Source organism: Apodemus sylvaticus, chromosome 5 (assembly GCF_947179515.1).
Source record: "Apodemus sylvaticus chromosome 5, mApoSyl1.1, whole genome shotgun sequence".
In the NCBI taxonomy this organism is placed as follows: domain Eukaryota; kingdom Metazoa; phylum Chordata; class Mammalia; order Rodentia; family Muridae; genus Apodemus; species Apodemus sylvaticus.
The window spans coordinates 64,923,493-65,045,845 of NC_067476.1; the positions used below are offsets into that span (position 1 = coordinate 64,923,493).

Genomic DNA, 122,353 nt, shown 5'->3' on the forward strand with positions numbered 1-122,353 from the left:
TTCTCCTTTTTTGTGTTTTCTATTAGATATATTCTTTATTTACATTTCAAATGATTTCCCTTTCCCTCGTTCCCCCCCACAAAAAAAATCCCATAAGCCATCTGTTCCACAGCCCTCCCCTTGTTCCACAGACAATCCCCCCCCCCTGCTTCCCTGTCCTGGTATTCTCCTATACTGCTGTATCGAGCCTTTCTAGGACCAGGGGCCTCTCCTCCCTTTGATGTCCAACAAGACCATCCTCTGCTGCCTATGTGTCTGGAGCCATGGGTAACACCATGTGTATTATCTGGTTCATGTTTTTGTCCCTGGGAGCTCTGGGAGTACTGGGTGGCTCATATCATTGTTCCTCCTATGGCACTGCAAACCCTTTCAGCTCCTTGGGTCCTTTCTCTAATTCCCCCACTGGGGACCCTGTGCTCAGTTCAATGGCTGGCTGAGAGTGTCCCCCTCTGTATTGTCATGCACTAGCAGAGCCTTCCAGGTGACAGCTATTTCCAGTTCCAGTCAGCAAGTACTTGTGGGCATCCACAATAGTGTCCAGGGTTTTTTTGTAACTGTATATGGAATGGATCACTAGGTAAGGTAGTCTCTGGATCATCTTTCGCTCAGACTCTGCTCCACACTTTGTCTCTCTGTTATCTCCTTCTGTGGGTATTTTGTTCCCCCTTCTAAGAAGGAAATATTCTCCTTTTGAGATGTGATCTTGCACAGCCTTGGTGGCACTTAAACATTGTTGTTGTTTTTTGTTTTTTGGGATTTTGGTTTTTTGTTTTTTGTTTGTTTTTTTTCGAGACAGCATTTCTCTGTATAGCTCTGGATGTCCTGGAACTCACTTTATAGACCAGGCTGGCCTCGAACTCAGAAATCTGACTGCCTCTGCCTCCCAAGTGCTGGGATCCAAAAAACAAACAAAAAAAGAGATATGCACCACCACACTTGGCTTCTTTTTCTTTCGTAAAATATGCAGTTAGGTTTAAATGGCATGGCTTCATAAAAAGGTACACATTAATCCAGAAGACTAGAATGATGCTAGAATTCTCAGCAGGATGTGGACTTCAAGAACTTAAAGTAGAGAATAACATATACAGTGATTCCCTGACTCACTGATTATTTTTACTTTTGCCTTCATGGTTTGTTTCTTTCTTTTTCCTAGGATGACTGATAATTTTGGAATTTAATCCATTAACATTCAAAATTATAATTCAGTAACTAATTCTAACTACAAATCAATAATCACTGGAGAAAGGAAAAGCTGTAAGACAAGAGTCTATCACCATATGACTTTCTCATAACCTTTGGGCTGAGAAGCAATAGGTATGTCCAAGAGGCAAAGAAAGAGTTATCTAATTTGGAGCAGGACTAACTGAATCATGGGAAAACATCAGAATTTAAACTGAATATAGAGGTAAAGATATGTTCACGGATCACCAGTTTACATTAATATTTCCATAACGGAACTCGAGATTTCTCTATCTTAGCAAAAATTTCTACGAAGAGTGTTTGGTAGGAATAAGAGAATAGAATGGATTTCTAATGTCACAATGGATCCCCCATCAGTCAGAAGGGAAACCTTACATGCACGGTACACTTAGAGACAGTGACTCATTTACCTTGGATTGATTCTTTAAATATGGTATCCTAACTCCTTCTATACTTCTGTCCTGGATCAATGTAAAATATGGTACATTGATTTGTTCTTGATAATGTCTCTACTATTTCTATTTATTTCTAATGTTATCCTCATGAGAAGGGACCAGACTTTCAAGGCAAGGACCTTTCTATAAGTATCTTAGCCTCTTTAGAAAACATAAGCAATTTTAGCATGCTTAAGTGTGTATGATCATCAATTTTTGCAGCCTTGTGAACATGGTGATAATTAAACAGCTCCAGGCCTTGGTGCTAAGAGCTGCTAATTGTTTTGAGCAATGCTATTGCAGTCACTTTCAAGGTATTGTGCCTGGATCAGGAATATTAGTGGCATCTGGGAACTTTCTTACTCCAAGGTCTCATTCACCTATACTGATGGAATCAGTAGTCCATCTCCTACCAAGCTGTCCAAGAGAGTCTGGGGCATGCTTCAGTTGGCAAACTCAACTGAGGTTCTTCGATGTTTTCTTGTCTTGATCCGTCCCATTTGGCAGTATGGGGAAGCCCAGTTGCATTACATTTTATATAACCAAAATAGGAAATAAATTATATTGAAATTCTAAAAACAAATTTCTGATACAATGCCATCCTGCTCCTCTGTAACACTCTTAATGTGTGGACCAGTTTAATAACCACCATTGTTTTGAAATACTGATGACCAGAAGTTTTTGTAAAGGGATGTTTGTGATCACTCGAGGATGGCAGCCACATCTGTGGTTTGTACAAATGACAAATTAACCAATATTGACACAACTGTTGTTTATTAGTTTATGAGTATATTCACAATGGGAAGGAATCCTAAATTTTAGCCAATAAAGGAAAACGATTGCTTTTTCTTTGCATCCAAGTTCGTGGAATTTTCTATTTCAATCCACTAGTCTGTAGGGAGTGAGGGAACCTCTCAAGAAACAAAGTAAAACATGTAAAAGAAGCTTCTCTTGCAATCTGATAAATGTGGTTCACATGCTTCTATGATACAACAGAAAAGACAGGATGTGAATCAAATGTTTTCTGGAAGATATGGAATTAACTTCCTCCCCCATGCTTGGGGCACCTACAACAGTTGCAGCCTAGCTGACAGAACACTTCCCTGGAAATCGCAAGCAGTCCAATAGAGTCCAACGTCCTATTCATTGCAGCTCTAAATCTCTTTCTATGTACTTTGCACATCCTCACTTGTTGACTTACTCATTCGTCAACACCTCGGGACCTCTCAGAAGGGACGCATTTCAGGACATCCCTTTGGTTGTAGCAACCAACCCCCATTTGAGGAAATGGATATTTGAAGATCACAAAAACAAGTCAAGGTCATTGTGCAGTTCCGACCATGATTTCCACTCTGCTGCATTTTCTGGTTCTATTCGCTGACCTTGCTGGCTATAGCTCCAAAGAGGCAAGGCGCCAAGCAGATCTGGCTACCACGAGTGATGGCTGAACGGTGGTATCATATGAATGAATGGGACAGAAAAAAGTTTCTTTCAATCTCAATTACTGTGGACAGACTCTCCAAACAGGAAATAACAGTAGAAAGGGGCAAATTACTTTCAATACAAAAACAAAGAGACAATAGACAGTGAGCAAAAGGACATGCCTTTACTTTGTGACTGTACAGTATTGTTTGTGACTTTGTAATTATTTGTTTCCCCCCACCCCCCGCCCCAGCCCCTGCTTTTGTCAATTCCCTTTTCCAGAAGCTATTTTTAAACCATGTGGGTTTTTTTCTTGCAGTTCTTTGTTTTTTCAGGTACTTTCTTCAAAATTCTGGTTAAGGGAAGGCAGTAAGAAGTAATTTAGGGTGCTTTATTATATTTTCTTGTATTTTATACCTTGCCTGAATCAATTAGAACCTGAAATGGGCACTAAATAATTTTAACTTAATATTTTGGTAAGAGTATAACACAAACTTAAACTTTCTTTTTTAAGTTTTTTATTGAATATATTCTTCATTTACATTTCAAATGTTATACCCTTGCCCAATTTCCCCCACTCCCAGAAAACTCCCAACCCAACCTCCCACCCCCTGCCTTCAAGAACCAACCCAATCCCACCTACTCCCCTCTCCGTCCCCCTGCCCCTCCCCCCCCACCCCCAGCATCTATGGAGCCTTCATAGAACCAAGGACCTCTCCTCCCACTGATTCCAGAAAAGGCATTCCTCTGCCACAATTGCAGCTGTAACCATGTGTACTCCTTGGTTGATGGCTTAGACCCTGGGACACCTAGGGGTTCGTGTTGGCCACATATTCTTCCCATGGGGTTGCACACCCCTTCAGCTCCTCCAGTCCTTCCTCCAACACCTCCATTGGGGACCCCACCCTCAGTCCAATGGTTGGCTGCTAGCATTTGCCTCTGTATCTGTAAAGTTCTGATAGAGCCGCTTAGGAGACAGCCATAACAGGTTCCTTCCAGCAAGCACTTCTTATCATTCATAATAGTGTCAGGGTATTTGGTGACTGTTTATAGAATGAATCCCCAGGTAGGACAGTCTCTGGGTGGCCTTTCCTTCAGTCTCTGCCCCACACTTTCTCTCCATAATTGCTGCTGTGAGCATTTTGTTCCCTTTTTCAGAAAAACCGAAGCACCCACACTTTGGTCTTCCTTCTTCTTGAGCTTCATGTGGTCTGTGAGTTGTGTCTTGTTTATTCTGAGCTTTTGGGCTAATAGCCACTTATCAGTGAGCGCATACCATGTGTTCTTTTGTGATTGGATTACTGCATTCAGGATGACACTTCATAATTCCATCCATTTGTCTAAGAATTTCATGAAGTCATTGTTTTTAATAGCTGAGTAGTAAATACACCAGATTTTCTATATCCATTCCTCTGTTGAAGGACAGCTGGACTTTTTCCAGCTTTTGGCTATTATAAATAAGGCTGCTATGTACATAGTGGAGCATGTATCCTTATTACACGCTGGAAGATCGTCTGGGTATATGCCCAGGAGTGGTATAGCTGGGTCCTCAGGTAATACTATGTCTAATTTTGTGAGAAACTGCCAACCTGATTTCCAGAGTGGTTGAACCAGCTTGCAATCCCACCAGCAATGGAAGAGTGTTCCTCTTTTTCCACATCTTCATCAGCATCTTCTGTCACCTGAGTTTTTTATCTTAACCATTCTGAATGGTGTGAGGTGGAATCTCAGGGTTGTTTTGATTTACATTTCCCTGACAGCTAAGGATGCTGAATGTTTCTTTAGGTACTTCACAGCCATTCAAGTTTCCTCAGTTGAGAATTCTCTGTTTAGCTCTGTACCCCATTTTTAATAGGGTTATTTTACACTCTGGAGTCTAACTTCTTGAGTTCTTTGTATACATTGGATATTAGCCCTCTATCGGATGTAGGATTGTTAAAGATCTTTCCCAATCTGTTGGTTGCTGTTTTGTCCTATTGACAGTGTCCTTTGCCTTACAGAAGCTTTGCAGTTTTATGAGGTCCCATTTGTCAATTCTTAGAGCATAAGCCATTGGTGTTCTGTTCAGGAAATTTCCCCTGTGCCCATGTGTTCAAGGCTCTTCCCCACTTTCTTCTCTATAAGCTTCAGTGTATCTGGTTTTATATGGAGGTCTCTAATCCACTTGGACTTGAACTTTGTACAAGGAACCAAGAATGAGTTGATTAGCATTTTTTTACATGCTGACCTCCAGTTGATCCAGCACCATTTGTTAAAAATGCTGTCTTTTTTCCACTGGATGGTTTTAGCTCATTTGTCAAAGATCAAGTGATCATAGGTGTGTCGGTTCATTTCGGGGTCTTCAATTTTATTCCATTGATCTTCCTGCCTGTCTCTGTACCAATGCCATACAGTTTTTATCTGTCTATGGTAATTGAGAATTTCACTGGGTATAGTAACCTGGGCTGACATATATGTTCTCTTAGGGTCTGTATGACATCTGTCCAGGATCTTCTAGCTTTCATAGTTTCTGGTGTAATGTCTGGTGTAATTCTGATAGGTCTGCCTTTACATGTTACTTGACATTTTTCCCTTACTGCTTCTATATTCTTTCATTGCTTAGTACATTTGATGTTTTGATTATTATGGGATGGGAGGAGTTTCTGCTCTGTTCCAGTCTTTTTGGAGTTCTGTAGGCTTCTTGTATGTTCAAGGGCATCTCTTTCTTTAGGATAGGGAAGTTTTCTTCTATAATTTTGCTAAAGATATTTACTGGTCCTTTAAGTTGGAAATCTTGGCTCTCTTCTATACCTATTATCCTTAGGTTTGGTCTTCTTATTGTGTCCTGGATTTCCTAGATGTTTTGGGTTACAAGCTTTTTGCATTTTGCATTTTCTTTGACTGTTGAGTCAATGTTTTCTATGGTATCTTCAGCCCCTGAGATTCTTTCTTCTATCTCTTGTATTCTGTTGTTGATGCTTGCATCTATGACTCCTGATTGTTTTCCAAGGTTTTCTATCTCCAGAGTTGTCTCCCTTTGTGATTTGGTGTAATGTAATTTGGTTCATTTCGGGGTCTTCAATTTTATTCCATTGATCTTCCATGTGATTTCTTTAATGTTTTTACTTCAATTTTTAGATGTTGGATGGTTTTGTTCTGTCCTTTCACTTGTTTGTATGCATTTTCCTGTAATTCTTTAAGGGATTTTGTGTTTCTTCTTTAAGGGTTTTCTACCTGTTGACTCACATTCTCCTGTGTTTATTTAAGGATTTTTGCATTTCCTCTTTAAGGGCTTCTACCTGTTCACCCATGTTCTCCTGTATTTCTTAAATCTACTAAAGCAAATCAGTAGCCTTCCTATACTCAAAGGATAAGCAGACTGAGAAAGAAATTAGGGAAATGACACCCTTCACAATAGCCACAAACAACATAAAGTATCTTGGTGTGACTCTAACTAAACAAGTAAAAGATCTATACAACAAGAACTTCAGATCTCTGAAGAAGGAAATCGAAGAAGACCTCAGAAAATGAAAAAAAAAAATCTTCCATGCTTGTGGAGTGGCAGGATTAATATAGTTAAAATGGCCATCTTGCCAAAAAAAAAAATCTACAAATTCAACGCAATCCCCATCAAAATCTCAACTCAGTTCTTCATAGAGTTAGAAAGAACAATTCTCAAATTCATCTGGAATAACAAAAAACCCAGGATAGCTAGAACTATTCTCAACAGTAAAAGAACTTCTGGGGGAATCAGTATCCCAGACCTCAAACATTACTACAGAGCAGTAGTGATAAAAACTGCATGGTATTGGTACAATGACAGGCAAATGGACCAATGGAATAGGATTGAAGACCCAGAAATGAATCCACACACCTATGGTCACTTGATCTTTGACAAAGGAACTGAAAACATCCAATGGAAAAAAGACAGCCTTTTTAACAAATGGTGCTGGTTCAATTGGAGGTCAGCATCAGAAGAATGCGAATTGATCCATTCTTATCTCCTTGTACTAAGCGCAACTCCAAGTGGATCAAGGACCTCCACATAAAACCTGACACACTGAAACTAGTAGAAAAGAAACTGGGGAAGACCCTTGAGGACATGGGCACAGGGGAAAAGTTCCTGAACAGAACACCAGTAGCTTAAGTTCTAAGATCAAGATGACAAATAGAATCTCATAAAATTACAAAGTTTTTGTAAGGCAAAGGACACTGTCAAAAGGACAAAACGGCAACCAACAGATTGGGAAAGGATCTTCACCAACCCTAAATCTGACAGAGGGCTAATATCCAATATATACAAAGAACTCAAGAAGTTAGAACCCAGAGAACCAAATAACCCTATTAAAAAATGGGGTACAGAGCTAAACAAAGAATTTTTACCTGAAGAACTTCAGATGGCTGAGAAGCACCTTAAGAAATGTTCAACAACATTAATCATTAGGGAAATACAAATCAAAACAACCCTGAGATTTCACCTCACACCAGTCAGAATGGATAAGGTTAAAAACTCAGGAGACAGCAGGTGTGGCAAGGATGTGGAGAAAGAGGAACACTCCTCCATTGCTGGTAGGATTGTAAGATTGTGCAACCACTTTGGAAATCAGTCTGGCGGTTCCTCAGAATACTGCACATGACACTTCCGGAGGACCCTGCTATACCTCTCCTGGGCATATACCCAGAGGATTCCCCAGCATGCAATAAGGACACATGCCCCCACTATGTTCATAGAAGCCTTATTTATAATAGTCAGAAGCTGGAAAGAACCCAGATGTCCCTCAATGGAGGAATGGATACAGAAAATGTGGTATATTTACACAATGGAGTACTACTCAGCAATTAAAAACAATGAATTCATGAAATTTTTAGGCAAATGGTTGGAACTGGAAAATATCATCCTAAGTGAGGTAACCAAATCACAAAAGAATATACATGGAATGCAATCACTGATAAGTGGATATTATTTAGCCCAGAAACTCTGAATTCCCAAGACACAGTTAGCATATCAAGTGATACCCAAGAAGAGGGAAAGAGAGGGCCCTGGTTCTGAAAAGAATTGATCCAGCATTGTAGGGGAATACCAGGACAGGGAAATGGGAGGGGGTGATTGGGAAATGGATGGAGGGAAGAGGGCTTATGAGACTGATGGGGAGGGGGGAACCGGGAAAGGGGAAAGCATTAGGAATGTAAACAAAGAATATAGAAAATAAATAAATAAATAAATAAAGATTTTTTAAAAATTTTTAAAAAATGAAGTCCTCTATCAGCATCATGAGATGTGATTTTAAATCCAGATCTTGCTTTTCTGGTGTGTTGGGGTATTCAGGACTTGTTGTTGGAAGAACTGGGTTCAGATGGTACCATGTTGCCTTGGTTTCTGTTGGTAATGTTCTTGCATTTGCCTTTTGCCAGCTGGTTATCTCTGGTGTTAGCTGGTCTTGCTGTCTCTGACTGTGGTTTATCTATCCTGCAAGCCTGTATATCTGTACTCCTAGGATTCCCATTCTCTCTGTGCACACAGTATGTAGGCACTCCTGGGAGACCAGCTCTCTTGTGGTATTTGTGTATGTAGCTCCGTGGCCCAGGATCAACTCTGTGCTCTCAGGCCTCTCCTCAGTCCTGGGAGGTTAGCTATCTCCCCATTCCACCTGGATATGGCGCACTGTGGCAGAGGATGGTCTCCAACCGGAGGCAGAAACTGGAAGGCTCCCACCTGAGGGTTCAGGACGGGTTCCTCTGAGCAGCAGGTGTGGTCCTACCTGTGCTCTCAGGCCTCTCATAGTCCTGCAGAGGGACCGGTGGTAGAAGGGGCAGAAGGAACGGAATGGGAGTGGTATTCAGGAGGATAGGGGTTTGGGGTAGTTGCTGGATAGGGGGGTCCCACCGAGCCCCCAGCAGCAGCTCTGGGACTCCAGAGATAGAAGGGGTTCTTTCTTACCAACTGCTCTGAGTGCAGCAGGTTCTCTAAGATGGATCAGCAGATTATGTCTTCACTGTAGCAGACCCCCAGAGTCTGCCCCAACACAAAGGACAGGCAGTGGACAAACTTAAACTTTCAAAAGCTCACTATGAATTACCACTTAAATATTGCATACCCTCTACAGATTCATATATAGTTTTGCTAGATGAGAGAAATGAAACAGACATTTATTGAATACCTACTATGTCTAAAGCTCCCATCAAATAAAACAGGCAGTATAATCTAAGAAAGAAGATAACACAAGGTACTGAGTGAGTATGGATCTAGGAAAGCAGAGAGCATATTTGAATGACCCAGGATCAGGGAACCAGAATCCACACTGTGCTATAGAGAGACCCTAGGGCATCTTTTAAGTATCTGCAAAATCAATTCCAGCAGGAATCAACTCATCTGTTTATGTTACATAGGATGCTAAGAGCTTTCCATCTAGTTCTGCTATAGGAGGCAGATAGGTGAACAGATGGACAGTTCTAGCAAGCCAGCATGATCTATCTGCTGTGTAACAAACCCGACTGCATTTTTATTGAAGAAAGAGGAAGAGGAGTTTATTTTATGCCCACTCTTGTAAGCCATATGTGATAACCCATCTCTGGACACTAGGACAAAGGCAGAGAGGGAAATGGCTGAAATAGTTACCAAGCAGGAGAGGGTAAAGCAACTCTTCTTCTGGGTGAGAAAAAGGGGGGGGGGGGACATATAGACTTAAAGCTTAAGAATAAAACATGTATTTATTGATTTAATGTGAAAATAATCTGAAATGATCTTTGAATAAGCAGTGTAGCTAGACTTTAAAGTGCAACCATGGTCAAAGCTCATGATTTCTGCAGGGAATCTCAAAACTTTATTTAACAAGTCACAAATACTTAGTTACTTTAAAGACTTCGATGGGCTTCAAAAGATTCGTAGATGTAATATTTGAATAGCAGAATTTAAAAAATAGTAAAATAGTAGCAGGTTTAATATTATCACTAAGAATTTGACCTGTTAAAAACAACATGTGTAAGGTTTGATATATGATATATATTGAGTTATGGAAAACTATGGTTTAAATAGAAGCATATTTAGCTATTTAATATTCTTCTCAACTTGGGACAAGAAAGGATTCGCAGAATTAAGAATGGGAGTACTTATGCTTTACAAAAACCAAGGTCCCTTTTTTGGGGGTCTGGGTCAGCAGAGGGGTAAGATGTAATAGACAGCAGAGGGGTAAGATGTAGCTGCTAGAATTTCCTGGTATCATGGCAGATCCTTGCGGTCCACCACCAGAGGGATCAGATTTTAATAAGGCTTACAAGATTAGGTTTTAGTTGTTGCACCCAGTGATTGAGTTACCATTGTTTATGAACTAAGTTTGTGTTGCGTTTTTCTTCATGTGGCTGCTCATATAATATCAAGAGAGAAAGGTAAGGTGGCCAAGCCTGGGTTGCCTGGGGTGCTCCACAAAGGCCATGGGGGAATGAAACACGGGCATGGTGTGGTAACAACCCACCAGTGGGAACCAGCAAGCTGGGTGGTGACATTTTGGGAGCTCCAGGCCTGTGAATTCCCACGCATAAAACCAGGTCAGTCATTGCTCACCAGTGCATGGCCGCCCAGGCTGCTGTGGCAGAGTTGGAGGCACAAGCGCAGAACATGCTGGTTCCACTTTTTTAATATTTCCCTCAACAAGTGGTGAACCAATGTGTTGGGCACGAATCCACTAGAAAATTAAAATTATTAGCCTGAGAGTTAGAGTTTTATTGTATTTCCTTTCTTTTTTATTTTTAAGTGAGTAGCTGGGTAGCACTGAGATGAGTCATGTGGGTATTGAAACAAAGAAAGCAGGTTCTGAGGTCCCCTGCTGTGGGGAATGCTGGTGGCACTAGGCAGAGAGCTTAACAAGTAAAACCTACCTGCTTTCTATAGGCAGAGATTAGTGAATGTTTAAATTAATTGCTTTTTTTTAATTTTTTTTATTCGATATAATTTATTTACATTTCAAATGATTTCCCCTTTTCTAGCCCCCCCACTCCCCGAAAGTCCCGTAAGCCCCCATCTCTTCCCCTGTCCTCCCACCCACCCCTTCCCCCTTCCCCGTTCTGGTTTTGCAGAATACTATTTCACTGAGTCTTTCCAGAACCAGGGACCACTCCTCCTCATACAATCCACTACATAAACAAACTCAAAGAACAAAACCACATGGTCATTTCATTGGATGGTGAAAAAGCATTTGACAAAATTCAGCATCCTTTCATGCTTAAAGTCTTGGAGAGAACAGGAATTCAAGGCCCATACCTAAACATAGTAAAAGCAATATACAGCAAACTGGTAGCCAGCATCAACCTAAATGGAGAGAAACTTGAAGCAATCCCACTGAAATCAGGGACCAGACAAGGCTGCCCCCTTTCTCCTTATCTTTTCAATATTATACTTGAGGTACTAGCTCGGGCAATTCGACAACATAAGGAGGTCAAAGGGATACAAATTGGAAAGGAAGAAATCAAACTATCATTATTTGCAGATGACATGATAGTCTACCTAAGTGACCCAAAAAACTCCACTAGAGAGCTCCTACAGCTGATAAACAACTTCAGCAAAGTGGCAGGTTATAAAATCAACTCAAGCAAATCAGTGGCCTTCCTATACTCAAAGGATAAGCAGGCTGAGAAAGAAATTAGGGAAATGACCCCCTTCACAATAGCCACAAACAGTATAAAGTATCTTGGGGTGACTCTTACCAAACATGTGAAAGATCTGTATGACAAGAACTTCAAGACTCTGAAGAAGGAAATGGAAGAAGATCTCAAAAAATGGGAAAACCTCCCATGCTCATGGATCGGTAGAATCAATATAGTTAAAATGGCCATTTTGCCAAAAGCAATATACAGATTCAATGCAATACCAATCAAAATCCCAACTCAATTCTTCACAGAGTTAGAAAGAACAATTATCAAATTCATCTGGAACAACAAAAAACCCAGGATAGCTAAAACTATTCTCACCAACAAAAGAAAATCTGGGGGTATCAGTATCCCTGACCTCAAGCAATACTACAGAGCAATAGTGTTGAAAACTGCATGGTATTGGTACAGTGACAGGCAGGAGGATCAATGGAACAGGATTGAAGATCCAGAAATGAACCCACACACCTATGGCCACTTGATCCTCAACAAAGAGGCTGAAAACATCCAATGGAAAAAAGATAGCCTTTTCAACAAATGGTGCTGGTTCAACTGGAGGTCAGCATGCAGAAGAATGTGAATCGATCCATCCTTGTCTCCTTGTACTAAGCTCAAATCCAAATGGATCAAGGACCTCCACATAAAGCCAGAAACTCTGAAGCTAATAGAAAAGAAACTGGGGAAGACCCTTGAGGACATCGGTACAGGGAGAAAGTTTCTGAACAGAACACCAATAGCGTATGCTCTAAGAGCAAGAATTGACAAATGGGACCTCATAAAATTACAAAGTTTCTGTAAGGCAAAGGACACCATCAAGAGGACAAATCGGCAACCAACAAATTGGGAAAAGATCTTCACCAATCCTACATCAGATAGAGGGCTAATATCCAATATATATAAAGAACTCAAGAAGTTAGACTCCAGAAAACCGAACAACCCTATTAAAAAATGGGGTACAGAGTTAAACAAAGAATTCTCACCTGAAGAACTTCGGATGGCGGAGAAGCATCTTAAAAAATGCTCAACTTCATTAGTCATTAGGGAAATGCAAATCAAAACAACCCTAAGATTTCATCTTACACCAGTCAGAATGGCTAAGATTAAAAATTCAGGAGACAGCAGGTGTTGGAGAGGGTGTGGAGAAAGAGGAACACTCCTCCACTGCTGGTGGGGTTGCAAATTGGTACAACCACTCTGGAAATCAGTCTGGCGGTTCCTCTGAAAACTGGGCACCTCACTTCCAGAAGATCCTGCTATACCACTCCTGGGCATATACCCAAAAGATTCCCCAGCATGTAATAAGGATACATGTTCCACTATGTTCATAGCAGCCCATTTATAATTACCAGAAGTTGGAAAGAACCCAGGTATCCCTCAACAGAAGAGTGGATGCAAAAAATGTGGTATATCTACACAATGGAGTACTATTCAGACATTAGAAACAATGAATTCATGAAATTCTTAGGCAAATGGATGGAGCTAGAGAACATCATACTAAGTGAGGCAACCCAGACTCAAAAGGTGAATCATGGTATGCACTCACTAATAAGTGGTTATTAACCTAGAAAACTGGAATACCCAAAACATAATCCACACATCAAATGAGGTACAAGAAGAAAGGAGGAATGGCCCCTGGTTCTGGAATTAATTGCTTTAAAGATGGTACAAAGGGGAATTCCAGGACAGGGAAGCAGGAGTGAGTGGGTTGGTTAGCAGGGGAAAGGGCATGGAAAAAGAGGTTTTGGGAGGGGAAACCAGGAAAGAGGATAACATTTGAAATGTAGATAAAAAAATCTAATTAAAAAAAGATATATTGCTTTAATATGTCTTACACGATACTCAAATTCTGTCTAACGTGGGCTCCCCAGGAATTCTAGGTTTAAATTCTGCTTTTACTAGCTGCCTGCTTATAAGTAGGTATAGATAGAAGTGTGAATCAATTGTGTTAGGATGATATAAAGACATATTGCTCTAATACACCTTACAGGATATTCGTATTCTGTCTAATTCGGGCTCCACGGGAATATTGGGTTTTATAGCCTCTTGAAAACATAGGAAAGGCTAAGTATAGGTACATACAGTATTTTAGCTTACTTCATCTGTTATAGATTTTGTCTGAATCACATGGAGATTTTCACCTGCGGTTTGGAACTAGGTTAGGGAAAATTAGTCATTGACCTCAAGTACAGAGTTCAGTGAACAGGTATTAATAAAATAAATATCTGTGGCTCCAGGCAGAGAGCTGAACAGATAGATGGTATAACAAGTTGACTACTCTAGGTAGAGAGCCAAACCATAAGATGATATAAGATTGCATTACTTGCCTTGAAGGATACTCATATTCTGTCTTACGTGGGCTCCGCGGGAATACTGGGTTTAATATCCTCTTGGCGACATAGGAAAGGCTAAGTATAGGTACATACAGTACTTTAGTTTACTTCATTTGTTTTAAATTGTTTCAATTTTCAAAATGGGTGTGATGCTGAGTTTTGTGATTATATTATTCCTCTGGGAGAGAGGTCAAAATGAAGGCTTTTCTGGTTACTGACTCAAGGATATGCTGATTTGAGAAAACAGTTTTGTCTTCGTATTTTTGGAAAAGGTGATTAAAGTATTTACACCTTCCAGAGTTATATGGATCAGATTTGATAGAGGAAGAACCCCTGAAGAACTAGATTCCAGAGAATTGAACAAAACGGCTATCTTTATGATACTAAAAAAAATTGTTTTGAGATTTGTATATTACAGAATATACAGACTTGGTGAGTCTCCCCTTGAACTCCGGATTTCTTAGACTTTCAGCTGGATCCAGTCCAGACAGACATCAAAGACTAAGTCAATCATTGGTGGGGCCATCTTAAGACCATCCAACTCTATTTTCCCTACCACCACCACCCGCCTTAAAAATATCTCAATGCCCATATTCAGCTTGAAGAAGTTATGAAAAGTCATCGATCCAGTTCCCTGGGCTTTGGGGCTGGAGATAATTATTAATAGGTGGGCTTACTGGGGAATGTAGAAATGGTATTATAGGATCAGGGAGGAACAGCTAGAATTGATTGAATAGTCATAATCTCATTTGGTAGAAATCTCTTTAATTGTTACAAAGCTGAGGTCATAATATCTTAAATGGTACATAATTTATTTTGGTGCAAAACCAAGGATTTCATTCATATAAATTTCTTCTATTGATACAAAATTTTGTAAGTACAAGGATTAAACCCAGTTCTTCTATAACTATTATTTTAGTCTGATCTGAGTTTAGGACCAAATAGAAAATTCATGGCTCTGGGTTTATTGTTAGGGTGTTTTCAAGATTTTAATTAGAAATAGCTGAGAGTAGTTAACAGACAACTATCCAGATTACTTTACATAGATAGTTAGCTTTCAAAAACGTCAGAAATCCACAGAATGTGACATTTAATGTTATTCATTCATTGTTGAGATTAGTTTGCTCCTGACAGCTTTCCCTGTCTTGGACTCAAAGAAGAAATTGAGCATCTATGTATTACCCCAGTTGTGGCGAGACAGCCACTAGGCAAGAATTGCCTCTTTTCATCTATAGACTTAATACTGTCCAAAGACAGGACACAATTACAGGTTTAGGACAGCTTGGCTCTGCAGAGACAGAATGGGCTAGTCCTTGATACTCCTGTATCTCCAAGGTCTGTCAGATGATCCTGTCCAGAAGACTGAAGACTGATGCTTCGTTTTGAAGTAAGGGACTGTCCCAGTGATCAGTGGTCTCTATAAATTGGCTAAGTTTTGGAAGCTGTGTTAGGCTTCCTATATATTTTCAGTTAATGTTGATCAGTCTCAGATTTCTGATGGGGTTGAAAAACTGCTTATAATCTCATAGCCAACCCAGGTCATTTACTTTGAGAGAATAGATATGAGAAGATAGTTTTCAGATGGCATGCAATCTAAAGCTAGGACCTGAGTCAGGTGTAGAATAAGTCTTTTACTTTAGAATAGATGACAATGTTCTGTCTTAATGACAAAATTGATGGACTGGGTGTTAGGTTTTTCTATACCTTATAAATTATAAAATGGTAATAGTCGTGCACTATATTGAGAGAAAGGTTTTGATTTTTTATTAGAACGGAAAGGGGGAAATGTTGTGGATGGCTCTGTGCTGGTGCTCTCCCAGAAGAAGCTATCTGGAATGAGGAAGGAGTCATGTACTCAGGTGGCTTCTTGTAAACCAATCCCCTAATGAATAAAGGAGCCAATCACTGGGCAAGTAGGCGGGACTTCTGGGTTAGACAGAGGAAGAGAGGCAGCAGGAGGAGAGAGTTACATCCTTTTGGAGCTGGGACGGCAGAGGGGTAAGATGTAGCTGCTACAGTTTCCTAGAATCCACCACCATAGGGATCAGATTTTAATAAGGCTTACAAGATTAAGTTTTAGTTGTACCCAGAAATTGAGTTACCATTGTTTCTAAGGAAAAAAACAAAACAAAACAAAACACACACACAAAAAAAAGGTCCTATTATCTAACTTATGTTAGGCTCTTTCTTAATATTGATATCTCAGGCAAGAGTAAATATAAGCCTAGTTATTTTATTATTATTATTATTATTATTATTATTATTTAATCTTTTTTTGCGGTTCAGTCATTATCCCCATCTCAGGTTTAGCACTGCCCTCTGACTGTTCCTCATCCCATTCCTCCTTACCCATCTCCAAGAAGATGTCCTCACCCTCTACCCCCAGCCCACCAGACCTCCCTACTCTCTCAGGCCTCAAGTCTCTCAAGGGTTAGGTGCATCCAACCCTCAACGAGGCCAGTTCTCTGCTCTATATGTGTTGTGGGCCTCATATCAGCTGGTGTATGCTGTCTGGTTGGTGACTCAGTTTCTGAGAGATCGGGGGGGGGGGGGGGGGGGGTCTGGGTTAGTTGAGACTTTCAGCCTAGTCAAGTATATAAATAAATCTACAAGGCAATTCAGTAAGTTCCTATTTTCCCATCTTCAAATAATTTTAACATCCTAGAAAATTAGTTCCAAATTTAGAATCTTAGAAAAGCAAAACACCCTTGGAGGCTTGTGCATAAATATGCTAGTTTGGGATAAGCTACCCTCTGGCCTTTGGAAAGTCCCTTTGTTCATTTTCAGGTGATTCCTGAAAATTAAGGATGGTCACAGAAGACATAAAATCTCACATCATACCTGTATGAACAAAAGCCACTGGGTTGGAGTGTTTGGAGTCCCAGTGGTCTAGAATATGCTTACAGTTCATGTTTAAGTTCTAGGGAGACATGTTTCCTTGATTCTGATCACTTTTCATTGCAAGAAGAAACACCAAGTTGCAGCAATGCCCGAGTTGAGAACAGCCATGCAGAAGCAAAAGGCAAGGCCTCTCTCCAGTTCTCTTCCCATGAATCTAATGCTATTACTACAAATGCTGAACCAGGACTGAAAGAAAGCACATCTAAATTCTTAAACAAACTAGAATATTATGGTTAGCCTGGATTTATGGAATATGTGTTTATTACGGAACACAAACAAACTTCAGTCTACAAAATTACCCTGGGCAGATAGACATGGATCATCAAGCCCTGCATTTTGTAATAAAAGTAAAATAACAACAACAATCGTAGTAATGATAACAGCAAAATGTATAACAGAAAAAAAACAAAAATGAAGGAAAGCAAAGAAAAATAAAGGCGAGTTTGTTCGTAAATACTTTGTTCACGGGGTACATTTTCCTCTTGGAGCCTGGATGTGCAGCCAGAAGCACGCATCTCCTGCAGCTCTTGGAGCACAGCAGATGGAGGCTCAGGGCCACACATGTACAAGTGGTGCACATGCGCCACATGGGACAAAATGAGACAAAAGTGACTGCCTTCCCTGCTGGTTCTGTTTTCATCCTCTGCCCCTCCAAGCTGTAAGCTGAGGTAAATGTTTACAAGACTTTTGGACACTAGCATGTTAATTTTGATCCAAGGGAGGGGTTGTTTCTGGGTCAACTGAGGGATTTTGAAATGGTCTCCAGTTGGAACATAAACCATTTCATTTTGTAATTAAGAGAGATGAAACCGGATTTAATTCAACAACCTTTTAAATAGCTACATCTGCTTCTATAAACCATGTTGTAAATTTGCTCGTGGAGTTCTGAGTTGTAGTTTTCATAAATTCAAAACAAAGCAGCATTGTGCAAATGCTTACACATTTAATGTTGTGTTAGTACTTACAAGGAACTCTTGTTCGCTGCCATTAGAGTGTACTGCCATAGCACAGAGCTGTGGAAATCAGAATGGAGTATTCCCAAAATACTAAATATAAAAGGTCCATGTGATCCAGCTATACCACTCTCGATAAACAGCCAAATGGCCCTACACCTTATCAGAATCATTCATGTATCCATGATTCTGAAGGCATTATTTATAATAGCAAAGAAATAGAACCAGTCTAGTTGCCCTCTGATAGGTAAATAGAAAAAGAAAGTGCAGTGTCTATGCACAACTGAATTTTATTCTGCTGTAAGGAACAGTGAAATAATGCAGGGAGACTGATGAACGTGGAAATAACTGAATGGAGGTTGATAGATCTGAAAGTGGTACATTGAATTGGTAACCGAAATTCAGAGAGCAAAAATCATATATTCTATTTTATGCACAAATTTAGCTTATGATGTCTACATCTGTATGTATAAATAGAGGTAAGTGTGGATACAGACAAAGAAACTAATAAGGTCAGGAGAGGAAAAGATGAAGTGTCCAGGAAGGAGGCTATGGAGTATGGGAGGGCACGGAGGGTGAACGGGAGGACACGGCACAGAGGGTGGACAGGAGGGCATGGAGGGTAGATGGGAGGGCACCGAGGGTAGACGGGAGGGCATGGAGGGTGGACGGGAGGGCATGGAGGATAGAAAGGAGGGCATGGAGGGTGGACGGGAGGGCATGGAGGGTGGACGGGAGGGCATGGAGGATAGAAGGGAGGGCATGAAGGGTGGACAGGAGGGCATGGAGGATAGAAGGAAGGGCATGGAGGGTGGACAGGAGGGCATGGAGGGTGGACGGGAGGGCATGGAGGGTGGACGGGAGGGCACGGAGGGTGGACGGGAGGGCACGGAGGGTGGACGGGAGGGCATGGAGGGTGGACGGGAGGGCACCGAGGGTAGACGGGAGGTCACAGAGGGTGGACGGGAGGGCATGGAGGGTGGACGGGAAGGCACGGAGGGTGGACGGGAGGGCACGGAGGGTGGACGGGAGGGCACGGAGGGTGGACGGGAGGGCATGGAGGGTGGACGGGAGGGCACGGAGGGTGGACGGGAGGGCATGGAGGGTGGACGGGAGGGCACGGCAGGTGGAGTGAACAGGAACATGCATAAGACTATGGGGGAGGAGAATCAACAAAAACAAATTTTTATTTGAAAATTAAGCTCACCACTATATATGATAGTTACATTTTTAATTTAAAATGTTTAAATTTAAATTAAATTTAAAAACTTGAAAGACATTAGATAGCCAAATCCCATGTAACTGGTAAAATATTTCTGGAGAAAATGTTTCATACTATAATATACCCAGTGTGTTTCAGGAACAGTAAGTATATGCTTAGAATACCTGGTAGATTTAAATTTACCTTATCATGTAATAATGTAATTTCATCTACAACAACGTTAACTTCAATTTGTATGTGTATTACACTTGTTATTAGGCATCATATTAAGTGTTTTGTTTTGTTTGATACTTGTTTTTGTTTTACAAATGTTTAGCTTTTGAGGTAGTGTCCCTTCCCCCACAACATTGAGCCGGCTCGCAACCCCCACTCTTTGATGGTGTTACCTCCGGCCTTTGTTCCTTGGAACAATAAAGCGCTTTCACCTTGACTACCAAGAAGGCCTCAGGGCAGTCTCACCTGGGAGGCAGCAGAGACCCCGCCAGACTGGAAGCAGGCGACCCGCTGAGAATTGGAGCCAAGGACTTCTCGGCCTGCCTTTTGATGTGACCACCTTCTGGGGGGCTGGGTTATTCCCCAAAGACTATATATCTTGACATAATGATATTAAAGTCAGTCTTGACCGGCACTGTCGCCTTGACTCAGTTTCTCTTTCGTCCCCTCCCATCACCCCCAGAATTCTCTTTCAGGTACTCCGGTTCGCATGTGGCCTCGGGCGGCTACAAGGTAGCAGTTTTAAAATGCATTGAGCAGTATGTAACCTACGTAGTTGGCTCTATTATATTACAAAAAGGATATTTTTTGCATATTTCCTAAATGTATTTTTCTCTTATGTAAGCATTATGCTATTTTTAATTCTATATTAAATGTTAGTATATTATTTTAATGCCATCCTATCTCTTCAGAGTGTATAGTCTAATTGTATTTATATTTACTGTTTTTTGGAAATATACAAAAAACATGTTGTTTGGTTGGTTGGTTGGTTGGTTGGTTGGTTGGTTGATTGCTTTTTCAAGACAAGGTTTCACTGTGTAGCCCTGGCTGTCTTGGAACTCACTGTGTAGACCAGGCTGGCCTCCAACTCAGAAATCCACCTGCCTCTGCCTCCCAAGTGCTGGGATTAAAGGCATGTTCCACCACTGCCTGGCTTATACTGTTTTGCTTAATTATTATCAGTAATTATATTTGATTGCTTTTTGTTTGATTGATCGGTTGGTTTTTGTATTTTGTTTTGTTTTGGTTTGGTTTTTGTTTTTTCAAGACAGGTTTTCTCTGTGTAACAACCCTGGCTATCCTTGAACTCTCTCTATAGACCAGGCTAGCTTTGAATTCACAGAAATCCACTTGCCTCTGCCTCCTGAGTACTGGGATTACAGGCATGTGCCATCACACCCAGCTTTTCATTACCATTCTTAAACACAATATTTTGTATATTCACCTCAGTATTTTTATATGCCAAGGCATTTGTGGTGTTTTAAATTCTCTCTTGAATAATTATGACATATTGCTGGTTCCATCATTTGTTAAATAAAGTCTTTGACACATTTAAGTATTTATTTGTGTGAGGCTTTGACCATGTTTTCTTTTTAAAAAATCTTTAAGTAGGTATTTTCCATTACTTTTATTTCTGGTATTTAACACAAAGCCACTCATTGGAATATAGTCCATAAAGGAGTAAAATTCCCTAAAAATGTACCTGTTTGAGAGGATCTTCCCTTTACATGCAATATAAGACTTTATACATGTTATTGCTTCAGCACAGAAAAAAGCCATATCTTTTTAAATTAATTTATTAAATTCACTTACTAGTTTATTGAAGTCTTTAAAGAGAGGAATAAAGACATCATCACTTATTTTGCAAAGTATTACTTTAATTGCTGCAAGAATTTTGAGAGAAATTCAATTACTCTGTACTCCAGGGAAGATGAATGAAAGTGAATGTTAACTTACAACTTTACTATTCTCATAAAACCTAAATAGAGATTTTAAGTCAATACAGCATGAGTTCTTTTTAAGTGACCAGAACATCTTGAATATGTTTTACAGATTCTATGTTTCTATGAGCAAATTAAAACACAAAAAAAATTGAAATAGATTCACATAAAAATATCTAAACAGTAAGTATAACACTGTAACTATTACTAAACGCTACACAGTTTGCTACATTTGAACAAACACTAAACTCCAGGATGGATGATTTAGCAACAACAACAAAAAAGTACAAAGTCACTTGTAAAAATGTCAGCCATGATACTAACAAATAACTATAGAAAAATGATAGATGCAACTTTTAAAAGCTAAAATTTCCCCCAAGTTAATTTTCAGGCACCAGAAAAGTTTTCTTTCAAAAATTTCAGATTTCTTTTCTACAAGCAATACAGAAATATTTAAATTGGCACTTAAGCTCTAGAGACATCTAGCTGCAAAAATATTATTACAAAACTAATACTGACTAATCTCAGACTGCTATGGCTGAGGATGATACCAGATTAGATATCGGCGGTAAAGAAATCTCAGCTATGCTCAATATGATAAAAGAATAATAAAATTTTAAATTACAATACTTTTAAAATACGTTCTCTGGTAATTCAGCATTCTGCACTGTCATTAAGTGTCAATACTCGGCAGTTTGTTTGGAAGAATGCAGAATTACACGAACACTGTCTGTGAAGATATGAATCTATGCCTTTGAATAATAAATACCTAAGTTTGAATGTACTAAAAGGAAGGTTTGTACAATTTAGGCAGTTGAAAGTTGAGAACAGCCTGAGTTCCTTTTGAATAATGGCTTGCACAAAATCCACAAAGTTGAAAGTAACTTAGTAACACCTTTGCCTACATAGATAAATTACAAATATGTCTGTCAGATCATCTAATACGTCAGTGATTAATAATTTGAATATTTTCCTTGACAGTTTCAGACAACTTCTGAATTTACCATCCATTGTAGCTTAAGACAATGAGCGGGGACTGAGTCATGCCTTTTATCCACTGTAAGCTGATGGACACACTTCAAAAAAATGGGTTCATGTGACTGTCCCCAAACTGACTTTTACTAACTGAAGTCAATCTTGTTCTTCAGAAAGTCCAGACAAAGCAATATTAGAAAAGCTAAATCCACTTAAAATGTCACTTTAACTCACAAGCAAAACTTTCTTCTGTCTTAATTTAATTATTACCTAAATATCTAACACTTTATCCTCAATGAATATTAAGTTCAAGTCTTCCTGTGGCTTGTATTACCACCCACAGTAGTCTACTGAAATACCCAAACAATGTGTATTATATAGAGAAATTTCCTCTGATATTCATAAAAAATGTCCTTTTTCAAAACCACATATCTTCGTTTAGTAAAAGTCAGTAAAGCTATATTTTAGTGAATTAAAGTCCACGAATGTAGCAGATTAGCATTTCTTACAGTAGTTGTTCATAATTTCTGAACTTGAATGAGTCATCCTCAAATTGGAAGAAGCAATATGACAGCACACCAGAGATAATGTGCTTGTAAAATTATGGCTTTGCATTTTAAAATAAATATTTCATATTTTATCATTGATATTTCTTGGGTTTGTTTTTACTTCTCAAACTTCTGATGCTGGTATCTGTTTGTCCTTAAAATATTTCTCCAAATATAGAATTCATCACTCTATTTTATTACAAAATAAATGAGCCCAGACACAGTATCAGATACTAAGTTGCATATAATGTTGCATTATCTATCTGCTTTAAAACAGTTACTTAGGTTGTGTTTTGAATTGAAACAATACAATAAAATGACAGAGTACTTACAGTTTCATTTGTACAACAATCTCTCTCTCTCTCTCTCTCTCTCTCTCTCTCTCTCTCTCTCTCTCTCTCTCTCAGATTCCCAAGATAAAAAGAAATCCTTCATTGATTCCCTTCATATAAAATGGTTGATCACTTATCTACACAGTAGAAATGGAAAGGCCAAAGTTTCTATTTACAGATTCAGGAAAACTGATTTCCTCCTACTCCTGCAGTAAGATTTAGAGAGGAAAAAAAAGCAATTGACAAAGTGTTTGTAGCTCCTACCAATATGTCTCCCTAGTGATTCAGAATGGCTATGCCACAGGATACAATATGTAGCAGCAGCTGAGAAGCCCATGGGAATTCTGCTCAGCTGCTTTTCTTAAAGGAACATGAGATGACAGAGATAATGAAGTCTTTGTCTAGTCTACAGGAGAAGTTAGAAAGAAGTTAGAAAGAGGGTTAAAGTGTTTCTGGACAAACCATTCACTACCATCAAATGATAAAAGGATGAGGAGTTTTATAACAAAAACCAAGCTTTCCTTTTATGTCTGTAAGACCAAGTGAGGTCTCCTCAGATGAGAAGAGCAGAGTTCCGGTCAGTGTGGGCATGAGTGTGCACGGACATCCATCTGTGACAGCATGCAGTGTTGCGCAGGTTCCAGAGCCTGTCAGCTTCTGAGAGTTGATTGTGCTTATTTTCTTTCCAATTCCACATTCAGTGATGTCAGGTTGGTAACTTGAAATCAGCTATGGTAGGAATATTTACTGGCCAACAATATAAATTGAGGCTTTTCTCCCCATAGAGAGAGGGTTGTTAAACATTTATCCATACAATTCCCATTTAATTTGGGGGCTTTCCTCATGGTATTCAAGAAATCTGTTTGCTGGCTATCCAATCTTCTGGCTATAAAAATCATAGGTTCAAGTGACACAAAACAGGTGTGACTTCTGTATTTTCACATCACTAGATCATACATTTTTTCTGGTTTTAAGGCAACATGTTCAATATCCTGGATGCTTTTTCCATTTAAGTGTTCAGAGGGGCAGTCATGGCTGTACCCTTGCATGTCACTGATTGTTGACACTGTGTAGGATGCACTGCGGAGAGCATCAGAGTGGGAAAAGCCATTTCCAAATTGGATCTTATACTGGTTCCAATTTCTTCTCAGAATTGCTTGAACCTATCAATGAACAATAAACAGAAACAGCAAGAACAACCCATTAGTTGAGATAAAATATTCTATTTGAGGCATAGCAAAATGATTGGCAGAAAAGCTTTTGTCCTTTAAAGTAACAAGAAGACCAAAATGATTCTGGTCTATAACTTTAGTTATGCATGAAACCGAGGCAAGAATACTGCAAGGTCAATGCCTACCTTCATGGTAGTATTGAGTAAGCTCAGACTTGCCTAAATATCTTACTGATATCTTGTTTCAAAATAAGAGTGAGAGAGAGAGAGAGAGAGAGAGAGAGAGAGAGAGAGAGAGAGAGAGAGAGGGAATTAGCTCCTTGGTAGGTTGCTCACTTAGTATTTGTGATGCCCTAAATTCTTTCCTATGTTGTTCTCATGAGAATTGGGCATATCCTATCTTTTAATCATTCTGTTAAATCTTTCTCTGATTCATCACTTTGTCTACCCCTCAATTAGAAGTTATTTTCAAACATGGCTGCTTCCTTCTATAAATTAATCTTGCCTGTATTGTTTGGGATTAAAGGCATTTACTAAAGGCTTGTCTGCATTCCAGCCAGATCACAGAGACCTAGAAGGCCTTTGGATATGGCTCTTTGCCAGAGCAGTCATTTTTGCTGGATTAAAATGCCCCAAACCTGTAGCTTTCTTTCTTAAAACAAATGTGAAGTTTAATGCCATTTTTCTTGACTGAAATTAGAGATTATGACTAGTTGTGTCATATAAAATGACTTTTATTTTGATTGGATTAGGGCACTAGAAAGACTTCCTTCATACTGAGTCCTTAAACACAAATGAAAACAGTCAGCTCAGCCTCAGATGCTATCACCTTTATCCTAACAGGCCTGATTCCTGTGTACAACCTGAGTAGAGGCTGGCCAGTTTTAGGTCATAAAATATTTGCCCCATCCCTGTGGTGTAATATATATTTGCCTGAATGTTATTTGTTTGAATAGATTTTCCCAATCTGTCATCTGATAATTTAACCAGTTCTTATGCCCACACCCAAAAGGAATCTAAAACTAAAAAAAAAAAAAAATCCTAGTAATTCATATACTCTTAATATCAGATATTAAGGATATGTAATTAACTTTCTGTTCAAAGATATTCATGTAAAATCCATATTAAATATTTTATAAAATCTGTCTTGTTTCTTTTCTTGTGCCTTGTCTAAACATTCTACAACCAATAATGATTTATAGAAGACTACAGTTTGGGGGATACTTTTAAGTCTCTTACACACTACTACTTAAAATAAAAACAGGCTTCCTGTCTTATTTCATGTTTTAGCATTAACAGAAAAAAAACGGTCAAAAATATGGAGCCATCCATTTCTTAAATATAATTCAAAATCAATTATAAAATGGCTATTTTTTAATAATTCAAATGCTATATAAATGAAATGCTAGAAACTCAGTTATATAATATGTTATTAAGAAGTTCAGCAACTTTTGCACCATTTATTTGTATTTGGTAACAAGAGCTAATGTATATTCATAAAAGTACTGTGGAAATAAAAGAATTATAAGATAATATATGTTTTTATCTTGCACAAAATTACTATTTGATTCTCTCATAGTTTTATTAATTCTAAACCAACAAATAAGGTAGTTAAAGTAATGTACTAATATTTATATATGTAATGTCTTCATACATGTAAGCAAATGATAACTGCATTAGCTTCATAAGGTCCCAGCAGGCCAATGGTTTTACATGGCATGTTTAAGTAAATATTCAGAGATCTTAACAAAAAATACTTTTGAACAATTATGTAATTCTTTTGGGTAGGAAGTATTATTCTGATATTTATACATAGTTAGCTATGACTATGTTAGAAACTGGAGCTCTATAGCTTCAAGTTGAATGTGAGTAGGATGTATCTTCCCATAAAATATTCCAGACTACTGTCTAAAGATATTCATCTTGAGGCCCTTGGATTGGTTGTTCTAAAAGAAAAGCTATCCAAATCCCAGAAATCAAAATAAGTATGGACTGCTAAATATTTGACCTTGAAGAAGCTATTATGATTACCCACTTATTTTATCTTAGTGAATAAATCATTATAAAAAACGATGAAAAGAGGGGACCATCATTTTCTCTCCAGTGAAAGGGCAGGCAGGTACAGCCAGGAGTGCAGAGAACACAGGAGTGGCAGAGCAGCTGGGACAGGATCCTTCCGGGCTCTATCTACACCTAGGAGGTAGACTACTCCACAGCCTTCTGTGCACTGATCCTGCTAGGGGAGAACTTGTCTACAAGGAGTGGTTTGACTTCTGGGTTTAGAGGTGAGACCACCATTTTCCCTCCAGCGACTATGTAGGTGGGTATGGCCAGGAGCACAGGGAACGTAAGAGTAGCAGAACAGTTGTGACAGGGCCCTTCCAAGTTCCATCTGTACCCAGGAGCTGGGCTGAGCCACAGCACTCTGTGCCAGGGGAGAACTGGTCACCCAGGGGTGCCAACACAGGAGGGACAAGCGCCGGACAGAGACAGCAGGACCAACTAACACCAGAGATAACACCAGATGGCAAAGGCAAATGGAACGGTACCAACAGAAATCAAGGCAATATGGCACCATCTGAACCCAGTTCTCCCACAACAGCAAGTCCTGGATATCCCAACACACCATAAAAGCAAGATTTGGATTTAAAATCACAGCTCTTGATGCTGATAGAGGGCTTCAAGAAGGACATAAATAACTTAAAGAAATATAGGAGAACACAGGTAAACAGGTAGAATCCCTTAAAAAATTTACAAGAAAGCACAACAAAACACATGAAAAATTAAACAAAACCATCCAGGATCTAAAAATGGAGGTAGAAACAATAAGGAAATCACAAAGGGAAACAACTCTGGAGATAGAAAACCTAGAAAAGAAGTCAGGAGCCATAGATGCAAGCATCAACAACAGAATACAAGAGACAGAAGAGAGTATCTCAGATGCAGAAGATACCAAAGAAAGTATTGGAGCAACAGTCAAAGAAAATGAAAAATGCAAAAAGCTCCTAACCTAAAACATCCAGGAAATCCAGAACAAAATGAGAAGACCAAACCTAAGGATTATAGGTACAGAAGAGAGTGAAGATGTCCAGCGTAAAGAGCCAGTAAATGTCTTCAACAAAATTATAAAAAAAAAAAAAAAAAAAACTTCCCTAACCTAAAGAAAGAGATGCCCATGAACATACAAGAAGCCTATAGAACTCCAAATAGTTTGGACCAGAAAAGAAATTCTTCCTGTTACATAATAATCAAAACACCAAATTCATTAAACAAAGAAAGAATATTAAAAGCAGTAAGGGGAAAAGGTCAAGTAATATATAAAGGCAAGCCTATCAGAATTATACCAGACTTCTCACCAGAGACTATGAAAACCAGAAGATCTTGGGCAGATGTCATACAGACCCTAAAGGAACACAAATGCTAACCAAGGGTACTATATCCAGCAAAACTCTCAATTACCATAGACAAAGAAGCCAAAGTATTCCATGGTAAAAACAAATTTACACAATATCTTTCCACAAATCCAGCCCTTCAAAGGATAATGAATGGAAAACACCAACAAAAGGAGTGAAACTACACACTAGAAAAAGCAAGAAATTAATCTTCTTTTAACAAACCAAAAAGAAGAGAGTCACACAAACATAACTCCACCTCTAATAACAAAAATACCAGGAAGCACCAATCACTTCTCCTTAATATCTCTTAATATCAATGGATTCAATTCTCCAATAAAAAGATATAGACTAACAGACTGGATGCATAAACCGTACCCAACATTTTGGTGCATACAGGAAACTCATCTCAGACACAAAGACAAACACTACCTCAGAATAAAAGGCTGGAAAACAATTTTCCGAGCAAATGGCCCCAAGAAACAAGCTTGTATAGCCATTCTAATACCTAATAAAATCGACTTTCAACCTAAAGTAATCAAATAAGCTAAGGAAAGACACTTCATACTCATCAAAGGAAAAAAATCTACCCAGATGAACTCTCAATTCTGAACATATATGCTCCAAATACAAGGACACCCACATTCATAAAAGAAACTTTATTAAAGCACCCCACACAATGAGACTTCAACACCCCATTCTCATCAATGGACAGATCAGGGAAACACAAACTAAACAGAGAAACAGTGAAACTAACAGACTTTATGAACCAAATGGATTTAACAGATATCTATCGAATATTTTATCCTAAAACAAAAGAATATACCTTCTTCTCAGCACTTTACCTTCTCCAAAATTGACCATATATTCAGTAGCAAAACAGACCTCAGCAGATATAAGAAGATTGAAATAATTCCATGCACCCTATCAGATCACCATGAACTAAGACTGGTCTTCAATAACAACAAAAATAACAGAAAGCCCACATACAAATGGAAACTGAACAACATTCTACAGAATAACAATTTGGACAAGGAAGAAAGAAAGAAAGAAATTAAAGACTTTTTAGAATTCAATGAAAACAAAGGTGCAATATACCCAAACTTATGGGACACAATGAATGCACTGCTAAGAGGAAAACTCATAGCTCTGAGTGCCTCCAAAAAGAAACTGGAAAGATCATACAGTAACATCTTGAACTTCAGCAGATCTGAAAGTTCTAGGACAAAAAGAAGCAAATACACCCAAGGAGAGTAGATGGCAGGAAATAATCAAACTCAGGACTGAAATCTGTAGAGAGCCATATTGCGGTGCCAAGCCACCTGGCAGGAACTTGACATTGACCAAAGGGAAGCTCCTCTCCCAGCCTTTGAGAGGGAATTCCTGTGCTAGCCAGAATCCTGCTCCACCTAGGGTGGAGCACTCAGACCAAGGTAAAGTTCATTGTTCCTCCAGGTCTACAAATTAAGCAGGTGACTCACCAGGCCACCTCAGCAGTGGAGCCAGCACCCATCCCCCCCCCCAACACACCCTGTAGTTTGGGGGAAGGGTCTTACCTGAAGTCTTAAAATTCTGAGCCCCCCATTAAACCATTGGACTTTAAACAGCTGGTGTTGTCTTAATCTCCTCTCTTTTAGCTGCCTTCCCATACATCCCCAGTTTCCCTTCCAGGTAACCCATTCAATGTAACTGTGGGCAGTTACAGAAATCAACCAAGTAGAAACAAAAATAAATATACAAAGAATCAACCAAACCAGGAGTTGGTTCTTTAAGAAAAACAACAACAGCAACAACAACAACAACAACAAGTTAGATAAACCCTTAGCCAAACTAACCAAAGGGCACAGAGACAGTATCCAAATCAGCAAAATCAGAAATTAAAAGGGAGACATAACAACAGATAGTGAGGAAAAAAAATCATCAGATCCTACCACAAAAGCCTATACGCAACAAAATTGGAAAATTTGGATGAAACGGACAATTTTCTAGACAGATACCAGGTACCAAAATTAAATCAGGATCAGATAAATGATCTAAACAATCCCATAACTCCTAAAGAAATAGAAGCAGTCATTAATAATCTCCCAACAGAAAAAGCTCAGGACCAGATAGGTTCATGCAGAGTTCTATCAGACCTTCAAAGAAGACCTAATACCAATATTCTTCAAACTATCCCACAAAATAGAAACAGATGGAATACTGCCCAATTCGTTTTATGAAGCCACAATTACTCTGATACCTAAACAACACAAAGACCCAACAAAGAAACAGAACTTTAGATCAATTTCCCTTATGAATGTCAAAGCAAAAATACTCAATAAAATTCTTGCCAACCAAATCCAAGAACACATCAAAACGATCATCCATCATGATCAAGTAGGCTTCATCCCAGAGATGCAGGGATGGTTCAATATAGGGAAATCCATCAATGTAATCTACTATATAAACAAACTCAAAGGGAAAAAAACCACATAATCATTTCATTAGATGCTGAGAAAGCATTTGACAAAATCCAACATCTCTCTTCCTGATAAAAGTCTTGAAAGATCAGGATTCAAGGCCCATACTTAAACATAGTAAAAGCAATATACAGCAGACTAGTAGCCAACATCAAACTAAATGGAGAGAAACTTGAAGTAAAGTGGACTACACAAGGCTGCCCATTCTCTTCCTACCTGTTCAATATAATACTCAAAGTCCTAGCCAGAGCAATTAGACAACAAAAGGAGGTCAAAGGGATACAAATTGGAAAGGAAGATATCAAAGTGTCACTATTTGCAGATGATATGATAGTATACTTAAGTGACCCCAAAAATTCCACCAGAGCACTCCTAAATCTGATAAACAACTTCAGCAAAGTGGCAGGATATAAAATTAACTCAAACAAATCAGTAACTTTTTTATACTCAAAGGATAAAGAAGCTGAGAAAGAAATTAGGGAAATGACACCCTTCACAATAGTCACAAATAATATAAAATACCTTGGTGTGACTCTAACCAAGCAAGTGAAAGATCTGTATTACAAGAACTGCAAGTTTTTGAAGAAAGAAATTGAAGAAGATCTAAGAAGATGGAAAGATCTCCCATGTTTATGGATTGGCAGGGTTAATATAGTAAAAATGGCCATCATGCCTAAAGAAATCTACATATTCAATGTAATCCCCACCAAAATTTCAAATCAATTCTTCATAGACTTAAAAAGAGCAATTTCCAGAGCAATTAGGCATAGTACTACCTGAGGACCCAGCTATACCACTCCTGAGCAATTTATTTGGAATAACAAAAAAACCTAGGATAGCAAAAACTATTCTCAACAATAAAAGAACTGCTGACAGAATCACCTTGCCTGATATCAAACTATATTACAGAGCAATAGTGATAAAAACTGCATGGTATTGGCACAATGACAGGCAGGTAGATTAATGGAATAGAATTGAAGACCCAGAAACGAACCCACACACTTATGATCACTTGCTCTTTGACAAAGGAACTAAAACCATCCAGTGGAAAAAAGAGCATTTTCTACAAATGGTGCTGGGTCAACTGGCAGTCAACAGTAGAAGGATGAAAATTGATCCATTCTTATCTCCCTGTACAAAGCTCAAGTCCAAGTGGATCAAGGACCTCCACATAAAACCAGATACACTGAATCTAATAAATAGATGAGAAAATTGGGAAGAACCTGGAGCACATGGGCACAGGGGAAAATTTCCTGAATAGAACACCAATATCTAACGGTCTAAGATCATGCATTGACAAATGAGACCTCATAAAATTGCAGTGCTTCTGCCAGGCATAGGACACTGTCAATAGGACAAAATGACAACCAATAGATTGGGAAAAGATTTTTACCAATCCTACATCTGATGAAGCGCTAATATCCAATATATACAAGGAACTCAAGAAGTTAGATTCCAGAGAACCCAATAACCCAATTTAAAAAATGGGCTACAGAGCTAAACAAAGAATTCTCAACTGAGGAATACCGGATGACTGAGAAACACCTAAAGAAATGTTCAACATCCTTAATCATTAGGGAAATTCAAATCAAAACAACTCTGAGATTCCACCTCATACCAGTCAGAATGGCCAAACTAAAAAACTCAGGGGACATCAGATGCTGGCAAGGATGTGGAGAAAGAGGAACACTCCTCCATTGCTGGTGGGATTGCAAGCTTGTTCAACCACTCTGGAAATCAGTCTGGTGGTTCCTCAGAAAACTGGACATGACACTTCCAGAGGACCCTGCTATACCACTCCTGGCATATACCCAGAGGATTCCCTGGCATGCAATGAACACATGTTCCACTATGTTCATAGCAGACTTATTTATAATAGCCAGAAGTTGAAAAGAACCCAGATATCCCTCAACAGAGGGATGGATACGGAAACTGTATCCATTTACATTTACACAATGGAATACTACTCAGCTATTAAAAACAATGATTTCATGAAATTGTTAGGCAATTGGATGAAGCTAAAAAATATCACCCTGAGTAAGGTAACCTAATCACAAAAGAACACACATGGTATGCACTCGCTGATAAGTGGATATTAACCCCAAACCTCAGAATACCCAAGAGACAGCTCACTGACCACATGAAGCGCAACAAGAAGGAAGACCAAAGTGTGGATACTTTGATCCTTATTGGAAGGTGGATCAAAATATCCATGGCTCACAGCTAACCAATAGACTGAGCATAGGATCCCCAGTGGAGCTGCTAGAGAAAGGACCCAAGGAGCTGAAGAGTTTTGCAGCCCCATAGGAGGAACAATAATATGAACCAACCAGTACCTCCAGAGCTCCCAGGGACTAAACCACCAACCAAGGAGTATACGTGGAGGGACCCATGGCTCCAGCTACATGTAGCAGAGGATGGCCATTTCAGACATTAATGAGAGGAGAGGCCATTGGTCGTATGAAGGCTCAATGCCCCAGTGTAGGGGAATGCCAGTCAGAAAAGTGGGGAAGGGGGTTGGAGAGCAAGGAGAGGAGAGATAGACAGGATAGGGGGTTTTCAGAGGGGTAACAAAGAAAGGGCATACCATTTGAAATGTAAATAAAGCAAATATCTAAGAAAAAAGAAAAAAGAAAAAAATGATGAAAAAGCATTGTCCTGTAGTATGGGCTATTATTTACAAAATTTAAAAAAATGAACTTTATTAAAGACCCGTGGTCTTTGCAAATTTGTGTAATACAAATGTTTCACTTTTAACTTCTTTCTCTAATACAAGATCATACTTATTTAACAGAGTATTAAAGTAGGCATTCAAAACATTTAAATGGGACAAATGAAAATATGGGTATAATTAAAGATGAATATGGTTTCGTTGGTTATATAAGAGCTTTATGCAGGCAGCTAAATCAAATGCTTAGCATAGTATATGCTCATTAGTACATGATTAGGGTCAATAATAATACTCCTTAATCTAAATCATTTTTAAGAGTATGATATAACTATAAACTAAATATAAAGAAAAATATTTAGTTTTCTTTACAGAATATGAGCTAAGGCTTCTCAACATATTTTGTTTAGTTCACAAAAAATTACTTACAATGCATTGTGGATGCATATGTCTTTCTGATGACCATAGCCCCTTCTTTAGGTTACCATTGCATATTTTCATTTGTGTAGAATGGAGCTGAAAGGGATGTAACCTGACCACTTGTGAACCTACAGTTAACTAGCAAGAAATGCTAAGAGGAAGATAGATGTTTGCTAAAATTGAGCAGAGGGTCAAATGCACAGATATCAGGCAAAAGCAAGCCACTTGACCTAACATGAAGGGCAAGAAGGAAACTAAAACCAAGCAAATGACTTTAACAAAAACATGACATAGTTGGAACCACACAAATTGAATCTGGCAACTATTTCTCTGTGTTACAAGAGTGGGAAAAACCAAGAGGCAAAGAGACAGAAAAGGAGGGATTACAGCATTTCTTAAGATTTGGGCTGAGTCATGCTCAAACAGACAGTCTCCCAAGCAAAAGTAAAATGGAGAGATATTAAAGATGTTGTGATGAACTGAGGATTTGGCAACAACCAAGTTCAAAGGTTTTCTTGTTATTAAAATTTTCCAATGCCAAAAATTTTCTCAATTTAAGGCATGGCAGAAGAACAAGGTACTGTGTCTCTTTTGTTTATACAGATAAAGGACAACAGAAGTGGAAGGCATTAACTTCAATACTCCCTGGATACTGTTTCTGAAGGAAAGTGCCAATTTAAAATTTAGCTTGCAGTGTGATTAATGTTCCCATTTCTGCATGGTTTTTCATTAAAACAATGAGCTATTTGATCAACACAGCAATGAATTCTAAGGATCTGCTGAGGTTGGGGCATGGTATGAAAACTTTGCATTCACCTTTTCAACAAAAGTATAAATAACTTGCTTTCCTGTCCCTTTTATAAGGGAAATACACTTTCCTTGGTTCCAAGTCTTTCCTAAAATATAAATGCTAGGAAGAAAGAAGCATCTCCAGAGTTTTAAAGGTCCTACCATGTTCATACCCTCCTACCCTAATTCACCTAATTCAACACCTAGTTTACTAGTGACTATGACTTAAATTTATATTAAATATTTAAAAACCACATTAATCTGTTTATATAGATAAGAAAACATCTTCTATATTCCATGCATGCAAATATTGATGAGCGACATGTGTTCATGTCGCTCATCAATATTTGTTATAGCCATTAGCAATGTATAGGATTGCCTAAGTCAGTACATCTGTATGCATACGTAATAAAGGCTGCATGAATTTGCCTGTCAAAACAAATGCTTTATCTGTACCCTTTCATTTCATTTTCTGTTTACAAATGCCATCAACTCAAGGAAAATAGTCACTCTCAAATATAACGTGGAGTCACGAAGATACCAATTAAGCTACAACCCAATAGTTTCATTTGACAGTATACTCTTATATCCCACTGTTATACAGTGTTATAGATAAATGTAAAGTAATAGCTATAAGTTCAATTACATATACTTTAATTTTTACTTTAAACAATTTGTTTGCTTATTTCCAAAGAGAAAAATAAGTAGACTTTACTTAGACCAAGAAAAAGTAATTTGTAGTTTCTTATGAGACGTATGTAATTTCCAGGCATTTATTTTATAGGAAATATCCACATAGATTATGTCACATAAACTAGGCCCATGTTTTCCCTATCTGAGGTCTCCTGGTGAGTTTCTGAATTACACAGGGCCCATTTCTCACTGAGTTGCTGTCTGGATTTCTGTGCTGTGCTCAATTGTGCTAGCACCCTCTAGATGAAAACCGGCCAAGAAGAACAGGAACAAATAAAAAGCAAAATCAATGGCACTCAAGCAACTGAGCAGTAACAATATCCATATGACTAGACGAATTCTCCCAGTTAGAATACTGAAGCCTCTCGAGTAGAAAGCCCTCAGACAGAAACCTAGAAATCTCCAACAACATTCCCATGCTGCTTGTTACAGCATTCTAGTCTACATTTCCTGACTTACTGCTTTACTTTTTTAGTTTGTTTTAATCTTTTTGTATCTATAATAAAACCTTTCAAAAGAGGATATAGTTGAGTCTATTGAAAGGAGAACAGAGGAAGCGAGCAGATTCTTCTGACAGTACATGTTCAGTGAAGTTAAAGATTGCCCAGCAGTGTTCCCAGAGCAACATCCTGACTTGACTTAATAGTAGGTCAAAGGCTAGCTGAATGGACGTCACTCACTGGAATATATTGAAGTAAGACTGGCATTCCCCTACCACTCAACTCTAATGTTACCCACAAACTTGAGATGATATTTGTGCCTATAAAAGTAATTTTATGCAATTTTTCCTGTGATAAAATTGATTGTTTGGGAGGAAGTTTATAACCTCATCTTGTTTTAAAAGCAAATTGTATAAAAAGGTAGTAAAATCAATAAACATACCTCTCCATTAAAGAAGCAGAAAATTGTAGATACCAAAAGACCCTGTGAAAAAATAAAATTATGAGTCTATTTTTAGTATATTACTTATTATGTAAAACAATTCTCCAATTTAAAATATTTTGATCATATTCTTCCCCTCTCCCAAGTCTTTCCAGATCATCTCTTCCTCATTACCCATTCAACTTTAAGTCCTTTCTCAAAAAACAACAAAAACCCAACACAACAACCTCCAAAAACAAGAAAATAAAATAAAACCAAAAGAAAAACAAAAAGCACCGTACTATAACCAAATAAAACCACACACACACACACATACATGCACACACACGTGCACACGCACACACTCTGGAGTCTGTTATATATTGGTCAACTACTTCTGAACACAATGGAGTGGTTGACATACTGTCATGCCATTAGAGAAAACTCATTTTCCCTCCCCCAGCAGGTATCAGTTGACAGTTCAGTTGTTAACCTTTACCCTAGTAGCTAGATTTTCTTTCATTCTTTCATTCATTTAAAACATAATAAAATGAAATAGAAATGATCACATCGAAGTTGGATGAGACAAACCAATAGAAGGAAAAGAGCCCAAAGGCACAAGAATCTAAAAGGCTTCATGTTTTTTACAATCCACTGCTATACAAGTAGTCAAGAGTGAAACCAAACCTACGTGTAAACTCATACAAAGCTGGTCAAGCTGCTCTCTTTAAGGCAGGGATGCCTTACCTGATAGTGCATCAGAATGTGCATGACATAGTCATACACCTCCTCGGCAACCTTTCCTTCAGGCCGCCATGGAAAAAGCACGAATTCAATGCCAAGTAGTGGCACCAAGATGAGAGTAGCTCTTACGGCTTTCATGTAGAGATTGGATTCTGCTTGGTGTGTAACTTTCAACTTGGTGATGAGAACACGTACAATATTTAATAGGAAAAAGAGATTTACCTAAAAAGAAAATAAAAAATCGTCTAAAAGACTGTGTTTAGTATTAAGATGGCTATGAGAGGCAGGCAGTGGTAGGACACACCTTTAATCCCAGCACTAGGGAGGCAGAGACAGGTGAGGTAGAGGCCAGGCTGATCTATTGAGTGAGTTCCAAGAGAGTCAAGACAGCACAGAGAAACCCTGTCTCAAAAGCATAAATAATAGATAGATAGATAGATGATAGATAGATAGATAGATAGATAGATAGATAGATAGATAGATAGATAGATAAACAGACAGACATTTTTTAAAAAAGAAAGAAACCTAAGAGAACTCCAGTTTTATAAAATTTAGGTGAAAAGATAGATAGATAGATAGATAGATAGATAGATAGATAGATAGATAGATAGATAGACAGACAGATATTTTTTAAAAAAGAAAGAAGCCTAGGAGAACTCCAGTTTTATAAAATTTAGGTGAAAAGATAGATAGATAGATAGATAGATAGATAGATAGATAGATAGATAGATAGATAGATAGATTTAAAAAGAAGCCTATATGAAAACTCCAGTTTTATAAAACTATTCATATACACTATTTCATATACAAGAACTAAAGGCACATTTTTGTAAGACATTAATTAGTAAGTATTTATAAAGTAATGCTATTCCATTTATAGGTACATAAAGTTTAGTGAAAATAACTTTTAGAAAAATAAAATTATGCTAAAATTATTGAGGCACATAGTCAGGAAATATTTAGTCATTTTAAGCTCATTTTCTATGTAATATTTAAGATTCATCTATTACTCCAGTTCAAGGTCATAAACACTTAGCAAAAAGGAATTAAATTATTCTTAAGAAATGCTATTTTTAAATATTAATTTTATTATTCTCTCTGTGTGTGTGTGAGTGTGTGTGTGTGTGTGTGTGTGTGTGTGTGTGTGTGTGTGTGTGTGTGTGTGCGTGTATGTGTGTGGTGATGGAAGCCCAGAAGAAGATGTCAGATCCATGGAGCTGGAATTATAGGAGATCGTGAGCTGCCTAACATGCAGCCTGGGAACTGAACTCTGGTCCCCTGGAAGAACAGCAAGTGTTCCTAACTGCTGAGCCACTTCTCTGGCCTCAACAAATGCTTATTTTTAAAGAATCTCCTTTTCATTAGTACTAATACAATGAACTCTACAAGAGTACATTGTGCCAAAATAACTATTTTTATATATTTGTTTTGTCTCCCTTTTGTAATAATATTAGTAAAATCTTTCTATATGATCATAGCAAGTACCTGAAATAGTACTGTAATTTCTCTGTATGCTTATGGGTAAAGGGCTTATGCAGCTGAGAGAGCTGAGATTCAAACTAGACTATACTAGAGAAAGAATCTTTGGCTTCCCATAACAACTTCTATAAATAACTCTCTATAATTACAATTTACTATTTATTGTACCATAGCAACTTTCCCCAAGAGATAACATTGTCTTTGAAGGGATTCACAGAACTCTGAAAATGGAATTTGACTCAGCAATTAAGAATGTGTCTTATGAATGTACTAATTTCAATTCGTCTATACCCTCTCATCCCTTTCATCCTCTTTCTCTTCCTTCAAACTCTGTTTTCTCTCCTTGTATATTAACTATTTTAGGATTTTTCCCCTGTTCCTGTGATAATATACTCTGACAAAGTAATATAAGAGTTTATTTTAGCACATAGCTCAAGGCCTAGTCTGTTTAAAGAGGGCATCAAGGTAGCAGGAATCCGGAGCAGTTGGCCTCCTTCTATATTCAGTCGGGAATCAGCAGCGTGGAATGTGTGCTAGTGTTTAGACTGTCCAGGACAGCCTGGCTATGAAATGGTCTTGTCCATGAGTAAAGTGTATCTTCCCACTCTGACTACAATAATTGAGATACAGACATGCTCAGGGGCCTTTTGGGTGATTCCAGATCCTGACAAAACGACAGCTAACACTGACCACTATATTGACCTAAATACAAACTGAATTTTGCCCCTTTCCTATTGACAATTCTTCATTTTGTCCAGAAATGTCATATTGAGCAAACTGTTGATTTCTTTCCCTTTTCTGTGTCCCTTGACTTCAATAATATCTGTTCTTTGTCGAATAACCTAATCATGAAAGTTTATACAACAAACATCTATACACTTTAATAAATTCAAATAATGGAAGTCCATCTCTCATCAAGGCAAAAAATGAATAAATCACATATATTCATTTTTAATATGTGTCAGGAAAACAAGTAAGCATAAAATTATTCCACTGCTAAGAAAATTCAATGTAAACCAGGCTTTAAAGATATATAGCTAACCAGACTCCTGGTGAGAACACATTCGTGAGAACGCATTGACAGACACTGGAATGCAATGCAGACCGACACAGAGAAAGCTATTTGGCAGGTGGGACATGAGCACTGGCACAAGCCAGCCTGCCAGTTCTATTTCTAAGCCTCTAAAGAGAGTTCCCTCTAACATATAGACAAAGTTTAAAAAAATAAAAATTAGTACCACTCCCTGGGAAAGTTAGATAATGACTTTTTGTCCACTTATGAATGATCTTTTATCCATTTATAAGTTATAAATATGAATTATATTACAAAGTGTTTAAAAATCCTAATATACAAAAAAACACTAATTAATAAAGGGTAGAAATGTGGCAGCTTAGATCTATCATCCATGAAAGAACAGTAAATACAAAGTCATTCATTAAAGCTGTCATTCTGACTTAAAACATGAAGCTGAAACTGAAGAGGAAGCTAATGTTTATGTAAGCTTCTCTCTATATATAGCTGGGTCAGGGCGAACTGGAATCCATTCTCTATGCAATTTCCCACATCAGTATTATTTTAAACAAAAGTAAAAGAACTTTAAATTTCAGATGAACCCCATCTGAATTTCCTCTGATTTAAAACAGACATGATTAACAGATTCCTGATATTTTTAATGTATGTGTTTGGCAATTTTGTAACATGACTACTCATTCAGGTCATTCCCTGACTCTTCTCCCCCCTGCAACTTCTCTCAGGTAAACCCCCATTCCCACACCCTCCCAAATTCATGCCCTCTTTTTATTTAATTATTACTGCTATATGTATGCATATATTTAGGCACACATATAAATATGTAAATATGCTAACAGTCCATTTAGTGTTGCTTGTGTATGTATGTATAGACATATATAGAGCTGAGTACTTGGTTAGCCAATAATGATTGGTGTTCATCCCTGGGAAAGATGAAGAGTTACAGATAACTAATGCCTGCTGAGAAATGTCTTTTTACTATGACAGCTATGATGTTCAATGGTGTAGATATCACAAGATATATTCATATCACCATAGTGCCCAGGGTTATAGAAGGAAGCAGACTGAGCCAATAAAGATTCTACAGGGACACTATTGGAAGACTTTCACACAAGGGTGGCCAGTAATTCCTTACCTAAGCCTTTAAGGGACCTAAATATCTCCTAGGTCTCAAATTAAAGGTACGTTCTCTCAGGAGTGTCTAAACATGCTGTATTTGCACCAGTGCCTACTAGGAAGGTGGGGTGTTAAGGAGGAAGTAGAAAAGAATGGATTTTGCCAGCTGCAAAAAAACCACTCTTAGAGAATGTAATTGCCTTAGGATCTCTCATGCTCTATGGAAGACATGCTAATTTGTATTAATTTATTGCTCATTGGAGTAACATAATGAAAGCAATTGAAGTCACATAATGAAATGTGACTTTTGTTGCCTTCTAACTGAAAAGGACAAAAGATAAGATTGGCCAGGAAACTTAAGGGCAAGGACCCCCAATATACACAATTCCATTCTCATCTTGGCCAGAAGCAGGGAGTGTTCTTAGATTCCCGGTTAGAAGTACCAGAAGGGAGCTCTAGTTTCTTAATTCTTTCTAAAAGACTATCCCTAGCTCCTGTCTATACATAATCCTGTGATCCAAAATCCAGTCCAGATACTAATTCCTTCTGATGAACAGTTTTAGAATTGCATATCTAGATTTTCACTGTGAAAATGGATTGTATTTATTCCTCAATTTCAGCCTGTTTCCTAAATGATTTTAGAGACTCTTAATTTAGGAATATTATAGTCTTGGAGGCCACTGAAGCTGGGGACTGGGGTTCTCTCAAGGCCTATTAAGGAGAGCTATTTACTCCAGGACAGAAAAAGTGAGTCTCTCTCTGTCTCCACCCCTCCCCTCCATGGAGACATGACATACCTAAGAGCTAGTCTAGCTGGGTCTGTCAGTCACATGGGCACATAACACCCCTTGAGAAAACTGATTTATCTTAAGTCATGCTAATAAATAACAAATAATAAATTAATAAACAATCAACTTATTCTTTCCCACAACCCTCCCCGTGTGCAGATGCTTGCAGAGCGTCTTTGTGTAAGATGAGGAAAAGGCCTGTATTTCTGAGTTACTCAAAGTGCAAATTTTCCTGTTTGTTTTCTATTTCTTTTCCCAAAATTTAGCACTCTTTTCCTGATGCTCTAGGTTTTCTCATGCTTTCTCTGAACTTCTCCGCCCTCTTCTGCTCTATGGCTGCTTACAAATGGCTTGGCATATCCTTCCTTCTCCTCTCTCCTCCAGCTGGGAAGATTTACAGCTTGTCTGCCCCATTGTTTTTCTGTTAAACTGTGATAACATTGTCCTTGATTATTTTTTTTCTTTTAGTGTATTTTCCTAAATTTGAGTTTGGAGACTAAGAACCCAAAAGAAGAATTACAAATTTTCTGATAACACAACCACATTCAGAGATGCTCAATTGTTACACTAATATTAAAGGGCTGAGTGTTGTCATTACAGAATACATAAGCAATATTTTTTCAAAACAAAGTTGTTTCTTCATTGACCCACTGCTCTTGCATAGGTGTGCTGTAGTTTCTTAATAGAGCAATCCTGTGTTCTGCTCCTCGTGCAGAAGGCAGAGCCCATGTGTCACGACCCAGGCTCTGACACTTTGACATTTACTGTATTTGGCAAGCAAGCGGAACTAAGCAATCAGAGACAGGAAGAGAGAAAAGTCTGAGTATTTCTTTCTGCTTCTTCCTCTTCTTCCCTGCCTGGCTGTGGTTTGAGCACCAACTGTTTTCCACTAACCAAAGCCAGAAGACTTGCTGCATTACTCTTAGCATTTGTCTAATTCTGTTAGAATCATTTTGACCTCACTTCATGTTCAGATGCAAAAGCAGCTTCCCATCCATGGTCCCTGATGCTTTGCCATCACTTGCAAATTAGCAATTTACCTTTCCTGTGCAAATATAACACCTTCACTGAACCTTATTCAATTAAGCGGCGCACCAACTCTGAGTAAGGAGGTTGGACAGGAGATCCAGGAAATATGAGCAGCAGTGAGAAACTGAGAGTTTTAGTTACATACCAATAAAGCAGCACAAATCGGACCATGGATAATGTAGAGAAGATGAGTGTCTGAGCTGATCCAGCAACTAGGGGATAAAGTGAAGATATTTGAAAGATTTCCATTTCACTTAATTCTAATAGAAGTCACAAATGGAAAATGTCTTACTTGTCATTGTAATACAAGCTTCTGGCAATGGCGTGGATGCAGGCAGGAAGCAGAGGAAACCCTACAAACAAAGCAAAACCAAATGAATGGGTAACTTTCCCTATTGATGAGGCTCTTCAAAGAAGTCATGAACTTGAACTTCAGAGACACCTTAGTAGCAAAGAGTAATCAACTATGCCTATGCTTACTGTGTAATTGCATATGTATAGTCAAGAGGTAAGTGTGACAAACTATCAAGTTTGAATATCACATATCATTTTGAATCAGTAATACTCCAAAGATTAACACACTCTATGCTGCCTAAGTCACAATCCCTAGCAGAATTTTTGTATTCATGTAATGAAATTGACTAATATTTAATGTCAACTGTTCGGTAATATTGAGACTGATAATTATTTCTATGATAAAAGACAGATTCAGAGTAAGCCATTCTCTGAAGGAAAAAAGAGAAAAATATGTTTCTTATACCAAGATTTCTACATTTGTTGAGGCTTCTAAATAAGAACTTTTTTAAAAAAATTGACATGAAGAAAGGTTTTATAGAGACAATCAGAATGCACTAACAATTTGATATATGTATATGCATAGCTCTTAAATCTATTGCAATATCTACAGCTTCATTTGATAGATAATAAAGAAACAAAATTTCTGTTTTATCTCTGAAAGTTATTTCTATTAAATTCATATACTATGTAGCAAATTCACACACACACCATTCCAATGACCTTAAAAAACAGAGTATGTTTTATAGCTTGTTTTGTGAGTTACACAATGCCAAGACAGCATGTGAAAGTGGTAGATCTTTTGCAGACGTTTATTCAATTATTGACACCCCAAATTTTGACAATAAGATGACAGTTAAGATCTCAGCTTGGTTGGATATGACAACACGTAGCTCTAATTCCAGTGCTCAGGAGGAAGATGTAGACAAATCTCTGTGATTTCAAACCTTTCTGATCTATATAGCAAGTTCTAAGCCAAAAAGATCCTGTCTCAAAAGCAAAGAAGAAAGGAAAGAAAGCAAGAGAGAAAGAGTGAGAGGGGGAATCTCAAAGAAGTTTTTGTGTTTGTTTTTGTTTTGTTTTTTGTGTAACTTCAAAACTATTTAGCACCATGTCTTCAGTTTACACATGAAAAGAGCAGACATTCAGAAGAGTGCAGAAACTAGAACCTTAATTTGCAGTTTTAATTCTATTGCTCTAGTCACTACGCATTCAGCTAGAATGAGCTTGTCATTGGAATATCAAAATATAATAACACTGTCACATTATTAATCAAAATGAGACTAGAGAAACCGTGAGCTTGTGACACTTCACGTATTTAAATTTATGGCAACAAGGAAAGAATGATTGGTAATAAGTCACATGGCCTAAAAGTGGAAAGCCTTCTTAATCAGGTAAATAAACAGGTAATGACAGTGGCACCTACCCCAGCCGAGAAAATAATACCACATCAAGTGCTGTTTCTCTGCGAACACAGCCACCACAATGAGTGTGTGCAGGTAAATGCCTTCACAGAGCATCCAAAAATAGTTACAGCCCATCAGGTAAAGATGAATGAACTGAGACACTTTACAGCTCACCTGTGAGGGGGGAAACAGTGGTTTCTTAGTTTATGAAATGCACATGTGAAGCAAGTTATCCAGTTGATTTCAGAAACCAAAGGATTTTCCTGTCCCCGACACAAAAAGTGTGCACATGACATTAGGGAATCTGGGTTACGCAGTGCTCTTCTGAACTCTCATCCCGTGATGGTTGTCAAGTCATTAACGATGTACTCTCTCGGTTCACAAGAATCATGTGACAGTCCAAACAATTCCAAACAAAAATGTCTCCCTCTGCTTAGATGGTGTCTGTTTTTCTAATGAGTTCAAGTTATTATTTGTTTTTATTTATATTAACTATAAACAGTCAACACATATACCACGGTAGATCTATTTTGATTCTGGTTGCTTTCTGTCAGAAAAACTTTGATAGTCTCATCACACTTAGTTAAACATGTATCAATCCTTAGTAAGTTTTGTATCCTTCACCCCACAAGCATAAATAAATAAAATTTACTAAGTAAATCTCTAATGAACCTACGTATTGCCTAAATGTAAAATGTGAAATTTTCATGGTGGTTTTGGCTCCTCTTTTTCTTGGATTCCTACTTTCTCTTCTTTTATATAGGGAAGAAGAAAGAACTCCAAATATCAGATAAAGAAAGCACAAAGAAGCTGAGAAATATTGATTCTTTCTTTATCAAAGCTAATAGACGTGTAGCAGAATGTTACAATCTTTAATTTCCAATCTTAAATTCAATACATTTAGTAGTTATTATATTTTTTTCAAAATTAACCTTATGTTAGAAACCAAGAGCACTTAAAAATAAGTTTATAGTTATCATGGATAGGATGAATAGTATTTGCAAAAATGCATCCTAAAGCACTTGAACTATTATCATTTATATATATTTTATCAACTTCTTGAATATTTCTGTGAGGCATGCATTATAAATGGCCACACATCGTATAGATTTTAAAAAAGAACTAGTAGTAGAAGCTGAGAAGTGATGGCTCACACCTGTAATTCCAGCACTCAGGAGGCAGAGGCAGATGGATCTCTGTGAGTTCCAGGACAGCCAAAGCTACACAAAGAAACCCTGCCTCACAAAAACAAAAACAAAAACAAAACCCTATATATGCAATAACATCCTCCTAAAGAATATTTGTAACATTATTTCTTCACTTAATAGGCTAAATTTCAAATAATTCAGTACCATGTGTTTTATAAGAAGGTACTCTGGCCTCTGAAAGCTAAGATAGTTTTAACTATATATATTTGAGTATATTTATGATAAATGTAACCTTCAATGTTTATATTGGTATTACATTCTTATCTAACTCAGCTTGATTCTGATGTTACTTTAAAATTAATATAAACTATTATAAGGAAAAATATTTAGTACATACTTCAGAAAAAAATATTTCTGTGGAGGGCACTGTTAATAAAATCAGAAAATACTTTTTCCAAATAATAAACTCACTGTACTTTAATGAATACTTTGTCTATTAGATATATATTCTCATGCCTCTGCTTACATAAGAGTTAGAAACTCTTGCTGTGTTACAAAACAGATCCTCCTAGAAAAAAATCATTCTTAATGGCAGAGTGCCGGCCAGTGTTTTATACTGCTAATTATATTCTGGTCTGTTTCCTCCCCCCTCCCACCCCTACCCCCGATGACTTTAGACAGGAACAGAAGCAAGATCAAACCACCAGGAAACACATGTGCAAACAATGGGAGAAACTTTAGAACTTTGTAAATTACCCTGAAAATACGCATAAAGCACATACAAACGTGTTATTTATTGACCCATTTGGTGGAAAATCCCTTTCCTTCTCTGATTTCATTAACTAGATAACATGATCCAGAAAATACAACTTTATGTGCACACACACACAAACACACACACACATATCACACATCCATATCCAAAACTGGAGGTTTTGCCATGTAAAAGTAGGTAATTCTAAAAGTGTGAAGATTTGTGCTATATATACACATATCTGAATCCAAGTATGGTTTACATATATATTTATGTCATGGATAATGTATATACATAAAAACTTTAGCATATATTTAAACTATGGCTTACAGAAGAAAACTGTATCAGCGCTTATTGGAACAATGATTGGTAGAGCACTCTAACATTTTATGTTAATGGAGTTTAACATTACTGTTCGTACAAAGCATGTAAATCCTTATCTCCTGGTTTTATTAATTTTTAAAGTAAGCCTGATAGCAAACACTATTTAAATTTCCTATTACATATATTGTTTTCTTTCATATAAGTGCATCTCAGATGCACAGATTGCTTTGGATTGAACATTGTGTTGTCATAGCCTTATTGGGCACCTGCATCAGAAGTCCATAGCCACAGCATGAACTGGAGCTTTGAAACTACTGAAGGAAATTCACCTTCCCCCACGGCAATATAGCTATGTTTTCTGTATGTTAAACCCCAAAACTTACATATACATTTATTTGGTGATTCACATATCAGAAACCACCCCCTAATCCATGTCTCTTCCTGCTACTCCTCAAAGGTACAACCATGTTTTACTTACAGGATTTGTGGCCACTAAGGCCTGGTTATTGGCCACTGCTGTGAGGTGAATGATTGTCACAATCGAATTACAAACAAAGGAAAAGAACAGGTTTTTATGCAATGTAATCCGTTGGCAACTTAGGCTCCTACAAGGCAAAAGAAATACAATGTGTTTATACTATAAAAATGTTTCTACATTTTAATTAAACGTAATTTCAAATAAAGTGCACTTTCAACTCATAGAGGTTGCTCTAACTTTGGAAAAATTATTTTGTTTATCCATAATTTTCACTTGATAAAAATTTTAATTGGGGAAAAGCCCACACGGAGATGAGTTGCTTTCATAGAGCTGTGCAGATGGAGGGTGGGGAACTTGCCTGTGCAAACCTCTGCATTAATTTCTCTTTATTGAACACAATTAATATTGAATTCATTCTGCAAAAGGCAGTTGAGATTCAGTGAAGTTGCATAATCAACAACATGCCAATAATGAACTTCAACACTTCGATTTACCCGAGACTCCCACACAGATAAAATGCTCCCAACTAAACTACACTATCTGCTTTGTTTAAACAATCCAAATGGTTTTGTTTAGCTGATAATGACTATACTTATATCGACCAGTCATGGGAAACATATAATTGCATTTAGACTACCTACACTGATGGAAATTAGAAATCACTGAGAAGCATTGCTTTGTTTTTGTAGATTGTTTTTCTGATTGGTCCAGCTATCCTCAAGATATAAAAAGAAGCTGACCTTTTACCATTTATATAAAACAAAGAAGAACTGGCCCATGGAGTTCATACATAGCAGATTTCAGGAGGCAATCATTGCCATCGAATGAACGAGCTTTTCAGATTTAATCCTCAGTCACGCTTAAGTTTTTTTTAGTGCGTGACTACCTTACCCACACTCAAGTGAACATCCCAGCATATTTTCGTTCATGAAGCAATTGAACACAGTTTTATTTGGGATTCCAGAGAAAAATGATAAAATGAAACCTACTTGAGGCCAACTGCTGACTGGCGATGTTAAACACATGGGTAGAGATGCTACCCATGCTACGACACTGCATTGCAGAAAATAAAACCTCATGTGCATTCCAGTAAAGCTAACTCAGTCCCAGACAGAGAAACCATCCTACAAATCCCAAGTTTTCTACTTTGAAAAATTAAAGTACAATTTTTCACTTCCCTTTACCTTAAAAAAAAAAAACAGTGAGTTGAAATTTAGAATTAGAATGGGGAAATGAATGTTTTCCATGTTTAAAAACACAGTGCAGATTATTTTCCTTCTGAAATGTCTATAGCTCTGTGATTCTATATATAGCTCTACTTTTTTAAAGAATGAGGAAGTCAATATACCCAAACTAATGACTACAGGTTGGCAGTGTGTGGTCAGTACTGCTAGTGAAGATTTTAAAAAGTTTAATGGATGTGATAGTTCTCAAAATAACCGTTGGCTGTAGTTGAGACGGTCATTTAATAGCAGGTGTTTGCAACCATCTGCAATCCATCAAAATAGAATTACAACTCCTGGTTTAATACTAGAGTCAGTAAACTTGATTTGATTACACGGGGCATGAGAGGAATGAGAGGAAGGCTCGGGTAAAGTCTGACCTAGAGTACTGATGATATTCCACAGAAAACGGGAATTCTAGAGAATTCTGAAGAGTAGCCTGATTCTTGTAATTTAAAGCAATTCAACACTGAGAGACAGGCCTATTTTCAACAAAATGGCATAGCAGTGACATGATTTTGGTTATTACCAATAAAGATTATTAACAATAAATAGAGCAGAGCTTCTTAAGGATATTCATTCTTACAGTAACTAATATTATTGTAGTTGTTAGTATCAACCTACACCTCTCAAGCTAAAGCTCTCTGCTTTAGCAATCCTGGTATTTAGCTGAGCTGTCAAAACTAGATCACTGTCAAATCAGTTCACTGTATGTTGTGAAAATATACCCGACTGTTAACACTTTGGCCTATTGCTTTAGTTTCTTTCATTTCTGCCTCTAAGCACTGCACAGATTAAGCAAGTGCAGACAGATCTGAGATACAGCTTCTATCAGTCTCATGAGAAAAAAGTACACAGATTTATATAGTAATTCATATTGTTTCCTTCTAAACAGTCATTACCACTTGTAAGTAGATTGGTGCAGATAAAAATCAATTTGTAAGTGAATTATTTAAATATTATTGTTAAACAAATGAATGGTTTACTTAAAGAAACATGCTAAAATTTTGAGATATATACATATAAAATTTGTCCTGGGGACTGCAGCATAACCATATAATAGAAAATATGTAAATGTACCACATTTTCTGTATCCATTCTTCTGTTGAAGGACATCTGGGTTCTTTCCAGTTTCTGGCTATTATAAATAAGGCTGCTATGAACATAGTGGAGCATGTGGCATTGTTATACATTGGAGCATCTTTTGGATATATGCCCAGGAATGGTATAACTGGGTCCTCAGGTAGTACTATGTCCAATTTTCTGAGGAACCTCTAGACTGATTTCAACAATGGTTGTACCAGTTTGCAATCCCGACGGTGGCGGAGTGTTCCTCTTTCTCCACATCCTCACCAGGATCTGCTGTCACCTGAATTTTTTACCTCAACCATTCTGACTGGTGTGAGGTAGAATTTCAGGTAGAATTTTGATTTGCATTTTCAGGATGGCTAAGGATGTTGAGCATTTCTTTAGGTGTTTCCAAGCCCTTCGAATTTCCTCAGTTGATAATTCTCTATTTAGCTCAGTTCCCCATTTTTAGTAGGGTTATTTGGTCCTCTGGACTCTAACTTCTTGAGTTCTTCGTATATATTGGATATTAGCCCTTTATCGGATGTAGGATTGGTAAAGATCTGTCAGCTATTTAAAATGATGAATTCATGAAATTCTTAGGCAAATGGATAGAACTAGAAAATATCATCCTGCATGAGGTAATCCAATCACAAAAGAAAACTCACTGATAAGTGGATATTAGCCCCAAAGCTCCAAATACCCAAGATACAATTCACAGACCACATGAAGTTCAAGAAGAAGGAAGACCAAAGTGTGGGTGCTTCAGTCCTTCTTAGAAAGGGGAACAAAATACTCACTGGAGCAAATATGGAGACAAAGTGCAGAGCAGAGACTGAAGGAAAGGCCATCCAGAGACTGTCCCACCTGGGGTTTTATCCCAGAGATAGTCACCAAACTCCAACACTATTGTGGATACTAAGAAATGCTTGCTGAATATCAAATGATCCCCAAGAAGAAGGAGGGAGAAGGCCCTGGTCCTAGAAAGGCTTGATCCAGCATCGTAGGGGAGTACCAGGACAGAGAAATGGGAGGGGGTGACTGGAGAATGGGTAGAGAGAATAGGGCCTATGGGACACATGGGGAGGAGGTAACTGGGAAAGGGGGAAAGCATTTGGAATGTAAACAAAGAATATAAAATAAAATCAGAATGTTAAAAAATAAAAAAATAAAAATAAATAATAAAAAAAAAGAAATGCTTGCTGAAAGGAGCCTTATATAGCTGTCTACTGAGAGGCCCTGCAAGAGCCTCACAAATACTGAGTCGGATGTTCACAGCCAACCATTGTACTGAGTGTGGGGTCCCCAATGGAGGAGTTAGAGAAAGGACTGAAGGAGCTGAAGGGGTTTACAACCACATGGGAAGAACAACAATATCAACCAACCAGAGCTCCCAGGGACTAAGCCATTAATCAAGGAATACACATGGTGCAACCCATGGCTCCAGCCGCATATGTAGCAGAGGATGGCCTTGTCAGGTATCAATGGGAGGAGAGGCCCTTGGTCCTGTGAAGGCTCGATGCTCCAGTGTAGGGGAATGCAGGGGGGAGGGGGTTGAGGGGAGTGTGTGGGTGGGAAGGAACACTCTCATAGAAGCAGAGGGAGAAGGGATAAGATAGGGGATTTCCAGAGGGGAAACCAGGAAAGGGGATAACATTTGAAATGTAAACAAAGAAAATATCCAATAAAATAAAAAATATGAAAAGAAAAAAGGAAAGAAAACTGGTCTAATAGAACAACAGTTTGTGTATGGTTAGTTTCTACTGATATAATGAAACTCCATGACCAAAAAGCAAGCTGAGGAGTAAAGAGGGTTTTTTTCAGTTCACACTTCCACATTGCTGTTTATCACCAAAGTCAGGACAGGAACTCGAGCAGGAAGGAACCTGGAGGCAGGAGCTGATGCAGAAGTGATGGAGGGGTGCTGCTTACTGACTTGCTCCCAATGGCTTGCTCAGCCTGTACTCTTACAGAACCCAAAACTACCAGCCCAAGGACATCACCAACCACAGTGGTCTGGGCCCTCCCCCAATTGATCATTAAATTTTAAAATGCCTTGCAGCTGGATCTTACGGAGGCATCTCCAATTGAGGCTCCTTTCCTCTCTGATGACTCTAGCTTGTGTCAGGTTTGTATATAATTCAAGAATTAAAAACCTATCATGTTTTTGCTACAACCACAGGAATTTAACATTCAGAAGATAATTTCAATGTGGTGAAATGTCAATTGATCAAACAACCTAAATTACTTTGCCAGGGAATTCCATCCTGCCTATACTAATCCCCAAACCACTGTGTTCACTACCATGGTAACCCAATTCTGCTATTGCACCTTTAAAATTTGGCAGATAATGTGATCAAGGATCTTGCCTTAAATTTACAATCGGGTTTACAGTGTGGAAAGAAAAATTTCACCTACTTTTCTCAGTACTGGTTATGAGCAGCATAAAGTAAAGAAGGATGGAGAACAGTGGTACAACAGCAGCCTTGCCTACAGGGCACTGCTTTCATATTCCCGTTTACCTCATTTCCGAGGGCTCAGACCACTTCCCTTTAAACGATTGGTCATGTGTTTGAAAGGACAACTCATGCCAATCTGAGCACTAGCAGAGATAACAGACAGAGAACAATGATTACACTACAAAGATAGACTATATTTTGATCATTTGTCTATTGAATTGATTTATGCTGATCAGAACATCTGGTTTTTTGTTCTCTCTCTCTCTCTCTGTGTGTGTGTGTGTGTGTGTGTGTGTGTGTGTAGTAGACAGTCTCAAGTAAGGCTACTCGTAATCATCTAGATACATTGAAAGATGTGTGTCTATTTTCATAGAGTGCTTAATAAAAATCCCTGCCTGGAGTTGGTCCTCTTCCATCATCACAATTCCTTCCCTATCCTTGCTTATCAGGGCTGCCTCTTTAGTGCCACAGGTGAGGTTCGGGCTGCACAGGGAACAGTGTTTTCATGTGGCTAGCTGGGATCTTCCTGTCTGTTACACAAGTTCTTTCCCTTGTCTCCTAATTGGTAAGAGACCATTGGGAAAGAAAACAGTCTTTTGAATGTTTGTATTTCTTAAATTCCAGAAACAAGCAAAGACATTTTAGAGGCAAAATCAGTAATGATACAGTCACAATTTATTGAGTTTTTAGTATATCTCAGGCATGTACACAAGCAAACTAGAATCATTATCTTAACAACCTCTTAAAATATCATTATCTTTTAATAAAACTGAAGAAAGTTATTCCAGGCCAACCATGTAGTGGATGACCTATTGAACCAGAAAGTTTGGAGGAAGCAATGAGTTTTATTTACTTTATATCCAATTAGTTACTATTTGTTGTTTATCTGCTGGCCACTTTTTCTAGATTCTGGGGAAACAGTTGTGAACTGCTCAGAGCAAGACCCTAATATGTTATTTTTATCACAGTGGGAAGCAAACAGACACATGAACTGATGTCATTCTTAATATTTGTGCTCTTCTTAAGTGATTAAGACTGTGGCCAAAGTTAAATGGCATACTCAGTACTAACCCAACCAGGAGACAAAAGCAGAGACATGGATTTTAGGTGGAGAAGTTACCCTTAGTTAAAGTCGTAAAGTTGATGTTCTGAAGAAGAGGAGAGCCAGGCGGTGGTGGTGTGCGCCTTTAATCCCAGCACCTGGGAGGCAGAGGCAGGCAGATTTCTGAGTTCGAGGCCAGCCTGGTCTACAGAGTGAATTCCAGGACAGCCAGGGCTATACAGAGAAACCCTGTCTTGAAAAATAAAAACAAAACAAAAAAAGAACACTAAAAATAAAAACAAACAAAAGAAGAGGAGAAGGAAGAGAAAAAGGAGGAAGATGAGGAGGAGGAGGAGGAAGACCAGAGAGTGACAGCAGAAGGCACCTGTGTGCCCTTGCACAGGTGAAGAAAACTAAAGAGATTAACTTACAAATTATTTCCTTCATTCTGGAAAATTTTGGTCAATTGTTATTTTTATTTTTCTGCTTTCTAATGAAAAATTATATACATACATAAATACACAGGCGCACACACTCTACTTTTCTAATTATCCTAGTCTTCTTTAAGATCTTAGTTTCTGACATCTGAGTATCTCACCAGCAAGAATAGCAGTACAGTATCTGGTCGCTCAATGGCTTTGTGCTTCCTAACTTCTGAAACGATGGTACAGTTCTGAGGAGAGATTACCCTGAGTTCCTCATACATAGTCACATCTGTGTGCACGGATTAAGGAAATAAATTAATTATGTCTGCAAGACTACAAAACCAGACTGCAACATGTATTCACTTCTGGAATAAAATTACTTTTATTATATGTTCTCTTTTAACTACAAAATTTAAATGTATTTAAAGAACTATACAGCTCTGTGCCAAGCAATGGTTTGCCAGCTTAGATAAAATAATTTTGTATCATTCCATATATCATTCCAATTTAGACACAATTAAGTAACCCTTTTGGTTTACTTTTTCAAGAAACTACGTAAAATATATTTATAAATAAATTAATATTTATGAAACATCAATAAAATTTCTATTTAACATATATATGTAGCTACAAAGCATACAACTATTTCCTAAAAGAATCCCAATTTTCTAATAGGCTATTTACTTATATTGCCATACATAAGACTCTCCTCAATTAGCCACTAGCAGCAGTTATTTTGAGTTTTTATTGAGTAAAATCCATTACTTCTTGCCCTACTTTGCCCTTATCAAAATATGTCATTCTAATGTAGAAATGTTATTACATAATTCAGTATATATTTTGAAGATTTTTTGCAACTCTGACTCATATTATGTAATGTAATTGGTTTGACCTCACACAAAATTAAATATGAGGAACAGAATTTTCCAGACCTGATTAAACTACAACTTGGAGATAGACTGAGTATGAGTTGATAAACAATACTAAGAAAAACATATTTAAGTAAACAATATGTAATGCTAAGCTCATTAGCAATAAGAGGATGCATATATATGACATAGCGATTAATGTAAGTACATAAAAGAGCAAATAGATCACAGATCACAACGGTTTGGAAAGCAAGGATGTGGTGGGTGGGCTTTGGCAGGCATGCAATCACACAACTTTAGATGACTGCAAACTAAACCTTGTCAAACTCCTGAACAGATAGATCAAAGGCAGGGTCGGAAGTCATTAAATGGGCCACATTTAAGTGACGGTTCTGGACTCCCAGTCAAGTTTATCGGACAAATTTGTACGCAGGAAGACTCAGCAAAGGATTCCTTTGATTTTCAGCTATCTTAAATGCGGAATTATATATGATTTCTATAGGAAAATTAGAGCTATAAAGAAAAACGGTACCTGCTTTAATTTAAGAGAAATGTGCAGATAAAACAGAAGCTCATGCCACCAATTGAAAATATTTAGAAGAACCTGGCAACAAAGGTAAGAGCGTGGTTCACTCACCTTGAAAGACAATGCACAAAGCACATGAGCATGTGCATGAGCGCTGCAAAGCTGTCTCTCTAAGTTGAGAATGCTTGACTTGCCAATGGGATTTTTTTTCCTGCTGTATTTTATTTGGAACTCATGTCAATAACCTAGAAAGATCATTTCTACATGCTTGAAAATATGCAACGTGCTTTAAAAGAAGTTAAAATTAGCATCTAGAATTTCAGCAGAGATGTTCTTTCAAGAAATCAAAGCAAATTGAAGAAAATAGGGGAAAAAAAGAGCGGTGTTATCCCTGAAAAGTCAGATAGACGCTGCACGCTCAGCTCCCTTTATGTGCAAGCCTTTTATCTGAGTTGAAAGTAAAAGGCAGGTTTGCTGTGCCTTCAGCTTTTGCACAGTAATTAAAACATAATTTGTAACTAATTCCAGTAAAGTTTATTTATTTTTTATCTAGAGGGTTCTGTTTTGTTTTTCCAGAGATGATTATGAGTAAGACATTGCCTCTGAGGGCTTGGAAAACCCCAGAGTTATGGTTCTGCTCTCCCCCTTCCTCGCTGCTCTCTTTCTTTTATTCTCCTGCTATGGCTTTTTTTACTTTAATTGGCTCTAATATAAAACAAATCTATCTGGTGAACAGCATTTCATGTTCTCTGTTTCTAATTTAAAGCATGGATGAGTAGAGGACCATTGTCTTCCCTTTCAAAACAAAAAATAACAAACAGTACCCTAAATCAACATCGTGTATAGTTCTGGGATTTTATGAGGGTGGGTCAGTGACCCTTGATTACCAAAATAGGGAAGAGAGTTTCCTCTACCAAAGACTAACCGAAGAAGGCTGCAGTACAAGAAACCAGGGTTAAGAGGCAGAAGGAATATGTTGGTGGTGAATTTTTCTCACACACAGTGATTTTATCTGAAACATCATCTCCTCCAGAAATTGCTTCCAGGTTATCTGGCATGAAGCTAGTAATTTTTATCATCCTCGACAGTCGATGAGTATGCTTCATGCAGCATTTAAATCTAGGAATTTCTGAGGTGCCCAGAACTTTTGTGTGTGTGTGTTATTTATCTACAGTCTGCCATCTTATTTTCCTTGGATTCTTCTACAGGTCAGAATTCAGAGTCCTGATCTAATTGCTTTCTTTGTTGATGGAGAAAATAATGACTAGAAAACCTCAAGGAATTTGTCAGAAGTTAAAGATAAGATATGGACAAGTCAGTCCTGGATGAAAACTACAAAGCTTTTATGTCTTCACCTGTCAAATGTTTATTGAGTGCCAGTTTTGTGCAAGATACTTATGGATGTGTGAAGAACCAAAAAAAAGTGGTTTCTGTTCTCCTTACTTGAGCATTTGTCATATTTTACATAAGGCCTATTTAATAACAAGGGAAGGGGCTGGAGAGATGGCTTAGCGGTTAAGAGCACTGACTGCTCTTCCGAAGGTCCTAAGTTCAAATCCCAGCAACCACATGGTGGCTAACAACCATCTGTAATGAGATCAGATGCCCTCCTCTGGGGTGTCTGAAGATAGCTACAGTGTACTTACATATAATAAATAAATAAATCTTTAATAACAAGGGGAAATTATTTTTGTTTTGTTTCGTTTTGTTTCTTTCTGTTCAAACTATAATTCAAGAATGTTCAAGTCAAAGGAAATAGCTAAGTCAAACAGAAAGATCATAGATTGAAAAGGACCTTGGAAAGTTAGCTCTTTACTGGGAAGTAAGTAAAGGTAAGAATTAGCCTAGACAGTATCTTATGGCTTTTAGTTCACAATTTCTACCTTTTGAAATTTTGTTCATCAAAGAAACGTACTTTTCTTTTTATTTATAGCACAGTACAATATTTATATATCATCTAATACATATTTAAACAACATAAAAGGATTTTTAATGTCAAATAAGAGTGTAATTTTCCATTTGATACAGTAAAATAGCCAATTTTAGAACCATACTTTTCAGTGGCAATATTGTATCACAAACCTTTGACTCATGAGTTAGATTGGTCTTTCTTCCTTTATGTTCTTACAGGTCTTTATAACACTGCACTAATATTTTTAAAAATTGCTTGATTATAATATGTGGATAATGCCAAGTGAACAGTTTCCAAACAGTTCATAAATGCCAGGTACTGTGTGAGACTATGATGTATAACAGTTTACTACAAGACTGAAACATTCCACTTTGCAGGGAAACTCCTCAAGCAGAAAGGTAAACAACTCAAAAGGTCTCAGGAAGTTCCTGAAACTCACCATAATCACTAAGCCCTCCATGACAGCAGAAGCAACAAAAGTTAAGAGTTCCTCTCAGAGTAGTTGAAGCCAAACTTCAAAGACCTTCAAAGAAGGAAAGCTGCAAAGATGACTCTGAGACCAGAGCAACTGCCTGGAAAAATCAGAAGTGAGCCCAACTACATGGAAGAGATTTTGACCAAATGAGTCACCAGGAAGGGAAACTCTCCAACCTGCTGAGCAGCCAGCAGGCTGCACAATGTGCTTTAGGCCCCAGTTTTGTGGGCTGTCACATGTGTAGATGTGGTCCTTGTGATGCAGCTGTCTGTCAGTCATTTCTGCTCCTGTCACTAACTCCTCAGCCATATTCCTGTAACTCCAATAAAACTCATTGGTTCACCAAGTTGGACTTTGGTGGCATCCATACGCTGTCATGAGCTCCCTATCTGGGGTGAATAGATGCATATGTAGGGTCTCCCCAGGAAAAGTTTAGTTACATGACAATCTACTTAAAACATAATGACTCACTTTAGCAACAGCATGGGTTATATTTTAATCTTTCTATCAACACTTATTAATATAGTCCATGCTTTTAAACAGTCTTGCTCCATTTGTTAAAATTATGTCCAGATTCAAATGTGTGCCCTTTATATTAACTCACAATTAAAAGATGCTTGATAATTTTCAATAATGTCCAGTAAATAAACAAATCATTATAATTTTAGTATAAAGATTAGGTATAAACAAAGTAATTATTTGCTGTCTTTTAATATTTTTGTGAAGGCCAAGAACCAAATATCTTAAGTTGTTAGATGATTTATTTAATTTAACAAGGTTTTAATTGTGTGCATTATATAATTTTTTAATTTTTATTGAGTCTTTGTGAGTTTCACATTCTGTACCCCAATCCCACTCATTTCCCCATTCCTTTGTATCCATCTTACAACCTTGCAACTATAGTACCCAAAAGAAAAAAAACATAAAAACAATCTCGAAGTGGAAGCTGAAATATGTCACAGAGTGTCACACAGTATACCCTTTGTCCACACATCTTTATTTGCAAAGGTTCATTGCAATGAGTCACTGGTCTGGTTCGAGACCTCTGGCTTCTGCTACACACTATCAGTACTTGATCTGCACTGGGACTCCTCTCAGATATTCTGTTGAGCCCTCTGTGGGAATCCTGCAGCTTTGGATCTGCAGGATTGGCCCTTTCATGCACTCCAGCAGTTCATACCTGAGGTAGATGTAGGGATGGTCCAGCTCAAAGCCCTGGATTTGGGCCTGGATAGTAGCTGAGTTGTTCAACTTACCAGCTCTCCCAAGTCACACAACCAGGGGAGGTCTCCAGCACTGCCCTGGCTAGCTCAACCAATGCTGCAGTCAGAGATGGGCTGAGCCAGCTCCCTAACTCTCACACCCTCAGGCCATCTTGCCTGAGCCTTTGCCATCAGCTCTATTGTGCTTCCCAGGCAAGGTGCAGGGCCTGCTCTTCTGAGTGCTACAGCCAGTGAGGGGGTGGGGACAGATCTACCACACACATGACCTTGGACCAACTCTCCTGCCTGCCACAGGTGACAAGAGTCAAGGTGAGGGGGAAGGGTAGGATATCTCTCTGTAACCCATGCCACCTCACAGCAGGGGACTGACAGGGCCAGCTCTCTTGTGCTCATGCCCTTCAGGCTGGGTCACCACCACCCCCAATCCCATCACCAGGTTCAGCTTTACTGTGCGGCCGGCCTATGCAAGGTTCAGGGCCCTCTCTCAAGTGCTGCAGTAGGCAAGAGATTGAGCCAGCCCTCCAGAATGCCTTAGCCAGTGAGAGGCTAGGGTCCTCCACAGTCCTTGGACATCAGCATGGTCCAAATAGTAGCCCAGACAAAGATGTCCACATGGTCTTTAGTTGTAATATAAGCCATGGAAATTAACACAGACCCTTGCTGCTGCATGGTCACAGACCCAGGCCGTCAGTGTCAGCACAAGCCATAACTTCAGCATGGTGTCAAGTGTCAGGGCAGATACTCCCATCTGGCCGTTCCTCTCTTCCCTCGAGTCTCCAGTTCCACCTCTCTGCACAGTGCTGAAACCTGACTGCCTCTCTTTCCCTCCCATCTGTCCAACACCTACTTGCTTATTGCAGTGGCTCCTACTGCAGGCGGGTCACGTGGCTGGCGGGCTTCTGGGTGTCTTCCCCAGCCCACACCAGATATATCGTTATTTTTAAGAGCAAAATTTTCAGCAAATATCAATTACTTGTATTTATTATATACTGATCTTTAATTTTTTCAATTGTTCTTTTTTCTAAAAACTTTTTAATTTGCCACATAATTTCTTCTTGAACTCAAAGATCAGCCTACCTCTGACTTTCAAGTGCTGAGATTAAAAGTGTACATTACCAGTACCTGAATTTTTCTCTTCTCTTATTATAGAAGCTCTATTCCTAATTATTTAGACTCAAGGGGTTATATTTATAATACTATATATAATCATAATCTTTTATGGGTTAACATAATGAGCTACTTATTTACAAAGCATGAGAACAGAATTAGGGACAATATGAAATTCCTGGCCTTTTTAGGAATGAGGTTTCTGCCTAGTGTATCTTTGAAACTAATATATTTTAAATAAATATAAGAGTTCAGCTTCAAAAAGTGATGTCCATAGATAGTTTGGAGATTTTAAGTCTTAATCTTTAAATGTTGGTTGAATGGTATTTGCTTTTATAATAAAGCAGATATAAGACATCAAAACACTAAGCGAGAAATTCTTTCAAATTTGTATCATTGATAGTTGCCTAATAAATTTCTTTTGCATGAAAATATTTCCACAAGTACCAGCTTCTGTTATGTATTTTAGCTTAAACATAACTCACTCTAATTCCCATTACAAAATTCCTTCTGCATTCATAGATTCTTGGGCTTTGAAAGAACTCTGTGAGTCCTCAGTTCCACCTATGGCCCCAAAATAAGAGCAGCTGACTATGGTATTCTTTTGTGTGTGAATGTGCTCAGCATGTTGTGCATGTGTGGGAACAAGTGCAAGTACATGTGTTTATGCATGTGGAAGCCACCAGTTGATGCTAGACATGTTCGTCAACCATTCTCTAATTTACTTTTTAAAAAGTATGTGTTTTTGAACCTGGAGCTTGCCATTTTGGCTAGATTGGCTGGCCAGCAGGACCATAGAGTTCTTTATCTCCCCAGCACTGGGATTAGAGGCATCGATTTCCTGCTCTCACCTCTTTACATGGATGTTGAAGGTCCAAACTCAAGTCCCCATACTTATGTAAAGAGCACTTTACTGACTGAGTCATTTCTCTGATCTGCCATGTGAACATTCTTGATGGGTCAGCATATGATTTGTTTGAGTGACAGTTAGGTCTATTGATAACTAGGTGTTCACTACATTTTGTTGAGCTGTTAAGAGGATTTTAAATAAAACCACCTATTTCTCTTTGTTACCGTACACACTCTATTCCTAATTATAATTATTTGTACTTAAGACGTTATGCTCCTAATCCTTTATGACAACATTCTTTGTACTGTTATGATTTGATCAACATAGCTATTGTTTCCCTTAATTTCCCAAACTCCTTGATAAGCTATTTATTATGACAGTGTTTCTCCATTGAGAACTGAATGAATGAGCCGTGTGATTAGAGATTTAGACTGATAGTGTACTTTTCCTGGCCCAGTTTGGCTTCAGTATTGTTTGCCTTGGCGGCCCCACTTGCCTCATAAGCCCAGTGAGCATTTATTTTATTAACTCTTGGATTTTTTTTTACATGAGGAAGTAGTATTAATTTTGCTTTTCACTTGTTGGGTACTTTACTGACAACTTTGCTAAATCAAAATTGCATGAGAGTATATGGTCTAGAATTCCAGGAGACCATTGTTTTCTTTCTTACTACTTATTTTGGAATGCAATGTAATTGCTATTAACTTTATCGCCTTCAGAAACTTAATGCCCTTGGATGTTTTGGCTTATTACATTAAAAAATAGAGACAGTTTAATCTGAAGAGACTCAGCTGGAATGTTTTTTAATTTAAAGAGATTATTATCTCTCGAATCCTTTTAAATTTTTACACCATGTCCACTGTAATTAATTACAGCTTCAGTAAGGAATTCAGGAAGAGTCTGCTGAGAAAATGATCAAGTATAATTCCCAGATATGAAGCATTTAACCAGGCTAGGGAGGCAGAGAAAATAATAGGCAAGATTCACTAACTCATGTTATGTAATGTACAGGAAAAAAAGCACTCTGATGTTTTGAAACAGAGAATTACTAATAAGCTCTGCTTTTGATGCAGTTTTTTAAAGATTGTCTACAGTTGAATAAAGAAAACTGATTTTTAAAAACCATTAGAGTAGCAGCTGGGTGTGGTGAAACACACCTTCAATCCCAGCATTTGGAAGGCAGAGGTAGACAGATCTTGATGAGTCTGAAACTAGCCAAGTCTACATACAGTTTCAGGCCAACAACTGACTACACAGTGAGTCCCTATTAATAAATAATAACAATTTTAAAGTTACATAGAACAGACTTAGCAGTAATGTTGTCAGAGATGATTAAAACTGAATTTGGTAAGAATATTAAAAGTACTATAAGGAGAAATGAAAGGGAGAATGGACTCTCAAATTATTGCTAAATTTCTGACAAATGCAACTGAGCTTCTGGTGACATCATCACTGAAGATGGATTAGTTTGTAAGAAACCTATCTTAGGGCCGGGCGGTGGTGGTGCACGCCTTTAGTCCTAGCACTTGGGAGGCAGAGGCAGGCGGATTTCTGAGTTTGAGGCCAGCCTGGTCTACAGAGTGAGTTCCAGGACAGCCAGGGCTACACAGAGAAACCCTGTCTCCAAAAAAGAAAAAAAAAAAAAAAAGAAACCTATTTTAGGTTTGGAAGAGCTAGCCGTTATGAATTCTTTCTGAGAATATTGCATTTGGGAGACTTTTGAATTGATATAGTTGAACAAACACAAAAGCACATATCTTTGACCAAGAAATTGCAAGACTTTGAAAAATATGAAATGTTTGCATAATAAAACTAAAAATACATTGCAAAAACTGGGGCTAGAGAGAGACGCACCAGTGGCTAAGAGAACTGGCTACTCTTGTAAAGAATTCAGGTTAAATTCCCAGACCCACTTAAAGGCATGCAACTGTCTGTAACTCCAGTTCCAGGAGATCTAATGTTTCTTCTGTCCCCTCTGCATACTAGAATTGCTGATAGTACCCAGCACACACACACACACACACCAGAAGTTCAGCTATTATGGAAATCAGTGTGGCACTTCCTCAGGAAGATGATTCTCAATCTATATCAAGATCTAGCCATATCACTTTTGGACATATGCTCAAAGGATATTTCATCCTACCCCAGAGACATTTAGTGCTCAGTCATGTTCATTGCTGCTGAATTGATAAGAGTCAGAAATTGGAAACAACCTAGGTGTCTCTCAACTGGAGAATGAATAAAGAAAATGTGATACATCTACACAACAAATTAAAAAAAATTTAAATGAAATCATGAAATTTGCAGGTAAATGTATGAAACTAGAAAAACATCATCCTGAGTGAGATAACCCAGACTGAGAAAGACTGATATGCATTCACTTATATATGGATATTAGCTGTTTAAGTCAATGATAACCAAGCAACAGTCCATAGAACCACAGAGATGAGCTACAGAGTAAGGGACATGGGGTGGGGACAAATCTCACTAGGAAAGGGAAATAAAATAGAGAGTTATGGACAAATGGGGATGCTGGAATGGGAGGATCAAGTGTGGATGGGAAGGGAAAGGAGAAGATAAAGTAAATATGGGGAAAGACAATTAAGGAAACCTGATACAGTAAAAATTCCTAAAACATACATATATCACGGTGATCTAAATCAAATTCCCAAAGAATAGAGGAGACAGCCCCACCTAGCCATCTCTTGTCTCCAAATGAAGCTTCCAGTGCTGGGATTGATTACATCTAATTGAGTTGTTGGCCAAAGGGGTCTCATGGGAACCCCAAACAATTCAGCCTGTTGCCAAGACTACAGATTGTTCTCTACAAACTGACAGGAAGGCCCCATTGCTGGATACATCTGCACAACTCATTCAACATAGACAAGTCAATATAGTGCCTACATGGAATCTTCATCCCTATATTCTAGCATCTTTGGCACAGGAAAGCATTGAGCATGTTACCAAAAGAGAAAATTAAACACCAAACCAGTCACTTGATCTACAATGATATCCCTGCCTGCACAGTATGCTGTGTAATAGTGGCGTGAAGACTGGGCGTAACCAACCAATATCTGATTTCACCTAAGGCCCACTCCATAAGATGGAGCCTATACCTGACATTGCACAGGTGGCCAAGAACCTGAGAGTAGATAGCTCAGGGACCAAAGGCAAAACCAAATGTTCTTAAACTGTTCTTTTAAAAAAAAAGTAGCAATAATATGACTCCTAATGACTTTCTGTAGTACACATAGAGCATTGCCTGTTCGGCCATTATCAGAGAAGCTGCTTCCTGTAGCAGATGGGAACAAATATAAGACCCATAACCAGACTTTGTGTAAAGAATGAGAACTTTGAACACTAAGCCATAAATGGGATGTCTCTACCAAATCCCTCCCTTCAGGGCTCAGAAAACTCTAGGTAAGAGGAAACTAAAAGAAAGAGTCAGAGGAGATGGAGGATACCAAGAAAACAATGCCCTCTAAATCGACATGATCAAAGCACATACTTTAATTTTATATGCCTAATAATTTTATAGAATTACAATTAAGATAACCCATTCATATTCTGCCTATTTCATAAAAATAAAATAAAATAATAAAACTCATTTACTTTAAATATTAAACTTAATATTGTTACTTATATTTTGTACACATGAGCTCAATATGCACATAATCTGAATTCACCACAGTTGTCCAATTAAAAAGATTTAAATGTACTTACTTGAAGTAAAAAAATATGATGAGAGAGATGATCAGAGATGCAATAGATAATCCATGTCCAATTATAGTTAGGTAGAACAGATTCAGTGCTGTCTATAATTGTGTGATAAGAAAAAAAATGAAATGAACCCTGTATCTAAAACTCTACATATATATTAGATAAAATTCAAATGAATAAATTCTACTTTTATAAGCACATGTAGATAGATTTGTAATCACTTGCTTGAAAACCAATAAATATTTGAAAATATGTAAATGAAAAGTATCAAAATTTACCAAATGTTATTAAAAACTTGAAAGCCATGTATTCTTTTATTTAAGGAATCAGATGTCACAGTGAATCTTTAAGGTGATGTATTTATTGATCTAGTTTATACTGTACAGCATTATATATTTAAAATCAAATAATATTCAATGGTTTGGTTTACTCAAAATTAAATACCTGATAAGGCTTTCTTAACCTATTGAGGTTTTCTATTTCTTTTCACAAATCTGAGGCTCAGAGACAGATCTTAGTATGGAAACTTAAAAGATCCTTTGATCTATATAAATGTATTTTAACATTCTCTTTGTTTTTGCTTTCTTTCTTTTTCTATTTTCTTTTAACATATCATTTGTAAAGGTTTTGTTTATTTGGTTGGTTGGTTGATTGCTTGCTCGCTTGCTTGCTTGGTTAGTTGGATGGTTGGTGGTTGGTGGTTGGTTGGTTGGTTTGTTGGTTGGTTGGTTGGGTTTGGGTTTGGGTTGGTAACTTAACACCTCTAAATTGGCAGAGCACACATGATATGTAACACACTGATAGCTTGTAGTTTGAGTGATTGCAATATCCTGGCCACTGGAAGTACACTTATCTTGTTTATCATAAGAGAGTTTTCTTATCTATGGCCATGGGACAGATAAAGTGCCAAACAGGAAGCATATATCAGTGTTCACACTTTTAATCATATACACATGCAACTGAAAATACATAAAAATACCTCAATCAAGCTTTACTCTGTGATCATTGTCCTTAACTGTGGCTTTAATTTTAAGTTTCAAAACAGGAACAAGAGTGAGAGTGTCCTCCTGCACAGCCAGTTAGGATAGGTGCCTTCTTCTGAGGAGTAGGTAGAGGTTTAAATCCCACTGAGCATATCCTATTTGCCTAAGAACAATTTTTGAGATAATTCTAGAGTTTCACTAGAAATGAAAGTTTTCCCTTATATTACACTTTTAAGTTATATTTTCTTTGGAATATCTGAAACCCCGATTCTGAGGCATTGACTTGTAAATACACAGTTACCTAACAGGGTTACTTCCCTAGTGTAATGACAGTATTAATAACGGCTTTTCCACAGATGTTTTTTTGCATTGTTCTTCTCAAATGATATTAGGAAATGGTTTTACTGTGGAATGGAACACTGATTTCTTTTCCTCGGTACTGCATTGCTCTGATTTTAAAATGTAAGCCAAATTTCAATTCACGATTGTTACATACCTTCACTTTCTCATGAGTGCTGTTATTACACAGGGTGTAGTTGGTCCATGTTCTATTACTATCTGGATGTCGAAACCAATGTCCATCTTGGTCACAGATCTTTGTAACCTTCTCTTTAATAAGAAAAAGGAAAAATTTAAAGAGTTTAATAAACTCATAGTTTCTGTTGTATTTTTTCCCTTTGGTTAAATGAATTCAGAAGTAGAAAGTTAAAACTAAGTTATACACTGAAAATCTTTCAAGACTACTTTTGCAATAAGTTCCAAATGCATTTAATAACATGTATTTAATATTTAATAACATTTATAAATATTAAATAACAATGTTCACTCTACAGATTTCAGTAAGAACTGTAATTAAATTTCAGTATCTACCGGAAGGGTCAAAATCCTGGAAGTAATCAGGGCAGTACTGCATTGATTCCGTCCCTGCTGCCACATCATTCCAGCACAGCCATCCGTCCCAGGTCCTATTGCAGTAAAGGCCTTAGAGAGGAAACAACAGGGAGGGTCAGCAAGTCTGTGGCTACCCATGAGTAAGCTCTTAAGGAAGGCTTCGCAGTGCCTTGGTGTAAAGAAGTCTCCTGGAAATGCTGATGCATGAAAGCCCCGGTTGCTCAACTTTGCTCACTAAGAAATCACTACACAGTTACTAAGAATCATTATTAATTATATTCAAACCAAACCTAGAAATGACTCTACATAAATATTAGATTCAGATTACTTTCTTCAAAGCAATTGTTCAATAAATCAGGCTCTCTCTGATGATTGTATTTAACCATGAGGGAGTGGTTAGTTAGTGTCCCTGTACTTAATTTTTATGGAGCATATTTTATTTTAGAAACTGTATTCTTTTTTTCTTTCTTTCTTTCTCTCTTTCTTTTGGTTTTTTGTTTATTTGTTTGTTTGTTTGTTTGTCTGGCTGTCTGTTTGGTTTTGTCTTGCTTTTTCAAGACAGGGTTTCTTTGTATAGCTCTGGCTTAGAATTCGCTCTACAGAGCAAGCTAGCCCTAAACTCACAGAGATCAAGTTCCATTTGCTTCCCAAGTGTTGGGACTACAGTTGTTCACCACCACCACAGGCCAGAAACTGTATTCTTAAGGAAAGTATTTGAGCATTTCTGAAGCAAATACCTTCTAGTTAGCATTACTATTTTAACATTTTAACCGTAATCATTTTATATTTTCATTAATGTGAGGATAAAGAAGCTTTTGTAATATAATTAAGTATATATGTATTGTATATTATAATACATAAATAACAAAATTAACTCATCAATGTTCTAAAAATAGATATTTTTAGATCAAAACTCCATAATTAGGTAGAACATTGACTGCTGCAAGAATATTTGTTAATTATCATGTACCTGTACAACAATCTTGTGATCATTTTATCGCCAATGGAGCCATAATAATTCTGGTATCTGAAAACTCTAAATAATTACAAGCCTTTAAAAGGCAATTAAGACAACCACAGCTTTCTTTCCTGTCATCTTAAACAAAGTTAAAATGTTTCCCACCATATATGGCTGGTAAAATAAAATTTGTGAAGAACACTCGTATTGCTTCAGAAGTCATATTATATATGTGCAAGTTGCCATTATAAAAGTCTGTGTGTAGTGCACCTCAACATGGGTAGTGCAAGGCATCACGATGTCTATTTTTTTTTATTTGTGTTCTGTGGTATCAGAGTGAGATAGATATCTTTGTTCAGATGGATTTCAGAAACACGACTTTTTTTTAAAAAAAAAAAAGGTATTTGGTCTATTTTAAAGTATTTTTTACAAATTGTAAAATGCATTGTGAAGTTCTGAGATAAAATAAGCAGTGGTCCTGAACTACTTTACCACAGAATTATTTTATTATGAAAATATTTTCCTATTCCTCAACCTTATTTTTAGTACTTAAACCTTTATCTAGATCATTTGCAAGTGGTTAGTTCAATAGTTTTAAAACAATAATATGAAATAAAATGGTGCCAGTTAACATAGAATTGGTATGAAGTCACATGCAAGTTCTATTAAGCATTCTATTTTTAAGATAAAGTTATAAATTACTTGAACTGATGGTCAATACTTATTGACTTATCTTGTTTTAATATCTGTTAGTATTTTGAATATTTTTACATCTTCTAAAGTATCATTCTGAAAAAGTCAGTGAATGAAGTATTTTGTTAAATTTTACTAAAAGGATCGTGTCATAAAACACACTTCACAAATACATAATAAAATTTGTACATAAACCAGAAAATAATCAACTAATTAATTTTCATCAGTAGGTATAAAGAACCCTTTCTTTTAATGATATGTTCAGTTCATCTAGTGTAAGTTGCAGCTACCTTCTGTTTGTTGAATAGGATCCTGCATAATCTTTTGGTAACACTCATATTGAGCCGTCATGATCTTGTTTCTAGTGACTCCCAAGTCTGTTTGGTTCACGCCTTCTTCCAACTCTGCTGTGACAAGAGCCTATGGGAGTAAAGCAACAACGACTTTAGAATGATGGAAATCTTTGTTAGAAGCCTGGCAGAACACAGCAAGAGCAGTGGTGCTTGGATACAAAATGACTCTCATGAGGAAACCCCTCAATGTGTAGCGTTTGTCAATTTCTGTAGTCTAACCTCTTAGCATGTCCAGTTTCAAACAGCCTTCAGGGAGCTGCCAATGACAGCACTGACAGGCTTCGTTGGCTCCCAAAACCTGTGGTACTTGGCTGACAACACAACGTAAACATTTGCTCGAAAATGCAAACAGTTATATCTCGAGTCCCTTGGTGGTTTGCCTCTTCTTTCAATGTCGATAAGCTATGCACCACCATTTCCAAGACTCTTATATCATGAAACAGTAGAAAATGGCATCCAGATACCAGGGAGTGGTAGTCACATGAAAAATAATCAAACTTTGTACATTTGTAATATCACAATAATAATTTCCTCACTGGGTGGCATCACATTGCCTGATTAGCATTTATATTGAGTTCTTTTCTGGTTGGCTTGAATTTCCTGAGATATTTAGAAAGCAGTCACCCTGTGAAGTAATAAATGAAATTCTAGATCATTAAAACTATTTTTAAGTCATTTCACTTTATTCTTTAATGTTGTGGGTTGAACCTAGCACCTCATGTAAGCTAAGAAAGCATTGTGCCTATCCCAGGACAATATTAGAACAAACACACACACAAACATAAAACCATTTTTCCTGAGAAAGTTTTGTTAGAAATTAAGCAAAGTAATAATAATTCCAAATATATTTACACACTGTCCATGAATGAATTCAAGGGAAGGGGGTCATAGTTACTTATATTACACTATGCTAATTGGTAAAATGCTACAGTATTGCCTGCAGAGAATGCGTGGTGACCCATGTACCTTGCTGGCACATTTAACAGGGCTGTTAGCTAAAGAAACAGTTCTGCCTTTTGAAGTCTAGTCAGTTACCCAAGATAACATCTTATATGTGCAGACGTTGGACAGCCTCAAGATTTGAAGGTGTGTTTTCCAGTGTGTATACTCCCAGAAACATAATATTGCTTTTTTTTTTTTTTTGCTCATTTAAGTTTTCAGTACTTTTTTAATTCCTTTGAATCTTTTTGAGGGTTTTGCTTGGAAACACCACAGGAAAATTCGTTGCTGGTGCACAGAATTAGATGAGCTTATGTCTCTGGGTTTCTTGTATGTATAAAAAGGAGACAATGTGGATTGCTTTAATTCAATGCAGAGAAAAGATGATGAGAAACAGAACTACAAATAAGAAGGGAACCATAAGGCATGTAGCTCTTTGGGCTTTGTTAATCTGGCTTCACATCTCTGAAACACGTATGCAGAGATGCACATGGATGTGCACACACGTATGGAGACATATCTGCCCCAAATTTAACATCAAGATCTATTTGAATGAGTGTTATTAATGAATGAGTAAACCAATATAAAATGTAGTACGTATCGCCTAATTATTTTCAATCAATAAATGCCAATCAATTGGTAGACCAAAAGAAAAATTTTAAAGCCTAGAATATTCCCCTGAGACTGCCAGTGCCTGACAAATACAGAGGGGGATGCTCTCAGCCTGGACTGAGCACAGGGTCCCCAATGGGAGAGCTAGAGAAAGGACCCAAGGAGCTGAAGGGGTGTGCAGCCCCATAGGAGGAACAACAATATGAACCAACCAGACCCCCAGAGCTCCCGGGGAATAAATCACCAACCAAAGAGTACAGATGGAGGGGCCCATGGCTCCAGCTGCATGGGTAGCAGAGGATAGCCTTGTTGGACATATCAATGAGAGGAGAGACCATTGGTCCTGTGAAGGCTCAATGCCCCAGTGTAGGGGAATGCCAAGACAGGAAAGCAGGAGTTGGTGGGTTAGTGAACATGGGGAAGGGAGATGGGATAGGGAGTTTTTGGAAAGGAAATGAGGAAAGGGGATAACATTTGAAATGTAAATAAAGAAAACATCTAATATAAAATGTAATTCTGAATCTATATGTCTCTGTAAACATATTTCGTGTGCTGTGTATATTAGTACTACTATAAAGTATTTTCCAGCATTTTTCCAATTTTACCACTTTTGAGTTTTGTATGTTTGAATCCACTAGTGTCCCAACCTCCTTCCAAGGACTCAACAAACCATATTAGTTATAAAAATTCAAAGTATAAAAAAATACCTAAAGAAATTAGATTTAAAAATACCTAAAGAAAGTGGATTATTGGCATGTGAATTGAATATAAAAATGAAATCAACTTACTTGTCTAATAACTACTTTAACTTGTATTTTTTAACTTTTACAAATTGTGTGCATGTTATAAGTAAAACATAGTCATAATTAATGAAATAAATATGTAGGGTGAATCTTACCATATTAAGAGGCAAGAGAAACAGAAAACATAGTATATGCTTTTTATCCATCATTAGTGTCCAAATGAAATGTGCTGTACGTTCAAGATCTAATAAAAATGAAAGAAAGAAAGTTCAATACTCATCAAACTAACATATGCTTCAAAAGAAAATATCTGTTATAATTCTGCACTAATTCTAAAAATTTGTTAAATAGTCAAATGTATTACAAATATTTTCAACATTCTGGCTTAAAGTATAACAGAGTTTAGTGAAATATAATCTAGTTTAATTTGACTTTCAAATAAAACATTTGACACATGCATTTTTGTGTAATTAGAAAGCAATTCGCTTTCTTTGCCTTTACCAATGTTGGAATACAATTATTTAACTATAAACATAAACAGCTTTACATGACTATCTTTCACATTTTATTATATATATATATATAATTTATGTTTATTTCTTACAAGTACTTATCCATAACTTTCTGACTTCAATTTAAGGAAATTATTCTTAGGCCAATCGTTTAAGAATTAACATTCAAACAGCATAATAATGTCCTTTCAGTTCCTCACTGTAGAAAATTGTGATTAAATTTGTGTTAATACTGATTACCAGTGAACAGATTTTTGAATCACCTAGGAGACACATCTGTGAGGAAGTATGCATATTACATGAGACTCTGGGCATGGCTCTAAGGGATCATCTCATTGGGTTAGTTGATATGGGAAGACCTACATAACTGTGGACAGTAGCATTCTGTGACCTGGGATCATGAACTCAATAAAAACAAGATAAAGTAGCTGAATGGAGCAGCCCTTGCAGCCTGCTTGTGGACCCAGAGTGACCATGCAGTCCAAATCTGCACTGTGGTTGTGTTCTTTGACAACACAGCTAAACCTTTAAACTGTAGGCAGAGATAAATCTCTTTACATGTTTCCTGATAGGTATTTTGTTAAAATAATAAGAAAAGTAATTAACACAGAAATAATCAGGAAATAAAAAGATTCTCATAGTCTTCTACCTTGTTGAAGTAAGGCTCTGGGGATGAAGACTAATATGCATAGATTAATCTAATATTAGGTCACATTCTAAGCTGGTAAAAATGGCCTCTCAAACACCATCTGCCAGCCGAATACTAAGAAACGGACTCTGTGGGCCCGATGACCCTAAATCTTATTTCCTAATATACCGTAACACACTAGTCTTATACATGGTGGTCATGATATAGCCACTGAACATAATAGACATTTACATGTAGCGATGACTTTTTCAAGGAAACAACAACAAAAAAAATCCTCAGTAGATATTTACCGCTGAACAATGAATTTGGATTGAATTCTGTTAGAAAACAAAGCATAGCAATTTTCAGACGAGAATTAGAAAGCCCCTTTCCACGTGATCCCAGGCCTTCTGCTTTTTTATGGACGCATTGAGAGCATGCCATTGCCCGTAAGCTTGAATGTGCCCCACAGGCTACCCGCAGTGACTCACCTAGGTAGCTGCTGCAGCTGTTCTTGTCAGTCATAAGCAATCTGATTTCTCTTCTATCAATATTGTTTCTCTTCTATCAGTCAGAAACCTGCGACCCTGGATTTGTTTTTTATGATCTTAAGAAAAGTATACCTGAAAATCAGGAAGGACTCTATTAATCTCACATCTTAAAAAATAGTGTGCTAGATTGAGAAATATGAAGCAAATTTTCTGCAGTTTAGTAATTAACAAATTGTTATTTTAGTTGTTGATTACGTTTCACCCCTGGAAAATCTAATTTCCAAATACTTACACGCACAATTGTCTCCAGACTCAAATCACATTTTCTCATGAATATTGTCTTCAAGAATGTCTTAATTACAAGTGTCATGACCTAAAATATGAATCGATTTAAAATAATTTAATATGATGTTAACAAGACAAAATTATTTCCATAGGAAATTGAAGTTTTCTAAGCAATACCTCTACTAAAATTAGACATTCTTGAGCTATTCTAATTTTTAATGAACTACAGAAATGATACTGAGAAACATAATCTTTAGCCTGACTTTTAGACTCTCCCTCCAAAACCAGGAAGGATACACATGCTTATTTTATTTATCTCTGTATTTCAGTTTTTAAAATACTGATATTTGTATACATAACACTTAAATATATGTAGTTTTTGTAGTCCTGTTCAATTAGTAGTCTCAGTATGCCAAGTAGCAGTTATTTTATTTCTTTTTGTATAAAAACATATTTCATCAAGTATTGTTGATTTTCATAATAATGGAACCATCTGTTTGAATCAATTAGTACTTGACTATGACATAACTGAGCTAATCTGTCCAGAAGTCAGAACTACTCAAGGAAGAAGAAACATGAGTAGCAAATTATGACTTAGCATTGGACTAAAACATCTGGTTATTGATGAGATTATTTTCTTCAGTCAATATGTTACTTATTCATCAAACAGATGTGTGTTTTTCTTTTATTTATTTTCCCATTAATTAATTTATTAACTTTATATTCTGATCAGAACTTCAGTTCCCCCTCCCCTCCCAGTCCCTCCCGCTCACCCCCATCCTTCTGTACCCCGCTCCCTTTCTCCACAGAGGAGAGGAGACCTCCCAAGGATATCAAACCACCTTGGCATATCAAATCTATTTTATTTTCCCTTCTTAATGAGAATCAAGCATCCTCCCTTGGCCCTACCTGCCACTTAGCTTCTTTAGGTCTGTGGATCGTAGCATGGCTATCCTGTACTTTATGGCTAATATCCAATTTTAAATGAGTATATATCATGTTTGTCTTTCTGGGTCTGAGTTCCACACTCAGGATGATCTTTTCTAGTTCCATCCATTTGCCTGCAAATTTCATGATGTCAATGTTTTTTAATAGCTGAGTAATATTCCATTGTGTAAATGTACCATTTTTTGTTTATAATGTTTGAATATGTCAGTCACTGTATGAAACTTTTCATTATAAATTATAGAACATAGAAAACCACATATGATCTGGAATTTCCATATTTCCTATGAGTAAGTAATTTTCAAGGTAGTTATATTTTCAAGGAAAATATTTCCAGGCCTAGTGATGCTTGCCTTTAATCTCAGGATTCTGGAAGCAGAGGCAGGCAGATTTCTCTGACAGGCTCAAGGCCAACCTGATAACAGAGAGTTTGAAACCAAACGGGGCTGTACATTGAGACCCTGTCTCAAAAAAAATCAAAAAATTTGTCTTGAATATGAATTTATATGTTTTTATTGGTTTGTTAATATATTTTCCATAGGTATTTATAACTTGAGTAGATTTATCTGTATTTCTTTATATCTTTGTGAGGTTTTATAAGTGCTTTCAGTCATTCTGCTTCAAGGCAATGGGGGTGCGAGTTTCAGTGAAACTTCAACTATATTTCTTGTCAGTGAAACTTCAAATATAATTCAGAATCAATAAAAAAATTAAAATAAAATGTAAAAAACAGAAGAAAGCAGTTTCCTGGGGTGAGAGAGATACATGTGTTATATTAAAGGAAGGTAAAGGTCTGTGTAGGTTTTTCAAAGCTCTTCTTAACATGGCAATGATAAGTTATTGGGATGTTGATTAAGGAAGGCAAATTATAGCAGAGTCAGATCCATCACAAAGTAACGTGTTTCATCTGGAGCTGGGAACAGTATGGAGCACTGCACTCCAGGTTTCCTGGAATTGTTAGTGAGTTAATGATTCATTGGAGCCCTGGCAGTTTGACCTACGACCTGCTTCCAGCCTTACTGTATTGCTGTTATTACCTGACATAAAAGCAAGATGTCAATATTTATATGTTAGCTTAATATGAACCTAACTTTATAGACACTGTATCTCTATACTTGGGTGGATACATCTTACTTTTACCTCATTGGTTCAACCCATGTCACATTATTAAAATGATTAATTTTGCATGCTTTTATCATTCAAACCATGGAAAGAGAATTCATTTTTCTGCTTAATATTTAAATTGTAAGTAAAATTATAAGTATATAAATTATAAGTAAAAACTGTATTTGCAAACCTCTATTTTTGGTAGTTACATAGTATCTGAAGTAACTAAGTATTAAAGAATCTTTTTCTTAAATAAAATAAATAAAATAAAGCCAGAAATATGGCTGAGAAGGTAAAGGTGCTTCCCACCAAGACAGATGGCCTGATGACCCACAGGAAAAAATGGAAGAATAAACCACTGTTAATAGTTCTCCAATCTCCATATGTATGCCCTCTGAGTGCCTTTCCCCACCACATAAACACATACAAATCAATAAATGAATATAAAACACTAAATAAAAGGTTACAAAGCTAAATTCATGATTAGTTGGTTTAAGGTTTTGCCTCTAATAAGATATTTTTTATGATTGGCTACTCTTCATAAAAATATTAGCTCTTAATTTTTTCTATTCATTCTCTGATATCTCTAGCTTGTCTTTTAGTATAGAGTCCAAATAATAGCAAATTTCTTTGAAACCACAAACTCATTTCTTTTCAAACATCATACTACTTTTCATTTAGGATAATTGGAACGTTGAATAATATAACTGAATTATTTTATTTATATAAATTTAAAATACTAGACTTGCAAAAAATCCTCTGAGATAAAAGTTAATCTTTTTTTCAACAATCTCTTGCTGTAGTGTATTCTTACTGCAAGCTTTCTATTCCCCTTTCTTTTGTTGATATGGTTCTTCAAAGACAGAACACACATCTGAGTCATCTTGTCCATTTTCCTGACTGGAAGCTCACAAATATTTACTGAATCCATAAATAAATGAATGAATGGACCGATAAAATATTTTAGAAAACCAAAGTTACTCTCAAGAATTTTTACCCTAAATAGCAATATTTTTTTAAAATATTCCTTATTTTAAAAGGCTTTTGGTTGTAAGGTTCTACCAATGGTTCTCAACCTGTATATATCTGATATGTGGCCCTATCAGATATCCTGCATATCAGGTATTTACATTATGATTCACAACAGTACCACAATTGCAATTACAAAGTAGCAATGAAGTAGTTTCATAGTAAAGGTTGGGGGTCGCCCAAACCTGAGGAACTGTATTAAAGGGCTGCAACATTAGGAAGGTTGAGAACCACTGATTTATGTTGACAATGAAATTCTGACACCAAAATACTTATATAAGCATCTCTACTTTCTTATAAAATAAGATCATGAAAGCTATTTAGTCTTCAAACTGCAAATGCCAGAAGGTCAAAGAGATAGTCTACTAAGTTTGAACTGCTCTAGATTAAGCAAATTTAAAACATTAGGAGCTATGCTTAAAAGATGACCAGTTCATAGTCGTCTGTCTGTATGCAAAAATATATATGAATCAGAACATAAATAAATATCATTGTTTGGAAAACAGACCTGTTTAACAAAACAGTGCTTTGATGATTTCCACACACGGTGAGATCAAATTTCCTTCATTATGTCCTGGGGCTAAACCCTTCAAGGCAAAGTGCCTCTAAATCACGTTTGGAGATTCCCCAAACACAACATTCTACCCAACACTGCTCTTATTTTTGTTGCCATCTACTAGATTTCAAACTCAGAGGTCTAAGAATGCATCTTAGTGAGATTTATCTTAGTAGTTGCCAAGTCATCTTGGCCGCAATAACCAAAGAAAGTCTCGATGCAAACAGCTCCACATTACAGCCTCCACTTGGTGATCTGGAAACCATGCTCCTAGGGATAAGGTTGTGCTTTTCATTTCAGAATGAGTGCCCCACTCTGTGGAGCAGACAGATGGCCCCTGTCTTTGTCCAGATTACATTAACAAGTTTGTCTGATAATCATCCATCACTTAGCTTACACTTGTCCTCCTCAGGAGACTCAACAGCATCCAGTCTATGGGGTGATTGAACTCACAGTTGTCACCACTTGTACAAGCTCTCATCTGAGTTTCCCTGACAGTGGTCAGGAGCAATGACTGGGATAATGGAGGAATCACTCCTTTTGCCCTAGATCTTTTAGGATAGTCATAAATGGACCATGGGCAGGTAACTAGATAGCAACATGGCAAATGGAACTGAAAATCAACCCAAATTGTGTCTCATATTGGCAGATGCAGTTTTTAATATGATTCACAGGGGCAGTACATTACTTGTTTCCCTCTTTTTTTTTTTTACATTGATTCTTTGCACACTTCTGACTGACTCATCCTGCAAGTGTTTGTTTACCTCTAACCCATTTAAACGCACATTTTTATTAAAATGCATTCCATATTAATCAACTAGCACTTTTAAGCAAGTGATCTTTCAGATCTTAATTTACTGACAACTGAATGAGTCGTTGTGAAACACAGTAAGTAGTTTTCTTTCAAATTTGGGGAGAGAGCAAGTCAGTGAAGGGAGTTCAACATAAGCAGCGAAGTCTGCTAGTAGAGACCCCAAGTGCCCTGTGGTTTGTTTGAAAGGCATTTGTCAGGTTTGAAGAAGCAACCATTTACTCTCAGCTGAGTCTGTGACCACAGTGGCACTGGGGGGACTCACTCACGGTTTCCCAGTCTAGCTTTCAGTCTCAAGGATTGTTCATGAGTGATTGCTTTTACCTTCTCAGAGTTAAAAAGGCTGGAAAAAATTGGTTCTCTTTCAAAGTAGTCTTCCTTAAGCACAAGTAGAACAAATTCATTCCAGTTCCTAAATGCTCTCCCCGCTTGCCTCGCCAACCAGCAAAGTTTCAAGTAAATTTGTTTCATCACAGAAAGAACTTTGAGAAACAAAAAGTGCCTTCAAATGCAAATATGTTTTAAAACCCAGATGTCTAGGGTTGAAGAGATTAGGTAAGCAATAGAGAACTTGCCGAGCTTGTGCAAGATACTAGGTTTGACTCTCAGTGCTAAATAAAAGAAATTAAAAAAAAAAAAAAAACAGAAGTTACTTGAAACACAGCTGACTAGCCAGTCACTACATTATATAATGTACCCTTTTGATTTTAATTTTCAAACCTGCCATGTGTTCATTTATGAAATAACCTTTTCCATCTCTATAAACGCTATGAATTTTGAAGAGGACCCTGCTCTTGGCTTATTGCAGGATAACTTTGTTTTGTTCTACAATATGTATAGATGATATAGATACAGATACAGATACAGATATTGTCTTAACACTGTGTAACCCATATATATATATGCATATATATGTATATATATATGTTAATCAATATGATTTGTCAGAACACTAAAATGCAAATGTTTGCATGCTACCTGAAAGCTTATTTTTCCACATATATTTTTCATATATATTACTTTTTATTATTCACATATATGTGTGTACATATATATATACTTTACATTTGTTTTTTTGTTATAATAAGTTAGTTTTTAGTTGAGTTACCTAATCCTAATATTGAAAGAGTGTGTTCACTCTAAGAAAAAATAGCCTCCAACTTCTATTCCTCTGCTTTTTAAATATCCTGAGTTATTTTGGGCCCATAGCCATATTCTTTTTCTTTGTTTATTTATCCAGTCACTACAGAGCTGTCCAACAGAAGCTTCATTTCCCACACCTATCTAGATGCTCTAATATCCTAAACTGAGGTTTAGCAAAGGTCCATTATGCCTTAGCTAGCACATGCATTCCCTTCTTGAGGTACAGCAGATAAGCCATCTATCCTCTGCCAACATAAGAGATAAACTTTCTCTTCCATCCTTCCTACAGGTTAGAATTCCTTTCTTACAGTCTTAAAAAATATTTTTTGACAAAATTTAAATCTTTACAGTAAAATTATTATTACAATTTACCAAGTTGTTTCACATAACATAGTCATTGATAGAGATATGATAGACTAAGATTTTAATGCTATAGCTGAACCTGGCCCAAGACAAATCCAATAGAAAAGTTAGTGGGATGGATCTCAAAGGATCACACCAAAGACTTTAACAGCCTATTGCCATTGTTCTTGATTACCCTCCGGATATGATGGTAAGACCTACTGATGAAGGCAACGCATGCCTGAGTGACAGAACACAGAGAAATCAATCTGCTACTGACATGGAAGCTTCACACCAACTGTCTAGCTCTCTTAGCTCTGGGAATCACACCAGCATAAGAGATACAAAATTATCAACCTTACCAGCTGTGAGTCCTGTGAGCTACGAGAATGACAGTCCTGGGAAAGCATGCCCACTGGTACAGTAGTAGCAAACTCATGCTACCAAACTGGGCCAGAATTTCGTGACTGTCTAGGAAATGATACTATTATTCTGCTAAATGGAGATAGTAATAAACTGCACTCCCCTCCAAGTTCTTATCTTTATAACCATATATTAGTGTACCTCTCAGTTCTCATCAGAACTCTTTTTGCAATGAATGGCAATTATTATACAGACCCACAATTAGTCAGCAAGCAGAGAATGAGGGACTGGAATACTCAACCTTGAATGGAGTATTTATATCACAACCCTACTGTTAAGCCTGAGGGGCCATCAAGAAAAAGCAGGCAGGAAAACTGTAAGGGCCAGAAGAGATGAACGAGTACCAGCAAACAGGGCGGTTCGCCATGTGATCTCAGAGTGAGAAGACCCACACCCGCTCAAGCTAACAGAATCCCAGAATGGGATGGGGAAGAATTGGCCAAGACATTTCACCACTATCTCAGTAGCTCTTGGCAAATGACAGCTTCTGGGAGAAGAAAGGCTTTCTTTAAAGGTGTGACCCTGTTAGGTTGGCCTCATTCTGAGGGTTGACCCCATACTCAAGAGTGTTTGAGAAACATCAATTGGACTCAGTAAGGAGGCAGGGAAGGTGAGAGAGAAAGAGGAAGGGAGGGAAGAAGTTATGGAGCCAGGGAGAGAAACGGAGAAAGAAATTGAATGGGTAGGGCAATGGGGTAGATATGAAAGGAGATTGAAGAAGAAAGCTGAATATGATCCAAATGTATTGTATTGATCAAATAAATCATAATACTATTTTCAAAAGGAACACCTGATGTTCTTGCAGAGCTCCTAGGTTTGGTTTCCAGCACCCACATCAGGCAGCTGACAAACACCTGCTACTCCAGCTCCAGGTTATCTAAGGCCCTCTAGCCTCCCTGGGCACCTGTATGCATGTGAGAATCACAAACTCAGACAGACAGACAGACAGACAGACAGACAAAGTATAAATAAATAAGCGGATTTAAAATGAAATATATCCCTAAAATCTTAAAACAAATCTCCTTATACTGGTTTTGTCTATTTGTTTTATATGTCTTAGGAATATCCTCCTTGGGTCTCCAATCGCTAATAGTTTAAGGTTCTTACGTTTGAATCTGACAATTAAAATGGAGCACTGGGCTAGATAAAAGTGAGGCAAGTTTTTTGTATAGAGTATATTCAAATAGTAGTATCACAAAAATATAAAAAACATTCCAACTTTTAAAAGAAGGTGGCTATGGAGCCTCCTAATTCAACTCTAAGGTGCACTGGAAGAGCCTTTAATACACTGTGCTCAAACACAAGCCAAAGAGCCTCAGTGGCTGCCTCGCTTATCTAATGAGCATTCCAGGCAGGATAACTGAATAGGTGTTAGAAAGATTCATTTGTGACTGGGTTTGGGATTTCATTTCACACTCTAGAGTATTTACTCGTGGGAATAATCTTTCCATTGTGGGCATAATTAGCCATTTTCCGGTAATTTTAGCCACACTCTTTTTATTTGAAAAGGCAAGGGGCCAATATCAGCCCGATTAGGAAAAGGTGGGAGGGAGCTTTTAAAAAAATTGTAGCTTTGTGCTTGAGGGACCGCTCTCCACATCTGATGTGGAAAGAATTAATTGAAGTAAAATGTGACTGAACTCTGGTCAGGCAAGCAAAACGTCTGATTTAAGCTGTGTGAGGCACAGGTCATACGGTCAGCTATACAGTCAGAATCTAGTAGGATTATCGGGATAGCACATCTTTCCCCTGGCTACCAACAGGCAAGGCGAGGTATCAGAAGAGTCTTATGCATCCTTCAACCATATGTAAAGTATGGGGCCAAGTAGAGATAGTCAGCTCAGCACTGTGCAATGTATGTAATGTCTATGATATTATCAGAAACCTTGAATCTGGTATATTTAAAGTCAGTTACAATTCTAAAATTCCTCATCAATGTGAACACAAAATTGAATTTTAAGTTCTGTTTTGTTTTTTAGACATTTTTGAGGAATGTTGTTGTAGTAGAAATTTCACAGATTTTAGAATAAGAAAGCGCACCTTTCACTCTCTGGTTGACTAGTACGAAATTCCTACAAAATGAGGTAGCTACATTTCTTTCCAACAAATAATCTATACATAAATGGATTTTTTAACCAAAATAAAAGATTATTATTTCTTGCGTAGTATATTCTATACCCTGGTAATGATTCTTAGCTAACACTTTTAAATCCTATGGATCTATCAAGTGATTGCTAAGGGGTAGGATATATTCTCAAGTGATCAATACTTAAAGTGTGTCTGTGGGATATGTTAATATCCAACACAACTAGTAAAGTTAACTCTCCGAAAAAAGTATTTAAGGCCATTTTGTCATCATGATTTAGGATATACTTCTGTAGACATGACATCAAAAGCACAAGTCACAATGACAAAAATAGATTGACTACATCAAAATACATGCTTGTATAGAAATGGTGCCATTGTGGAAGCAAGGGTCTGAGGGCATCTCAGTGATAGAAGAGTGAGCCAGAATGAGCAAGGTCCTAGATTCAGGACACACACACACTCACACACACTCATACACACATTCATATGCTCATACACACATACATACTCATATACTCTCACACATGCATACACTCGTACACACTCACATACACACTCACACATTCATACGCTCATACATACATACTCATAAACTCACACACATGCATAAACACTCACACACACACACTCACACACATACATACTCACACATTCATATGCTCATACACACATACATACTCATACACACACATACACACTCATACATACTCACACACTCACATGCACACTCACACTCACACACACATTCATACACTCATACACACACACACACTCATATACTCACACACACGCAAACACATCATACAAACACTCTCACGCACACAAAGGAAAAGAAAATGAAAAAGCAACCCAACACAGAGACAAATTTGCAAATCACATGTTTGATAAGGGATATTTATCTTTAATACAAAGCATTTTACTAAATAATAATAATACCTCAATTTTTAAAAATGGCCGACGGCTCTGACATACCCAGTGAGCACTATGGTTGGAGGTCACCACAACAGAAGGAGCTGTATTAAAGTGTCGCAGCATTAGGAAGACTGAGAAGCACTGGTAATGAATTCAAAGTCAGCAAGGATATGTATGAGCAGAGGGTAAAAAGTCCAGCTTTCTAGGGATAAAGACCTAGAAACACCAGGGCAAGGATGCAGGAGCGAACCAGGCAATGTGAGTGACTGGAGATAGAGCGCACTGTAAGAACTTGAGATGCTCAGGGAATTCACCAGAGGACACCTGGATTGAAGCTTTCGGCATCAGCTGGGCAGGCTCTCATGACACCCTGTGAGCTGTTGTAATTTCTCACATCCCAAAAACTATTTAATTTAATGATTAACTCCTGGGATTGTCTGGGTTGTGATTTAAAAATAGATTTTCCAGTGTAAAAGAAGTCGGCAGGAAGGGGCTCCTTGCTGAATTAAGCTGTGCTTAAGTGAGAACCACCACTGCGGAACAACACGTTCCCTGTGAAGATGGCAAACCCATTTCGGTGGCGCTAACCTTTACGAGCTGCTATTATCAACCCAATTGTATGTTTTTTCCTGTTGCACAAACATGTTCCCAAAAGACTTTTAAAATAGCTTTCTTTCCTGCTAAATCGTTGTGCCAAGCACTTTTTCTGACTCTCAGCTCTAAGTGGACCAGGATGTGTTAAAGGAAAAAAAAAAAAAAACTGCCCTGTCACGCTTGACAGGGTTTAATAGACCTTAACATCATTGAAATGTTTCCTAACCTCATAGCCTCCCTCCCATTCTGGGAATCTTCCCATAGTGTGTTCTACCCAAAACAAAAACTATCCGGAAGAAACAGATGCAACACCTTCCCAACCGCCCCACTCTCAACCAAGGCATCTAGGAAAAAGTCTGCACGCCCAAGTTCGGCTTGCTCCGAGTGAGAAAAAAAAATCAAAACAGAAAATAAAACTTGTTTGTAAACATTTAAACATCCTAAGAGAGAAAGAAAACATGAGGTGATATTTTTAGACCCCGCACCTTGAGGGGAATAGAAATGAGCTCTTAAACCCAGGAAGTGAAGACCAACCTGGAAAATTCGTCTTCAATAAAGAAATCGATGCAAATCTTCAGAACTTGTTTTTAGGTACTTAGTACTTCTGAATATATTTACTAAATCTCTTTTTCACTTTATCTCTTTTTAAATATCTTTTGTTGTTTCTGAAAAGCAAGTAAACGTATCCCGGAACAGACTGAATCTGTCTCAGCTGTTTCGAAAGACGGTGGCGTAGATACATCTCTGACTGCAACACAGCAGCGTATGTCACCAGCTACGTGTCTGTCTTCCTCGCACACAGTTTCCTTGACAAAAGCCTTTCTAAACTACAAAACAATGGCAATCTCAAACGGGAAGAGATGAAAATAAGCAAAAGATAAACACTATCTAACCCATGTTTTGGTAGTGGTCATGCCTGGGAAATTCTCTGAGACATTTTGGGGCAGGAGCAAATGATTATCTAGACAGTATGGCAATTTGGCATTTAAAAAATAATTAGAAATAACACTACAAGTCTTGTCTTTGAAGGGAGGGCTTTCGGGCAAACACTGGAAGTGAACGACAGAGCAGACAGTACAGTTTTCGTGTAGAAGACCTAGTTTTCAGGATACCTACAGGGACGTGTGCCGGCGCGGGACAAAGGCCGTGTGATCTGCAGAATCTCTCCAGGCTTCTGCAGTTGTAGGATAGGTGCGGCCAAGCACGTGCATCCTGAGTACCTTGTGGAATCACAGGACGAAACCTCCATTATCACCAGCTGAACACAGAGCCTGGTAAATGTTGTGCAGCTAGTGGTGGTCTCTCCCCAGAGCACAACAGTATGTCCTGGCCTGAGTCTGTAACTGGTCCCAGTTACAAGATTTGTAATGTTGAGTCAAATTATGTATAAATATTTAACCCTACAAACTCTCTCAGCCTTTTGTAAAGCTAACGTTGTGGTTGTGGGCCCCTGCAGATAGTGGATGTAAGACCTTCAACAATGAGTGGAGGAGATGAGAGTTGTCTAAGTCATTTGTTTCTAATCAAATGACTTGGCTGTGTGCATGACGCGGCTGCTTTCTGCTTTCTCCGTTGGTGCCTTAAAAAATACATATTAGCCCTGTCCTTTAAGAGCAGTAATAAACAGTAATGCCCAAATGTCTTTGTCTCTTTGTCTCTGTCTCTGTCTCTCTCTCTCCCTCCCTCTCCCTCTCTCCTTCTCCCTCTCCCTCTCCCCTTCCCTCTCCTCCTCTCTCTCTCTCTCTCTCTCTCTGTCTCTCTCTCTCTCTCTCTCTCTCTGCCTGAGGACAGTATTATTAAGGAGGGGACAAAGTCTTTCACACTTTGTCACAACAGACTGACAAGGGCCTTCTGAGTCTGCACTATCAGTGCTTGTTTTTGTTAGCTTCATCCATTCCTGGATAAAGAGGAAATCCAGTGACAACGGAAACCCAGATGACAGATAATGTGGTCTGTAAATAATGGGAGGGTTTTAGCTTGAGGAATATCAGTGTAAAGAGATACAAGGTAACTGGTTCAAAGGGAAGCAAAACCTGCTCCGCTTATGTTTAAAAGAATGTCTATTGGGTTCCTTTGCAGTTGAGAACAGGGGAATGACTTAGATGTGCTGTGTTTATATTCTTGCCTGTACTATTTAAGACATGCATGTGTCTGTATACAGGTGTGTGTGAGATTGTGTGTGTGTGTGTATGCTTTCTGTCTGTATACAGGTATGTGTGTGAGTGTGTGTGTGTATGCTTTCATCATTGTAGACATTCTAATGCTGCCTGAATTCCTATTAAATGGTGCCAGTGGGTGCCTGTGAAGCAGATAAGACTTATCAATACACCCCATTTGTGGAATGTCTTCTCAAAGCTTCACCCCAGACCGCACTAGCACCCTGTGTGGAGCAGAAGAACCTGCTGAGAGTAAAAGCAACACTTAATGTATCATCTGAGGTAACTTTTGAAGTTCTGGAATATTCCCAATAATGTCTCGTTCCATAATATAGTAGTGTCTGTTTGATTAACTTGCGAAAATCATTTGTAAGAAAATAATCAATTTATGCTTTAAACATGTTTTCTGCAGAACAGACCTTATCAAGGAAAACCGTGGAGGATTCTGGTTTTGCCAGATGAAAGGGAATTTCCAGTAAGGAAATGACTGAGACAAGAGTTTTGAAACAGCAAGGAATATTAGGAAACTAACCTTTATTCATAATAAATTTATTAATTTTTACCTATTGTTTTCAAAGTAAATATCATCATGCTATCATTGGTATTTAAAGATAACTGTTTGAAAAGGACACAGCTTGCCGACTTTCGTGTATGTTTTCTTTGTGCATATTTGTGTTTATACATATACATGACTCGCCAAGATGTCTCACCTTGTTAATTTTGTAAAGGAATATACTTGCTAAAGAAAGTATTTTCTCATTCCTTTGAAGAACATAAAAACTTAGTAGAAAAAATAAATCCTGGCAACCTGATATTTTTCTATTAAGAAACAGAAAGGGGTGGATCCAGATGGGAGGGGGGACTGGGAGGAGTGGAGTGGGGGGAAACTGCAATCAGGATATATGATGTGAGAAAAAATGTATTTTCAGTAAGAGAAAAAAATTAAATGAAAAAAGTATGAAAATTTTCAATTGCCTATTTCTATTAATTCATCTGTGATATATATTCAAAATTTTAGCGATACATATTTCCTAAGCCTATACTGATACTGACTTTGACATCATAGTAGAAAAAACTCAATTTTAAGATAAAAGAATGAGAAAAATAATTATTAGGCATAAAGTAAGGACTGAGATAAGGTTTGTTATAAATATGTAGAACTCTGGCATTACAGCTGTCTTTGGCAAAAACACACATCTAAGAAACAAGTTATGTGTAAAATCATCAAAAACCATTAGAGTATGAAGAAACCCAGGTTCTAATTTTAACCAAACCCAGGGATTACAGTGGAGACAGATGGCGTCTAGAACAGATGACAGATGTGGTCCTAAGGCATTTTGAGCATGGTACAAAAGATTTCCTAGTGATCCTACCTTCATGTGCCGTCCTAATGTCTGTTACAGACAATTATGTATTTAGTCTGTGAGCCCTTCTCTCATTTGGTGGGCTCCCTTTTTCTTCCTCGTTGACTCAGACGAGGACATAGGACCTGACTCTTACTGTTCATTGACTCTTTTCCAAGTCTATTGTGCCAAGTAAAATCTATTGATAATCACATTATCATAAACAAATTGTGTATATATGTGAATACATTAAATACAAAAGTTTAAACTAAAATCAGGAAGCCTACAGGAGACAAAAGTTACAATTTTGACAATTTTGTTTGTTGTTTGTTTTGTCGAATCTCCTCTTCTCTATAGTCTAAATAGTAATCAAAGCAATTTTGTGGAAGTATTAAATTTATTTGTTATTTTTTAAAAAGCAGCAATCATGTTTATGGGATTTATAAGTAAATGACTTCAGAGCACAAAAAATGCCAGCAAAGTTCTTGCTCAAAGGCCTGGAGTCGTTTCTGTCCCGGGCATCACCATCTTTCTCCCCAGGGCTGTCACGGGGCTGAGTGGTTTTGTGAAGGGATGTTTTACATGTGAATGCCTTAAATTGACCCTGTTTGCCCAATAATGATGGATAATTGCCTTGATCTCCCTGGGAAAGTGTTTACAACTCAAGTGTGCTTTCCCTCAGTCCTCTGAGTCAGCTCCTGGGGCTTACTTGTTGTGACCTTAGTGGAGAGTAAGGATGTCTCTCTGGGCCAGTAAAGGAGATGCTGGGATCTAGCATCGGTATGAAAATACGTATTTTCTGACAGTTTCCTTCCTCAAGTATTAGGAAGGTTAAGTAACTTTAAGCAAAAGGCATTCAGCAGCAAATGTTTGACTTTAAAGTCAAGCAATCTGAGTAATGGCCTACACGTAGAGGACACAATGGCGTTCCGAAGCAGAATCCACTCATTATGACATGATTTATTGAAACATCAGTAGGCACCTGATAGAGGACAAAATATGAATAATGTAACAAGAATTGAAAGGAGATAAAATTCTTGATAAGTTGTCCTGCAGAGACAGTTTAAAATTGAAGCACAAATTTAAAGTTACACATGAAGATAAGTCCTATAAATGGAGGAGATGACCTCATACAGCGTCTCGAGGGATGATTTCCCAGAGGAAGTGGTATTTCACTAGACATCTGCAGTCAGAGAATGGTTGTTGAGAAACACAAAGGCAACTGGCTCTTTTCAGAAGGGGGTGGGGACAGAGAGCAAAGGAGTGGGCTCTTGAGACAAGTTGTGAAAGCAGGTAGAGACCTGAAGACTACACTGAACTTAGAATTAGATAACATGCCAAAGACTCTGGTCTACATCTGATAACACCTGCAAACATTTGGTTCCAGCAAAGAGAAATTATTTGGCTTATGGTTGTTCATTAAAAGTCAGTTGCAGCTGGGCTGGGTGTGAGGGAAGAAAATGATTAGAATAAGGAATCCTTCTGACGAGTTTGGCTTTTGAAAAGGAGAAGAAAGAGGTTTAGTGGTAGGTGTGGGAGGACCTGTGGAGTGGAGTTTTATTTTTAGCTAAGACTGACATCAACATTTTATAATAATAATGGGGATGTATGTGAATGAGGGCGTTGATTATACAAAAGACATTTAGATTTTTCCAATGACTAGGAAAAAAATAGGATCCCGGGCAGCATTAGGAAAGACTGCCTTGGCCAGCTTTAAAAACTGGTACAGAAGAAAGCAGGATAGCAGTTCTGGTGAGCTTGGACTTATGGAAACAAAGTGATAATATTCTGTCTACTCCCTCCTTTTGTGATACTGGTTATGAAGCACAGAGATATTGGAAGACTTGGAACCGCTGGAATACAGGATTGATTAAGCCAAGAAGGGCCCTTGAAGAGGCAAATACCAAGTTTGAGCTAAGAATAACGTTTGCTGATTTGAGGAAGAACACCATTCTCACAGCTCATAGGAAAAGAACTTTATAGGCAGAGAGTAGAAGGTGGAGCCAGGCACTTACAGGGAGACAGGTTAAGGACCCATGGCCCCGTGGATATCTGTCGTCTAAGTATTTTCCCTTTGGGGAAAACAGGTCTGTAGATGTGGGATTTCAGACTTTGTGACTGGATGATTTCTGTGTGATAAAGTTAAATAGTATCTTCTTGTTTGCTGATGTAGCATCCTAGAGATTTTTAGAAGAAAAAGAAAACTAAAGGAGCAACATATTGATTTTTTATGGTGTTTGATAAAAGAAACGGTGTTTGAAGTAATTATCAACTTTAATTACTGATAAATATTTAAAGAGCAGGAGCTCCTTACAGTTCAGATTTAGCTATTGTTTAATCTCCTGCAGAAATCATGCCCTTTTCACTTCTTAGACTCTGACAGCCCTAAAAGTACCGAGAGAGCTGCACTAAAAGTCTCTTAAGAAAATGATTTTCAAGTCAATGGGTTTTTTGTGTGTATGATGTGTGTGCATGTGTGTGCACTAACATTTTCTGCCTTGCTCCTTTGACAACAGATTTTCCACTCACCTGGAAGCAGCAAGCCCCAATGTTCCTCCCATCTCTACTCCTCACTACGCTGGGATTCCAAGGATGTGCAGCAATACCTGGCTTCCTATATGACTATTTGGGGATTAGAATTCAGTCTTTTGCTTAAACACCAAGTGCCCTTGCCCATTGAGAGCATTCTCCCCAGACTCCAGGGCTGGGGATTGGTTCTAATGCTTTGAATTAATTTGGCTCCCAAAATCAGTGACCAAAAGCTGAAGGAGGGTTCTTGCCCCCCAATTGTGTTTTGATCAGTCAATAAAGAGCCAATGGCCAGTGGTTGGGCAGGTAGACTGAGGCAGGACCTTTGGATTTGCAGGGGTGGGGAGTGTGGGGGTGTGCGAATAGGAATGGAAGAAAGGAAACAGGAGAGATCACCATGACAGGGAAGAAGAAAGACCAGACATAAAGGACCGCAGACATGTGAGAATCAGGGAAAGCGGCCATGCAGACCACCTCCCCAATTGTGTTTGTGGTACCAGAGATGAAATATAGATTTTAAAAGGTGTGAACTCAGGAGTACCGGAGGGAGTGTTTGCTAGCAATGGAAGGGATTAGAACTGCCCAGCCTGTCTCTCTCCTCTCTCTCCTCTCCTCTTCTCTTCTCTCTCTCTCTCTCTCTCTCTCTCTCTCTCTCATCCAGAGGGCTCTGGCAGGTGACCCGCTGGATGCACAAAGGGTTTAGTAAATTACCGCTATACTCCAGCATAGGCAATCTTAAAACAATTGAGATGAACTTGGATATAATAGCTTAGTGTTATGTAATGTTGCTGCTACACTAAACACACTAGATATATAAAGGAATTTGGGTAAGTTCATGGAACATAGGTTTAGCATGCAAATGGAATTTCAGTCCTAATAGTGTCATTTGTATGCACACTAAAACAGAAGAAAGAAGAAAAGAGGAGAGAAAAGAAGGAAGAGAGAAAGAGAGGTGGGGGAGGGAAGGAGAGAAGGATGGAGGGAGGAACTGAAGAAGGGAGAGAAAGGGAAAGAAAAACATTGCAATTACTATTAAGTTGAATCTCCCTCATGTGTTTTAGAATAGCAATAAAGGTCTATTAAGGAAAAAACAAAGTCCAAGTCAAGAGAATAGTATCTCTGGTTTGATGAAACCCAATAGCTTACTTGGGAAGGGTCAATCACCTGGTCAGGAGACCACCCACCCTTGGGAGGTGCTTTCCCTAAGCCATGCTATGGAGATCCATGGTGTGATTTTTTCCCTACCCCTAGTTTGGTAGATTATTGGGCTGTAGCGATGCAGCTTCATACATTGGCCCACTTTCCTAAACTATTTACAGTGTGTAACTTTTCATCTCCTATCCGTTTTCTAAGCATGCTTTCTCTTAATAATTTAGGCATCCAAAGATAATGATTTGTTTGACTCAAGCCTCAATACCCTCAGGCTTAATGTAATACAAAGTGGGTAAATTAAGTATTGTTTCACAGTTGGTGACACCTCAAAGTATTTGTTACTTGGTAAGTTTCGTTAAGTAATTCTACATATAACTACTTTTATTGATTATTTTCTATCTATTAGCATGACTATTACTAGTGTATTTTTATGCATACTTTGTTCTCTGAGAGTTTGTAATCCAGTACAGAAAGTAAATTAAGCATAGTAAACATTTAATGGCAACAATTCTCCTCTCTGCCTGGGGTACGTTCCAATACCACCAGTAGAGTTTTGTCATACCTATATACAACTTTGGTAAAGTTTAATTCATGGTTAGTGAAAATAAGATCAAAGTAGTTAATAACACAGAATATGGAAAAATATAACAAAATACTGCAATAAAATTGACTGGCAGCATTGCTTTTTGTGTGCTTTGGGGAACTTATGTAAAAGAATGCACAACTCAAACACGAGCAGTGAATGCTGTGACTTCTGTCCTGATAAGCATGGCAGCTCCTACCAGATTAATGTGCCCCAAGAACCAGGCACATATGTAGCATGATATGCTGGACAAAGGGACAATTAAATTCCTGAGTTAGATGGCACAGAGCCATGCAAGATTCGATCATGCTACTCAGAACAGCTGCACAAGGGTAAAGTGTTAATAATTTTTCTTTACAATGTTCTGTTTCTCTTGTCTCTGGACAACCAAAACCATGGAAACAGAGAGCCGTGGCAAGAATGGACTCCTGTGTCTTGGTCTGTGATTAAAAATGACTGATCAGGCTAAGGTTTTATGTTTGCAGGTCTCTAAGATGACTGGAACAACTTGGCCGTGAAGAATAAGTAGAGGATTGAGAAATTAGGAGAGAGATTAGATTCCAAATAGAAGAAACAAAATGAGCAAAGGTATAAGACAGAAGAGAGCAAGGCGCATTGCCGTTCTACACTGATTATTGTGCAGTGCATTCAATCTGCAAGTGAAGTTTGTGCTTATCTGTCTGCTGTGCTCCCTGTGGATGGCGGGGTTGGGTTTGTTTGTTTTTTTTAACCAGTAATTGTGATTGCATTTGTCCATCTTCTCATAGGAGGAAAGCACAAGAGAATGTTGTTAGGCTCTAACAATATTTAAATCATTCTTATTAGCATAGTAATAAGATAAAAGTGGTTTGGAACAATCCATGTAATAATATAAATTATTATACCATTCAGCAGTTTTTAATAGTTAATGGCCTGATCCTTAAATACTTCTTTTACTCAGCCTCTAGCTTTGTGTGTTGACAGTGAAATGCACACACACAGAGAAAACTGTGGTTTGTGTCTCAGTAGCTATGAAATACCAGTGAGGATAATTCAAAGTTGTTTTGCCAACACCTGGATCTGGAGGAAGCGGGGATCAGATATTTGCAAGGACTGGAAATTGGTATCAGATTAGTAAGACAGTGACTGAGGATGAATTGTGTCGATTAATCATATAAACTTTTGTACATGTCCTTGTAACTTAGGAAAAATATTTAGCTCTTTTAAACTCTGTGCTTATGTAAATAAAATATGAATAATGATATTCATCAAGTGATCACAAAATAAAAGACCAGCATGTAGTGAGATGAAACCACTTTCTAGCAAAGTATAAGCTTTCAGTGAATATTAACCATTACTGTGAAAAAAATTTAATATTGGATTAATAAATATTAATAAAAAATTAATATAGTTAATTGCTCCAATCCAGCAGAAAGAATGAAAGGTATTATATCTTTCTGCTAACTTGACTTTACCTGGGAATAGATTTTGATGTATCTAGATATATTTTGAGTAATGATGAATAGTCTTTCTCTTAAAAGAGACCTGTTTGAGGATTTGAAGATAGTTCAGGTAGACATGTAAAGTTATGTCTTCAAAGCATGATAACCTGTATTTGATCCCCAGAACATATGTGAAAAAGACAGGCATAGTAGCTCATTATTAGGTAGAGGGGCTCACTAGCCAACTAATCAGTATCCTTGTAAGGTAAACTCCAGGTTAATGGGAAAGCCTGTCTTATAAAGCAAGACAGAAACCTCTGAGGGAACAATACTCAGTGTTGTCCTCTGTCCTACATACCAGAATAGTGTTATAGGGGTGATTTATATAATTAATATGCAAATTTTGTCTATGAGAAGGAAATTTTCCTACCTTGCTTTGAGTATAGGAAAGTTGTATAATTGTACTTGCTTAACAAAGTCAATTGATACACTTTCACTCAAGAAATTTTCTGGATCTCTCAATACTATTCAACTGTTTTACATAGTAGTAACTTTAAATAACAAGATTATAAACATGAGCAAATTTTAAACCTACTGCCAATATCTCTATATAGATCACAGTCATGTCAAAATGGCCTCACTTGAAATCTATCCTGTATTGAAAAAGCCCATAATTATCAGCAACCTACCTTATAAAAGAATGAGAAAACTACTTTTTATCATTATAAAATAGATAATACTGACGGCATGGGGAGGCACACACCTTTAATCCCAGCACTTTGGGAGGCAGAAGCAGGCAAGTCTCTGAGTTCAAGATCAGCCTAATTTACAAACAGAGTTCCTGGAAAGCCAGGGCAAAAAGAAGAAACTGTCTACAGTTTTTCTCTTCTGTCTTTTACTCTGAGATGGAGTCATGTTAAGTGACATGGGCCATAAACTTGAAAGTCCCCTGCCTCACCCTTAGGTAGAATAGCTAAGATTACAGACCTGGGCCACCAACCCTAACTCTGTATTTTCATTTGCATATTATCTTAGTGATAAATTAAATTAAATATAAGAGTCTAATTCTTTCTTTATTAAATCTAGTTAATACAGATATAATGGCATATGTAAAAAGGAAGCAAACAGAAACTAAAGTGTTAAAATATAAAGAGGAATTATGACTAAGGCTGAAAGGTCAGGTGTTTCATAAGTGAAAGTCGTTACTTTTTGATTCTGACATTTTTCAACAGATGAAGTTTCCCAATGTTCCAGCCGTAGAATGATAACTGATCAACTACTGGGGGTAATGTGCTATTATTCTCCAAGGAATCTACTAAAAGGACATTTTACAATGTAACAATGTTGCATTGCATAAAGCTTATGCTCATTGGCATGGAGCTGTTAGTAGCCAGTCTCCATACAAAGGGGTTATGATCTGTCCTTCAACCTGCTAACTTGACTTTACCCGGGAATAAATTTTGATGTATCTAGATATATTTTGAATAATGATGAATAGTCTTTCTCTTAAAAGAGACCTGTTTAAGGATTTGAAGATAGTTCAGGTAGACATGTAAAGTTATGTCTTCAAAGCATGATAACCTGAATTTGATCCCCAGAACATATGTGAAAAAGACAGGCATAGTAACTCATTATTAGGTAGAGGGGCTCACTAGCCAACTAATCAGTATCCTTGTAAGGTAAACTCCAGGTTAATTGGAAAGCCTGTCTTATAAAGCAAGATAGAAACCTCTGAGGGAACAATACTCAGTGTTGTCCTCTGTCCTACATACCAGCATACATATACAGACACACACAGGCACACATGTGTTCAGGAAACAGACTGGTTTGTCTTGTTTGTTTGTTTGCTGGCTTGTTGTAGCAAGGTCTCCTTGTATAGTCCAGGATATCTGTGAATTTAGATTCCCTGACCCTGCTAACCAAGTGTTGGGATAACAATTATATGCTTTCATGCACAGCTTTAAGAAAGATTTTAAATTAATATGTTTGTCACACATGATTATTGACAAATATTGAAGAAAAATTCTTTTTGAACTAAACTGATATATTTTTATTGTATCTGAAATAAAGTGCATTTGTTTTATAGAATCACATAAATTTAAAACTGTGTCAAAAGTCAGGCGGTGGTGGCGCATGCCTTTAATCCCAGCACTTGGGAGGCAGAGGCAGGTGGATTTCTGAGTTCAAGGCCAGCCTGGTCTACAGAGTGAGTTTCAGGATAGCCAGGGCTATATAGAGAAACCATGTCTCGAAAATACAAAAAAATAAATAAATAAAAATAAAAATAAAACTGTGTCAAGGAAATTTTCTTAAAAACTAATATATATGTAGAAAAAAAGTAATGTTCCAATGATCCATTCAAAGCAACATGGCAGAAATAAACAACAAAATACCAACAACAAATAAAGTAACACCAATACCCAGAATAAGTGAAATGTGACATTTAGGCCTGGGTAATTTTTCTGTTTTGTTGGATATCAACACAAATTTGAACAAGACTGGGAAAGTCTCATGAAATGTATGCCTATTTTGGAGTGAATTGATGCCACTTTTTTATTATTAAGCCTAAGTTCAAATAACTATGTATGTATGTATATGTGAGTATATACCATATAAAAGATAGAATACTAAGGAACTGAACAGATGGATTAATGATTAAGAGCACTTGTTGCTTCTGCAGAGGACTTGGAGTTAGTTCCCAAAACTCACATAGTAGGTCATAACTATATATAATTCAAGTTCTACTGAATCCAATACTCTCTTCTGAGATTCCTGACACCAGGCATGCACATGGTACACACACATGCAAATAAAACACTCATACACATTCTTTAAATCTAAAAGAGGGTAGACTACCAGATGATAATAATAGACTAGAATAGAAAAATGTTCTGATTGCAACGAAATAGACCTTTCCAAACTATCACTATGACTGTAACCAGGAGCTAGGGCTTGGCAGTTCCATCGGCAGGCTCATTGAGTCATAGTTTTACTTTCCTTTACATCCAAGGTCTGTTTCTCATTGGAAGGAGGTTTTAGATTCAGTCTATAAACAGCTGCAAATATTTGTTTTTGGTTTTCCTTTGTAAGATATCTATAATAGTCTAAGAAAGTAGAAAGCATTTAGCCACAGCAGGAACTTCCTGAAAAAATATAGAAAACAGCTCTGTCCCTTTTATAAACATACCCTTTGTTTCTTCATAGGTTCTAGAAATTTCTCAAATGTTTAAAGTAGAAACTTGCTCATTTGAACAGAAACATATGTGTTTCATGTGTCTTTACTGACCAATAGAAATATAAACAATATTTTTAAAATGCTAAGCTGGGCAGTGGGAGTGCACGCCTTTAATCCCAGCACTTGGGAGGCAGAGGCAGGCAGATTTCTGAGTTAGAGGCCAGTCTGGTCTACAGAGTGAGTTCCAGGATAGCCAGGGCTATGCAGAGAAACCCTGTTTCGAAAAAAAACATAAATAAATAAATGAATAAATAAATAAATAAATAAAATGCTAGTAGGACTCTTTACATTAATGTAACATGATGAAGGCATCTACAACTAAGGAGATGAATTAGGCAAAAATTGAATACTCTTTAAAAGACATAAATATGGCACAACAGAGAAAGCTAGCTAAAGGTAAAGTATAACTAATAGAGGCGTAGCCCTAATAGATATCCATGAATCATAGATGGGTAGGTATGTAGCTCTTATACAGCCTGTTCCTAGCATGTGTGAAGTCCTGAGTTCAACAACCAGATCTAAATAAATATAAATAAATAAATAAATAAATAAATAAATAAAGTTATATTTTTTCCACTTACACCATTTTTATTTGGACCACGTGGATTCTGATAAAACATCAAAAATTAATTAATTGATTAATTACAAATCTAGAAGAGCAAACTACTGTACGTACGTTGGACAGAACATAAAAGAACATAATAGGGTGTGATGGCAGCTGAAGTTTACTTAACAGTGCCACAGTACTCTTGTATCAAAAGATCACTCCTTGCTTTTCTTTTTTTTTTTTTCAAGCCACCAGACTAAATTTTATCTCTTTTGCCTCATTTTGATTTTATCTTCTTAGTTTTCTTTTTTTTTCTTTTTTATTTTTTTATTTGATATATTTTTTATTTACATTTCAAATGATTTCCCCTTTTCTAGCCCCCAACTCCCCGAAAGTCCCATAAGCCCCCTTCTCTCCCCCTGTCCTCCCACCCACCCCTTCCCACTTCCCCGTTCTGGTTTTGCCCTATACTGCTTCACTGAGTCTTTCCAGAACAAGGGGCCACTCCTCCTTTGTTCTTGTACCTCATTTGATGTATGGATTATGTTTGGGGTATTCCAATTTTCTAGGTTAATATCCACTTATTAGTGAGTGCATACCATGAGTCACCTTTTGAGTCTGGGTTACCTCACTTAGTATGATGTTTTCTAGCTCCATCCATTTGCCTAAGAATTTCATGAATTCATTGTTTCTAATGGCTGAATAGTACTCCATTGTGTATATATACCACATTTTTTTGCATCCACTCTTCTGTTGAGGGATACCTGGGTTCTTTCCAGCATCTGGCAATTATAAATAGGGCTGCTATGAACATAGTAGAGCATGTATCCTTATTATATGGTTGGGGAATCCTCTGGGTATATGCCCAGGAGTGGTATAGCAATAAAGTTATATTTATTGTATTCATTGTAGCACATTTTAGAAGAAAATATTTGGTCAAAATTGATATAGTTGATAAAAGATATTTAACGTGCTTTGACTGAAAGATTAAGGCCAAATAGAAAAATAATAATAATATGTTTATTATTTCAGCCAATATCAACCAATATTTACATAGTATTGAGTGTTCATATTTATATAGTATAAAACATGCTGCTTGTTTTTAGCTCAATGGCCCTGTGATGGCGGATATTGCAGTTCACTGACCCCCTTGGCTCCTACATTCTAAGTAAAGTTCTATAAAGCAAGGAGATGATACTGCAAGATTTTCAAGCCCACCAATTATATATGATTTTCAAGCATATATAATACTATATAAATGCTATATAGCATTTATATAGTATTTAGTATTTATATTTTCAAGACCAAGATTGATTAAAATGCTATTTATCTTCAAAATAACATTAATTGTAGTGGAATTAACAAATAATTCTAGTGTTCAAGTTAAAAGAAAAGTCAAATGGAAGCTAAAATCCAAACAACTTGGTTACTATAATTTTGTAATAATTACTGGGTGGAATTTTTAGTCAGTATGATCAGGATAAACTGATGAAGGTGTGTGAAACATGTATCTTAAATTTGTGAGGAAATATCTTAGATTCAATTGAAATTAGATAAAGATTTAAATGTGAAATATTTCTAGAAAATATTTAGAAATGTATTGGAGCATTGATATTTTTACCATTTTGTGTCTTGTTTAGAGCAAGATTATTAAACATCAGTGATAGCTATTATTAGATCCCTCTCAAAGTACAATGCAGTCAGAGAGGTTGCTCTTCACCCCCTCCTACCTCCTATTAGTCAAGGTTGAGAGTGTGCCACGTGACTGTGTAGATTAACCATTCCAAAATGCTTGAAGCTAGAATACCAGAAGTGTGACCGTGTTGTTACTAGTTAGAAAGATATGCATATGCTGAGGGGTTTTCCAGCTCATCTTTAAGACAAAGCAATTTAATAAGATATTCCAGATTCTCAACTGAAGTGGGCTTGAAAATCTTGCAGTATCAACTGCTTGCTTTACAGACTTAGAACGGAGGAGCCCAGGGAGTCAGTGAACTGCAGTAATGTTCCCAACAGTGCCACTGAGCTAAAAACAGGCAGCACGCTCTCCTTGGTCTCAGCTCTGGGTTACTTTATTAGACCAAAACGAAACCATTATTGATTCAAACTGATGAATGGAAGTCAGTTCCTGCTTTTAGTTACATATTTCACCACTGTGGGGATGAATTTTTTAAACCTATTTATTGCTGGAATGTAAACTTATTTGTACTTTAAACTTAATTGTTAAAATTAAAATAATTAGAAAGTCACATTTAGCATCACACACACAAACACACACACACACACACACACACGTACAGTCTTATCTGTGCTCAATATGTCATATGGGATGAAGCAACTGAAGAGACCGCAGTTTAAATCTGGACCTTTCATCATGTTTCTTCCAAAATACTAAATACAAGCTACAATTTTCACATGAAATGATATTCTAAAATACTACATAATCTTTCCTGATATCAAATTATGATGTACACATTGGGAAGCCAAAGCCCGTTGTTTTCTATTAAAAAATCTTCTGTTACAGGTTCTTCCCTACATCATTATGAAGCAAAACTGGAGACTTATAAGAAGTGATTTGGCATCGCATCACGTGGAGAATATCAGGAAGACAGAAGCAGCTGTCACATACATGTTGGCATTTGGACCATTCAGACCTTGCTGTGAGGAACACTGAGTCATCTGAAATGCAGGGCTCAGAGGAAGCTGACACATAAAGGGACAAAGCGCTCGTGAGTTCCCAAAGACAGGCAGTAGGACAAAGAACAATTACATATGGTCTATTTTGGGCCTAGCAATATAAGTTGGGAATTCTTTTTTAAGAAATGGACAGCTCAAAAACAGAAGAAATAAAAAGGAACTGTCTCACAAAGCTTTGAATTTAAGATAGCACAATTTTATCTTTCAGTACGATTATTATACCTTCATAAGAAAATCATTTCTGAATTACTAAAAAAAAAAAAAACCCTACCAAATGTAAATTAGGGTAAGGAGATCTGATTAAATACTATGGGGACTATTTGGTGCAGCAAATAGATGCTTACTTATTTTGTTTGCCATAGCACTATAAGGACTGAGCACATCTGTCTTTTCAGATGCACCAATACCTATGAAGTTTGCTGTTCTTTGATAGAATAAAATTCAATGTTTTTTTAGGGATTCCTAAAAATAGTATCTGGAATGCTGCAAAACAGTGAAGCAGCTCATTTTCCTATATGACTGTTCTTTTATTTATAATTAAGGTACTCTGTGTATTCTAATTATAAGGAACTTTTATCTCACCCCATTCATAGAAATAATGTAACAGTAATTATGTGACTAACAAAACAAAGAGTCCTATACAAAGCAAACATTTCATTCAAATGAATAACCTAGCTATATTATAATACTTAAAAATCATCTCTACATCAGTGGAATATACATTATATTAAATGACCTTAAATTTAAATTATATCATTAAATCACTACAATAAAAGATATGACACATTCAAAATTAACAATATTCCTAACCATCTAGCCTAAGACACACAATTATAGGGTTAAATCTACTTTGCAATGTCCTAAGAAACTAATTTTGAGTTGATAGGTATACATAATTCCACCTTTATCAGTAATTTATTGGGTTGCCACTCAAGGTTTTTATTCAGAAGTAAACTGCAATCTTCTGTGGAAATTTTGCCCCTATACTTAATGCATTCTTAATACCCTAGCCAACCCAAGATGTTATTTTGTATATTTTGTTGAAATATATGCAATACCTGAGTGTTAGACCATCCAAAGTTTTGACAGTTGGTAGCACAAGATGTTGGTGTATCATCATAGGGCCCTGGATGACAAAAGAAGATTCCTGTGAATTTGGTAAAATTGTAAGTGGAAAGTGGAATCATACAGAACTTAACTTAAAAGCATATAGTAGTGTGGTTCTCTGTTAAAATCCTAATTTTAAATGGTGGGTTTGAAAGGAAATTCAGAGGAGATACACCTGTCACATTTAGGTTACCATTACACTAACCCAGGAATAAGGGGAAAAAACTGTTTTTGTTTTTGTAGCTTGGCAACAGGTCCTTATAACAGGGTCACTGAGGGACAGAACATGGAGCCAGGTGGTTCCTATAGCTTGAGATCTTAGCGATAGAAAGGAAGTAGCATCTGCATAAGTGTAGCTTTGCTCTGTAAGTTAAAGACACCATAGTCCATGCTTGCTAAAGTGGTTAAGGACAAAGCTTACCAAGTTAGATAAGTAAAGGTCCAGTAGTAATAAGTGCAGCAATTAAAAATAAAGCAAATAAATGAAGCATAAAGAGAAGACTGTGACTATCATGAAAAGTTTCCAAGGACGTGCTGTTGACTTAGTTGGTGAGGGAGGGAGGCTGCTGTGACTGCCCTAGGGAGAGGTTGGTCCTAGACTGATGGTTCTGGGACAGGAATGGCTTAGCTGGTTCAAGGTATGGGTAGAAGGGTTGCCTCGTCAGAGTGGAAGGATTGAAAGCAAGGGTGGTCATAGATCTGATCTAAGAAGAACCCAGAGACATATAGGGTCAGAAGTGAACTTGACTCTACTGCTAAATAAACTGAATGCATATGTTGGCTTGTATGCATCTTTCCAGGTCGAGTGAACGTGTGAAATCATTATATATTTTTCACTGCTTTACATTCATACTGCATTAAAATTTACTGAACTCCAAAGACTTCAAATTTGTCTTCTGTGATGTGTCTACTTCTCATTGTGATATGAGAAATTTTGTTGATCTTGCCCTCATGATCCATGAATCTACTGTGACGCTTTAATGAGCCATTGTCAAGGGTATCTATAAAGTCAAGGCAAAACCTTATGTGAGCATTCAAACATATTAAGAAAACTATTTTAAAAATAAAGTATTTTGTTAGCAAAAATCTTATTTTAATTACCTTGTAATATTACCCTATAGTTAAAAATGTATTGTGCTTCCATAATTTCTATATATAATTGTAATCTAACTTTGCTATTATTAGGATCAAGATCTGGTTATATTAAGATTTATTTAGATGTGAACCAATGCTGTCTAAATCTAGAATTGGGATTTCTCTAAAAATGCTTTTGAAAAAAAATAAAAACTCTTCAGCCTCGAGCTTTATTGGCACCCATATGGAATTCAGCAGGTTCAAAGTTGAAGTTTATTTTGAATATTTTCCCAACTTGTTAGAAAAGGCCACTGGAAATAGAAACAGCTGAGGAACATTAGTGTTTTTTTTTCTCAGTATAATTCTAAAATTTTCATTTTTTTGTTATCCCAGTCAAAGTGACCATGAAGAGTATTTTAAACCCTTGGGTAATTAGGTCATGAAACCAATTACCCTGGTTATCATAAAATTGAATATGGGGTTAATTTTGCTTGATAAATATCTTGCATATGTGAACAAAATTATGGTGTGTGTTTCCATGTATATACTTTCATTTTAATATTTATTTATTTATTTATTTATTTAAATGTACAGGCGTTTGTCAGTATGTTTGTGTGTCATATGTATCTGGTGCCCTTGGAAGCTCAAGAGTTGGAGATGCAGATGGTTGTGAGTCATCATGTGGGTGCTGGGAATTGAACCTGGGTCCTCTGGAAGAACAGTCATTGCTCTCAAACTTACTTTCATTTTATATGATATCTATTAATATGTTACCAAATAGTGTTGTAAAAGTAATTTAATATTCAATATGAAGTATAAAAAGTATTATATAAACCTCATGAAAATATAAAATAGCTAGATAAAAATAAACAACTACTTTTGTTCAGTAGCACGATGTCTAAATTGACTGGTCAATGGAATTAAAATGAACTAAATCTTGAGAACATAGAAAAAGAAACACAGGACACATAGAAAATAAGTTTCTATCATGAAATGTTTCCATTATTTAAGTCAATGTCTTGATATTAATATGAAGACATTAGATAAACTAAAGAGAAATAAACCTACACCTAATTCTATTAAGAGGAAATCAAAGTCTTGAAGAAATAAATGAGATAAATTCAGCTGATGGTTAAAAAGACAACTGTGTAGTTGCGAAATTATGACTTATGTGAAAAACACAAACTCCAGTATCTTCCATAACATTTTAATGAATAAGAAGTTAATATTACAACAATGGGGAAAGAGATACATCCTATTTAGATGATTTGTAAGCTCCATCACGTATTTTCAATAGCTAATCAAATTCAGTTATAGAGAGGACAGATGATATATCAACCAATGATTGATTGATGATAGATAGATAGAGAGAGAGAGAGAGAGAGAGAGAGAGAGAGAGAGATAGATAGATAGATAGATGATAGATAGATAGATAGATATAGATAGATAGATAGATGATAGATAGATAGATAGATAGATAGATAGATAGATAGATAGATAGATAGATAGATAGATGATAGATAGATGGATAGATGATTAGATGGATAGATGATAGATATAGATAGATAGATAGATAGATAGATAGATAGATAGATAGATAGATAGATAGATAGATGGATGGATAGAAAAATCATGATAGATGATCCACAAAAAGCGGATTAGTCAGAGTTCTTCTAAATCAACTAATTATTACCTAATTTGAAACAAATGTTTAAGAGGAAAATTTTTATTATTTTAACAAGCAAACTCACCATGATTCACGGCCAGAGAAATGTAAATCAAAACCACAATGAGATATTGTGTTACACCCTCCAGAGTGGCAAAAATTAGAATGTTTGACAATACACAGTTTTGAAAAGGCTATGGTGCAATAAGTATCTCATTTACTGTTGGTGAGAATTTAAATTGGGTCAGTATTATGGATCGCTTAGAAATACTTCTTACAAATCTTTTCTCTACAAAAAAAATCCATGCAGTTTATGGGGAAATGTGTAGGGGACTGTTTATAACTTTGTGGCTTGTAAAAGTCAAATGTTGGAAGCAATTCTAACATTCCACAGAAAAAAGGATAGGTACACTCTGATACATCCATGCAATGGATGTATCATGCAGTAGTATTAAATAACACATCACAAAACAGATATATCTCAAAAACTACAAAGCTATGTGACAGAAACATTTGCCACAGAAAACATCATTGCACTTTCAAAACAGAAAAATCGAAACAGTAAAACTAAATAATATACTACTTAGAAGGTTATGCCAAGCTAAATGATCTCGAGATATCTAGATCCTAGCATAGGCAAACAGTTTACAGGTAGGACTAAATGTGTGAGTCAGTGATGCAGGAACTGGATGTTCAAACAAACCAGGTTCTAGTAAAAGGATGTTTACTTAAATGGGAAATTTATTAGCCAGGCAATAGTGACACATGCCTTTAATTCCAGTACTCGAGAGGCAGAAGCAGATGAATCTCTGAGTTTGAGACCAGCCTGGTCTACAGAGTGAGTTCCAGCACAGCCAGGGCTACACAGAGAAACCCTATCTCAGAAAAAGAAAGATGTTTAAATAGGATATTTATGATAGACACAATCTGCTAGTGAGACATAGAGTTTAGAAAGAAAGCAGTATAGAATAATGTTATAGTATGACTGCCTAGAACTGTGTATTTTGAATCTTTGAATCAAAACATGGAATCTTTGTATCAAAACATGTATGGCAAGAATACAGGGGAGGAATGACTTTGACTCTATTAGTACAAACAAATTGAATTTTTTCTTCCTTTTACAGATAAAAATATTACAATATCATGAGAGTTCACAAGTATTGTTATAAGAACAAACTGGGTACTTGGAATTTAATGAGTATAATTTACTTCTCTGAATTCTAGCCATTTGATTCTCTTCTTAAAATCTACTTCATACTCTGAGTCTTCTAGGAAACTAGTGATAGAATTTTAGGTTACCAATGATGAAAAACCTTTGAGTCTAACCAACCAATGTTTGGTTAACCCTGTCTGACTTAAGGCCCACTCCACAAGAAGGAACTCATACTTGTCAATGCTTGGATGACCAAGAACCAGAGACTAGATATCCCCAGAGTTCTTGGGTAGAACCAAATACTACTGGTCAAAAAAAGAAAAGAAAAGAAACAAAGTAACAAAAAAGACAAAAAACTGCCAAAGTAATAGTAAAATGACTCTTAAAGATATCCTGACATACTCTTAGGTCAGTGCCTTATTCAGCCATCATTAGAGAAGCTTCCTCTTGAAGATGGGAACAAATGCAGAGGCCACAGCCAGACATTATGCAGAGAGTGTCAATTCCTCACCCCAGAGCTAAGAGAGCCCTGAAGAAGAGAAGGCAAAGAGTATAAGAGACAGAGTAGAAGGACACCAGGAGAACAGGACCCACTAAATCAACTGAGCAAAGTTCATATGACCTCACAGAGATGGAAGCAACAGCACGGGACCTGCACAGGTCTGCACCCGGTCCCCTGTGTATATATTACAGCTTTTAGTATAGTATTCCTATGGGATTCCTGAATGTGTGATCAAGTGGGTCTCTTAATTCACGTACCTTCCAATAACATTATGTGGTCCTTGTCAGAGAAAATCATTTTTGACAACCAATAAGATTAAAAAACATAGAAAATGAAAGTTGTAGTGACTTGAATAAGAACAACCCCCACCCCCATAGATGCATATATTTGAATGCTTGGTCCCTAGTTGGTAGAATCATTTTGGGAAGGATTATAAGGTGGTGTTACCTTGAAGGAGGAGGTGTCTTCCTGGAGTGGGCTTTGAGATTACAAAAGCCCCCATACACGCCCTCTGTTTCCTGCTGGTGGATCAGATCTAAGACCTCACCTACTGCTCCAGTGCCATGCCTGCTTGTCTGTTACCATGCTCCCTTCCTGATGGTCATAGATTCATCCTCTGAAACTATAAGCAAACCCCCAATAAACACTATACTTCATTTAAAAAAAATCTTGTACCTTCTCTTAGGGCTCTTTTCCTTCTATTTGATTGCCTTATCCAACTTCAATGTTATTGTTTGTGTTTTATATTATTATATTTTTTTCTTTTAAAATGGCAAAGAAAAGAAAAGCCCTTGGATTAATGTATGCTTTCTTGTGTATGTGTGTATGCATATGTATGTGCATGTAAGTGTATGTACATACATGTGTGTGTGTCCCATCATATGCCTATCTCTGTGTGCGCACCTGTGTATGTATGTATGTATGAGTTTTTACCCTCTGAGTCCAGTGAAAACAGAAAAGTTATAATTTAAATTAATAGCAAGTTTTTGATGCTTCTAAATTATAGTGATTCATAGAGGGAAAAATGTGCCCCTGAAGAACAATGCTACTTATTCAGAGCCAAGGCTTAAAAAAGAAAGTCTTGGATATATTTTTGGCACTTCGGTGTGAATGCTTAGAGTTTTGGTTTGTTTAAAAAAAAAAAAAAGATGACCACTTAATTTAAATATGTGACTTGTTTGCCTTCATGAGCTGTGATTGTGAGTTTGAACCTAATATATCTTTATGGTATCTTCTCACAATCTGCAGGGTGCCGGCAAACAGAACGATTTCCAAGCACAGTAGGAAACGTAAGTGTTACATCTGGCCGTGTTGAGCCACCTCATATTGTCTCATAGTCTTCATAAAAGAACTTAAATTGTACCAAATAGCCCTGATCCTTCCAGTGTGATGTCTAAGATAATCCAGTTTCTGAGAGGTCTATTCAGAAACTATCCTTAGAGACTGGAAAGTGTCAACAGTTTAGACTCTATGACTCCACCACTTAGAAGTACAGCTGTTATCCTGACTGGTTGAGGTCAACCCCTTGAACAAGAAGTCAGTAAATCTATTTGAGTCTCACAACCTAATATCTGGTTGGTGCTTATCTAGGGCAGTAACACTTAGACTTAACCCCAAGTACACAAAAACATAAGACAAATGGGGTTTTTTTTCCAACACAATTTTAGACCAAGAAATAATGCTTGCTTATTAATTTTAAAATTGCTAGAATTAATTTGAGGCCACGCAAAGCAATTCAGTGAGAAGCCAAAAGAAGCCAGTTTGAGGTGGTCATCTTAGAAGATTAGATTGTAGGGAGGCCAGAAGCTCCAGGCCTAGGGTGAGAGAGAGTTAGGACAGAGAAACACTCGGGGCTCCGCACAAGCCGTGGGTTCTCACAACGTGGGTACAGCTCCCATCCACCCGTTCATCCCTTCATCTGAGAAAATAAAAGTGTCAGCCTGGTGGCGGTGGCGCACGCCTTTAATCCCAGCACTTGGGAGGCAGAGGCAGGCGGATTTCTGAGTTCGAGACCAGCCTAGTCTACAGAGTGAGTTCCAGGACAGCCAAGGCTACACAGAGAAACCCTGTCTCGGGAGTCGGGGGTCGGGGGGTGGAGGGGGGTGTCTTTTACATGTCCTCTTTAACGTATCAGCTTCTACACGAGTCGCAGGTTGTCTTCAACTGTGACACTTGTAGCAAGTGTTCTGGATTTCCTCAAAGGTGAAACACTTTAGGTTCATTAAATGTTCGTGGGTTTTAAAATATCTGACCAAACTATGATATATATTAAAGCTTTTCTATAACTATCTGAAGCGACGAGCTCCCAACAGGAGTTAGCTGAAATGATTCTTATCAAAAATCGTAAATAACATGTGTTTGTAGGTAACATCATGAATTACAAAATTGATTCAGATGCTATTCCTCTTTGTAGATAGTTAGTCACTGGTGCTACTACCAACCTCCTGAAGTAGAGATATTTCAGAGAGTCAAGGCGTCCAGCCTAAAGAAGAACCAAGACGGGCTATGCCGTATGATTTACCATCCACCTTCTGCTGTTTCAAAATTCCTCTGTGCAATGAATTGAAAATTGCAGTAATTATTGAACTATTAAAATACATAGCAAATTTCGAAGGTGTAACTCAGTATTTTTTAATAGACCATATACAACCTATAAATAATAGTCTATTAGAGAATTTCATAAGTATTTGTTGCCTCTGCTGAATCTAGATGAAAGAAGAGTTATTTCAGCACAGTGTTCTGAACATGAGTACATGGGACGCTCACTTGTTACTGTAAAGATTATTGTGGGCTTGAGAAAAGGAAGTGGCTCTGCAAATTGAGAAATTAATCATTTTTGCACTAAAAAGTGACTTGAAATTTCACTAAAGTATTTCTTTTCCTGTGGTTAAGTTATTTTTAAGTACCTTTTTCAAAGTTTAATATAATCCACTTGTAAGAAATTATTGCTACTTTGTCTTTTTAAAATATTATTGATGCCAGATTATTCCTGGTGTGTGCTACCTAGCTTGAAGAAAATATGTTGCATCTTACTGCATTGTCTTATATGCATAAAAACTATAAAATAAAAGCAAGCAGAGGTCTTTACGTTCTTAGAAACACATTAGTGAGGATCAAATAGTAAAAGAGCATGATTTTCTCTACACTGGATGATCATTTAATCATAAATACAGTATTTGATGAAGGCTATGTGAAATGCAGTCTGAAGTTTTTAGAATTAAATGACAGAAAAGAAAGGCAACAAGAAGTCATTCTAATATTGCTCTTTAGCAGACTTAATCAGTACAGAGCATAATGAGTCCAGTGCAGTTAACTGCTTATGGTTTAAAACCCACTAGATAATAAGGATAAAATATGAATTACAGTGTATATTTTCATTCATTATGCTCTGAGTTGTATATATTCAGATATAATGGGCATCACTCTTTTTCCTGCATAAATTTTGTATTTATGAATTATCTAAATATCTGGGATCAGAGTAAATGTCACTGCACTATTTCTTTATGAATGATCGGTTAGCTCTATGATGCTCAAGCAAATGAGAAATCTAAATTACAAAAGATTGATTGTATTTTTATAACTTGTGAATTATATCAACTCAAAAAATACATTTGGTGAAAGGCAAACATGGAGCATTGTGACAAATTAAGATTTTATTTAGTCCCTCTCTATTTGTGTGTGTGTGTGAGGTGTGTGTGTGTGTGTGTGTGTGTGTGTGTGTGCATCAGAGTCTGTTTCTGTACATAAAAATGCATATTCTGAGTTTATAAAATAGTGCTTTGACTTTGACTTTAATAAACCTACAAAATTGTACACATATGAAGGACATAAAGAATTAGCATTCTTTATAGAGGTTTTATTTAATCCTTGTTGATCAGTGTTTAAAAGTTTAACAGTTCACAAATATCAGGCATATAACTCAATGCCTTTTAAACTTCTTTTGCTGTTAAACTAAATTTGCGTTTTCCCACATGTGATTTTTCAAATGCTTGATTTGCTTTCTTTCATCTCCAGTGCTAAAGCTTTTTGCTTTTGTACATGACCTAGCTCCATTGTCCAGAAAGGCAGTAAGTAATGGAGTAAGACTTTGTCGGGAGCCAACAGTTGGCAAGTTTGCCAGTTTCAACAATAATTCTGCCAGTTCAGCCATTGTTTGGCCTCTTGTGGAAAGACTTCAACACTTTGTGTCAAAATACTGGGCTCCGTTCTCATTTAACTAGTTGGAAGGGTCATTCCTTGGAATTCGAGTGAAACCTGAACACCAAACTCATCACAGAAAGCATCTTTACCAGTTTATTTTCCCTCACAAAGTCAGTGTAGGGATAAATATTGGATTAACCAAAGAATTGGATTAACCTAAGAACAATAAAGGTAGTCATTGGTTTCAGGACATTTTCTCTTTGGATATATGCAGAGATTCTAACACATTCATAACTGAAGCTCCAGCATCTAAAACCACGAAGTCAATGTGCAGTGTCCTGTGATGTAGAGAGAAGCACAGAAAATACATTCATTTACTCCTTCATGGAACAACTCCAAGGAGCCGGGACATACAGGCATTTCTAGAAGAGTTTTTTAGAACACTAGAGAAATGTGTATGAGGAAGGGACGTGTTAAAGGAATATACAAAAATGAAAAAAAACTGAAGAGCAATTATGCAAATTACCACAGATTGTTTGTTGCAAGGTGCTTAGTATTATAGGAAATGTCCAGTCCGTACTACATAGCTGACAAGCACGAGAGGGCAATCGTGTGGTAATGTTTAGTTGGTTTAAAGTAGTGACTTGAGCAGAGCTCACACAAAATGGCTACCCTCAGTCACACTACAGGGAGATGAGCAACTGGCGTGTTGACATCTGGGAGAAGAACATTTGCGTTCATTAAAAGAAACATACAGGAAGCTAGATCACATACTTATCTCCCTTTCAATTGTTGTGGATTTATATTAGAGGTACTAACATGAAGTCCATGTTCTAGAGTTAAGAAGCCCCACAGAGGGAAGAAGGAGCTCCTAGGGCTGTATGCTAAGAGTCCTGTGCCCATGCGTAATGAGCAGTGGGGTTAGGTTTCATAGCTAATGTGTTTGCTGAGTGTCCAGATCTGCTGCTTCTCTTCAAAGCATAACTGATCTCTAGACCTAATAAAGCCTTCTGAAGGCACACAGCTTTGGGCGCTGCTGGCTATCTCTGAATTAGGAAGAGTCCATTAAAGTAGGTTTTAAAAATGTACTCAGGTCTGTAGATTCACAAGTTTCACAAGCTACATGTATTATGAAAGGTTTGCAAAACATGATCTTCAAAATATTGACATTCAGAACTTGATGAATACACCTGACTTTTAACATCAGATTGGGTTTTGGGGGGGGTGTTTTTTGGTTTGGGGGTTTTTTTGTTTTGGTTTTGTTTGGTTTGGTTGGTTGGTTTGGTTTGGTTTTTGGTTTTTGTTGTTTTTTGTTTTTTGGTTTGGTTTGTGTTTTGTTTTTTTGTTTGTTTGTTTGGTTAGTTTTTTGTTTGTTTGTTTTTTGAATTTTGTTTTTTCGAGACAGGGTTTCTCTGTATAGCCCTGGCTGTCCTGGAACTCACTCTGTAGACCAGGCTGGCCTCGAACTCAGAAATCCGCCTGCCTCTGCCTCTGCCTCGAAAGTGCTGGGATTAAAGGCGTGTGCCACCACCACTCAGCTTTAACATCAGTTTAAAAACTATACATTTAATGGGTATTCTTTTTAAAAATTGCCAAACTCTAATATAAAACTTGTTAATTTTATTATGTGCAATTTGAACTAATGCATATAGTCCTAGAACTAGGTTGAATGGAACATGAGTTATTAAATATGGACATACTGACTTTATTTTTAAAAAATAAATGTAGGGCTGGAGAGGTGGCTCAGCGGTTAAGAGCACTGATCACTCTTCCAGAGGGCCTGAGTTCAAATCCCAGCAACCACATGGTGGCTCACAACCATCCTTAATGAGATCTGATGCCCTCTTCTGGTGTGTGTGAAGACTATACTCATAGAAATAAATAAATCTCAAAAAAAAATAAATAAATAAAAATAAAAAATAGATGTAGTTAAAGAGAATAATTTTCTTAAGAATAAAACTTTGAAAACTGTCACCAGTAATTTGAAGAGGAAGGCTTTCAAATAAGATCTGTTCAAATAGTAAGATTTCAATAGTGTTGGAACCTTCAAATTATCTTAATATTTGTCTCGTTTTTAGTTGATTCAATTTCTCATATTATTTTCCTTAGTTATACACTTTCCATATGATTTTACTATGCTATATTCCATGTTTTAAGTCTTAACATGATTGTAACATAGTGATATGGTGTTTAATAATAGTTAATACATATTACTACTTAAAGAACAAAATTCAATACAAATAAAATACATCAAAATTATCAAAGAGTTGTCAATGTGGTTCTCAACTTAAGAAGGCCTTATTATGTGGAAAACTCTATGTTGGTTTTAAAGATACCTGGCACAGGGTCACTGTTCTGGGCAACAGCCAAATATCTCAGGTAAAGGTGTGAACTCAGTTTATTCTACTGTTAATAGTGTTTCTCATTCTGTCACCAGTGACCAGTTGTTTGAATGGGGTGTTGTCTAAAGTATCAGAGTTTGACATGTCAGATATTTTCTGTATCCAGTGTTAATCTGGACAGCTCTGGGCTGTAGATGAAACCTGAGAAGGTAGTCATTCTAGAATAAGGAATCGAGTGGATTCCGCACCCCTCTAACAGCATGTGCCCATGTTAGGGTGTTCTGAACAGCTCTGACCTTTCACACCTCTGCAGTGAGGATCCCTTTTATTTAATTCCACTGTCAATGCCATGCAGGTTAGTCCTATCTTAAAAGAAATAGCTATATAGTCAAATGTGTTATAATAGAATTTTATTTAATCCCACTGTCAATGCCATGCAGGTTAATCCTATCTTAAAAGAAATAGCTATATAGTCAAATGTGTTATAATAGAAGTGTTTCCTATGGGATTAAACCATGATGTGAAGAATACGAAGGATAAGTCTGCCTCAAAGTGTGCCGCCATGACAGTGGATTTTAATTTGGAGAGCAAAGCAAATGGGAAAAGGCCCAGGCGGAGGAGACTCTGGAACGACGCTCCATCAGACAGGAGAGTCTATGAACTCCTTACAATTGCATTTTTAAAAAAGTGTCTCTGTGAATGGCATTCATCTGCATGTCCATTGTCCCTTCAGTTTTTACTACATTTGTCAGAATTGACAAATACTCAAAATCAAGCTCTTAGAACAAATTACCTTCAAATCTGTCAAAACCAGAATGTGTTTTTCCATCTTGTACAGCAATTCTTGAGGGATTTTAATACATAAAAAAACATGTGTTTGCCATTAAAATGTAATTAGAAATATCTACTACAAGACAGTCAAAAGACCCAAATAACCAAAAAGACATTTAATTACATAAATTGAGTTTACTAGGTTGTCCGCAGTATCTTTTTTATTTTCAGCTCCTATGGATGTTGTGGTATTCACAACTCTAATTTTCTTGACCCTCTTAGCAGCTATTTATTTTTATTTATTTTAGACAGCATCTCACCCTCAACCCACGCTATCCTAGAAGGTCTTAATTAGCCCAGGCTGGCCTGTAACCTGGGGCAATCCTCTCAAACTGGCCTCTTACCGGGGTAATCCTCCTGCCCCAGCTTCATATGTGCTGGAATTACACATACAAACCAGCATGCCTTGCAATATTCTAAGCTACTGTAGAAATAGTGACTAAGATTTTGCTCTGCTGCATGCTATATGAGGACAGGATGATAATCTCTATGAATATTCCAGTTGTAAACTACACACGAATAGGCTATATTCTCATTGTCTGAGTGTCAGTTTTAAGAATAAGCCTGTGTACAGTTGGATTTCAAAAAGACCTGATGACTTGTGAAATTTCTCGAGCATTTATTTGTACACAAAGATTCCACTAAACATGGTCCATGTATTTCTTCACATACTTTACACTAAACATTATAGAGCAGTGTGGTTATCACTTAAACATGATGACAGAAGAGAACTAGCAAGTGGGAAACTTGAAATTCACATGTGGATGTTGTAGGCCACATGTGTGGACACAACATATATGGATATCTAAAGCAATTTAATTAATTTGTTTTTTCTTATTCAATAAAGCATATTGCAATGTTTTTACAAAAGTTTTTAAAATACAAACTTCAGGACTGAAGAGATGGCTCAGCAATTAAGAGCATCGACTGCTTTTCCTAAGGTCCTGAGTTCAAATCCTGGCACCCACAAGGTGGCTCACAACGATCTGTAATGAAATCTTATGCCCTCTTCTGGAGTGTCTGAAAACAGCTACAGTGTACTTACATATAATAAATAAATAAATAAATCTTTTTTTTTCTTTTCTTTTTTTTATTCGATATAATTTATTTACATTTCAAATGGTTTCCCCTTTTCTAGCCCCCCCCACTCCCCGAAAGTCCCGTAAGCCCCCTTCTCTTCCCCTGTCCTCCCACCCACCCCTTCCCACTTCCCCGTTCTGGTTTTGCTGAATACTGTTTCACTGAGTCTTTCCAGAACCAGGGGCCACTCCTCCTTTCTTCTTGTACCTCATTTGATGTATGGATTATGTTTGGGGTATTCCAGTTTTCTAGGTTAATAAATAAATCTTTAACAAAAAAAAGAAAATTATAAAATACAAACTTCATTGAAATTAAGTTCTTAAAAGAACACACATAGGCAGCCTGTTTTATAAAACACTAAACCTTTTGTTCTTATTAAGCTAAGGAAGTCTATTTTTGGCCCCTCATAATAAAAATAGCTGCAGAACTATTAACAGTTTGGTTTTGATTAAATTATTTCTTCATAATTTTATCATTTCCTGATAAAATCTTAACTACTTCTCCCTGATACTTTCACCAATATCCCAATTTTCTATTCAAATTATGCTTAGAAAGTAGGCTAGATTGCGTTTTATATGTATACACAAAATAACTGCATAAGGATTGGTCTCAAGTTAGTGTTTGGACACAAGACAAATTTTTACTAGTTTTCATTCTCAAAGTCACCTTTATCTGTTCAAGAACACACAAAAGATCTTCCCGGGAACTGCAATGCCACAAGAACATCCTTGCAAGCCAACCTCTTGTTTATTTAGCCCTCCAAATGATGCTTTGAAGATTTACTTGAGTTCTTATGGAAAATACAGCTTGACTCAGGTTAAGCTAAACCTGAATAGAGCACCAGTGATAACCTTTTTACAACAATGTATGCTCTACAAAGATAATTTCTTTTAGTTTTGTTAAAGTGGTGTACTGTTAAAAGGAACAGGATTTCTCTGAAAAACATGTTTCATCCAAAGACTGTAATAAAATAGTTATAGCTTCAATATCATAGGATTATTAAATAATTCATTTATTATTTTTTAACTTGGGCTTGTGTCATTTGGGGTGAACTTACTGTTTTGTCCTTTTAGTTGGCTAGAAGGCCAAAAAAGTCACATTATTTTACTAAAACCATGTATCAATTCTATTAAACTCCTTTACTTTTAAAAACCTCAATACACTATTTTGACCATATTTGCCAACAGTATATTAATGTGTTCATATTACATAATACAATGTTACATAAAGAAGCCAACTGAAAAAAAAATGTGTTCTGTACAAATATACCTTGTCACTGGGTGATGGTAGTTTAAGCCTTTAATCCCAGGACACAGGAGGCAGAGGCAGGTGAATCTCTAAGTTCGAGGCCAGCCTGGTTTACAGAAGGACTTCCAGAACAGCCAGAAATACACAGAGAAACACAGTCTTGAAAAATCAAATTTAATTCCTGGCTTATTCTGAATTTTAGAATTTAAATTGAAGATGAGTAACTGGTGCCCAGCTCATGCGAGGACAAACATTTCTCTGGGTGCCGTTTTGGAGTCCAGTCTGTGGATGAACATGTTTAGACATAGTTTTTTTTTTCTTGAATGTGTGTGTATGTGTGTGTGTGTATGTGTATGTAACATATCACATGAAAATAATTCTAGCAAACTAGGAAATCCTAACTCAGTTAACATTAAAAATTAAATTTTTTCTTTTCCCTAAGATAACTTATTAATTTAAAGACTGAATTAATTTTAAAAAGTACTGAGATTATTTGACTTAAACCAATTTACTGGCAAATATTATAATACTAATTACACATGAAAAATCATTACCTGGATTTCTTGAGAAATTTCTGCTTTCCTAAGAATTGCAATGAAATACAAAATGTAAGCCCTCCTGTCAAATAAATACTATAAGACTATTATGACTTATAATACATCTTTTTCATTGTTCCTGAAACATAACTTCATACTTATTCTCCAAATTTTATAATTAATTGTATTCCACCTATTGTTCCAGTTAACATTCAACTATGATCATATATATTCAAAACTACACACAAACTTAAAAGTAACAAAAGCATTGAGTTATTTAATGTATTGCTTCCACTTTTTTCTCTGTCTACCTAAAAATTGAAATGGGCAAACTACAGGTACTTGAAGTTTGCGCAACTGTCATTAAAGAAAGATTTTAGGCAGGAAGAGAATTTCCATGAGAACAAATGGAAATGTTTCATAGGAAATGACTGGCAAACCTAGTTAGGATGCAGATCTTATTTGTACTTTCACAAAGTTTTGCCTCTACACAATTGCATCAGAATACTTTTACATATTAAATAAGATTTTTAAATAATTTAATACTGTAGTATATTTCTTTGGTTAAAAAAAGATTACATTCAGGAAAAAAATATGTGTTTAAAGTTCATCCACAGACTGGACTCTAAAACTGCACCTGGAGAAATGTTTGTCCTCGCATCTGTTGGGCACCAGTTACTCATCCTCAGTGGTGAGTTCTAAAATTCAGAATAAGTCAGAGTGAAGTTGCACTGTGGTTCTTGACCTCCTTTCTCCCATTAACACTATTCTAAGACATAATTTATGTTAATGCTTTAAAGGTTTTTCTAGATCCCAAACAACAACAAGGAATTGGGTTCTTGGACTATATTTGTATTCTGGAAAGGTGACATCATTGTACCTCTAAAAGCAGAATTAACTTGACTAGATTCAATCAAAATTGGGCATAAAGCATGAAATGCATTTTTTGTTTAGTGAATTTTTTGATACTCTAAAGGTGATTTATTAATTTATCTACAAAATTCAAAACAATTTTGAATAGTTACTATCAAATGTAAGCAGAGATAAAACTAATAACATGTTATTATGGTACTAGCTTCAAACAGTCATCTAAATATACCAACCTACAAATAGAACATTTCAGGTAAAACATATTTCAGATCTTGGGCGTCATGAGACTATTGTGAAGTCTGTGTTTTTAATTGACACATTTAGAACTTGCCGAAGTCCATACCCATTGATTTTTTTTTGATGCTACAAGAAAATATCGCCTGTAAAGTTAAACTAGTGTTGCAGATAAAAACATAGGTTTGATTCTCGTACATTGTTTACTCATTTTAAAAGCTACGTTTACTCTAGAATGATATAAATTCTTACTTTTAATGTCCTTGTTAATAACTCAGATAATTTCTTTGCCTAATGACCATCAATATTCATTGCCAGGCATTTCTCTGCTATGACTTTTGGTCATAAGGATTGTTTTAAATGATGCCATTAATATAGATGAGGATATTAAAATAAATTAGGCAAGACAATTATATGCCATGGAACATTAATTCAATAAAAATCAGAAGAGTTTGTGGAGGTACTAATTTACGATAGTTTATTAATATAATACTTAATTTAAGAAAATAATCTGACTTATTATAATGCTTTTCAATTTCTGTTCCTAAATATGACATTGGGTTATTTAATGTGTTGATTTCACATCTTTCCCCAGTTACCTAATGACTATTTGTAACAAGTCATATCTTAAAAATACCTTGTCTGTTTTTATACATCAAGGAACTCAGTATAATTTAAAAAAAATAAAAACATAAACCAGGTGCAAAGCTTTTAAAATTACAAGTGTACAAATTAATGTTTCTATTACACTGAAAAACATGTGGGGACTGAGCCAAAAATCACTGAGGAGTTACTCAGGATGAGTTTGTAATATACTGTTTATTTGCCAGACTACTAGAGACTGAGCTCAGAATGCTAATGTTGAAAGGTATCTTGCAGTTTATTTGTCACTTAAGTAAGAAAACATAGACTTTAATAAATTATGCTAATAATTTTGAATCCAAAACTGATGCCTTACATTCCTTAGCAATAACTGGCGATGCCGCTCTAACAATCACTTGTTAAGTAGGCACTGACTCCTCAAATTCTCAGGACAGTCTGTACCACGGCAAGAAAGTGTGCAGATGCTTCATCTCAGCATCGTCCAGAAAATCTAATTTAATTCCTCTGCTTAATGAGCTAATCCACTTGCTTACCGTGCCTCTGTTTATGTATTTATAGAGACTCCTTTCACACTCTTCCCCCACAAGTTTCCAGGATAGTTGAAGTAACACAACTCTAAGCTTAAGAGTTTAAAAACCATGAAGTAATGCAGAAGTCACCACATTTTCTTAACCCTGGGCAGTAGTGGGGTTTTTGGTTGGTTGGTTGCTTGGTTGGTTTGTTGGTTGGTTGGTTGGTTGGTTGGTTGTTGGTTGTTGGCTAGGTTTGTTTGTTTGCTTGCTTGTCTTGTCTTTGTTTTGTTTTCCCCTTACCTTATTTGTAAGACACCCATGATCTTAATACACTAGAATCAGTTCAGGGAACCCCCCCCTCCATAAAAACCCAAAACAAACAAACACAAAAACAAAGGAAAACCAAAACAGGGTATTTACACAAATCTAGCAACAAACAATGAAAATTCCATTGGTTCCCTAGTTAGAGGTGCAAGTGTCAAAAGAAGCAAACAGAAGTCCAAGCAGTGGCTTTTCTTCTTAATCCTGCTTTGTGTTCAGCCACACAGGAAGACTCGGACCCCAGGAGTCTTCTGCCATCCCTTCCTTAGAATACTGATTATGTGGAAAATCTAAAGACCCTTCCTGGGGTGCAAATGTTTTCCAGCTGCCAGGACTTGAGCTAGTAGTAGAACTAACTTTAAACGGCGGCGTTGTTTCCTGATTAAAGTATTTGTTCAGAAATTTGCCTTATAGCCTGTTAACATCGTTATTAGTTGGTAAGTTTATTTTCTAAAGTATCGCTGTAAATATTCTTAAGCACTAGTAATAGATTTTGTATGCACTCTGGAGTAAGACTCTCTAGTGTCCCTGTGTAGAATAAATGAAGCGCTTTCAACGTTATTTCAATGCCACTTACTAAATTCTTGTTAGAAACACTGTCAACCTACTTAAGAATACTGCTAAGAATACATATGTTTGTTTTGAATAATACACTTACCCGGCACAGCTCCTAAGGAAATTCTGTGTGAATAGATAGGCTCAAGAGGGAGTTTGGTTTTCTGAGATACTGCAGAAGAGTTCCCCGGAGATGAGGTGTGGAAGAGTCAAAGCTTTGCGATGTGGTCCTGCCGGCAGCGTGAGGTCCAGGCAACAGAGCCCGCGGTCCTAAGGCAGAAGAGCACCGCTGCGAAGAGAGGGCTTGTTCTGAGTAGAGGGGGAGTGTTGTCAGATTGTAAGCGATCAGCAGCAGAAGGGAAACATCACAGCTTCCTGTTACATCACCCCGCCCCGCCTGCACTTAGTGTTAGGTTACTTTCTGTCTCAAATAGCTTACCCCAGGAAAGGAACAGCAACTCCCTTCTCACTTTGACAAGAGCAAGAAGCAGCCTGAACAGGCAGAGATCCTTTGCTGTATGAACACATTGTTACCAGCAAAAGCTGGCTGGCTTTCACCTAGACTGAGTTTTGTTAGAACTTGCTGCCTGTGATTTGAAGGCAAACTAAGTGTAAAAGAATCAAAGGAGTTAGGGGTGTGGGCGTGTGTTGAATTAGAGTTCACGGAACAACCAGAAGCAATTTATCAGTCATATCTTTCTTCTTAAATGTGCATGGAATTTTGAGCATTACTTCGGACTCAATTTTGAGCACTAATTTGTGATCCAACTCCATAATCAATTTTGTATAAGAAGATGAAGAGGCTCTGTGCTGTCCTGTCTAAGAGTTCCTTAATTGTATGTACTGTAAAGCCAGATTGTGTACAGAGTGTGAAATCATTGTACATACTTTTAAATATCTGATGTAATTATGTCCCTGTATATAATATAAGCATTATAGTATAGGTATCTCAAAATAACCTTCAAGGAAATGTAGCTATATTTTAGCATAATACTATGAAATAATTTCATACAATAAATGAACTTCAATTTAAAAAAAGTTTTACCTCTAAATACAATTGTATCATAAATATAAGAAATCATTGAGTATGATCAGGAACAAAAGCCTGTAGACCTGAAACATACTTGTTAGTTTTATATAATATGATAAATTATGAGATTTGGCAGTAATCATAACTCCTGAAGCCAGACAGCACTACAAGTCACATACATCAAATTTCTCACATACAAACTGGAAAGGATGGATAAAATAATATCTGAAGGTCTTTACATTGTTTAAACTTTGAATCAACATATTTTATAACATTTAGAAAATGGTCAGCTACTCTGATAACCAAGCAATTCTATTAGCTACTATAATCTCGCTGCTTTGGCTCGGAGGCACAGACTCATAGGTAAGCTACTACAACCAAGGAGGAAGCCAGGCGCTCAGAGTTCCAGCAAAGATAATGGCAGTAAAGACATGGGGTGCAGAATCTCTGGATGTCGTATTCCTGAAAGACAGCACCCTGCTTTTAAACGCTTACTATCTTGATCTGTGGAGGAAATTTATTACAGATTCTTTAATTCTGTACATGTATATAGAATAGAATGCATCCGTATAAAAATACAGGGCATAATTGACAATCTCAATCACTGAAAACGGAAACTCTGTGTAAGAAGCTGAATTACACAATGTAGTTTTAAGAGATGGTGATAAACTGGGAAGTTACTTTGTAAACACTTTAGTTTTGCTTTCTATAGGGAACTGTTGAATTATATTTTCTTGTGCTGTTTCCTTCAGCTCATGAAGGGAAAAGTCAACATTGTAAATCACTACTGCCTCCTAAAATAATAACTCATTAATCAAAAAAACAGTAAAAGGCATTCTTGGGTGAAACTTCAGAGTTCTGATGTGGAGTCACATGTTGCATGGAGAATCAGGAGGAAAGCAGTAGAGCGTAATCATGTCCCCCCTCCCCCCTTGCAGATGCTTATCCTTGCTGAGACAATCTGGAGAGAACTTTTGGGTATGATGTTTACAGCTTAAAGTTCAGGCAAAACAAATATTAGATTTTAACTTCCAGATGATCATCGTATATGTTCATATATCTGTTTCTAAGAATATCTGACCTCTGAGACACAGACTGATGTATATAAAGCTACATACATTTCCAGTAAGTTTTAAAGCATTAACAGTTTTTGATTCACTCATTGGATTTGTTCAAACATAGCAGAGTCTTAGTAAGTAAAGGAGTTCTTTCTCTGAGATGATGCCTGAGAGGTCACAAGCCAGTGATCATTCTCCTGTTTGATAGATATACATAATGCTGTTATAAATGGAGAATTTAATACAACCTGTAGTGTTTAGAATAAATTATTGGTTGGGCACATAGGTATATGGCTGTGGTTCATGACAAGTCTGGATAATTTCTAAAAATCAATTAGGTGATTCTGAGCCAATAGGTATTGTTAGGACATTCATTTGGTCTTATATAGTCTATGTGTTTTATATTGAAAGCTTTCCCCCAGAGCACACTGAAGCTACTTAAAATTACTTGATTAGTAGTGATCAACTTATACTTTCAGATGAACACTAAAAATAGTTCTTTTTCATAAAATTAAGACCAAATAAGAAGTATCTTCTGTTTTGACCATTTAAGATTTATTTATTTATTTTGTGTTTTAAGTACACTGTTGCTATCTTCAGATACACCAGAAGAGGGCATCAGTCCCATTACAGATGGTTATGAGACACCATGTGGTTGCTGGGAATTGAACTCAGGACCTGCAGTCGGTGGGTGCTCTTAACCACTGAGCCATCTCTCCAGCCCTGGTTTGACCAATGAAAAGAGAGTGAACAAAGCAGGGAAGAATGCTGCTGGTATAACCACACAGGGCATAAACCATGCAGAATGCTCCCATGCAGAGTGCTCCCACTCAGAGTGCTCCCATGCAGTTCTCCCACTCAGTGCCCCCATTGAGAGTGCTCCCACACAGAGTGCTCCCATTGAGAGTGCTCCCACTCAGAGTGCTCCCATGCAGTTCTCCCACTCAGTGCCCCCATTGAGAGTCCTCCCACGCAGAGTGCTCCCATTGAGAGTGCTCCCACTCAGAGTGCTCCCATGCAGTTCTCCCACTCAGTGCCCCCATTGAGAGTGCTCCCACGCAGAGTGCTCCCATGCAGCGTGCCCCCATTCAGAGTGCTCCATGCACAGTCTGTTTCTGTAAAGTGAGGAATAATGCACAGAAGAAAGTCATTTTGAGGAAGAGTAACATTTGTCCACTTTAAAATTTTACTGCAGAACTTACACCCTCTGTCATGGTCCTTTATGTAGCTCAAAGGTGCCAATGTCTCCAAATGAAGCAACGGGTTCCCCCATCAAAAATAGGTGGGCCTTGCCTCACAAGGCAATCAGTCAGGAAGATGCTAATTCAAAGTCTTATATCCACGTTAGACAACTTAAATCAAAGCCATGTGTGACAAATTTAGGTTTCTACTGCTTAGACTGGTCACTTGAGTTTCTATAGCTATTGCCTAGAAACACAGATCTTTACAAACAACCAAAACAAAACACTGTCACCTGGAGCATGGTACCAATAGTCCATTCCTAGTAAATGTGCCAGAGGCATCAAAGAAAGTATTTTAAAAATTATTTTGTGAAAACATTCAATTATACTATTGGAATTCTTTTGTGTTTTTAATCATGAAATTTTCATTATTTATTTTTAAATAATTGCTGTAATTAAAAAGCTAATGTACTCCATCCTTTATAAGAATTTGCTATTTGAGAAACACATAATTCTTATATACTTACATCAAACAGAAAATTCATTAAGGAAATAAGTTGACTTTATATTGTACTATTTTGCCTAGTAACTGCTGTTAGGAGTTTTTCCAAAGCAAAGGATAATTAATTGTATTTGGTAAAACAATTTCTACCCAATACCATGTCTCCTGAGAGTTAACATGGCATTACTACAGCTAAAAGACCAATTTTCACTACGTTTATACAAATTATTTATCAAAGGTAAACAATAATGTTTTAATGAGTTTTGCTGTGCATTAGAATTTTACAAGTGCAAAATGTGAATTTGAAGTGGGCGATCTATACACGTCAGCCTCACAACAGTAAAGTGCTTTCGCGAGCCTATCCTATAGTTTCCGTAATGTCTTTCCCCAAGAGTCAAATTACATCAGAATCGGCCAAATATTTATCTCTTCACAAAGCCTGACTCTTGTTGTCTTGGTGGGTTTGAACGCCTGTGAGAACTGTCTGACTAGTGGTGCTCCTGAGAATCTGAAGACAGACAGACTGCTGAAGGAAGAAAGAGTGAGTACTGGCAAACAGGAAGGCGGGGCTTAGATGTGACAACCGGAGAGATGCCTGGTTTCAGGAAGGTGAGGGCTCTGGCGTAAGCAGGCTGGGCGTCTTACTTCTCAGTTCCAAGGGAGTTCTGCTTCCATGCTCAAGAGTGTTCCTGTTTGAGTGAAAAATGATGTATGGACCAGTAGTGAATAAGGACCAAGAATTAATGTGTGTGCAGTTCATTTGAGACACAGAAATCCCCTTTCTCAGAAAGATTTAAAATAATTCTATTTCTGGAACAGAGTTAGATCACATTGAAAATTATGTTTTCTCTTCTCATGGTAGCAATTTATTCTGGACATGTTGTGAAATGCTTCATGTTTTTAAATACTAATCTTGATTTTGAAAATGAAACTTCTGTTTAAATTTGCATTTGACATCTTGACCCATAGGTCATTTTGTAAATGGCTAATAAATTTGGAAACAAAGTAATCACTAAATTCAGAGATGACAGATAATTTTAATACTTCCAATACTAAAAGACACTATTATTCACCTACAGTCATTAGTATAACCTGGGAAATTATGTGTCTTTAGAAATTTATAATTTATTGTTTTCTTTACATTTTCATTCATTTTATTTACTATTACCCCGTTCTCTAGAATATAAGTATTTATAACTGTAAATGATTTGTAATACATATAATGCATAAATTAAAGAGTAATATGATGCACTTTTGAATAAGACTCTGAAGACCTGTAGGAAGGTATGGAGTTTTTTGGTAGTTGAAACATTAGTTATCTGCAGTCTTATCCTGCCACCTAGTGTTAACTGTTCTCAAATTATAAAATGTGACTTGTTGACAGGATTCAAAGTGCCTTTCCCTTTTTACTCTCAAAAACTAGAAAAGATATGGTGAGCTCGCGCTCTCTCTCTCTCTCTCTCTCTCTCTCTCGCTCGCTCTCTCTCTCTCACTCGCTCGCTTGCTTGCTCTCGCTCTCCCTCTCTTGCTTTGTGTGAGTACAGGAAGCTATCAGTGTCCTTACTCCTAAAGAAAAGTCTCTCTCATTCTCTCTCTCTCTCTCTCTCTCTCTCTCTCTCTCTCTCTCTCTCTCTCTCTCTCTCTCTCTCTCTCTCCCAGCAAGCATCTACAGCCAATAGTGTCTCAGCTAGAGGTGGGGGTTATGGTGATTTTCTTCCACCATGCTGGAATGTTGACTGGCTGTGCAGACCTTGCAACCACCGCTTCTGTGGGCTCATGTGACAGCCATGGCATGTCCAGAGGACAGCATCTCATCGAGCGTCTCCAAGTCTTCTAACTGAGTCTGTGTTTCCACTCCTGTCTTAACATTCCCTGAACTTTGGCCAGTAGTGGGGTGGAGTGTTTGATCTATATGGGGAGAGGATGAGTTCCTGAGTTGATGTGCACTGTTGATATGGACACCACCAGGTTAAAGATCCCAATGAATCAGACCCACCCAAGGGCAAAGCCTTTCCCAGGTCACACTCGGGGAAATGATGAATGTTTTCCCCTGGTGAGTGTGCTGTCATTGACAGTGTATACAAAAAGTCTGAGGGAATGTGGAAAAACCATTTCACTACCTACTCATCATCTTCCTGGGGTGTCTTCCCCCATGCCTCATGGTCAATAGCTGAGTGTCTTCCAAAGAGCATTATAGTGCTTCTCTTTGTCTGAGAATCAAAAAGTGTGAGAAATGGAGTCTCTTAGCCACCCATACTGGAAGTCAGAGCCTCTGAGTTCAATAAACATCCTCCCTGGATCATGAGTTCTCTTGGATTTTTTATTATAAACATATAAAAGGAGTTTTGATACAGCATGCTATTCAGGACTAGTTTCTGTATCTTGCCTTTTTATATTTACTATAAAACTAACGCTGTTATTGTATGTTAAGAAGCAAAGGGGAGCATTTAGTGCCTATCGTTCTCATTAATAGAATGATTATAAAATTTGATCACAAAGCTTTGTTACTCATGAATTTGATATATATATACATATATATGTGTGTGTGTGTATGTATATATATATATATCATCAAATTAGCTGATCTATATTTTGCTGTGAGATTATTCATGAAAATGCTTAATTTCATCAAAATTTATTCATTTATTGAAACTAATGCTTAAACTTTACTTTTTAAATATTCTTTCACTATATTTGTAATGATCAAACATAAACTATTATTTGGTGAACATCGGCTACACACACAACACTCTCTCTCTCTCTCTCTTTCTCTCTTCTCATTCAACTTTTTTATTCACCTCCTGCTCTCTGCCCTGGTATCCTTTTATAAAATAAACTACTAGGAACCACTCTACCCCAGCTGCTCTTTTTCAGTGTTCTGTTCTGAGTTGTACTATCTAAGAAACTAACTGTGTGGTTGGAATCATCCAAGGGCTGCACCTGAGGGGCAGGCAGAGTGAAGGATTTTATGCTGCAGAGAGAATGAAGGAAACACAGGTATGCCTCTGTGTTCAAATCAAGGAGCCTAAGAAAGAACGGGATCCCCAAAGAGTATGAAAATAAATATAAACACCAACTTCATAAAAGTAAGATAAAATAAGAACCACTGGTAGAAAAATCAATACCCTCTAAATAAGTGCCTAATTCTGCAACATTTTCTTCTTTCTTCTGATGTGGAGATGGACCCAGTACTACCTAAACAGTATGAGCCAGAAGCATTTATACAATGTACAGTTTTATAATTTTTATATAATAATGTTTAATTTTATACAATAATTGATGCAGTTGTTGATGG

The 122,353-nt window shown here is 37.2% G+C and overlaps 1 protein-coding gene across 2 annotated transcripts; it reads right to left on the minus strand.

Moving 5' to 3' along the window:
* Nucleotides 1-20,931: 20,931 nt before the first annotated feature.
* Calcrl (calcitonin receptor like receptor) lies at nt 20,932-115,630 on the minus strand. 2 transcript variants are annotated; one of them, XM_052182802.1, is made up of 16 exons: nt 115,391-115,630; nt 97,572-97,639; nt 70,908-70,988; nt 70,616-70,747; nt 69,140-69,228; nt 66,628-66,757; nt 64,666-64,776; nt 64,292-64,404; nt 62,816-62,907; nt 45,914-46,040; nt 43,230-43,383; nt 41,802-41,862; nt 41,655-41,721; nt 36,071-36,289; nt 35,345-35,386; nt 20,932-24,033 (listed from the first exon to the last, which is right to left on the minus strand). In XM_052182802.1, the coding sequence occupies exons 4-16, from the start codon at nt 70,647-70,649 to the stop codon at nt 23,809-23,811; spliced, it is 1,464 nt and encodes a 487-aa protein (XP_052038762.1). In that variant the 5' UTR covers nt 70,650-70,747; nt 70,908-70,988; nt 97,572-97,639; nt 115,391-115,630; the 3' UTR covers nt 20,932-23,808. The 2 variants fall into 2 exon arrangements, with proteins under 2 accessions (XP_052038762.1, XP_052038763.1); XM_052182803.1 differs by lacking the exon at nt 97,572-97,639.
* Nucleotides 115,631-122,353: the final 6,723 nt, after the last annotated feature.

Excerpts from the sequence above, each read along its gene's own strand:
- Calcrl (XM_052182803.1), bottom strand. The coding sequence starts at position 70,649 with ATGACTGACAAGAACAGCTGCAGCAGCTACCTAG. Across the intron at positions 62,908-64,291 it reads GCACTCATGAGAAAGTGAAG|ACAGCACTGAATCTGTTCTA; the intron begins GTATGTAACAAT and ends ACACAATTATAG. Across the intron at positions 43,384-45,913 it reads CCTTAGTGGCCACAAATCCT|GTGAGCTGTAAAGTGTCTCA; the intron begins GTAAGTAAAACA and ends CCCCCCTCACAG.